Source organism: Phacochoerus africanus, chromosome 3 (assembly GCF_016906955.1).
Source record: "Phacochoerus africanus isolate WHEZ1 chromosome 3, ROS_Pafr_v1, whole genome shotgun sequence".
Lineage (NCBI taxonomy): Eukaryota > Metazoa > Chordata > Mammalia > Artiodactyla > Suidae > Phacochoerus > Phacochoerus africanus.
In genome coordinates, this window is record NC_062546.1 from 70,352,497 (window position 1) to 70,496,675 (window position 144,179).

The window sequence follows — 144,179 nt, forward strand, 5'->3', positions numbered from 1 at the left end:
TAGGTCCCAGAAGGATAAGAGAGAAATGGTCTGAGAAAACATTTGAAAAGATAATAGCAGAAAACAAAAGATGAATGGTGGAGGGGACAGATAAATTAGGAATTTGGGATTAACATACACATACTACTCTATATGAAATAGTACATCAACAAGCACAGGGAACTCTTCTCAATATCGTGTAATAACCTATATGAAAAATAATCTTAAAAAGAATCATTATATGTATACTTGTAACTGAATCACTTTGCTGTACATCTAAAACTAATGCAATATTGTAAATATACTATTCTCTAAGGTTAAAATTAAGAAATAAATAAAATAAAATAAAATTATAAAAAGTATTTCCTCCTCCCCCAATCAAGGTGAACAGTCACTTGCATTATTTCTATTTTAAAGTTATTTTATTATCATTCAGACTAATTCTTTCATTGATTTTTTTAAAGCAACATATTTGAAACCAGAGAATAGAAGATAAAAGAAGTTTCATTGGGAATACATAGCAACCTGGTAAAAAAAAATGAAAACAACTCAAAAACTGAACTGTAAAATTTCTATAGTTTTCAAATGAAGAAACACTATAGCTTTCTATAGATTATAAAAACTTTAATTATATTACAACTGTGCCAATAAATGATTCTATTTTGTACTCAAGTTGCTGAACAATATACAAATTCATCAGATCAATTCAGTAAATCTATTAGTCAAAATTAGGGGCAAAAAAAGAGGTTAGGCCAGTGTTTTGAATACCAAAGATAAAAAAAAAATATCGGTTTACTGATTGCATTTTCAAAATATCTTTTTATTACTTAATATTTAACTGATTTTTCTGGCATGGTATAGACACAAATCATGTTCCATATAGGGTGTCCATAGATTAGGTTATCTAAATGAATATATTCATATATTTTTGTGAGCATTTGCTTATCATAAATTATAATAGCATCTATCCCACACATGCTAGTGCATAATATGACTTTATATACTTGACTCTGTTTTTCTCCCCTGATCTCAAGTTCTATCATGTTGGCAGATCTACATTTAACACATGCACTGGAAGGCTATGTTTACTTCTGTGGTTCCTGAAAATTTTACAAGTTTTGACCAAACAGGATGCAGAATTGTTTTTGAGTTTCTGCCATGAAATGTCTAATAACCCTGTCATTCTTCTAAAAATACTGTGTTAATAAATTCTGACAATGTGAAAAACATAGTGAGAAGAGGATTTTTTCATCCCACGCAGCTTTTCTCCAAGGGATAGAAGAGAGAGAAAAAGAGAGAGATAGAGATGTCACAATTAGTTCAGATAGGCCATTTCTTCATTGAAAGATTATTTCTAAAACTTCCATTCCCTAACTGTCTGGTGGGGATCACTTTAAATGTCTGAGACAAGGAAAATCCTACTACTATTCTAAAGTACAGATAGCATTAAAAACTAGTACATAAAAAAAAACCTCTGCCATTTAATATTTTTGATAGCCAGGTTTTTGAAGTCTTTAACTCTTTTTCACCTAGTTTCCTTCCTTTTAGACTAAGCCAGTTCCTGTTCTTCTTAACTGTTTTTAATTTTAATGTACTCTTAGATGGCACAGCATTATAATACCTTATATTAGAGACCTGTCCATAAAGGAAGTGCGTGTGTATATGCATACAAGGAGACACATACAAAAACAGACAAACACCCAGAGACACTTACAAAAGTGATTTTCTTATTGAAACATCTACTGTGTTGTAAGTTAAAACCAAAGAATAAGGGAAGTCATGAGTATCAACCACTGAGTCATTCCTTATGGTGTCTTTGATGGGATGTTGATTTATGTAACAGCTGTGCAATCTTTATTAGATGAAGAGGGGTCATGAGCACATATATACCTTTCTCATAAAGGCTACAAATGGAAAAGAAAGTCTAATTCCCTGGGAAAACATTAAAAATAAACAAATACCAATTTTCCTTAAGGCTGATCTGGAAACTCTGGGCAACTACTAACATGCACACATGTTAAAAGCATTGTCTTTGTACATCTCTGCATTACATTATGGTGGTGTTCCTCTAAAAGCCATGACTTCAGAAGCACCCCAGGAGCCTAGAATCATAGCCATTCTAAATGTAAGATTTTGGCTCCAAGGTAGTGAAGAGAAGGCTGGTGGATCAAAGTTGAAATCGTTGCTTTTGAAATTAAATTCATGCAGGAGGCTCAGGCAGAGCTGAGTGAGTGCCTACCAGGCACCACATAACACCTCACAGTGCAGATTCTCCTGGAGTGCAAGCAGAATGACTTTGACCAACATCTTCCCAGATTTACCAGCTCTGGATAACGTCCAAGCAGGGTAATCATATATATCAAATATACTTAGCAGTTTTGTGAAAGTTAAAAAAATGGCATTTGCTAAATCCTCTTTCCATATGAAACCTAGTGAGTACCTGAAGATCATCACTGTCTGAGGAGAGAGGGGATTCATGTTTAAAGACATTATTTCACCTAACTCCATCAATTTCATGTCACCTGCACATCAAAAGGTGCTACTTTCAGAAAGCTGTTTCCTGCCTGAGTCTTTTCATTGTGGTTTCACAACACAATTGCCTTCTTAGGTGCTCCTAACACTTTGTACCCTCACAATATATATGCACTGTTTGGACACAATCCGTTCGTGTTTTCAATTAATTCATACATTACAAGGAGATTTCTAAATGCTAAAGCCCCCAAATCTCTCAAACAAGAAAGCTTAGGATATTATCCCTGAACTCTGTTTTCACTGCCTTTTTTCCCACATATTTTCTTTTATTTCTGTAAAATATAGTTAGCCTTCAGTGCATCCCATAAGAAACCTCGATATCCAAATAAGATCAAGCATAATTCAAGTAGAATAAACAAAAGTAAGAAGACAGTAGCAGCCCAGCATTATTTTTAATCCTTCACCATCTTTACCACATCTCTTAGCACATTTCACTTAGCACATTTCTGTGAGAGAAGAGATTTCTTGTTTCTTATTTTCCCTCCCATTGAGAAAACAGTCATAACTAAGCCACATCCACAAGATGTAATAAAAATGATTCCAAGTGTCAGATCAATTCTCAACTCTACCTATTTATTACTATTTCAATTAATTGGGGAAACCAAAACAAAGTCACAAACAATGTTTGTTTGTAAAGTGAAGAAAAGGCTTCAGTTTTTTGTTCGTGTACAAACATAATTTGCATGACATGAACATAAGCATATTTTCATAAACCAGGACAAAATATATATTGTTTTTTAAAATCAAGCTTCCTTTAAACACATGCCAGGGGGAGTTCCCGTGGTGGCGCAGTGGTTAACGAATCCGACTAGGAACCACGAGGTTGTGGGTTCAGTCCCTGCCCTTGCTCAGTGGGTTAACGATCCAGTGTTGCTGTGAGCTGTGGTGTAGGTTGCAGACGCGGCTCGGATCCCATGTTGCTGTGGCTCTGGTGTAGGCCAGCAGCTACAGCTCTGATTCGACCCCTAGCCTGGGAACCTCCATATGCCGCAGGAGCGGCCCAAGAAATAGCAAAAAGACAAAAATAAACACATGCAGGGGTACAATTTAAAAGTTATATATATATATATATAAAGTTATATATATATATAGGTATATAGATACACACACACAAATTCCATATACATGTAAATTTTTTTAAAGTCAAATAAATTCAAAACCTCAGTTATCTTGGGTTTAAAACAACAATGATATCCCATTCAAGCTAAGAGCACTCTTAGGGTATGTCATTCCCAATTAAATCAGATTTTTATATTAAATCTGATGTTTTGTGTTCATAACAAAACATTTTTGATTTTTCAAAGACAACTTCAAAAGGTGCTATTAAAGGTATAGAATGAAGTCTTTATACTGTATATTCAAAATAACAAAAATCTTGATTAACAAACTAAAATACCCATTAAAGATTACATTAACAATTATATTATATAGTTCAAAAGTGATTAAAGATATTAAATATGTAGCTCTTAATATACATTGAACAATTTATTTGTAATATTTTAAAAGGAAACTGTCTAGGGATTCCATGTATCAACAGAAGTTATGAATGATTTTCTTATGCAAAACACTTGAGGTTTACAAAGTAAGCTTAATATTACAAGTGTCTACCGTAACAGGGAGGATAATAGAATTTGTGTGTATGTGGGTGTACATGTTTGGGGAAAAAAATGCCACAAACAGTATATAACTTTCTTCTTTTGTCATTCTCCCTGGAAAATTAAGAAAGGTTTTCTTTGTAGATTATAAAACTAAGAGAGTGCACAATCATTTTAAACTCTTAACAAAAGACTTTTCAAAAATACATGAAGTCATCAACATGCAAGTCAAGTCACTTGTCAGTGAGCCATCAGGCTAGCCCAGAATTGCTGCTAAAGGTGCATCTGTCCATTCCTGAAACTCAGCTAGGGGGAATGTTATTAAGAACATGTACAGAGGCCAGTCTCTAAGTGCCTTCTCCAAATGCTCATTCTGTACTGTATGCTTGATTATTACAACCCATAGAAGGTCTTGAAAATATTTGTACCTGGGGAAGAGTCACTAGGAAGTTTTCCATGGAGCCCAGCCAACTGATGGGGTATAAGAGAGAAGAGGTAAAATACACATTGTATTAACATTGGTCTTTACCCTGAGGCTCTCCATCCCTATTTATTTCCTTGACTCTCTTAGAAGGGACAGGTCCAAAGCTTAGGTTCTTATCCATATCTCAACATTTGATATTACAAATCATATATTTAACTTAATACTTCAAAGGTTATATGAAATCATAGAATGCATTAGTAAGAAATCTCAGGATTGCAAAAAATTATAAAATAAAGAAATCTCCCACAGATGAAGAAGAATTGATGCAGAAAAGGTAAACATTGAAAACAGAAAATATCCTTAAATAAAAATTTAAATCAGCATTAGGTAACTTTAAAAATGACACAAACAGAGATCTGGGTATTAAAATAAAAATAATTATAGAAATAAATAACACAACAGTATGAATACACAAAGAGATAGAGGCAAACAGCAAAATGTGTGAGCTAAAAAAATCAAGTCAAGGAATTTGCCAAAAATGCATCAGAAAGAAACTAAATTGTAAGAAAGCATGAATTAAAAGATAAACCACAATTAGAAATGCTAGATGAATGAAAAATACAATGAAGGATAGGAAACAATTGAAGAAATCATAATAAAATGACATTAAAAAAAGGTTAGGATATCAGCTATAAAGGCTATAAAACCAGAGATATAAGGAAAAAAAAAGAAAACACAATTAGGCCCTTATGGTGAAACTTGAAGTAATTTCCTGGAAAGAAAGAATCTTGCTGAAATTAGATTTCTAAACACAGTAATTTTAAAAAAGCCAAGATATAAGAATATTTTAAAATAACTTGGAATCTAGAATTTCATAGCCAGGAAAAAAGGCAAGTGTCCTAAGGGATATACTTATGTAAGTTTCTGCACAAATACCCTTTTGAAAAGCATTTTAAAAATGTATTGCTAAAAGAGGCAGTAGATACAGTGAAGAATAATGGATTAATATTTTAGAAAGTTTATTATTGTTGAAGAACTGGTTTTAAACATATAAAAATAATTCAACCACACTTACATAGAATTCATACTTTAAGAAGAAATTGTGAGTAGTAGCAGAAAAAAAGGAGAATGGGAGGTTATTTTTAGTCATAGTTTTTGCTTATTTGAGTAGAGACAAATATAATATTAAAATGACTGAAATTTCAAATGTGAGATATAATAAGCTAAACAATAAAAAATAGATTGTATAACATTTAGGCATGTGTCTACTCAATAACAAAAAGGAAAAATATTGGAATAAAATTTAAATTAAAAATTGAATAAAAACAAAATTGAATAAAAACAAAGACGTTAACATATACTTTTCAGAAAATTAATGTTTCAACGGAAGAGAAGGAAATAGATATCTGGTATTTTTTTTCCCATTTTATTGAGATACTGAAATGAGTGAAATGACCATTCTAGTAGATTTTAATATCATGAATAGAAATATATGTGTTATATAATATACATATACTAAATGCATAGAAACATACATATAAAACTATTATACTACCTCACACAAATTACATTTAAAAATGTATTATTTTGGTATCTCATATTTATGTTACTGTCATCATACATTTTAATTCTAAATACTGTATAAACCACATGGTATATTATCACTATTTTTTGCATTAGACAGTAAATTATCTTTTGAGGCCAATAAAAATAAAGAAATAATGTCTTTTCCATTTATTTTTACTTTTACCATTTCTACCATTTCTCTTAATTTCTTTGTACAGATGACATCATACTATTTCTGTTCTCAAACATTCCTTAGCATATCTTTCAGTGCAGTCTGCTAGAAATATTTTCACACAGCCTTTTTTTTAAATTTAAAAAAGTGTTTAATTTGGCTTCATTTTAGAATGATAATTTTGGCTGGGTATAGAATCCTGAATTGATAGTTTTATTTCTTTCAGTATGTTAAAGATCTCTTTGTTTTCTGGCTTTCATCATTTTTTGAAGTTTTCTCTTATTTTTGTCATTGCTTCTCTGGATGTGATGTTCCCCATCTCCCTAACCCTCTCTGGCTACATTTCAAAAGTTTGACTATGATGTGACTATTCTGTTGTTGCTGTTCATTCCACTTAGGGTTGTCTAAGTCTCTTGGGTGTATGCTTTATTTTCTTTTGGGAAATTATCATCTACGGCTTCTTTAAATATTTCTACTTTTCCTCTCTTTTTCTATAATTCTAATTACTTGTATTTTAACTGTTTCATAATATCTCACAGATCTTGGATGCACTGCTGATTTTTGGTTTGTTTTTACACTCTTCATTATCTCCATGTTGCACTTTAGATAACTATTTGACATAAGTTATTGACTCACCTTCAGCCTTTTCCTGTGGTATTTGAGTCCTTGTTTATATTTCTTCATCTTTGTATGGTGATCTTTTTATTTAACATGTGTATTTAGCTCTTTCAATAGTTCCATGCCACTGTTGAAATGTCTCTTATTTTTCTTTACATTTAATTACATTTTAAAAACATATTATTCATAGTTATTTTTAAATCTCTGTATAATAAATTCAATACCTGAGCCATTGCTAAGCCTCATAAGATGGGTTGATTTATCTCTTGGCAGTGAATTGTTTTTCCTTTTTTTTTTCTTTTCTCTGTTCCTTCCTCCCTCCCTTCTCCCTTCCCACCTCCCTTCCTTCTTCCTTCCTTCCTTTAAATATGTGCCTTGTACTTCTTGACTGAATACTGAATATCATTTGTAGAAAAATGATAAGGAGTGCAATAGTATTGTTTTTGCCAGAAATGGGCATACCTCTTCTTCTGTCAGACCTCTAATGTGGGACATTGAGTTCTTCCAGTTAGGCTTTTATTTGGATTTGATTTCTCTCTCTCTTTCTCTACACACACACACACACCACTTTACCTACACACTATCAGATGGATTAAAGAAGTTAACTTGAAGACAATACAAGTAGACATGTATCTAATATTGTAGCAAAGCCTTTCTTTGGTGAACACATAAGAAGAAAACAAGAGGAATACACTGATTTTGAACATCAATTAGAAAGGTTGATAAAATTAAACAAAAATAAGTATGGCAAACTTTAAAAAGAAAAATGCAGTCTGGCATTCTCTTTGGGGCACAGAGGAAACTAATGCAGGTAGGAACCATGAGGTTGTGAGTTTGATCCCTGGCCTCACTCAGTGGGTTAAGGATCTGGTATTGCCATGAGCTGTGGTGTAGGTCGAAGACATGGCTTGGATCCTGCATTGCTGTGGTTGTGGTGTAGGCGGACAACTGTAGCTCCAATTAGACCCTAGCGCCTGGGAATCTCCACATGCCATGGGTACAGCCCTAAAAAAAGGCAACCTAATGGACAAGGAGTAAGTATTCTTACTATAACAAAAATATTTCTTTTTTGTCTTTGTTTTTTAGTTTTTTAGTGTCACACCCGTGGCATATGGAGGTTCCCAGGCTAGGTGTCTAATTGGAGCTGTAGACACCAGCCACAGTCACAGCCACAGCAATCAATGCCAGATCCACAGCTCACAGCAATGCCAGATGCTTAACCCACTGAGTGAGGCCAGGGATTGAACCCACAACCTCATGGTTCCTAGTCAGATTTGTTTCTGCTGTGCCACGACAGGAACTCCACAAAAATATTTTTATAAATCATTAATTAAAGCACTCCAAAAGAGGATACATAAATATATCTATGAAATGCCATGTATTATGCACTCATTGATTTCAGTATTCTAAGAATATTGTGAATTAAATTTAAATTTTTACAATAAACAGATCTACAGAACTAAAGTATTTTGCCCAAAATTATACTTATAGTGAAATAGTAAATTTGGGATTCACCCCAGGACACTATATTTCCAAAGCTTTTGCTTTCCTCCACACCAGTATTTTTTGAAATGTGGTATCCCAACCACATCACCAGTGTCACCTAAGAACTTGTTAAAAAGGCAATATTTTTTTTAAGTTTTTTTGGCCATGCACACAGCATGCATAAGTTCCCAGGCCAAGGATCTAACCCTTGCCACAACAGTGACCTGAGTCACTGCAGTAAATATACTGGATCATTAACCTGCTGCACTACACAGGAACTCCAAAAAAGGCAAATTTTTATACTCCATTCCATACCTACTTAGATACCCCGAAGGTGAGTTAAGCAATCTATTTTAACCATCACCCAAATGATTCTGATGTACACTTAATCTGAGAACCACTGCTCTGGACCATGCTGTGACTGGTTTAGTGATTCCCATGTGCCTTGTGATTATGTATAAAATGTTACTTGAATATTAGTGATTTACTGATAGAAATAACTATAAATATCAGAGATCAGGGGAGAGAGAATGCCAAGAGAAAGGTCACTGTAGTAGCCAAATGTTATACAGATTCAATGTTGATCTTCAAGAAAGAGACTGAAATCTTGGAATACTCTACCAGACCTACTAAAATAACATCAGATGGTCAAGAAATTTCAAACACATCTGTTCCTTTATTCCACTTAGACAGAAAGGGGTTAGCAAATGATCTGCCTCATTAAAATTACCCGTTGCTACCACATATTAACAATATTTTAAAAAGGTAAAATTTCCTCAAACAGCAGCTTTAGGTTTTTGATACAACACCTAGTGATTAATAATATATGAAAATAGTTTGAGATCAGTGTATGGATTCTTACTATACTGGTGAAAAATTCTGTGAACTTGAGCAAGGCTCATGATTGTCATATACTCCATATTTCTTAATCTGAAAAGCAGAATAACAATATATAACCACTTTATTTATATGAATTAATGAAGGCATAAAATAAAAGTGAGTCTCCTCACATGTGGACTAATTTCACTTGGTCTAAATCATCTTTGGAACTTGCATTAGAACATCTCCCAAGTAGGGTAATGTACTATTTAAGAAATGTTATTACAAAGATATATTCTAGACTAATATGCATCCAATTTAGCATGTGTGCCTTTAATCACATAATTCCATTGATTTCAATTATAATTTCAAAATTTTGCTCAAAATAAAAAGTGCCTCAGAGATAAAATAAACATCAAACTTAAGAGTTATTCAAAGACCATGTACATACTGTCAAAATTCAGTTTATGAGCATTTATTTTTATGCACAGTGCTACAGGGGAGTTGGTTAAATGCACAATTGATCCACATAATCTTGGCACAATTATTGAAATAATGGACACTTTAAATCTCTTTTTTCTTCTCCTTACATACTCTCTAGTTCCTAACTAGAGTAGTCCTTATAGAGAATTAAAACAAACAAAGCAAAAAAGGTTGACTACATTTTCCACTGATTCGATGACAATGGCAAGCAGCCATACTGATATGTCAACTGATTTAGTAGAATTAACCAGGTAGAAGACACACACTAGGATTTTCTTTTAGGCAGACCTGATACAATGTAAGTAAAATGACTTGACTTAACCTAAAGCATTACAATATCTTTTAAAAGCAAGTCCCCTTCCTGCTGTTTTACACTTTAATTACTTCTTTAATCGACTCATTAGTCGATTAACTTATCACTACTGGCAATAAGTACCTGTTCTAAGTAGGGGAGAGCTAATTTAAGCAGTGGTCTTTGAATGCTGCCTGGCTGCAGCCCAGCAGCTGGATGCTGGGCTTTGGGGGCAGCTGAGGGACTTCAAAGTCTGCACATTAAACATCTGAAAAGCAAAATTATACCACTACTATCATTTATTAAATACATCCCAAGTAAATTGCACTCAATCATTACCTACAACACTTAGTTGATCCTTTTCTTCTCAAAACTACTCACTCCATGAGCCTTGAATTCAGAGAAACTGCTTTACCAGCTAATGGCAGTCTCCTGCACTGTGTTTATTGATACTTGTGAACATTTTACATGATCTTTTTTAAATTTTGTTTATTATAGTTGATTTACAATGTTCTGTCAATTTCTGCGGTACAGCAAAGTGACCCAGTTATGCATGCATTCATTTTCTCCCACACATGATCTTATAAGCAAAAAGAGCTATGGACATCTAAAAGGAAGAAAGTTATTAATATACCAGAACTTAGCAGAAAAAATAAACCTCTACTTTTTTCTAAATATCTGTATGCAGTTTAAGAAGACTTACCTCATGCAGAAATCCTGAAGCTCATATTAAATATCATACCTTTTAGATTCACTGGTTCTGCCCTTTAACTCATTTATATTTTAGCCATATATTTTACTGGTCCAACAAAGAGACAATAGTAGTATTGCATAATTAGGAAGTAATTTATCAAGTGATGATGTTCTCATAACTCTCCCTGTAAAAGATTTAGGTTTTACTCAATACTTAACAGCATTTAATGGAGGTTTAAAGGTCAAGAAGACTGAAGAAGAGCTGACAATATAAGTATTGCCAAGTTCCCTTGGATGAAGGAGGAGAATTGTTCCTCCTAACTCTCAGAATCTTTTTTCAGGAAACCAGAGAGGCTTTCCTCAGGTAGCCTCCTCCAGTTTCCCATACAGTGGTAAGCACTACCTTTTCTTCCCTTCAGTTGTAGTTTTGATTGAAATTTAATGAGGCAAAAACAAAGTGCTAATAAATAAGAATTGAAGTAATTAATGAACAATAATCTTTATACCTTCTACTTCTATTTAATTTAAGGACTTCACGGTGCTATAATGAAGCAACGGAGGTAACTGCAAGTGTACAAATGGCATAACCTGAGGCAATGAAGGGTAATGTTCCAAGTTTATTTTGCAAGAGAGAAAAGATTTGGAGAAGAATATTACAATTCTTGTTGTCAAATCAGCTTGAATAACGAGAACCATTCTGATTACCTCACCAGTTCACAGGATGACAACAAAATGCAATACTTTGGGAGACTATTAATTATCAGAGACTTTACTAGGCACTTTGAATATATTTTCTTCCTTTAGCCTCAAAGCAATGCTTTGATTTCCATTTACAGCCTCTGAATCTCAGAATAGTTAATTAAATACATTGGGGTCACACATCTAGTAGGAGATGCAGCAAAGAAAGAAAGTCAGTTCTTTGGAATCCAATGCCATTTTTACTATTCAACTTTTTCAAAACAGATTGAAGGATTAATATAGCATTTTAACTGGATTTCAGTATTTTATGAAAACAACAAAAGACTGATAGCAAATTTCTAGTTTCACATGTGATTTAAGCTCATATATTTTGAAGGAAAATGTAATGTGCTATCCTTTTGTTTCCCTGAGTATAAATAATGTAGTATCTCTATAACATCATTTGCTCACTCTAAATACCTCTTTAAGTTTACATTGATAGAAGAGAAATACAGGAACAACCTGGAAAAAAATGAATATGAGTAATAAAGCAAAAGAGGTAATACTTAAATTGCATTAAATAATATAATAATCTATTCCTTTTAAAAAATGCCATGAATCAACAATATTGATTGTGCTCTTGATATGTGCCAAGCATTTTTTAGTTACTAGAAATATAGTGGTGAATAAGGGCTAGGATCCTTGCTTTCCTTAAGTTTATTCTAGTTGGATAGAGGAGAGGACTTTGAAAGAGAGGAAAGGCATACAATAAGCAAATGAAGAAATCAATAATTTCAGAAAGTTACAAGTGGTCACAGAAGTCTTATCCAAAGAATTTGCACTTTAAATAAGATATAAATATTGATGGAGGCTGACATGTGAAGTGATGGTTTCGTGTGAATTTAGAGCCATGTGAAGAGTATTCCAAACAGAGAGAAGAGCAAATGCAAAAGGCCTGAAACTGGAAAGAACTGGTAAGATTGACCGGTTGAGAAAACTGGATGGTGGGCAAGCGGAGAGCAGTATCAGAGTCAGTCAATCAGTGTGCAGAAGTGGATTAATTTCCTCTCTGCCATGTTTACTTATCTCGAATATAAATCTAATACATGATTTATTGTTCCATATAGCCAGGTGTCATTTGTAAAGCTTACTTAGCAATCCTAAATAGAAAGTGATATAAAATTTAAAATCATGTTACCAGCAAAACTATAATGTAAAGTTAAAGATCCACTGGATCTATCAGAATAAATGTCAAATAATGCATATATGCGCTCTTTTTTTTTATTTTCCCACTGTACAGCAAGGGGATCAAGTTATCCTTACATGTATACATTAATTGTATACATGTAATGTATTTTTTCCCCACCCTTTGTTCTGTTGCAACATGAGTATCTGGACATGGTTCTCAATGCTACTCAGCAGGACCTCCTTGTAAATCTATTCTAAGTTGTGTCTGATAAGCCCAAGCTCCAGATCCCTCCCACTCCCTCCCCCTCCCATCAGGCAGCCACAAGTCTCTTCTCCAAGTCCATGATTTTGTTTTCTGAGGAGATGTTCATTTGTGCGGGATATTAGATTCCAGTTATAAGTGATATCATATGGTATTTGTCTTTGTCTTTCTGGCTCACTTCACTCAGTATGAGAGTCTCTAGTTCCATCCATGTTGCTGCAAATGGCATTATTTTGTTCCTTTTTATGGCTGAGTAGTATTCCATTGTGTATATAAACCACATCTTCCAAATCCAATCATCTGTCGATGGACATTTGGGTTGTTTCAATGTCCTGGCTATTGTGAATAGTGCTGCAATGAACATGCGGGTGCATGTGTCTCTTTTAAGTAGCGTTTTGTCCGGATATGTGCCCAAGAGTGGGATTGCGGGGTCATATGGAAGTTCTATGTATAGATTTCTAAGGTATCTCCAAACTGTTCTCCATAGTGGCTGTACCAGTTTACATTCCCACCAACAGTGCAGGAGGGTTCCCTTTTCTCCACACCCCCTCCAGCACTTGTTATTTGTGGATTTATTAATGATGGCCATTCTGACTGGTGGGAGGTGGTATCTCATGTTAGTTTTGATTTGCATTTCTCTTATAATCAGCGATGTTGAGCATTTTTTCATGTTTGCTGGGCATCTGTATATCTTCCCTGGAGAAGAGTCTATTCAGGTCTTTTGCCCATTTTTCCACTGATTGTTATGTTTTTTGCTGTTGAGTTGTATAAGTTGTTTATATATTCTAGAGATTAAGCCCTTGTCGGTTGCATCATTTGAAACTATTTTCTCCCATTCTGTAAGTTGTCTTTTTGGTTTCTTTTGGGTTTCCTTTGCTGTGCAAAAGCTTCTCAGTTTGATGAGGTCCCATGGGTTTATTTTTGCTCTAATTTCTATTGCTTTGGGAGACTGACCTGAGACAATATTCATGATGTTGATGTCAGAGAGTGTTTTGCCTATGTTTTCTTCTAGGAGTTTGATGGTGTCCTGTCTTATATTTAAGTCTTTCAGCCATTTGGAGTTTATTTGTGTGCATGGTGTGAGGGTGTGTTCTAGTTTCATTGCTTTGCATGCAGCTGTCCAGGTTTCCCAGCAATGCTTGCTGAAGAGACTTTCTTTTTCCCATTTGATGTTCTTGCCTCCCTTGTCAAAGATTAATTGACCATAGGTGTCAGGGTTTATTTCTGGGTTCTCTATTCTGTTCGCTTGGTCTGTCTGTCTGTTTTGATACCAGTCCCACACTGTTTTGATGACTGTGGCTTTGTAGTATTTCTTGAAGTCTGGGAGAGTTATGCCTCCTGCTTGGTTTTTGTTTCTCAGGATTGCTTTGGCGATTCTGGGTCTTTTGTGGTTCCATATAAATGTTTGGATTGTTTGTTCTAGTTCTGTGAAAAATGTCCTGGGTCATTTGATAGGGATTGCATTGAATCTGTAGATTGCTTTGGGTAGTATGGCCATTTTTACAATATTGATTTTCCCAATCCAGGAACATGGAATATCTTTCCATTTCTTTACATCTTCTTTGATTTCTTTGATTAAAGTTTTATAGTTCTCAGCATATAGGTCCTTTACCTCCTTGGTCAGGTGTATTCCGAGGCATTTGATTTCGTGAGGTGCAATTTTAAAAGGTACCGTATTTTTGTATTCCTTTTCTAATATTTCATTGCTGGTATACAGAAATGCAACTGACTTCTGAATGTTAATCTTATAGCCTGCTACTTTGTTGAATTTGTTAATCAGTTCAAGTAGGTTTTGGGTTGAGTCCTTAGGGTTTTCTCTGTATAGCATTATGTCACCTGCATACAGTGACAGTTTGATCTCTTCTCTTCCTATATGGACGCCTTTTATTTCTTTTGTTTGTCTAATTGCTGTGGCTAGGACTTCCAAAACTATGTTGAAGAGCAGTGGCGAGAGTGGGCATCCCTGTCTTGTTCAGGATTTTAGTAGGAATGCTTTCAATTTTTCCCCATTGAGTATTATATTTGCTGTGGGTTTCTCATAAATGGCTTTGATTATATTGAGGAATGTTCCCTCTATACCCAGTTTGGCGAGGGTCTTGATCATGAATGGATGTTGGACCTTGTCAAATGCTTTTTCTGCATCTATTGAGATGATCATATGATTTTTGACTTTTTTTTTTGTTAACGTGGTGTATGATGTTGATTGATTTGCGTATGTTGAACCATTCTTGTGAACCTGGGATGAACCCTACCTGGTCATGGTGTATAATTTTTTTGATATGTTGTTGGATTCGGTTGGCTAAGATTTTGTTGAGAATTTTTGCATCTATATTCATCAGTGATATTGGCCGATAGTTTTCTTTTTTGGTGTTATCTCTGTCTGGTTTTGGAATGAGGGTGATGGTGGCATCATAGAATGTCTTTGGGAGTATTCCTTCTTCTTCAACCTTTTGAAATAGTTTAAGGAGGGTGGGCACCAATTCCTCTTTATATGTTTGGTAGAATTTGCCTGTGAAGCCATCTGGTCCTGGACTTTTATTAGTAGGGAGTGTTTTTATGACCTCTTCAATTTCATTTCTAGTGATCAGTCTGTTCAGTTGGTCTGTTTCTACTTGATTCAGTTTTGGCAGGCTGTAAGAGTCTAGAAAATTGTCCATTTCTTCCAGATTGTCAAACTTGTTGCCATATAGTTGTTCATAGTATTCTCTTATGGTTTTTTGTATTTCTGCTGTATCCGTTGTGATTTCTCCTTTTTTATTTATAATTTTGTTTATTTGGGTTCTTTCTCTCCTCTTTTTAGTAAGTCTGGCCAGGGGTTTGTCAATTTTGTTTACCTTTTCAAAGAACCAGCTCTTGGTTTTGTTAATTTTCTCTATTGTTTTTTGAATCTCTATTTTATTGATTTCTTCTTTGATCTTTATAATTTCCTTCCTTCTGCTGACTTTAGGTCTTTTTTGTTCTTCTTTTTCTAATTCATGTAGGTGGAGGGTTAAGTTTTCAATTTGGGATCTTTCTTCTTTTTTGAGAAAGGCCTATATTGCTATAAATTTCCCTCTGAGGCCTGCTTTCGCAGCATCCCATAGGTTTTGAGAGGTTGTGTCTTCATTATCATTTGTTTCAAGGTAGTTTTAATTACCTTCTTGATTTCCTCATTGACCCATTGGGTTTTTAGCAGCATGTTGTTTAGTCTCCATGTAGTAGTTTTTTTCTCTTTCCTTTTCCCATGGTTGATTTGTACTTTCATGGCATTGTGGTCAGAGAAGATACTTGAGATAATTTCTATGCTCCTAAATTTATTGAGGTTAGCTTTGTGTCCCAATATGTGGTCGATTCTTGAGAATGTTCCATGAGCACTTGAGAAGAATTCGTATTCTGCTTTTTTTGGATGTAGTGTCCTGAAGATATCAATGAAGTCTAACTTTTCTATTGTTTCCTTTAGGATCTCTGTTGCTTTATTGGTTTTCTGTCTAGAGGATCTGTCCATTGATGTGAGGGGGGTATTAAGGTCTCCTACTATGATTGTATTCTCATCAATATCTCCCTTTATGTCTGTTAATATTTGTTGTATGTATCTGGGTGCTCCTGTATTTGGGGCATATATGTTGACGATAGTAACATCCTCTCCTTGGATGGATCCCTTAATCATTAAGTAGTGTCCTTCTTTGTCTTTCTTTATGTCTTTTGTTTTAAAGTCTATTTTGTCTGATATGAGTGTTGTGACTCCTGCTTTTCTGTCATGTCTATTGGCGTGAAATATTTTTCCCCACCCTTTCACTTTCAATCTATATGTATCTTTTGTCCTAAGGTGAGTTTCTTGTAGGCAGCATATTGAAGGTTTTTGCCTTTTTATCCACTCAGCCACTCTGTGTCTTTTGATTGGGGCATTCAGTCCATTGACATTGAAGGTGATAATTGATAGATGATTATTTATTGCCGTTTTGAACCTCATGTTCCAGTTGATTCTGTGGTTCTCCATTTTTCCTTTCTTTCTTTTGGTTGGATCGTCTCCTGTTATTATCTGATCGAGTGTTTTGTGGGTTTTTTTTCATTTTCTGCGAATGCAATATTTGGTTTTGGCTTGTGGTTGCCCTGTTTTTTAAGTATGCTAACCCCTTCCTATAACTGTGTGTTTTAGCCTGATAGTCCTGTAGGTTCAAACACTTCATTACTATATTAAAATTAAGAAGATAAACATACAAACAAACAAAAAGGGTCTATTTATTTCCTAACATCCCTTGCCCACATTTTATGATTTTGATGACTCTTTTATTTTTTTCTTTTTAATTTTATTTTGTTTGAAGCATGTTCATGATTAAATCTGTATGGTGGCTTATTTGAGTGACTGCTCTCTGATTGCAGTTTCCTCAGTCCTAGTTCTTCCTCTTCTCTTTTTTTTTTTTTTTTTGCTTTTCTTTTTTCTTTCCTTTCCTTCCTTTCTTTTTGGTTTAGAGAAGCCCTTTCAATATTTCTTGTAGCCTGGGTTTGTATTTCTGTATTCTTTTAGCTTTTGTTTGTTGGAAAAAATTTTTATTTCCCCTTCTATTTTAAATGATATTCTTGCTGGATAGAGTAGTCTAGGTTGCATATTTTTTCCTTTGAGCACTTTAAATATCTCTTGCCATTCCCTCCTGGCTGTAGTGTTTCTGTAGAGAAATCAGCTGATAATCTTCTGGGGGTTCCCTTGTAGGTAACATTCTGCTTTTCTCTTGCTGCCTTTAGGATCCTCTCTTTATCACTAATTTTTCCCATTTTTATTATTATGTGTCTTGGCGTGGGTCTATTTGGGTTCAATTTGTTTGGGGCCCTCTGTGCTTCCTGTATCTTGAACCCAGTATCCTTTAGATTTGGGAAGTTTCCAGTGATAATTTCTTCAAATATATTTTCCATCCCCTCATCTTTTTCTACTCCTTCTGGAATTCCTATTATGCATAGATTGGCCTCCTTTATATTATCCCATAGGTCTCTTATATTGCTTTCCTGTTTTTTGATTTGGTTTTCTGTCTGCTGACCGGATTGAGTGATTTCCATTATTCTATCTTCCATATCACTGATTCATTTTTCTGCATTATTCATTCTGGTTTTTCCTGCCCTTAGTTCAGTTTGTATCTCTGCAAATGAATGTTCTAGTTTTTCTTGGCTCCTCCTTATATTTCTAGTTCCTTTCTGAGGGTATCTGCATTACTGTTCATATCTTCTCTTAATTCCTTCAGTATTTTCACTCTTTCTCTTTTGAACTCCAGGTCTGTCAGACTGCAGAGATCTGTTTCATTGTTGACTGTTTTAGGTGAGTTCTCCTGTTGGTTTGACTGGGGGTGGTTTCTCAGCTTCTTCATCTTGCTTGTCATTTTCTTTTTCCTGAGGGAGTTGTACTCTCTGTTATCAGGCAGTGTTTGCCTTGTCACTGCCGTGGAATGTTTCCTGAGGGCTGGCGTTGTTGGTCAGTCTTTTTTGAGGCAGTGTGGCTTTTCTGGAGAGTTGATGGGGCTAATAGAGTCTCTTTGAAGCAAAGGAGGACTTCGTGAGGGCAAACAGGACTGGGAGGTCCACACCACGATGGTAGCAGATTTCACTCTCTCAGGAAGAGCTTGCTCTGGTGTTTTTAGGCTGTGAGGTTCTTTCAGGGGTTGGTGGTGTTGGGCAGCTGTTCCTCAGCAGTGCAGCACCCCCTGAGGGCTGGAGCAGCTATCTGGGTCACTGAGAACCCATGAGGATCTTCCCTAGGGCAGCCCAACTCAGAAGGACGGCCTGAGAATGTAGGCAGATCTTTTCACAGTCTGGCCAAGCTTCTTGTAGCTTTTCTGGGCTGCAGGGGATCCTGCAGAGAGCTAGCAGTCCTTTGCAGCTGTTCTGCAAGAGTGCGGCTCCCCCCAAGGGCTGGAGCAGCTAGCTGGGCTGCTGAAAACCCAAGAGGCTCTTCCACAGGGCAGCCCGGCTCAGAAAGACTGTCTGAGAATTAGGCATATCTTTTCATGGCCCACCAGGCTTGTTGTAGCTTTTCTGGGCTGAAGGGGGTCCTGGCTGGAGCTGGCAGTCCTATGCAGCTGATCTGTGCGTGCTCGGCACCCCCCTGAGAGCTTGGGCACCTAGCTGGGCAACTGCCAACCCAAGAGGCTCTTCGTCTGGGCAGGCCAACTGGGAAAGACTGTCCGAGAATTAGGCAGATCTTTTCACTGCCTGGCTAGGCTTGTTCTAGCTTTTCTGGGCTGCAGGCTTTTTCTCGGGGGCTGGTGGTGTTTGGTGCTGCTCTGTGGGGGTGTAGCCCCTCCCAAGGGCAAGCAGGCCTGTGCAGGGACAGCCCCTGCAGTGGTAGGCTTCAGGCAATTGTTGAGGCCAGCCCTCCCAGATGGCAGGCAGCCCCAGGTCCAGAGCATGGGTAGGGGGTGGCGGGGGTCAGGGGAGGGGATGCACTGGGAAGCACAGCTTTCTGCTAGCTAGTGGGCCGGTAAGCTTGCTGTGGTGTGGGGAGTATTCTATGGGCACTCACTCCTTCTTCTCTCCCCTCCCCAGCACAGGCACAGACCAGGCTCTTCTCCCAGGTTCCCTCTGATGTGGCTTTCCACTTCCCCGCCCCTAGAGTATTGCTCCCCTCCTCTGCAACAGCTTTGTTTTCTAGTCTCCCAGGCAGTCTCTGCCCCCTCAAACTTGACAGACCAGTTTCTAGCCATCCCAAGCAGTCTCCGTTCCACCCCGCCCCCCCTAGCCCATTCTTGGGGACTAACCTCCGGAGCCGAGGTCTCGGTGCCCAGCCCACACCCAGGCATCTCAATTTTTGATGACTGTGCCCGTAGTTCAGGTGGTCTATTCAGTTCTCAATCTGCTTTTCAGAACTCCAACTTACTGCTACACTCTTCTTGCATCTGGAGATTCCTCAGTTCGTTTGATCTTTCCCCTGAGTAGGTGACTTTCCAGGGTTCAGGATCCCTCTCTCCTCCCCAGTTCCCTTTCGGGAGCTCCCGTCCAGCTCAGATTCACCTTCTCTCACTCTCCTCTTTTTTCTTGTTTTACTTAGTAATATCACGAACTTCTTGCTGTTATTGGAGTTTAGGTTCTTCTGCCAGCAATTGGTTGCTGTTCTGTGCAAGTCATTTATCCTGTAGATGTGTTTTTTTTGTTGTGTTTGTGGGAGAGGGTGAGCGTGTCCCCCTATTCTTCCACCATCTTGTCTCCTCCCCCCATATATACTCTCTTAAAGATTCTTCAGAGAAAGAAAATGCAAAGAAAACTATTACTATCATATCAGTGATCTAGCACTCATAGGCTTATTAGGTATATTTTGTTTTATAAAAGCTGTGATATTTGCTGGATAAAAAGAAGGATGGTTGCAGAAGGGAGTTAAAATCCTTAGAAAATACCCTTAAAATAGCCTTAAAATGGTCTTCCAAAATGTTAAGTTTGACAGGCAGTAGCTCAAGAAAGCATCTTTAAAAGCAATTCTAAAGGAAATTAGAGCTGGCTTAGTAAACATTTTCATTAGTTCAGTAGATTTCCCTAAGGACCAAGTGGCCAACCTCTACCTCTATGCTTCCCAATTTTTCTTCCCACTTGCTTAAGATGAGGTTAACTTTTAGCACACATAGAAAATGTTCAAATTAATTAATCCAAGGTCATTCTAAATCAGGTGTTGTGACTAGATGCCCTTAGGTTTATATTAGTTATTAAATAAAACTATCTTTTATAATATAAAACTACTCAATGAGATTGGAATTTCAGTGCAGATGCTAATTAAGCCAAGGTCTTATTTTTTTTTTTAAATCAAGACTGTTTTTTTACTAAAACATATAGCAAATTACAAAAGCAAATTAGTTACCCAAAATCTATACTAAACTATATATGCCTTTATAACTCTGTATATGTATATATATACATAAAACACTATTCATATGTCAACTAAATAACTAAATATATACATATACAGTTGAGCAGCTAATTAAGGAAATAATTATGGCACCTGTTTCTACATAGAGTCAATATACCACAAGAGATGCAGGCAGTTATTTTTAAATAAGTGGTATAAAATCCATTTAATATTCTTAATTTGTTCAAGTTCTTTGTTGACACACAAAACTAACCATGAAAATACAGTAGTTGCAAATAGTCTTACGTGTTTCATCTATTAAATTCTAATTCAGACATACATTCTGAATGCAGCAGTTTGAACTAGATTCCCAACTGCAGGATCATCACTTAAGTGAAAAGATATAAGTATTGATTACTCCGGTCTGAACTCAGATCACGTAGGACTTTAATCGTTGAACAAACGAACCTTTAATAGCGGTTGCACCATTTGGATGTCCTGATCCAACATCGAGGTCGTAAACCCTATTGTCGATAGGAACTCTATAATAGGATTGTGCTGTTATCCCTAGGGTAGCTTGTTCCGTTGATCAAGAGTTTGGATCAATAAGTGATATTTATTATTATTTTGACTGGTTTGTCTAGATTGAAATCACTTGGAAGTTTTTTGTTCGAGGTCACCCCAACCGAAATTGCTAACCTATTAGCTTTGCCACCTGAATTCTGTAACAGAAAGGTGGATGTTACACCTTATAACATAGTAATTTATTATTTTTTATTTTTAAATGAATAGGAAACTCTAATCTACTTTTCTTTAAAACTTTCCATTTCAAGCATCATTCTCCAAATCTATTTAAGTAGATTTAGAGCAATATAAACTTCATTCTTAAATTTAGTTCTATGAAGGAGTGAGAGACATTTGGTTGAATTATTTGAGACTATTGTATATAGATTATAGTTATAGTTATATTTCCTATACTTCCTGTCTTAGCTTGGGCAGCTATAACAAAAAACCATAGATGCTTATAAACAACAGAAATATATTTCTCACAATCCTGGAGCGTGGAAGTCCATGATCAGAGCGCCAGCATGACTGGGTTCTGATGAGAGCCCTCCTCCAGGTTGCAGACTGCCAGCTTCTCATTGTCCTCACATGGCAGGGAGCAGAGAGAGGAAGCTCTCACTTCTGTACAGGCACTAATCCCATTCGTGAGAGCTCTATCCTCATGACTTCATCCAATTCTAAACACTTGCACAGATAACACTTCTAATCCACCACATTGGTGAGTAGGGTTTACAGGGTTTCAACATATTAATTTTTGGGGGACACAAACATTAAGTCCAGAGTAATTCCAAAGTCCCAAACAGACAAAAGGTCACTTTCCCACTTTCCCTTTTAGCTCAGCCTTTATTCGCTTAAAAAAAAAAATCTCAAATCTTTCCTTCTTGGGTAGCTTCATGTCCACAGATGAAGTTCTATAGCACTGATTGTGTGAATATCTGTGCACCTGGACTAGAATGAATGGAAGAAGATCAGTCCACTAACCACAAATTTCTGAATGTCACGTGCCTTGAGTCAGGACCCTGTCTGAAATAAGTGATGCTGGTGGCTTGGCTTGTCCCAGGTCAGTTTCTACTAAAAGTAAGAGTAAGACTGCATAACTGAGGAAAGACAAGGAAAGCTAAACCAAAGGACTGTGAAAATTGTGGCATTTTCTCTTTTTCTAGAAATTAACAAAAGGATTTGAATCAATGCATTGATAATGTTTTAACACAAGACATTTTTTGTTTGTCACAAAAAAAATACACATTTTCTTTGTCTCGCTTTGCTTGTTGTTTTCCTTAGGAACTCTAGCAGAAGATTTGCCTCAATTTGATGGCTAAATCAATGTGGCATTTTTGAAATGATAATGTATGTAAAATATACAGAAAACACTATAGCAGAAAGAAGTGAATATTTTTATATATTTGCTTTAAACCTTTTTTCCCCTATCTCTATCAAATAAAATATTAACAGCTAAAATTCTTAAAGCTTCAGTCCTTTCTCCACTTGACATTCATGGAGGTAATTATTATTATTGGTGCACCCATTTCATTCACAAGTTTTATAAACATAAGGAATATGTAGCCATTTTCTTCTTAAATGTATATAATTCCTTTTGCAATTTGTTTCACAGCTTGTCTCTGAAAGTTATCCTTGTTGAAACATACTGATTTAGTTCATTTTATTTATTTATTTTTATTACTCAACAAATTTATTAAATTTATAGTTGTACAGTGATCATCACAATCCAATTTTATAGGATTTGCATCCCACAACCCCAGCGCATCCCCCCACCCCCCAAACTGCTTTGGATACCAAAAGTTTTTAAAAGTCTGTGAGTCAGTATCTATTTTGCAAAGAAGTTCATTTTGTACTTTTTTCAGATTCTACATGTTAGTGAAAGCATTTGATGTTGGTGTCTCATTGTATGGCTGATTTCACTTAGCATGATAATTTCTAGATCCATCCATGTTGCTAAAAATGCCAGTATATTAATGGCTGAGTAATATTCCATTGTGTATATGGACCACCTCTACTTGATCCACTCCTCTGTCTATGGACATTTAGGTTGTTTCCATGTCTTGGCTATTGCAAAGAGTGCTGCAATGAACACTGGAGTACATGAGTCTTTATGAGTCATGGTTTGCTCTGGATAGATGCCCAGGAGTGAGATTGCTGGATCAAATGGTAGTTATATTTTTAATTTTCTGAGTAATCTCCATACTGCTTTCCACAGTGGTTTCACCAATTTACAAACCCACCCACAGTGTACTAGGGTTCCTTTTTCTCCACACCTTCCCTAGCACATAATGTTTGTAGACATTTTGATAATGGCCAGTCCGGTTGGTGTAAGGTGGTACCTCATCATGGCTTTGATGTGCATTTCTCTAATACTGAGTGATGTTGAACATCTATTCATGTGTTTTTTGGCCATCTGTATGTCTTCTTTGGAGAACTGTCTTTTTAGGTCTTCTGCCCATTTTTTGATAGGGTTGTTTGTTTTTTTGGTATGGAGCTGCAGAAGGTGTTAATACATTTTGGAGATGCATCCCTTGTCAGTTGATTCACTTGCAAAGATTTTCTCCCATTCTGTGGGTTGTCTTTTTGAATTGTTTAGGGTTTGCTTTGCTGTGCACAAACTTGGAAGTTTGATTAGGTCCCATTTGTTTATTTTTGTTGTTACTGTCATTACTCTAAGAGGTGGATCTGAGAAGATGTTGCTGTCGTTTATGTCAGAGAGTGTTTGGCCTATGTTTTCCTCTAAGAGTTTGATAGTGTCTGGTCTGATATCTAGGTCTTTAATCCATTTGGAGTTGATTTTTGGGTATGGTGTTAGGGAGTGTTCTCATTTCATTCTTTTCCATGTGGCTGTCCAGTTTTCCCATCACCACTTATTGAACAAGCTGTCCTTTCTGAACTGTATATCCTTGCCTCCTTTGTCATAGATAAGTTGGCTGTAGGTGCGTGGGTTGAATTCTAGGCTTTCTATCCTGTTCCACTGATCTATAGTCCTGTCTTTGTGCCAGTACCATACAGTTTTGATGATTGCTGCTTTAAGAATAGTCTGAAGTCTGGGAGCCTGATTCCTCCAGCTCCATTTCTCTTTTTCAGGATGTCTTTGGCTATTCTGGGTCTATGGAGCTTCCAAACAAACTTTAAAATATTTTCTTCGAGTTCTGTGAAAAATGTCTTTGGTAATTTGATAGAGATTGCATTGAATCTGTATATTGCCTTGGGCAGTATATTCATTTTGATAATATTAACTCTTCCAATCCATGAGCATGGTATATCTTTCCATCTATTTGCGTCATCTTTGATTTCTTTCATCAGTGTCTTACAGTTTTCAGAGTACAGGTCTTTTGACTCTTTAGGTAGGTTTACTCCTAAGGTATTCTATTCTTTTGGATGTGATGGTAAACGGGATTGCTTCCCTAACTTCTCTTCCTGCTCTTTCATTGTTAGTGTATAGAAATGCCATCAATTTCTGTGTATGGACTTTGTATCCTGCGACTTTGCCAAATTCATGGATGAGCTCTAACAATTTTATGGTAGAGTGTTTAGGGTTCTCTAGGTATAGTATCATGTCATCTGCAGATAGGGAGAGTTTTACTTCTTCCTTTCCAATTTGGATTCCTTTTATCTCTTTTACTTCTCTGATTGCCTTGGCTAGGACTTCCAAAACTATGTTGAAGAGTAGTGGCGAGAGCGGACATCCTTGTCTTGTTCCTGATCTCAGCAGGAATTCTTTCAGCTTTTCGCCATTGAGGATGATGTTAGCCCTGGGTCTGTCATATATGGCCTTTATTATGTGGAGGTAGGTTCCCACTATGCCCACTTTCGGAAGGGTTTTTACCAGAAATGGGTGTTGGATTTTGTCAAAGGATTTTTCCGCTTCTATTGAGAGGATCATTTGGTTTTTATTCTTCAGTTTGTTAATGCGGTATATCACACTGATGGATTTGTGGATATTGAAGAACCCTTGCATCCTTGGGATAAATCCCACTCGATCATGATGTACAATCCTTTTAATGTATTGTTGGATGTGTTTTGCTAGTATTTGGTTAAGGATTTTTGCATCGATGTTCATCAGTGAAATTGGCCTGTAGTTTTCCTTTTTTTTGTGGTTTATTTCTCTGGTTTTGGTATCAGGCTGATTGTGGCCTCATAGAATGAGTTTGGGAGTATCCCTTCCTCTGCAATTTCTTGAAATAGTTTCAGAAGGAGAGGTTAGCTCTTCTCTAAATGTTTGGTAGAATTGGCTTGTGAAACCATCTGGTCCTGGACTTTTGTTTGTTGGAATTTTTTTAATCACAGTTTCAATTTCAGTTCTTGTGATTGGTCTGTTCATCTTTTCTATTTCAGTTTGGTTTAGTCGTGGAAGATGTAACTTTTCTAAGACTTTGTCCATTTCTTCTAGGTTTTCCATTTTATTAGCATATACTTGCATATAGTAGTCTCTTATGATCCTTTGTATTTCTGTGATGTCCATTGTTACTTCTTTTTCATTTCTAATTTCATTGATTTGAGTCCTCTCTATTTTTTGCTTGATCAGTCTGGCTAAGGGTTTTTCACTTTTGTTGATCTTTTCAAAGAGCCAGATTTTCGTTTCATTGATCGTTTCTGTGGTTTTCCTCGTTTCTATTGCATTGATTTCTGCTCTGATCTTTATGATTTCTTTCCTTCTACTAACTTTAGTTCTTGTCTGTTCGTCTCTCTCAAGCTGCTTTAGATGTAAAGTTAGCTTGTTTATTTGGGCTTTTTCTTGTTTCCTGAGGTGGGCTTGTATTGCTATAAACTTTCCTCTTAGAACGGCTTTACTGCATTCCATAGGTTTTGGAGTGTTGTATCTTTGTTGTCATTTGCTGCTAGGTATTTTTTAATTTCGTCTTTGATTTCTTCAGTGATCCATTGGTTGTTTAGTAGCATGTTGTTTAGTCTCCACGTGTTTGTGTTTTTTGCAGTTTTTTTTTTCTTGGTGTGGATTTTCAGTCATATAGCATTATGGTCGGAAAAGATGCTTGATATGATTTCAATTTTCTTAAAGTTACCAAGGTTGGATTTGTAGCCCAGGATGTGCTCAATCTTAGAGAATGCTCCATGTGCAATTGAGAAGAATGTGTATTCTGTTGCTTTTGGATGGAATGTCCTATAAATACCTATTAAGTCCATCTGGTCTAATGCTTCATTCAGGGCCTGTGTTTCCTTCTTGATTTTCTGTCTGGTTGATCTGTCCGTTGCTGTAAGTGCGGTCTTAAGGTCCCCCACTATTATTGGGTTATTTTTCGAATTGTCCTTTTAAGGTTGTTAGCAGTTGCCTTATATATTGTGGTCAACCTATGTTGGGTGGATAGATATTTAAAATTGTTATATCTTCTTCTTGGATTGATCCTTTGATCATTAGGTAGTGACCTTCCTTGTCTCTTAAAATATTCTTCAATTGAATATCTACTTTGTCTGATATGAGTATTGCTACTCCAGCTTTCTTTTGATGCCTGTTTGCATGAAATATTTTCTTCCATGCTCTGACTTTCAATTTGTATGTGTCCCTAAAAGTGAAGTGGGTCTCTTGAAGACAGCATATATATGGGTCTTGTTTTTGTATCCATTCAGCCAGTCTATGTCTTTTGGTTGGGGCGTTTAGTCCGTTAACATTTAAGGTAATTATTGATATTTATGTTCTTATTGCCATTTTACTCATTGCTTTGGATTTGTTTTTGTTGCTCTTTGTTCTTCCCTTCTTCTCTGGTCCTCTCCTCTTCTGGTTTGAAGACTACCTTTAGCATTGTATTTAAGTTGATTTTTCTTATTTGTGTTTCAATTGTAGATTTTTGGTATGCAGTTATTCTAAAGTTTTGATATGAGTCTATATATATGTATATGAGATTGTTTTAAGGTGTTGGTTTCTTAATTGCAAGTTCATCTCCAGTGTCCTGCATATGTACCAACCACTTCTCATGATTTCTGATTTAGGTGGTATAATTGTGCATGGATGATTTCATATCTTTACTGTATACATACCTTTACTGGTGAGCCTTGCCATTTTTGGTATTTTTGTTTCCTGTTGCTGTCCTTTCTTTTCTACCTAGAGAAGTTCCTTTATTATTTGGTGTAAGGCTACTTAGTGTTGCTGAAATCTCTCAGCTTTTGCTTATCTGTGAAGGTATTGATTTCTCCTTCAAATCTGAATGAGAGCCTTGCTGGGTACAGTCATCTTCGTTGGAGGTTTTTCCTTTCATCATGTTGAGTATATCATGCCACTCCCTTCTGGCCTGCAGAGTTGCTGCTGAAAAATCTGCCAATAACCTGATCAGGGTTCCTTTGTATATTATTTGTTTCTTTTCCCTAGCTGCTTTCAAGATTTTCTCTGTCTTAATGTTGGTCAGTTTGATTAATATGTGTCTCAGTGTATTCCTCCTTGGGTTTATTATATATGGTATTCGTTGAGCTTCCGGGATTTGAGTGAGTGGTTCCTTTCCCATATTAGGGAAGTTTTTGGCTAGTATCTCTTGGAATATTTTTTCTGTCCCTTTCTCTCTCTCTTCTCCTTCTGGCACTCCTATAATACAGATGTTGGTGTGTTAAACATTGTCCCAGAGTTCTCTGAGACTCTCTTCATTTGTTTTCGGTCTTTTTTCTCTTTTCTGTTCTGCATCCATAATTTCTACTAATCTGTCCTCCACCTTGCCTATTCATTATTCTGCCTCCTGTATTCTGCTGTTAGTTGCTTCTAGTGAATGTTTTATTTCAGTTATTGTATTTTGCATCTCGTCTTGTTTAAGTTTTATACCTTGTATCTCTTTGCTTAGTGTTTCCTATAAATTATCCATCTTTGCCTCCAGTTTATTTCCAATGTCTTGCATCATCTTCAGCATCAACAGTCTAAAGTCTTTTTCCTGGAGGCTGAGAATCTCCTGGTCACTAAGCTGATTTTCTGGGGTTTTATTCTTTTTCCCTCATCTGAGTTATAGTTCTCTGTCTTTTCATTTTTATAGGTTTTTGGTGTGGTGAACTTTTTACAGATAATAGAGTTGTAGCCTCTCTTACTTCTGGTGTCTTACCCCTTGTGGCTGAAGTTGGTATGGGTGCTTGCTATTGGCTTCCTGATGGGAGGGGCTGATGCCTGCCCACTGGTAGGTGGAGCTGATTCTAATCCCTCTGGTGGGTGGGGCATAGTGTCTGGATGGGATTAGAGGTGGCTGTGTGCCTGGGGGATCTTTAGGCAGCCTGTTTACTGGGGGCAGGGCTGTGATTCCACCTGGGTTGTTGTTTGCCCTGGGGCTTCTCAGCACTGACTGATGGGTGGGGCCAGATTTTCCCAAAATGGCCACCTCCAGAGAAAGGAAAGGCTGCTGAGTATTCCTGAGAGCTTTGCTTCCAATGTCCTTCCCTCACATCAAGCCACATTCAGCCTTGTTTTCCCAGGGTGTCCTCCAAGAACTGCAGTCAGGTTTGACCCAGATTCCCATGGAGACTTTCCTTTGCCCTGGCACCCAGTGCACGTGAAAGTCTGTGTGTGCCTTTTAAGAATGGGGTCTCCATTTCCCCCAGTCCTGTGGAGCTCATGCACACAAGCCCCACTGGCCTTCAATGCCAGATGCTCCAGGGGCTCTTTCTCCCAGTGCCAGATCCCCACATGTGAGAGTTTGATGTGGAGCTCAGAACTCTCACTCCTGTAGGTGAGTCTCTGTGAACCAGTTAGATTCCAGTCTGTGGGGCTTCCCACCTGGGAGGTATGGCGTTGCTGATACCATGTAGTCACTCCTCCTACCTCTTGATGTGGCCTCCTCTTTTTCTTCTGGAGTAGGATATCTTTTTAAAGTTTCTGGTCTATTGGGATGAAGATTGTTCTGCTTTCAGTTGTGAATTTTGTTGATTTTAGGAGAGAAGTTGAGCTCCAGTCCTTCTATTCCACCATCTTTATCCCATCTCCCCTAGTTCATTTTAATGGCTATAAAATATTTCAATGTGTGATAAGGCATAATATTAAAATATATTTTTTGCTGAAACTCAAAATTTATTCTTTTAAATGAGAATATGAAGAATAAAGAAACAAAAGAACTTGCAAAGTGGTTTTATTAACAAAATTATAAAATATACATATTCACAAGTTTATCAATGAAATCACTACTGGATTTCCATAGCAGTAGTAACACTCCAAACAAACATATTTTTGAAACTTCCTAACAAGATATTGTGGGATAATACAGATTCTCATGTTTTTGAATTGGGTTTTTGGTTTGATTATTATTTCTAATCACCATTTTACTTTATACTTTCCTTATAACAGATTCCTTAGACTCATTCATGGTTTGTGGTCTGGAAACCCTCCAGTTGGTTTACATATGATAGGGTCCTTGCCTTGTTTATGTAAAAGTTGAATCAGAGGCCACTAGTAACGTATCCTAAATGAAAAAACCACAAACCATAACTAATATTAATATAAACATATAAACATACTTTACTTAAAAGGAACTTATCTGAGCAGTCTTCTAGTAGGTTTAACATTTTAATGTATTTGCACATGTATCAGGAAAACAAAACCTGTGGAAAAGAGTTTACATCAGGGACACCCGAATTTAAAGCATTGTTCCACTTATTAGTACTAACATTTCACATTAGACAAGTTAATTTTTTTAAATTCCCATTTATCAAATACTTCCCATTTCTAAGTCAGGGCATGTAGGCTCTTTAAATGTGTAATTTCTAATCCTTATACTATTTTATGAGATAGGGACCATTTGCACATTTTTTTAACCTGCAGTGGGAATCATTGGGTTCATAAGTTTAAGTATTCTGCCCCAAATCCCACAGCCAGTTAATGGTGGAAAAAGATTCAAACTAGTGTTTCTGATTATGCAACTTCCCCTCCTTAAGTTTTCATGTAAATTATATATTGAATAATTCTTCCCCAAATATCTGTTCACCAGGAACTTTAGATTGTGACTGCATATGGATAGAATCTTCATGTTGTTCAGGGCCTAGTGATGAAATCGTTCTGGATTTAGCATGCATCCTATATCTCATGACTGGTGTCTTTTTTTTTTTTTTGGTCTTTTTTGGGCCACACCTGTGGCATATGGAAGTTCCCAGGCTAGGGGTTGAGTCAGAGCTATAGCTGCCATTCTACACCACAGCCACAGCAACAACAGATCTGAGTCATGTTTGTGACCTACACCACAGCTCATGGTGATGCTGAATCCTTAAGCCACTGAGTGAGGCCAGGGATCAAACATACATCCTCATGGATACTAGTTGGATTCATTACTGTGGCACCATCACAGAAACCCTATGCCTGGTGTCTTTATATGAAAAATAGAGGATGCAGAAGGTAGAAGGCTGTGTGAAAATGGAGGCAGAAGTTGGAGTAATGCTGCCCTAAGGCATGGAATGCCAAGGGCCACCAGAAGCTAGAGGAGGCAGCCTTACTAAACCAATACAATGCCATGGTATTTTTATCTGTAAAGAAGGGCCTAAAATATTTACACATGGTATTAAAAACAAAGCACTGTTTAGATCACTAGGACCATAGTGGGCATTTGGTACCACTATGAAACAATGAAACCACTGAAAACAATGACAAAATTTGACCTCATCTTGGATGACAATGAATAAGAAGTAAAGAAATGCACAGATAGACTTCATTGTGGCTTTTCATGATATAATTGTCTACAGATATTAATATTTTGCAAAGTGAGGACAGTTGCCTTGTTGATTATGTCAACATGGTGAATATTCATGATGATATGTGGTAGGAGAAAAAACTGCTATTTCTAAAATAACTTGGAAGTAAGCAAAATAGTTTAAAGAATATTCATAGAAATTACATATGAACATAGCAGCAAATATAGAAAATAGGATGGGTTTCAGAGAGAACTGAAAATGCTGGGATTCAAATTTGTTCCAGCTAAATGATGAATAAAGAAACAGCAAAAGACATATAATTATGTAGGGATTAAAATGTATATAAGACATAAATTGAATATAAAATGTAATAGTTTATGCTTTATTGAGATACTATTATATGCAATAAAATTAATCCATTTAAACTATTCAATTCAATGGTTTATAATATTTTCTAAGAGTGCAACCACCACTACAAACAATTTGAGAACATTTTCATACACCCCCACCCCCACCAATAAAACTTTGTACCTGTTAGTGTCACTTTCAACTCCCCTCTCCAGCCAGCTATAGAAAATCACTCATTTTTTTGTTTATGGATTTATCTATTCTGGATATTTCATATATGTTGAATCATACAAAATATGTTCTTTTGTAACTGGCTTATTTCACTTAGCATAATATTTTCAAGGTTCTTCCACGTTCTGGCTTCTATTAATGCTTCATCCTTTTCTATTGCCAAGTTGCATTGCATTCTACAGATGTATATGATACATTTTCTTTATTCATCAGCTGGTGTTCATTTGGGTTATTTCCACTACTGAAGATTATAATAATACTGCTATCAATATCTGCATACAAATTTTTGTGTAACTATTGATTATCATTTCTCTTGGTTATATACCTAGGCATGGAGTTTCTAAGTCATTCAGTAACACCATATTTAATATTTTGAAGAACTGCCAAACTGTTTTCTAAAGTGGCTGACCCATTTTACATTCCCAGCATCAATGTATGAAATTCCAGGTTTTCCACCTCCTTGTCAATACTTATTTGTTTCTATCCTTTTATTATAGCCATAATAGTGGGCAAGCATCCTTCCATTTGCTTACTAGCCATGTGTATATTTTCTTTACAAAAATATCTATCCATAGTCTTTTTTTCACCATTTAATGACTATCTTTTTTTTCTTTTAAACTTTGAGTTAGTATTCTAGATACTAGTACCATATCAGATGTTAAGTTTCAAAGGTTCTCTCTCATTCTTTGGATTGTCTTTGCAGAATGGTATAATTTATAGCAGAAATGTTTTAATTTGATGAACTCTAATTTATTATTTTTATCTTGTTGCTTATACTTTTAGTGTTATATCTAATAAGGTTTTGCTGGAATTAAGAATCCGACTAGTATCCACTAGGATGCAGGTTGGGTCCCTGGCCTTGCTCAGTGGGTTAAAGAATCCAGCATCACTTCAAGCTGCAGTATGGGTTGCAGACATGGCTCAGCTCCAGTGTTCCTGTGGCTGTGGTATAGGCCAGCAGCTGCAGCTCCAATTCAACACCCAGCCTGGGAAGATTCATATGCCATGGATGTGACAACAAAAAGAAAATAACAATAATTACAATAAGGTTTTGCCTGCCACAGTTTATAAATATCAAATAAGATGTTTCTTTACATTTAGTTGTAACTCTTATATTCTGATGATCCATGTTGCATTTTAAGTTAATATTTGCAGGTGTGTGATGAAGGGAGTCCAACATCATTATTTTGTGTATGGGTATTCAACACCATTTGTTGATAATACTTTTCTTTCTCCTACTGAATTTCTTGGCAGTCTTGTAGAAGATCAATTGACCATAAATATAAGAATTTATTTCAGGACCCTAAATTCTGTTTCATTGATCTATATGCCAATTCTTATGACAGTAACTTACATTTTTTTTTTTTTTTTACTTTTAGGGCTGAACTCACAGTATATGGAAGTTCCCAGGCTAGGGGTCTCATTGGAGCTACAACTGCTGGACTACGCCACAGCCACAGCAATGTGTGATCCGAGCTGTGTCTGCAACCTACGCCACAGCTCATAGAAACACCCAATGCTTAACCCACTGAGTGAGGCCAGGGATCGAACCTGCCTCTTCATGGATACTAGATGGATTCATTTCCACTGAGCCATGACAGGAACTCAGTACATTATATCTGCGAAGTAGACTTAGAAATTGGTTTGCATCTTCAAACTTTGTTCTTCTTTTTCAAGATTATTTTGGGTGGGGGGAGAGGGAAGTCCCTTATTTCAGATTGTGCATAGCTGGTGTATGGGAATGCAATTACCTTTTGTTTACCAAACTTGAATCTTGCAATTTTACTAAATGACTTTAGTAGTTCTAATAGATTTTTATAAGATTTGTTGGGATTGTCTATACAAGATCCCATTCACCTAATTAGAGATTATTTTACTTCTGCTTTCCTAATCTAGATGTAATTTTTTAATTGCCTAATCCTTGTCGTTTCCTGACCTTATTAGAAAAGCACTCCATCTTTCAATATTAAGTATGATGTTAGATGTGGATTTTTTGTGGGCCAATTTTATCAAGTTGAGGAAGTTTCAAATTCCTAGTTTGTTAAATGTTTTTATCATGAGAGTGTTGGATTATGTGACACTTTTTCCCCATCTATTGATATGATGTGAATCTTGCTCTTTATTCTATTGAAATGGTGTAGTATATTAATTGATTTTCTGATGTTAAAACAATCCTGTATTCCAATATTAAATTCTACTTAGTTATGGTATGTAATCCTTTTCATATATTGCTGGATTCACTTGCTATTGTTTTGTTGTGATTTTTTGTATGTATGTTCATAAGAGAAATTAGTGTGCATTTTTTTTCTTTGCGAAGCATGGTTTTGGCAAAGGATAATATTTCAGGATAATATTGACCTTAAAAGATAAATTGAGAAGTTTTGTTTACTCTTCTATTTTTTGAAATGATTTGTGAATAATTATAATTAATTTGGTAAATTTTATCAATGAAGCCATCTAGGCCTATGCTCTTTGCATAAAGTTTTGATGTTTATAATTCAGTCTTTTTACTTGTTTTAGGTTTATTCAGATTTTTCTTCTTCTTGTCAGTTTTCACAGTTCATGTCTTTGTAAAAATTCATCCATTTCATCTAAGGTAGGTAACTGATTAGTATACAGTTATGTCTAGTTCTCTTATAACCCTTCTGTTTTCTGTAACAGTAAGGTCTCCTCTTAGATTTCTGGTTTTAGTAATTGGGTCTCCTCTTTTTTCTTATTCAATCTCTTAAAAGTTTGACTTTCTCAGACTAAGTCCCCTCCAATACTGTCCAGCCATGGAGCAGGGGTACCAGCGTGTGGTTTTCTCAGTTTGCCTCTTTAGAAGTAGAACATCTGTGAACTAGAATAATGATAATTGGAATTTTCAGCTTTTTACACCAGGGTAGACTTGTACCCTATACATAGAAATTGGGTGGGGAGAGGGAACTCCAAACCTCTTAGCTGCTTGTGTCTAGAATAGAGCTTCTGCAACACTGAACAAGTTTGGGGGATAAGAAATACTTGCGGCCTCCCCACCCACCTCACCCCCACCCACCTTCCCAGGGAGATATATTACCCCTAGACTAGGAATGGACGTAAGAGAGTCTTGTATCTTTGGCTCCATCCAATAAGAATAGAGCTTTCATCTCACTGAATAGGAAAATAAAAAAGAGGAAAGAAAGGGAAAGAAAGGCTTGGTAGCTTAAATCTCACAGACTTTTATTCTTAAATATTTAGACTCTCATCTTGAATAGTTTCTCCATCTCCTGTATGACATTAGGACAATTTGCAGAGACTTAAAATGCTTTTGTGTACCTTTTCTATAGTTTACATAGTTATAGCTACTCCTCTAGGGAGAAGTCTGTGGAGCTCATTATGCTTCATTCCAGAAGTGCCTCTGAACATACTGAGGATTATGAAAGATAATTTAAGAAATATATCTGGAAAGTTATAAAAAGAATCATTGATATAAAATATATTTAAGTGTATATATGAAAGAAGATATGTCAGACTACTTCTGAAAAAAAAATTCTGTTTCTAAAATGTTGAACTATACCAAAATAAAAGTATAGTACATGATCAATTAACATAATAACTATTGATATAATTTTTATGGCTCTTCAAGATGAAAAACCAATAATACAGTTGGATATTTACTGAACTAAAAGAAAATGAGTTACAAATATTCTAAACATATTATTCTGATTCAACCACATATATAAAAACCCATATCTACATATAGATCTTTCAAAAATTACTAAGAAAACTCTTTAATCTTTACATGAAAAAAATCAGAGTCTGTTTTGCTTTACTGGTGCAGTCTTGTAAATGAGCATAGCTTTTAAAAGTTTGTACCAACACATTCAGACAGTCTGATAAATATTTTGCTGTACATTAATTTTATTTGTAACATTTAAAATTGCACATTATTCCCTGAGAGTAGTTATTTACAAGTTACAAAATACCATTTATAGTAATTATACTTGAAAAAATACTGTCATAGATTTCCAAATTTATCTTCTTGTACTGAAAGCTCGAGTTAACTGGAAAAAAGTTGAGAAACAATATATTGCCATAAACCTTATTCTGAAATGATCCTAAAAAGTTTGAGACTAAATTTTGAAAACAAAGAAAAAATAAGGAGAGTGAAAATATAAAAGCTGGAAAATCTAATTAAAGAAAGTTGTTATCACTGGTGAAAATTTTCTGAACATTTCAATGAAGTTTCTCTTATCAATATGCTTTTCTTTTCTTCCAAAGATGTTCAAAATGTTTGTAATTCTAATGTTTGTAAAACAATATTTAAAAATCCTTTTGACATGAAACACTATGGTCATTAAAAAATGTGTATATGCTAAATGCAATTAGTGCTTGTTTTTGGTTACACAGTTTAACCTGATGCTACCTGCTCTAATGCATACTTGGTAGCATTTCAAAAAAACAAACAGATGTTTTCTGTTTCCCATAGAAAGAAGGAGTGCCTGTGTGTTTGTGTGAGGAGGGTCTCAAGCCATCCACTGAGAGTTCCAGATGGCTCACAATGCTATCTATACCTTTATTTTCAGTCGTGGTAAGTGTAATTTTGTTAGCATTATCCCCTTTATGGTTTTGACATCCTTGAAATGGGAAATTAGTTTAAGAAACATTCTTTTTTTCACTATTTGAGTATTGAGTGACATATGTTAGAATTATACAAAAATACATAACATATTGGAATCTACTTTAAATATGTTATATTTACATACAATATTGAATTTTTTCTACATGAAATTAGAAACAAATCCTGTAATTAATATTATTTCTGCATACACAGAAAGATGTCAGATTTTCACAGGTTCATTTACATAGGCCCACTTTCCAACATGTGGCCTTTCTTTTGAAGCATGCAATAATTTGGGCAGCCTTATAATGCAAATAAGACAATGAGTCTGCAGTTAGTCAATTTGCCATTATATTCAAGAAGCAAGTGGCCAGTTATACATGTGTATCAAAAGATCTTGGCCCCTGAGAATACACAGAAAAAGAAACATCAAACTCTAAGAAACTGATGGATTAAGGGGGGTCAATTGCATGGTGACGGAGGGTAACTAGGTCTTTAGTGGTGATTACTTTGTATTATACACAGATGTTGAATTTTAATATCGTACATCTGAAACATTATATGTTTTTGATACCAATTTTACCTTGATTTTAAAAAAGAAAAAAAACTTAAAAATGGATTTATGTAAATGCTCTGCCAGTACACTTAAAATATAATGAAAAATTTAGTTTACATACCAGTTCATCATGGAAAAACTACCTTTCTTTGAAATGTACACATAATTTTGACAAACACTGAAAAAAAATGACTTATTTAGATACTTCTAAATAACTACCTTTTATTATTTTTATTTCTAACATTAAACCTGATGCTTTAAGTGGTTTTAATTATTGAAATTCTATATATGTCTCTTATATTGTAAGAGACACCAAGAGGTAGCACAGAAAATACAAAGGTCCATGCCCAACAATTGATTTCCTACATCTAAAAACATGTCAAGATGAAGAATACCTCCTTCATAACCTACAAGCCAGATGGGGCCTACCTTCCAAGGGAGTGAAATAAGATTGTTTCAAACCCCTGTTTCCCAATCCCATAGTGGCCTGAAGGACACTGAAGTACTATTTCCATTGATTTGATATGTGTGTACATACTTTTCTGGTACCTACCATCTTAAGAGACCAAAATGTTATCCTTTCCAAACTTTAAAATATTTTGCATATTGGGCATATTTATCAACATGCACCTGCCAAAAACTGTCAAAAGAAATATCATAGAAATGTTAGAACTTACACAATCTGTGTGTGTGTGTGTGTGTATAAAAGAAGAATGATGTGATCATTTATTGAGAATATATTTCTCATCACAAAGAAAACAAATAACACAGATTCTTTTTCAGAAGTTTAAAACATAATGTTAGAAATGAGATATGTATTCAGAGTTAACTGCATTTGAAAGTGGGTGGTGATTTGTGGAAGGTGTAAACATAAATTATATACATAACTGAAATTTTTATATCTAGAAATCAGTTGAGATAAAATCTATCAAATTTGAAGAAACTCAACATTTTTATAGATTAAAAAAAAAAGACCAAAGTGAATATAGGTGACACTCCTTCACATAGCTAGATTTAATGACTTCAAATTAGTTGTTAGAGTAGACAGAATATGATAAATACATACATTCATGAACATTCACATATAAATGCATATGTACTTTGGAAATCAGATGAGGTATAAAATCAAACATTATTAAAAAAGAGCTCTTTTCATCTCTACAATTCCAAGAGAATTTCTATTGTATTTCTAAGAACAAAAAGATAGTAGTTGTGGAAATATACCACTTTGACTTTTTTAATATACTTGATTCCAAGCTACACTATTAATTATTTATGACAGGGGAAGGAGCAAGATGGGAGAGAAGCAAGATATCACACTCACCTTTTCCTACAAACACATCAAAAAAACACATCTATGTGTAAAATGACTAGCACAGAACATCTACTGAATGCTGGCAGAACTTAAACTCTTGACATAACTGGGTAGAACAAAAGAAAAAAAGAGAGAGAGAGAAAGAGAAAAGGAATCAGGATGGGACTAGCATTCATGAGAGGGAGCTGTGAAAGAGAAAAGGAACCCACATCCTGGGAAGCCACCTAACCAACAGGGAGATCAGCCAAGATGGAGAGATCTCAAAATCACCAAGAAAACACAGAAGCTGGACTGAGGAGGATAAAGTAGATTGAGAGTTGCACAGATCATCTGCACCACTGCCCTGGACACCACAGCCTGAGATATGTGGGTGGGGACTGGGTGCTGAGACTTAGGCTCCAGAGGTCAGTCCCAGGGAACAGACTAGGGTTGGCTGTGTGGGACAGCCTAAGGGGTTAAGAAGCACTGTGCCATGGGTGAGGGAGTGGTGTGCTATGGCCTGCCAACACTGGGGGCAAGTGAGTGGGCTCCATCTGTGGCTCTGGTCACCTCAGGGGTAGGCAAAAAAAAAAAAAAAAAAAAAAAGAGGGCACTGCAACCAAGCACTACACATTGTTGCTCTCACTCCCCTGGGAACACACCCACCCTACTGTTGCCACTGCCAAATGCTCTGGGCATGCCCAGACGCTTGATAACTGCCCCTTCCTAAGACCTTGCAACTAGGAGCAGCTGGGGCAGCACCTCCTGTGGGGGATAAGCAGGATTAGGTGATCCTTGCATGGTCTACAGGTGGAGGGGGAAAACCACTGCAATTATCTCTGACTCCACAGGTGGTCGTGGCCTGCCACCATTAGGGGTCCGTGACCAGGCACCACTTGTGGGCAAATCACCTCAAGGGCACCACCAAACGTCACCTCTTGTTGCTCTTGCACCCCTAGGAGCATGCCAGCCATGCTGCTGCCACTGCCAAACACTCTTGGCAGCACTCAGCTGCTTGATCACTATCACTTCCCAGGACCCCACAACTGGGAGCATCCTGTGCAGGACCCTCTGTGTGGGCCAAGTGGGACGGGGTGTTTTTGCATGGTCTACAGGTGGCAGGGCAAAACACCACAATTATCATTGACTCCAGTGGTGGTCATGGCCTGCCACCACTAGGGGTCTGTGAACAGGCACCACTGTGGCCCCAATCATCTCAAGGTCACCACTGAACTTCACCTGTTGTTGCTTTCACACCCCTGGCAGCACACTAGCCATGCTGCTGCCATTGCCAAATGCTATGGGCAATGCTCAGATGCTTGATTACTATCACTTCTCAGGACCCTGCAATGAGGAGCAGCCTGTGCAGCACCCTCTGTGTGGGCTAAGTGGGATGGGGTGTTTTTGCACGGTCTACAGGTGGCAGGAGCAAAACACCACAGTTATCACTGACTCCAGAGGTGGGCATGGCCTGCTGCCATTAGGGGTCCTTGAACAAGCACCATTTGTGGCTCCAATCACCTCAGAGGAGGGCATTGCAATCAAACACTACCTGTTGTTGATCTCACTACCTTGGGAACTCACATACCCTGCAGCTACCACTCTCAAATGCTCTGGGCACCTCATAAATGTGCCCGAGGCTTATTACCACTTCCCAGGGCCCTGCAACCAGGAGTAGCCTGTGCCACCTTCCTGCAGGTCCTTGTTGCTGTTGAGACCCCAACAACCAGGCACTGACTACTAGCCTTACCCATTGCCTCCTTTTCCCTGGAAACACGCTTAGCACCCTGGGGATAACAGCCTGCTCACACCAAAGAAAGAGACAGCAAATATCCAAACTCCCATGCCAAAAATAAATAGTAACCCCCACAAAATACAAAGAGGTGCTCTTACATAGAAGGAGCCCTCCAAAATTACAATTTGGCTTCCCTAAAATCACAAAAAAAAGAAAAACATAAGTAAGATGAAGAAGCTCAGGAACTATATCCAGTTAAAGGAAGAGGAGAATTCACCTGATGCAGAAAGCAATGAAACAGACCTCTGCAGTCTGATAGACACCGAGTTCAAAGGAAAATAGTGAAAACACTGAAGGAATTAAGGCTGAATATCAAAGAATTAAGAGTGGATATAAACATTAACACAGATTCCTTTAGAAAGGAACTAGGAAATATAAGGAGGAACATAGAAAAATTAGAAAATTCATTTGCAGAGATGCAAACTGAGATAAAGTCACTAAAGAGAAGAATGAATAATGAAGAGGAACAAATTAGTGACTTTGAAGATAGAATAATGGAAATCACCCAATTAGGACAGCAGAGAGAAAACCAATTGAAAAAAAAAACACAAAAGCAATATAAGAGATCTATGAGATAATATAAAGTGGGCAAGTCTAGACATAATAAGAATTCCAGAAGAAGAAGAAATAGAAAAGAGGAGAGAAAATATATTGGAAGAAATTATGTCCAAAAACTTCACAAATCTAAAGGAAACTAATATTAAGATACAGGTAATACAGAGGGCCCCACACATGTTGAACCCAAATAGGCCCACACTAACGCATATAATAATAATTGCAAAAGCTAAAGAGTGGATTCTAAAGGCAACAAGAGAAAAACAAAATGTTAATTATAAAGGAACACCCATAAGGCTATCATCTGATTTCTCTCAGAAACGAAACAGGCCAGAAGGGAGTGGCAACCATATATTCAACGTTCCAAAAGGGAAAAAAATGCAGCCTGGAGTACTCTATCCAGCAAAAATATCATTTAATAAAGAAGGAAAAATAAAGAATTTCTCCAACAAACAAAAGCTAAATGAGTGCAGCAATATTAAAACCATTCTAAAAGAAATACTAAAGAAAGTAGTAAGAAGAAATAGGATGGAGAAAACCACAATTGGAGAGTAATCAATTAAATAAGCCAGCATACACATCTAAAAAAGGAAAAAATAAAAAGTACTATAAAAGCAATGATAAAACACAGGAACAGCAAAAGGACAAACACGAAGATTTTTTAAAATGACTTCAAAATCACAGAATGTGGGGAAGGAAAGTAAGAAAATCTAGACTCTTTTTTAGTTTTTATTTATTTTTTAATGTGTTTGAGCCTATATGACTATCAGGCTAAAGCAAGCAGAACAGGAAGGGCTTAACATACTTAAAAAACAGGGCAACCAAAAATCAAAATCAAACATTACATACACAAAAACTAAAAAGAAAAGTACAGAGGCATAAAATAAATGGAAATCATCCAATAAAAACAGAAAGGAATAAAGGACAAAACATAGAATCAACTGGAAAACAAGGTTTAAAATGGCAATAAGTACAATCTCTGAATAATTACCTTAAATGTCAATAGACTGAATGCTTCAATCAAAAGACACAGAGTGGCAGATTGGATAAAAAAGCAAAATCCTTCAATGTGCTGATTATAAGAGACTTGCCTTAGGGCAAAGGACACATAAAGCTGAGGGGATGGGAAAAGATATTTCATGCCAATGAACAAGACAGGAAAGCAGGAGTTGGCAATACTCATATCAGACAAAATAGACTTTAAAATGAAGGCCATAAAGACAAAGAAGGACACTATTTAATGGTAAAAAGATCCATTCAAGAAGAGGATATTACAATTGTCAATATATATGCCCCTAATATAGGAGCACCCAGATACCTACAACAAATACTAACAGACATAGAAGGAGAAATTGATGGGAATATAATTATAGTAGGAAACTTTAACACCCTACTCACATCAATGGACAGATCCTCTAGACAGAAAATAAATAAGGCAACAGAGATCCTAAATGACACAATAGAAAAATTAGACTTAATCAACATTTTCAAGACTTATATCCAAAAAAAATCAGAATATACATCTGTCTCAAGTGCACATGGAACATTCTCAAGGATGGATCACATTCTGGAGCACAAAGCTACCTTAACAAATTTAAGAGTACAGAAATTATTTCAAGTATCTTCTCTGACCACAATGGCATGAAACTAGAAATCAACCACAGGAATGTAAATGAGAAAAAACTGACTACACTGAGACTAAACAACATGCTACTAAAAAACCCATGGGTCAATGAGAAAATCAAGAAGGAAATTAAAAAATACCTCAAGACAAATGATAATGGAGACGCAACCACTAAAAAATCTATGGGATGCTGCAAAAGCAGTGCTCAGAGGGACAGTCATAGCAATATGGATCGTCTTCAAAAAAGAAGAAAAATTTCAAATTGACAACTTAATCCGACATCTAAATGAATTAGAAAAAGAAGAACAAAACTTAAAGTTAGCAGAAGGAAAGAAATCATAAACATCAGAAAGGAAATCAATAAAATAGAGATTCAAAAAACAATAGAAAAAAATCAATAAAACCAAGAGCTGATTCTTTGAAGAGGTAAACAAAATTGACAAACCTCTGGCCAGACTCACCAAGAAGTGGAGAGAAAAAACCAAATAAACAAAATAAGAAATGAAAAAGGAGAAATCACAATAGAAACTGCAGAAATACAAAAAAAAAGAGAATACTATTAACAACTACATGCCAACAGATTTGATAACCTAGAAGAAAAGGACAACTTTCTAGAGATGTACAGCCTGCCAAAATTGAATCAAGAAGAAATAGTTCAACTGGACAGACCAATCAGTAGAAATGAAATTGAATATTTAACAATAACACTTGCTACAAATAAAAGTCCAGGACCAGATGGCTTCACAGGTGAATTCTACCAAATATACAAAAAGGAACTTCTACCCATCCTCCTTAAACTTCTCCAAAAGGTTGAAGAAGAAGGAACACTCCCAATGACATTCTATGATGCTACCGTAACCCTAATACCAAAACCAGACAAAGATACTACCAAAAAAGAAAACTGTAAGCCAATATCTTTGGTGAATATAGACGCAAAAATTCTCAACAAAATTTTAGCCAACCAAATCCAACAACATATAAAAAAGATCATACACCACAACCAAGTGAGATTCATCCCAGGTTCACAAGGATGGCTCAACATATGTAAATCAATCAACATCATACACCACATTAACAAAAGAAAAGTAAAAAATCACATGATCATTTCAATAGATGCAGAGAAAGCATTTGACAAAGTCCAACATCCATTCATGATCAAAACTCTTACCAAAATGGGTATAGAGGGAACATACCTTAACATAACCAAAGCCATTTATGCCAAATCCACAGCAAATATAATACTCAATGGAGAAAAGCTGAAAGCCTTCCCACTAAAATCTGGAACAAGACAAGGATGCCCACTCTTACCACTTTTCTTCAATATAGTATCGGAAGTCCTAGCCTCAGGAATCAAAGTAAATAAAAAGTATCAAAATTGGAAGATAAGAGGTAAAATTGTCACTGTATGCAGGTAACATGATACCATACATAGAAAACCCTAAAAGACTATACATAAAACTACTTGAAGTGATCAACAAATTCAGCAAAGTAGCAGGATATAAGATTAACATTCATAAATCACTCGCATTTCTTTATACTAACAATGACATATAAGAAAAAGAATACAAAAATACAATATATATTTTTTTTCTTTTTAGGGCCACACTCATGGCATATGGAGGGTCCCAGGCTAGGGGTCCAATCAGAGCTACAGCTGCCAGCTGTACAACAGCCATAGCAACATAGGATCTGAGCCACACATGCAACCTATACCACAGCTCACAGCAACGCCGGATCCTTAACATACTGAGCAAGGCCTGGGATTGAACCCACAACCTCATGGTTCCTAGTCAGATTCTTTTCTATTGCACCACAATGGGAACTCCAACAATACAATACCTTTTACAATTGCATCCCAAAAAATTAAATACCTGGGAATAAACCTGATTAAGGAGGTGAAAGTCTTACATGCAGAGAACCATAAACATTAATCAAAGAAATTAAAGAGAATTCAAGGAAATGGAAAGATATTCCATGCTCCTGGGTTGGAAAAATTAATATTATAAAAATGGCTATACTATCCAAAGCAATCTACAGATTCAGTGCAATCCCTATTGAATTATCCAGGACATTTCTCACAGAACTAGAACACACAATCCAAAAATTTATATGTAACTACAAAAGACCCAGAATTGTCAAAGCAATCCTGAGGAACAAAAACCAAGCAGGAGGCATAATTCTCCCAGACTTCAGGCAATATTAAAAAGCCACAGTCATCAAGAAACTGTGGTACTGGTACCAAAACAGACATACAGACCAATGGAACAGAATAGAGAACCCAGAAATAAATCGAGACACCTACTGTCAATTAATCTTTGACAATGGTGGCAAGAATATAAAATGGGAAAAAGACAGTCTTTTCAGCAAGTTTTGCTATGAAAACTCAACAGCTGCATGTAAATCATTAAAACTGGAAACCCCCCCACATACCATGCACAAAAATAATCCCAAAATGGCTTAAAGACTCAAATGTAAGACATGACACTATCAAACTCCTAGAAGAGAACATAGGCAAACATTCTCTGACATCAACCTTACAAATGTTTCCTCAGGTGAGTCTCCCAAAGCAAAAAAATAAAAGTAAAAATAAACCAATGTGACCTAATCAAACTGACAAGCTTTTGCACAGCAAAGGAAACCATAAAAAAAAAAAAAAGACAACTTACAGAATGGGAGAAAATAATTTCAATGAGGCAACCAACAAGCACTTAGTCTCTAAATATGCAAACAACTTATACAACTCAACAGCTAATAAAGCCGACAACCCAGTGAAAAAATTGGCAAAAGACCTGAATAGACTTTTCTCCAAAGAAGATATACAGATGGCCAACAAGCACATGAAAAAATGTTCAATATCACTGATTATTAGAGAAATGCAAATCAAAACTACTATGAGGTACCACTTCACAACAGTCAGGATGGCCAGCATCAATAAGTCCACAAATAGCAAGTGCTAGAGATGGTGTGGAGAAAAGGGAACCCTCCTACACTGTTGGTGGGAATGTAAATTGGTACAACCACTATGGAAAACAGTATGGAGATACCTTAGAAAACTATATGTAGAGTGACCATATGACCCAGAAATCCCACTCTTGGGCATATTTGCAGAAAAAACTTTCCTTGAAAAAGACACATGCACCCGTATGTTCATTGCAGCACTATTCACAATAGCTAAGATATAGAAACAACCTAAATATCCATCAACAGTTGAATGGATTAAGAAGTCGTGGTACATACACACAATGGAATACTACTCAGCCATAAAAAAGAACAAAATAATGCCATTTGCAGCAACATGGATGCAACTAGAGAGTCTCATACTAAGTGAAGTAAGTCTGAAAGAGAAAGACAAATACCATATGATATCACTTATATCTGGAACCTAATATATGGCACAAATGAGCCTTTCCACAGAAAAGAAATTCATGGACATGGAAAACAGATTTGTGGTTGCCAAGGGGGAGGGGGAGAGAGTGGGATGGCCTGGGAATTTGGGGTGAATAGATGCAAACTATTGCCTTGGGAATGGATAAGCAATGAGATCCTGCTGTGTAGCACTGGGAACTATGTCTAGTCACTTATGATGGAGCATGATAATGTGTGAAAATAGAATGTGGGGGTTCCCGTCGTGGCGCAGTGGTTAACGAATCCGACTAGGAACCATGAGGTTGAGGGTTCGGTCCCTGCCCTTGCTCAGTGGGTTAACGATCCGGCGTTGCCGTGAGCTGTGGTGTAGGTTGCAGATGCGGCTCGGATCCCACGTTGCTGTGGCTCTGGCATAGGCTGGTGGCTACAGCTCCGATTCAACCCCTAGCCTGGGAACCTCCATATGCCGTGGGAGCGGCCCAAGAAATAGCAACAACAACAACAACAATAACAACAACAACAACAACAACAAAAAGACAAAAGACAAAAAAAAAAGAAAAAGAAAATAGAATGTGTACATGTATGTGTGGTTGGGTCACCTTGCTGACAGAATATTGTAAATCAGTTATAATGGAAAAAAATAAAACTCATTATAAGAACTAATTATCTATGATATTAAAATTTTATTTGGGGCCAAGTTTTAATCACTCCCTCTCATTTAATCCTATTGAAAGCCAAAATACCTGAACACTGTATAAGTAACTAATGTTTCTTAGGACATATGTGCTCAACTTGGGAACCTTCAATGAGTTACAATGAATTGATAAAAATTTTGATGTTTAGTGTATAATTGTAGGTTTGTATTTATTTTCCTTATTGAAAGGTCAAGAGCTTACATCAGATGCTCAGTGGAATCAGTGATTCAAAAAATATGTTGTGTGCAACTTAGCAAAAACAATAAATATTAAATCTATTTAAAATGTTGTATCTTTAAAATGAGAAATGCAAACACCTAAGCAGAATTTAAAAAATAAATGTTACTTTTCTTCTAATAAATATACCTGGATATTTGGAAGTAGAGGACTTCCATGATACAATGATTGCCAATAAGAAAGTCACCTGGGACAATTTCTCAGATTAGTTTCTCATGTCATATATTGATGTTGCTAGTTATTTCATAGAAATCAACACCATAAAGAAATCATGAAGGCTATCTGTATTGATTACTAGTTACTGATAGAAGTGCAAGAATGGAAATTTTTAATTTAATTAATTGGCCTGAATTTCTCCATCTTGGTCAGATTCAACTTTACTTTGTATTATCACACAGTTCTATTTTTTTTATCCTCTGTTTTACAGGGATTAACACTGAAATAATGAAAGAAGAGAAAGAAGAGTTTGTTTTCATATTCAAAAATGAATAAAAGATGGGGATTCTTCTATGAATTGTATGAAATTAGTATAATATTAACATTTAAATTTAAGAAAAAAATCCAAGAGATAATTATTGATTAATCTCTATATTAAATGCTTAAAACTTAAAATGGTGAAAATTGATTCCCATGTTAGAAATATATCCCATTATACTCAATTCAAGTTTAACCTAGGGATGTAAAGATGATTTAACATAGGAAGATTTATGATAGATTGATAACAGGTTGATGAAAATCACAAAAACTTTTGGATATATATATTAGTAACATTTGATAAAATTAAATAATCATTCCTAACAAAAATGTATAAATAAGAATGGAAATCTCCTTTAGGTGACAAAGCCAACTTATTTTAAACCAATAGCTTCATTATATTACTAGTAAATTCCCAGAGGAATTTTATCTAGATGTACAAAATGAAATCCTCAAACTTACTTTGCTATTTATATACAGTGCTTCTTTACAATGCTTTTCACATTTTGCAAATACTTAAATGTGACTGGTTTTTCTTTTTTAATGATGACCTTGTTTTTAATACAAAATGATGAAAGATGTACCTGTAAAGAAGTTAGATTTTTATATGATATCTTGTTTTATCTAATACACATTCATATAATGTCAAATTTATACTGAGACCAACATTGTATCATTGGAATTTTTATTTTAAAATACAGAAACTCTAAAATATATTGTTGAGTGAGTTTTCCAATTGTATTTCAAAAAGTCTCTTTCTTCATTCTGAAATTAAGTCAACTCCACATTTTTTGTTAAAATATCCTTAATTTTCAGAATAATGGTGAGAGCAAATGATAATTTAAATTTTGTTTCTATATCCATACTCTGAAATAGATAATATATGTGTGTAGACAGACGCATAAACAGAAGCACAGGCATTATACCATTTATCAATCACTCATTTTTCTCAACTGGTTTATGAAAAATCTGGCAAATACAGTGTATCCAGCTAACTCTCATGGACCAGAAGGGTCAGCCTGACTAACAAAATGGGACTCTATAGTGAATTCTGTGTAATAAGGCAACAAAACGATGCATTTGGTAATACGTCAGTGGATTTATGACACCAAAGCGCCTGTATGTAAAAGAATGCTGCCTTATTAACTTATCACGTGTGACTGGGAGTTGCGGAATGCTAAATGAACATGCTGCAGTTAGCAACGGAATGCCAGAGGCCAGGAGATCCTAACAGGATAACTTTCAGGATCAAAAGAATATTTCATGTAGGAAACTTGGAACAAATATACTATCCCAAAGACATCCATCAATTAAAAACAATTAAGCATGACACTAATCAGATCTTGACAATGGTTGCATTATTATACTATAAATCTGTTAAGGATATAATTCTTTAACTAATACACTTTGTAAAAGTCGTAATTTTACTGATCAAATATTATTTCCAAATGATAGTTTTATAATTAGATAGACTACTTTCTTTTCTATTGAGAAATTGCTTGAGTTCTGTTTTTTTTTTAGGAGATCTTTTAGAAATACACTTCCTTTCCATTAAGCTGCCACTAAACAAACAAATAAAAGTGATGACTAATACAATTAAAGGAAAAAATATGGATATCTTGGCCAAATGACATCTAAATGACAAAGTACAAATGTTTTAAAAGTTTTCTTGCCATATCTTAATATAGCCAAATAAAAATATTAGGGCAGATCAAAAAAGATATCCCTACAGTATACCATCAAGTGGGGGATAGAGATCACTAATGACACTGAATAGACTTCCAAGGCAAGTGTTAATGCAGTGTTGATTGTACCATTAAAATGTAGATCTGGCTAAAATCTTTGTTGCTTTCATTTGAAGAACTGAACCTCTTAGAAACTAATGTGAAAGACTGCCTGGAGCCCATCAAGTTGGCTTATATTCAAAATTGAACATCATGTGATGAGAGGGAACTTCTATTGGAAACTCAACTTTTAATATAAACCAATTATTCAATACATTCTTGAATTATAAAAGCTGGCTCTTAGAGACAAAAACAAATTTTAAACTAAATCTTTATCTTAGAAATCTCTAAGAAATTAAGTATGTAACCAACTTTCCATGACAAACTCATATTTATCTGGTTTAATGCAAAAGGATTGATCAGTGGATCATAAAAACTTTTCCCAGTATCTATATTTCTCTATAGGGACATAACATCAATTTACTGATGATTGTCATATATCAAGGCAAAGACAGTCTCAAATTTAGGTGGAATGTAAATATATTGAAAGTCAAGTTTTATTTAAAATATTGTAATGGAAAAGGAATTTAGTAATACATAAGCAAACCTTAAAATGAAAATGCTGAAAATTCTTTAAATCCAGCAAAATAATGACACTTCTATATTATTTTCAAGTACATACACATGCTTGTACACACAAACATCTGGCAGTATTAAAATACTAGGTGCTAAGGGTGAAGGCTAACAGTTGAAACTGAACATAGAAAGGTAAATGATCAGAACTTTAATTACTTTGAACCGTCATGCCTTGTAGCTATGTGTCAGCCTAAGCCAACACAAGTGACATGGAACAAAGGCCATGGTTACTTCAACATAGCAACAAATTTTTAATGGTTGATTAATAAGTGTATTGAATTGAAATGTGTGCTGTGAACTAAAAATAAAACCACAGAAATATTGGACCCATGGGAGTTTTATATATTTATTATATCTATATCTATTTGTATTTATATGAAATATAGGTATATAAATATGCAAATTTAGATTCATATATATCTGACATATTCATGCATGTCACATAAATGTTTGTTGAGAGTGAAAGGTAAATTCTCTATTTTAAAATTAGAATATTTAAGTGAGTACAATAATGATATTTTTATACTAAAAAATAACCTGGTATTTAGGTCACATATGAAAAAGGTATAGGCAAATCATTAAAAAATGTTACATATAGGACTAAAAAACTAGTTGGTTGGCTGCTTTTTAAAAAAAATGTTTTCACTAGTGGTTTAATATAATATGCATATAGCAGTATAAAAGTGGTAGAGAATTTTGGGCAAATGTTAAAAATGCTATTATTATTTTGCTTCACTCTATTTCTCTAAATTGTAAAACACTTGTAGACATTTTAAAGAGGAGTAAATGAAAGAGAAGAAAACTACCTTCCTATCTAATAGTGTGTAGAGTTTTGCACTATAAATCAATTTCCAACAATGCTTTGAAGTTTTCGAATTTTAGAGATTTGCCCTTTTGTGGTTCCACGGAAAAAAGCATAACTAAAAATCTACTTAACTTATATATTAGAAGTTGTTACCAGAGGCCTGTTCATTCTAGACAGCTCTCTCGGTTAAAGGCTGGAACTGCTTATCAACATGAACTACTTTTCTCAAAGGTATAACATGCAATCAAACATCTCTTGTTTACTATTGGTGGTGAGATCAAAAATAGAAAAAATAAATATCCAATTTAATTTAGGCAATTCACTGTTCAGAATATTGGATATTTTAGTGGTTTTTACAAACATAGAGACTTTTTAAATTATTTCTTCAAGTACAAAAATATCCTCCTATAAATCTTTCTATATGCTTTCATAATTTGGTCCTTATTTATAGACACTGGAACCTGAGTGCATTCACATTTTCTATCCTTCTGAGGTTATCTTTTCTTCTTGTATAAAAAGTACAATAACTCAAGACCCCTCTTGAAATAGCACAGTGAGTCCAATAACTTCCTGAAGTAATTCCTGGAAACTCTAGGGAATGCAGACATATCCTGATGTTTCTTTCATCTCTGGCTATAAACTGCACCTCCCAGGCAATATTCTGTGGCCTCATCTGTGCTTTTCTGTGCCACATGAAACTTTTGTATTGAATAATCCTTTGGGAGGTGAATACTACAGTTCCCCCAGAAAATATCATTAGAGTACACAAATGAATAAAATGGAATATTAAAAATTGTCTAGCACTCTCCTGCTCCCCTGCAATTCATTAGTTTTTCCCTTACATTGAAGAGGTCCTTGTTAGCTATTTCTCTTTTTTCCCTTGTTTTGCTAGTCTCTTTCCTTCTTGGGTACCTCCGCAGTCAGCTCCTCATTTTCCTCTGTCTCCTTCCTCAGACTTCCACTATAAGATGATGAAGATTCCTTCTTAATATACAAATTATCCCTCTGCTGAGATGCCCATTTTGCACTATTTAACTGGTATAACCTTTCACACTAGAATGAAAATAGTTATCAAGCTCTTATGAAGAATTGACATTTTTCTTACTGAACAAATATTTGGGCCTGCTGCCAATACAATACTGAGTAAGGTACTTGGCTTACATATTCATGACTAAGAGGCTTTATCAAAATGATTCATTTCAAAGTCTGACAGAAAGACAAATTTCAGCTTTCTGCTTTTAGAACCACAGAAAGTAATGTGTGAACAGATTAAGTGTAGCTGATTTTTCCCCCTCAAATCTTCTGGTAATCTAGGTCAAATAAATATTGAGGTACCCAAATACTTGCAATAATAAATGCAATTAACATTATATGACATTTCTTCCACTAGTTATTTTTGTTTTTAAATAAAAATGAATTAGAAAGGAATTTTGTTCCCAGCTGTAAAGAAATAGGTTGTATGAGGGAAAAAATATCCTTCAAGAAAAACTAGAAAAAACAGGTAAAATGCAGAGAAAGCAAACAAACAAAATGGTTCTTTGAAGTAACTGGACAGTAGAGACCAATATCCAGGTGGGATGGAGAAACAATAGAACTGGAAGATGATGGAATGATATTTTTAAAGCAAGAAAATGATAATAGTAATAATAATAATAATGTGTTTGTTGCCAATCACAAAATTTGAACTTTTAAACAAAAATTAGAATTTTTGAAAACTTGTATCTATTAACATGAACTTTATAGCTCCCTAATTCTTAAACACTTTCTAATGAGACTGGTAATGATAAACACAAGTACTAATTTTAATATATTGTGTAATAAAATGCACCAATATCTAAAAGATATGCATAACTCAGCAAACCATTATTTTGCAAAAGACTAACATATTTGTCAAAGAATGCAATGGTAAAACTAATATTCTAAAATGCAAATAGACTTTAATGTAAAAATATATCCCAATATATTGATATGGTTTCAGATTCTACATTTCAACAACCTTTATAAATTACTTCCTGGGAGTTCCCATCATGACTCAGTGGTTAATGAACCTGACTAGCATCCATGAGGATGCAGGTTCAATCCCTGGCCTCTCTCAGTGGGTTAAGGATCCAGCACTGCTGTGAGCTGTGGTGTAGACCACAGACACGGTTTGGGTGCCACATTACTGTGGCTGTGGCGTAGGCTGGCAGCTACAACTCCGATTGGACTTCTAGCCTGGGAACCTCCTTATGCTATGAGTGCAGCCCTAAAAACACAAAAAGACAAAAAAAGGAAAAAAACTTAAGATTTATGGTAGCAGCAAAGAAAATTATCTGCAATTTCAAAAAAGACTATTATATATACTCCTCCCTTTTCCAATTACATGTTTCCATGAGACCTGATATTCTCTACATATTCTAATAAATTTCCTACAAGTATCTCTGAATGGATAAGCAAATATAAGAATGCAGTTGTTTTTCTTTAAGTGAGGTAGTAAAGAGAATTCCATAAGTACAAAATAATTCTATTTCACTAATTTTTTTTCCTTGGGAAATAATCACTTTTTAAGAAATATTATTTATGTTTATATGCAATGGATTTTTACCATTATAACTTTATCAATCCAGTGAAGGCAAAAACGGAAAGAAAAAGGAAGTAGAAAAATGGATAAATAGAAACAGAATAATGTGGTAGATTTTAATTCAAATCTATCAAAAATTATATTAAATGGGAATGTATTTAGTACTACAATTTCAAAAAGGAAAATTGTTAGCTGGATTTGAAAATGCAAATCCAACTGTATACTATTTTATGAGAAAAAATGTTTAAATTATAAATGCAGAGTGAAAATAAAATATGGAAAATATGTAGCACTAAGGTAAAGGAAAAATATTATAACTATATTAATATCAGACAGTGAAAATTTTAAGACAAGAAGAACATACATAATGATGAAAGATTCAATACTCTAGAAAGATATAACTACTATAAACTGGTATACACCTAATGACACATAGCTTTATATTATAAACCAATGGAACAAAATCAAGAGCCCGTAAATAAAGTCATATAGTTAATTAATTTTTACCAAAGGTGCCAAGAACACACAATGGAGAAAGGATTCAACAAGTGATGCTGGAAAACTAAACATCCACATGCAAAAGAATGAAGATCAGACTCTTATTTTACATCACACAAAAAGTCAATTCAATACATATTTAAACATTTAAATGAAGGACCCAAAATTATAAAACTCCTAGAAGAAAACATCTTGAAATTGGCCTCAGCATTAAATTTTAAGATTCAACCTCAAAACCCACACAACAAAAGCAAAGGTAGACAAGTGGATTACATCAAACCACAAGCTTCCATACAACAAAGGATTCTTACAGAATGGGAGAAAATAGCAGCAAACCATATATTTGATGAGGTTGATATCCAAAACTTTATGTAGGAAATTCTACAACTCAATAGCCACAAAAAGAAACAAACAAATTAAGCCAATTACAAATGAGCAAAAGACTTGACTAGACATTTGTCCAAAAAAAAAAAAAAAGATTTACAAATGACCAAGAGATAAATTAAAACATGCTCAATATCGCTGAATTTCAAGGAAATGCAAATCAAAACCACAATGAGATACACCTCATTCCTGTTAGGGTGGTTATTATCAAGAAAAACAAGACAATACGTTTTGTTGGCAAGAATATGGAAAAACTAGAATCTTTGTACACTGTCAGTAAGAATGTAAAATGATACAGTCACTATGGAAAATTACATAAAGATTCCTCAAAACAATAAAAATAGACCTACCATATGATCCAGCAATCCCACTTTTGGAAATATTTCCAAAGGAAGTGAAATCAGGCCCTTGAAGAAATATCTATACTCCTAAGTTCACTGCAGCATTATCTACAATAGCCAAGAGGTAGGCACAACCCAAATGCTCACTGACAGACAAATAAAGAAAGTGTACTACAGAAATAAAATAGAACATTATCCTCCCTTTAAAAAGGAGGAAATCCTACCATATGCAACAACATGGATGAACCTGGAGGACATTAGGTGAATAAGCCAGTCACAGATGGACAAATACTACACAAAGTATGAAAAATCATCAAAACTCATAGAAACAGAGAGTATAATAGTGGCTGCCAGGAGCAGAGGAGAGGGGAAAATGGGGAGTTCTTCAAGGGCTAAAATTTCACTTATGCAAGATGAAGTTGTTCCAGGGATCTTCTGTATAAATACATTAATCCTATCGTTAGCAATTCAGTATTGTATACATTTTTAAAATTTTTTTAGAGCATAATTGGTTTACAATGTTCTATCAATTTCTGCTGTACAGCAAAATGACCCAGTTATATACATGCACACATTCTTTTTCTCACATTATCTTCCATCGTGCTCAATCCCAAGAGCCTGGATATAGTTCCCTGGATTTTTTTTTTTTTCCTGTCTTTTTAGGGTTGCACTCATGGCATATGGAGGTTCCCACGCTAGGGGTCGAATTGGAGCTGTAGCACCAGAGTATGCCACCACCTCAGCAATACCAGATCTGAGCTGCTTCTGCAACCTATACCACAGGTCAAGGCAACACCAGATCCTTAACCCACTCAGCAAGGCCAGGGATCGAATCTGAGTCCTCAAAGATCACAGTCATATTCGTTTCCACTGAGCCATGATGGGAACTCCCAGTATTATATACTTAAAATCTGTTAAGAAGCTAGATACCACAAAATAAAACAAAATCAAAAGCAATGGGACAAAAGGAAACTTCTGGAGATGATGGATATATTTATTACATTGACTGTGGCAGTGGTTTCATGGATATAAACCTATCGCCAAACTCATCAAATTGTATATATTAAATATGTTCGATGTTTCTGTATATCAATTATAGCTCAGTAAAGCTGTTATTTTTAAAACTAACAGAATTAAAAGAAGAAATAGAAAGGTCTAGAATCATAATGAGAAATATTAGCAAACTTCCCTTGGTAAATGTCAGAATAAACTGCAAAAAATTACAGAAAATTAGGAGTGATACGAGAAAATTGAAAACCATGATTAATAAACTTGACCTAAAATCACAATGGTAATAAAATATTTTGAAATGAATGTCACTGGTAATAAGACATATCAAAATTTGAGGGATGCATCTAAAGCAATGCTTACAAGGAAAATGATAGCCTTGAACTGCTATATTAAAAAAGAGAAAGAAATGCAAATTATCAATACCTAGATTATTCAATTTAAGAAGTTAAAAAAATTGTTAAGGAAGGAAATAATGAAGAGTTGAAATAAAATAGAACTTACAAAATGAAAACACTAGTAAAGTTAAAATGGAAAATACAAATAAAAGTAATACCTAATAAGTTACGAAAGGGAAAAAAGTCTCAAATTACCAAAACTAGTTATATAAAAGCCAGGGGTATAAGGAAATATTTGAGGATAATGATATAATCTATTATCTTGATTGTGGTGATGTTTTCTCGAATACATATGTCAAATGTATCAGATTTTATGCACAGTTTAGTGTATGTTAATTATTCTTCAATAAAGTTATTTAAAATGTAGGAGAAAAATAATGAATAGGTATATTTAAGACAGAGAGACCATTCATATTTTTCACACTTTTGTGTGTTCTGTAGTCTTTTAGAGTTCCTAAATGACACTTGCCTCCTTTTTCCTTTGTCATCCATGAAACACTAATAGACAGGTATTATTATTTCTGTTTTTCGGGTAGAGAAATATATTTGGATAGTTCAAGTAACTTTATGAAGGTCACTTCGCTATTAGGATATCTGTGAGTAGAAAGTGGTCACTTCTACCCATAACTCATTTCCTGAGTGCTTATCATGTGAAAGACAATGAGTTTGACACTGAGAATACTGAAATGACCAATGTAGACCTTCTTCATAATGGACCTCTCTTTCCCCATGGTGGTAGATTATTGCATTTTGAAGAAGCAAGGAAAAATTTCATCGGCCAGGGCAGTGATGTCACCTCTATTTTCCAAAACTGCTGGATGGGCTAGAATGAACTTGGACTAGAGGTCTTTGTTTGGTGTTATTCTTTCCACAGGGTAATTCTCTTGGACAATTCCCAGAGTTTTACACTGACCTCTTAAATTGTGGCAACTCATTTGCATGGAGTTAAGACATTCCTAAAGGATTTCTCTCCTGGTCAGAGTTGGTTGTTATGGAAATTGCTTTTCTTTGTTTGGTAATACTACATTTGTCTTCCTCTTTTTTTATGAACCCAAAAGTACTATTTGAAATCAGATCACAGACAGATTCAGCATCTAGATTGGAGGCAGGTAGCTAGTAGCCACCCCATTGCCCATCACTGATTTAGCCAGTAGTTACATATTGGTCTATTTTAACAGAATTGTCTAGCTAATTTGGACATCTATGTTTAGGGAATTGATCTAGTAAATTGATTACTTTTGTATAATTAATTAATTAATCTACTAATATTTATTTAGTACCTGAAAACTATGATCAAGACAGAACCCTTACCCTTCAATATCACATACATTTAAATAGTTATTTTTTTATCGCACTGTAAGAAATATATGAAGACTTCCTATGAGATGACATCAAAATAGAAACCAAAAGTCAAATTATAATATATTTTAGTAGGAGTTTAATATGCAACTGCTGTATAGTCAATTCACTAAACTATTGACAAACTGCTGCAGACATTCTGATATAAGTTTAAGCTACCTATTTAGGCAGACTTAACATGTGTGGCATTTAATCTTCCAAGAACAAAATGAGAGGATGGTACAAATCCAATTAGGACTTTAAATTATGTACAAAGTGGATTTTGATTTATTTTTCATTCAGCTGCAGTGTCCCTTTTCATATCATGCTAGTGTTGAGACATACTTGACTGACTACTTTGGGAAGAGTTCAATACTGACAGCCGTCAACTTAAGAAAATCATTAGCTTTTGGCCTCATTGTCCAAGTGAGATTTTCGTGGAATGTGGAATCTCAGATGGACAAAATACTTTGTCTTTTTAAATATGTATAGACAATTCTTAAGCTAACATTTTGTAGGAACTAGTTTCCATTAAAGAAATTGAACCTAGTAATTTTCCTCAAATATCCTTACATCATTAAGGACTTCTATTTCAGTCAACAGACACTAACTTTCATTTGAAAATCTTGCAATCTATTTTGAATGTCTGTACTTTTTTTTTTTTTCTTTTGGTCTTTTTGGGGCTGCAGGTGCAGCATAAAGAAGTTCCCAGGCTAGAGGTTGAATCCAAGCTGGAGCTGCCGGGCACAGCCACAGCCACAGCCACTCAATATTCAAGCTGCATCTTCAACCTACATCACATCTCATGGTAATGCTTGATCCTTAACCTACTAAGAAGGGAGGTCAGGGATCAAACCTGTGCCCTCATGAGTACTAGTCAGGTTCGTAACCCGCTGAGTCACAATGGGAACTCCAGAAATTCTATACTTTTTTTTTCATTCAGAAGAAATAGTAGTAGGCCAATTAAATAATTAATCTAGACTAATTGAAGTAGTTAAGAAAATTGGCAAGTGAGAGTTTAGAAAAATAATTTAAGAAGAAAAAAGCCACGTAAGATTGACACAAAATATCACTGAGAAAGAGGAGACATAAAAAAGAAATGAGAATTTATTTGTGTGAATGCTGTACCATTAATTACAGGTATCACTGAGAAAATAACTGGCGTTCCCGTTGTGGCTCGGTGGTTAACGAATCTAACTAGGAACCATGAGGTTGCTGGTTCGATCCCTTGCCTTGCTCAATGGGTTAAGGATCCGGCGTTGCTACTAGCTGTGGTATAGGTTGCAGACACGGCTCCGATCCCGCATTGCTGTGGCTCTGGTGTCGGCCAGTGGCTACAGCTCCGATTCAATCCCTAGCCTGGAAACCTCCAAATGCCGCGGGAGTGGCCCAAGAAAATGGCAAAAAGCCAAAAAAAAATAAAATAATAACAATAATAACTTTAATGACTACTGACTGTGTTTGAGTGTTTTTTGTTTGTTTTATTTTTTTTATTTTTGTTATTTTTGATGCTTTCTTTGTGTTGTGCTATTTCTGGGTTGTAGGATCTTTAAAAGTTTTATTTTCAAGCACCATAGGATTAATAAAGCTGACATACGTATCCCTAAAGTGAAGAAGTTTTTGAAGCATTTGTTGCTAATTTTCTTAATTTTTTTCTTGTAGAAAATCACATTTTAGATTTATCTACTTAAATTGAAGTTATGGTAAAGAAGTAATAAATCTCAAATCAAATAATAACGAATTTACTTTTTAAATAGAGTAATTAGCAACACAGTAAATCTGGAGAGTCATCCTGATAGAAATATATACCTAAAGAATTTAATGCACCTTGTAAAAAGGCTAAGTAATGACAGTATCAAGAAATGTTTAAATCATACCACTGTCCTGAAGCAGAAGATGTACGCTAATAAGTATTACCTTTTCACCCTTTATACAAGTAAGTAGTTACTCTCATATTAGGAGAAAAGAGTAATAATTCATCAAATAATTTGAAAAATCTATTTAAAAACACTATGTTGTAAATATCAAAAGCTATCTAAAATGAACTTCTTAAGGTATAAAGAACATATTTGGAGAATCGAATTCAATACCACTTGCTTCTTTTACAATATTAATAATATACAGAATAATATCTGCTTAGTTAAGCGTAATGATGCAATTGATGCCATTTTGAAAGCAAGGGGAAATGAAGCTTGAGAAGTTTAGAAACCATAAATTTTTTACAGCAATTTACAGTATATAGAGCAAGATCCCAAACTGTTTCATTTCTGAAAAGAGGTTAAATTTATTAGAAAAGAAGGTTAAACCTGGAGAAATACTGCCTACAATTAACGTGAGATATTTGAAGAAGCACATTATGAATCATCCATATCAATAAACTACATAAAGATAGTCACTAAAGAATTCTCAAAAAAATACGGTGAAAATTGAATAACAGTTAAACAGAAAAAGAAAAGCATATTTTATGCAAATAAAGTTGAATTTTAAATGAGATAATTCAGAAACATGGGGAAAAGACCTAGTTAAACAAATGCATATCTAATGTAATACTTTGATATACTTCAATATACAGTATACAATCAGTATACTTCATTAAAACTATGTCATTTTAAGACTTCTTAATAGAGAAATGAAAGAATGAACTTTTAACATGATATTATTTAAGATGTATTAGTATTTCTATTAACTATCATTTTTCATAAAGTTTTTTTTTTTTTTTGCACTAACTATAAGGTAGGGTTTTAGTAACATAGTTCAGGGCAATATAAAATGAAAGCTAAATTATAGTTCTTAACTTCATTTAGCATGATGGGCTTTTTTGTAGAATCTAAAATTCAGATAATTTTTCATGAAAAGAACAGATTTCATTTCATATAATCAGTTATATCAAATCAGGCTATATCTACTTTTTTTTTAATGACTCTTACAATTATGTACCACCTAAGTGCATATTTACCATTACAAATGGGACCAAAATAGAAGAATGGAAATAACACGGCTAAGTGTAACCAGCAATTTAAATAAACAGATGGTAGCAATGCTAAAATATTTCACTAACCAGTCTGTAGAAAAATATATCCACAGTCACTGGAAATCAACCCAAGGGAAGTTAGGAGAATGTAAGTGAAAGACACATAATCATAAAGATTATCAAGGAAATGTACTCCCCATTTCTGAGAAGCCAATGATAAAAACAGACCATTTAATGTTCTATAGTATGCTCTCTTTCTAAAAATGCAAGTTTCTCTTTCACTTCGTATAAGGCACATCATTTTTTTAAGTTATTGTAAAAACCACATGCACTAAAATATACCAACTTAATCATTTTAAAAGTACAGTTCAATAGCATTGAGTACGCGCTTGTGAAAAAGATGCTTGGAACTTTTTCCGTTTACAAAACTGAAATTCTACACCCATTATACAAACCCCATTTCCCCCCATCCTCCTCCTAGATCCTGGAAACCCTCCTTCTACTTTATTTCTCTCTGAATTTGACTACATTAGATACCTCATATAAATAAGCTCCTACAAGGTTTTTATCTTTGTGACTGGCTCACTTCACTTAGTATATAGCCTCAAGATGTACACATGGCATAGCATATAACAAAATGGCATTTCTTCTTAAGACTGAATAATATTCCAATGTATTATACACTGCATTTCCTTTATCCATTTGTCTGTCAGTCAACATTTGGGTTGCTTTCATCTCTTGGCTATTGTGAATGATGGTGCTATGAACATGAGTGTGCAAATATCTCTTTGAGACTCTGCTTTCAATCATTTGAGGCTCTGTCCTCCCTGTTTACATTCTGATATAAACTGAGAATTTGGATTCCTGGACCAAACGTGAGTTCTATTTTTAACTTTTTGATGAATTGCCATACTTTTTTTCTATAGCAATTGTACCTTTTCACAATTCCATCCACAGTGCCCTTGAGTTCCAATTTCTCCACATTTTCACAAAGTACATATGTTTTTGATATTAAATATTATATAATAGATATTCAAGTCATAGTGAGAGGTCTCAGCATCCCTACAACTTACCTGAACTAATGTTGAACAGGTATTAAGATGTGTTAAGTTAGCCTTTAATCCTGATCTGTTTCTCACCCAAATGTTTGTGGAACTGCAGGTGAGAATGTGATCCTCCTGTAATACAGATGATGATGTTTGCTTTGACAGTTTAGGTATGAAAGGGGAGGTGCTAAAGAATAGGAAGCATGGTCAGAAGGGGATACCAGGATGGTTAAAGAGGATTCAGCATGAAAGTGCTGGGAGCATTATAATCAACAAAATAAACTGTGTAATCTTAAAATGGAATGTGGAAAGGATGAACACACGTACTTATTTACTTGGAAGTGTGATGTGGTGCAAAGGCTTTAGAGCCAAAAGACCTGGGTTTTGCCATTTGATCAATATTGTGTAACATTGGCAAGAAAATCAATCCACTTGAATCATTACATGCTCATATGGAAATAAGGGTAAAAATAACAAATTTATAGATTGGCCTTAAAAATTAAATATGAAAATGAACTTGCCTAACACACTGTTAGACATATAGTGGGGGTTCCATGGCATTTACCTGTGTTTCCTGTTTATGCCTTCGGTCTTTATATACTTGTCCATTTCAATACCAAAAGACCCCTAATCTGCAGCTTCTGGTATGAAAACCTCAATTAAAAATATCCCTGCTGTGTAACATAGTATATTAGAAGCAAATAATTTTATGGTATATTTTCTTATATATTATCCATATAAGTGTAGAAATTTATACTGAGAGATAAAACACCAGATAATATGTTAACATCTCAGAATACAAGATGGATATTTTTGTAGATATCTTAGTTAACTTAGCTACATTAAAAAATATTGAAAATGGTTTTTATAAAACATGTAACCTAGCTACCAAATCTATAAAATGTTTAAAAGTTAAAATCAGATAATGATACTAGTCAAGATTTAAAATCTCATGTTTAGAAAAGTTATTTTATTACCCTTTACTTTTTTTAATAATTTATTTTTTATTGTTATTTTACCCAACACACTTTTTTTCCCCCACTGTACAGCATGGGGACCCAGTTACACATACATGTATACATAATTTTTTCTTCCATTTTCATGCTGCATTGTAAGTATCTAGACATAGTTATCAGTGCTACCCTTTACTAAATTTTAAACAGTGTTTTATCCCTTGGAAAAAAATCTTTGTGCTAAAATGCTAAGAATATACATTCTTGCAAACAGAATTTGTTGTGCTTTCTGAGATTTTATTAATGGATTTACTTTTCTTATCCTAATTTTCCACAGCTTATCTCTCTTTAAAATATTATTGTCCTGAGCACTGTTTTAATTTCTTTAGGGAAAAAACTGGCAAAATAACTGATTATGTTTCTCCTCATGCTGGTCTGTAGTCAGAACTGCAGCCCTCAGGGTATAGTTTTACGTTCAGTTGTCTTTTATCCTTACTTTTTCTTTTTTTTCTCTTTATTTATAATTATTATGTGTGTATAACATTATTAAAGAATAAGGTAGAGGTACAAATAAAGACTGCTGAATCAGTAGAAATATCTGAAATTTTATGCTGAAATTTAAAATTGAAACATTAAATTGTAGGCACTTGTTTCTTCACAACCTCAGTACACTTTGAGCCAGCATAATTTCTTTCTTTGATACTTATTTACTACTGTAATCACTAATATTTCTTTTTCTATTAAATTAAAGATATACTACTTATACAGACAAAAATCTTATTCATACATGTGATCATGTCTATGTGACATGAACCTTTAAATATGTTGTCTGTAACATGTAGATAACATCTGCTCAAAACAATTAAATAATTCAATTAAATAATGCTATATACCTCACCCAATCCCTATCACTGTTTTTCTCAAGTCTATGAATCTTTAGTAAACTTCAACATTTTATTACTAACTTGGCAAAGACGAAAAACAATGGAAATGACTACAAAGAAAAAGTAGTAATAACATATTTCCCAGATAAATGTTTATAGATTTTCCCAGTGCATCTTACAGCAAGCTGTATTTTCCCCTTTCTCTCAAACATTTTATTTTAATAACAGTACTCACACACTCCTTTAAGTTCTTGCATGAAAATAAACTCCCACAATCAGCAAATAAGTTATTCTAAAAATAACCGTAAAAAAAATAACTCAGGTTGCTTTTTAAAATCATGCAAACAACTTAGTATATGTATTTAGAAATCTGGTAATTATCATCATTTCTATTCATTACATTTCAAAAAGTAGGAGAAATAATAAATCAAATTGCCATTTATTTTTTCGTATTCATAGAGGGGATAATAATAAGTCATTCTCTTGTTGATCTTGAACATTGTTGTAGGCCCATCTGTACCTGTGAACACATGCAAAACAGTCTACTTACACTAAAAGACAGTTATCTCACTATCACTGCTTTTCATTAAAACTTAAAACTCAGTGAAGAAAGGGATGTATTTCAAGAATCATATAAAAAGGTAGGATCCTCTTTTGCCAATATAGGCATATTACAATAGTACAAAACTAGAGGCTGGCTATTAAGAATTTCAAAAGGATTGTCCATATTCAAAGAAAGAGATGAACATATTGTTTTCTTTCATAAACTTTTTTTGATTAATACATTTCGTCAAAATACAGAACAAGCATAATGCTAGTGTTTGTTATTCATGTGTAAATACCTATCAAATTAAGACATTTGGCGAAAAAAATCACTGAAAATCCAAAATGTAAACTATTGTGACAGGTAAATTTATGGATAGACATATCTGGCTTTTTAAACGGAACTGTCAAATACTTCCCATTGGAGCCACCTCATTTATCACATGGCTCAGGCTGCTGAGGCTGGCTGCCATATTGTAATGGGAGAAGAACTGCACAAAAATGTTTACTTTGTCAGTGGTCACATAGTGTGAGAAGAGGGATTGTGAAGGAGACTTGGGATATGCCTGAAGCTTGATACCTACCAAGGAGGTGGAGCCTATCCCTCTCCAATAAACCGATAACTAGATCATTTAGCTATTAAATTGTTTTAACCAATAAAATCAGTGCAAATGATCTCCCCAACTGAGAAAACCTTCACTCTCAATATGGAGTTTCACATTTCAATACAAAACCCATTTAAAGCTTGAGATTGAGAGAGATGAATGCTGAGTTTTGCGGCAAAAGCAGACTAGATCAGCAGTCTCGACTTCACATACTTAGTGTGCATTTTTAAACCCACCATTAGAAACCTCTCACTTGCTAGCTTCTCTGCTCCTAAACTGAATATTTGTAGGTATGAGAAATATAATGATTACTGGCATACATTAAGAGTCAGTTGTCCTATGATGATGAAGAAGTGTTTATGTGTGTTTGACTGGATACATTCTTCACTTTGTTACCATATGTGCAACATGGTCAGATGGTTAATGAGTTTTCAGAGCTGAAATACATCTGGTCCAACTTTAAACTTATGGTTTATAATACTTCACTGGAAAGCATGTAATTAATCTTTCAGTGGATAATCTACCATAACTCCTAAACTAATTAAGAATAGATATTCTTTTTAGCAGGATCTGAAAATTAAGTTTTATATAGGTTAAGGGGGGGGAAAGCCTCCACATTGATAGAAAAGTAATAATATCTCAGATAAAATTGACTCCCTTCCTTCTTCATCCTCCACCAAATCCTGATGATAGAAATGTGCCTCTTCACTGAATATATGCTGTCAAAAAGTCCCTTAAGGAAAAGGACAATCTATTATTCATCAATGAATCCCGAGCACCTGGCATAGAGTAAAAACATAAAAGGTATTTACTGACCAAAATATTATGGGAGTTAATTCAGAGAGATTTCACCTTGTAATACGGGGATTTAAAAAAAAACTATCTGGACAATATATGAACAATTATTATATATTATATATATATATATATATATATGTACACACACATATACAAACACACATATATACACACATGTAAATATATAGAGAGATATATGTATCCAAGTTTCACAAAAGAATAAGCTCAGGTACAGAAATTTTCAAAAAATATATAAAGTCAGATTGGCAGTTACGTTTCAAATGAAGAGAATCTGATGCTGAAGCTTAAGATCTTAACACTATGATAAACAAGCCACTAATAGTTCTTCATGTAACACAATTTCTTTTTCTTTTTTTTGTCTTTCTGCCTTTTCTAGGGCCCCTCCCACGGTATATGGAGATTCTTAGGCTAGGGGTTGAATTGGAGCCTTAGCCACCAGCCTACGCCAGAGCCACAGCAACGCAGGATACGAGCCGTTTCTGCAACCTACAGCACAGCTCAGGGCAACGCCAGATCCTTAACCCACTGAGCAAGGCCAGGGATCGAACCGGCAACCTCATGGTTCCTAGTCAGATTCGTTAACCACTGTTAACCACTGAGCCACAACGGGAACTCCCACAATTTCTTTAATTATTTAATCTACCCAAACATATTGGCTTTTCTAATTTATTATAATTATAAAGCAAAATTAATTTTCTTATACAGTAGCTTAAAGTGGTGTTTAAGAATCATAAGATATATACCATTTTTCTCAAAATGCAAAATTTCTTTATTAAGCATTATAATTTATAATACCAACAGTACTGTAAAAGTTGCAGATTTTTTTCACACCTTTGAAATCATTAGGCATCTTCATTATTATATTGACTGTGAATCTGCTCCAGTCATTTGTTTATTTTTTAATTACAATTTTTTTCAATGATGTTCAGTTTTCAAGTCAACTTACTTTTTCCGTAAATAATTCTATTTTGTTTAGGTTCAAGATGTTTTTCACTTTAAACATTTGATAGGAATTCATTAATTATTTTTATTAGAATTAATTTTTTATATTTCTTTAATCTGGCAGGAACACATTTTGGTTTGTTGGATAAAATGATATTTATTTGAATATAGATCTTGAAATGTTTTAACCTCTTTTGGTTGCAGGAATATTGCCTGCCACAATCTTGCAATGTTTGTAGCATAAAACATTCTCAAAAAAATTATTGAATTGAATTTTACTAGATGTCTGGCATATTGAAAGCACTCAATCGAAATATATTTATGAACTAATTTATTAATTCATTTATAGATGCATTCCAACAAATACTCATTGAAAACCAATTTCCTGGAGAGATTAGAGAAGATGACAGAATAGGAGGATGCAGATCTTGTCTCCTCTTAAGAGCACATCAAAAATACATATGCATGTGGAATATTCTCACTGAAAACTAACTGGAGTCTTGCAGAGACTTAAACCGAAGCCAATAAGAAAGATACACAGAGTTGCACAGTAAGGCAAGAGAACCTATAAAGTCTTGGGAACACCATCTCTGGGAGGGGATACAAAAGGGGGCTACTTTCTGATGAGTGAATGGTTTGAATCACATATTGGGCTCCCTAGTAATGGGTATAACAATGGGAAGATGAGTCCCCTTAGCTGGTTTGAAAACCAGTAGGACCAACAACAGAGCTGTTAAGAAACCTAGACTCCACTCATGAAAAACAAGGCTGAGGAAGCAGATTGAAACTGCCCAGGACTCTGGCTGATTTCCTGTGACAGCTCAGTGGAAGCTCTAGCCCATGCTGAATGTCTGCCCCAGCACATCTTGCTCCATAGCAAAAGGAACCACAAAAGACCTCAAATAGCCAAAGCATCTTGAGAATTAGAAACAAAACTGGATATCTCATGCCCCTGATTTCAAACATACTACAAAGCTACACTTATCAAAACAGCATGGTACTAGCACAAAAACAGTTACATAGATCAGGGGAACAAAACAGAGAGTCCAGAAATAAAATCATGTACTTATGGTTGATATATCTATCACAAATAAACATATATTCCTATGAATAATTCCCCCCAACCTCTTCCATAAAATAGAAAACAAGGGAACACTTCCTAACTCCTTCTATGAGGATAGTATTTAAAGTAAGACAAAGATATTGCAACAAAACTACAGACCAGTATCTCCCACATACATTGATATAATAATCCTCAATCAAATATTGGCAAATTGAATACAGTCATGTATAAAAGCATTTACACAACAACTAAGTTAAATTTTTTCAAGGTATTCAAGGAGAGTCCCATAAATGAAAATTAATCAGTGTAATCCAACATACCAATAGGTTTAAGAGAAAAATCTTATGACTATATATATTGACACAGAACAAGTACTTGAGAAACTCTAATACCTATTCATGTAAAAAAAAAAAAAAACTCTCAACAAACTAGAAATAGAAAATGTTTTTTTTTTGTTTGTTTTGTTTTGTTTTTCCACTGTACAGCAAGGGGGTCAGGTTATCCTTACATGTATACATTACAATTACATTTTTCCCTCAGCCTTTCTTCTGTTGCAACATGAGTATCTAGACAAAGTTCTCAATGCTATTCAGCAGGATCTCCTTGTACATCTAGTCTAAGTTGTGTCTGATAAGCCCAAGCTCCAGATCCCTCCCACTCCCTCCCCCTCCCATCAGGCAGCCACAAGTCTCTTCTCCAACTCCATGATTTTCTTTTCTGAGGAGATGTTCATTTGTGCTGGATATTAGATTCCAGTTATAAGTGATATCATATGGTATTTGTCTTTGTCTTTCTGGCTCATTTCACTCAGTATGAGATTCTCTAGCTCCATCCATGTTGCTGCAAATGGCATTATGTCGTTCTTTTTTATGGCTGAGTAGTATTCCATTGTGTATATATACCACCTCTTCCAAATCCAATCATCTGTCGATGGACATTTGGGTTGTTTCCATGTCCTGGCTATTGTGAATAGTGCTGCAATGAACATGAGGGTGCATGTGTCTCTTTTAAGTAGAGTTTTGTCCGGATAGATGCCCAAGAGTGTGATTGCGGGGTCATATGGAAGTTCTATGTAGAGATTTATAAGGTATCTCCAAACTGTTCTCCATAGTGGCTGTACCAGTTTACATTCCCACCAACAGTGCAGGAGGGTTCCCTTTTCTCCACAGCCCCTCCAGCACTTGTTATTTGTGGATAGAAAATGTTTTTAGCGTGATAAAGAAAAACTACAGAAAATCCATAGCTAACATCTACTTGATGATAAAACACTGGATATTTTCTCAATGAGATGAGGATGAAAGCAAGGGTGTTCGCTCTCACCATACAACACCATATTAGAAGTCCTAACACATATAAGACAAAGAAAAAAAGTAAATAAAAGATATTCTCATTAGAACAAAGAAAACAGGTTTTATTCATAGATGACATAATTGTCCATCTAAATAGAATCTTAACAATTAAAAAAATGATAATAATAGCCTCCTGAAACAATAAGTAAGGATAGAAAGGACACTGAATATCAGTATATAAAAATCAGTGTGTTCTTATAATATACCAGTGTTGAAAAATTGGAATTAATTTTTTTAGAATACAATTGACCATACAAAAATGAAATCATTACCAGTAAGTATAATAAAATATGTATAGGATATGTTTGTGAAAAAATACAAAGCACTGATGAAAATAGCATAAAATAAATGTCTGTGTATACCCTGATATTAATTAACTAATTAATTTGGGGAAAATATCCTATACAAAAGAGTCCAAATAATTTATATAGTTATGCCACCCTGAAGGATGTGGAACATAACTAACTGCTCCTTAAAAGAGGGCAATGAATAGTGACTTCTTTTCAAAAGGTTTACTATGCAAACAAAAAAGACAATGTATTTGAACCTGACAAACACCACCTCAGCCAGATGATCAAGCTTCACTTCAATAATTATAAGCTGTAAATTTTTATGGAAACACAAAAGACCCCAAATAGACAAAGCAATATTGAAAAAGAAATATGGAATTGGAGGAATCTGGCTTTCTGATTCCAGACAATACTACAAAGCTACAGTCATCAAAACAGTATGGTACTGGCACAAAAACAGAAATATAAATCAATGGAACAACAGAGAAAGCCCAGAAGGAAACCCAAGCACCAATGATCAACTAATCTATGGCAAAGATGGCATGAATATACAGTAGAGGAAAGATAGTCTTTTTAATAAGAGGTGCTGGGAAAACTGGATAGCTACATGTAAAATAATGAAATTAGAACATTCTGTAATACTACGTACAAAAATAAACTCAGGAGTTCCTGTCGTGGCGCAGTGGTTAACGAATCTGACCAGGAACCAGGAGGTTGCGGGTTCGGTCCCTGCCCTTGCTCAGTGGGTTAACGATCTGGCATTGCCGTGAGCTGTGGTGTAGGTTGCAGACATGGCTTGGATCCCGTGTTGCTGTGGCTCTGACATAGGCCAGTGGCTGCAGCTCCGATTCGACCCCTAGCCTGGGAACCTCCATATGCCATGGGAGTGGCCCAAAGAAATAGCAAAAAGACAAATAAATAAATAAATAAATAAACTCAAAATGGATTAAAGATCTAAACGTAAGGCCATATACTATAAAATGCCTAGAGGAAAACATAGGCTGAGCACTCTTTGACATAGATCAAAGCAATATCTTATTTCATCCACCTTCTAGAATAATGACAATAAAAACAAAAATAAACCATTGAGACCTAATTAAACTCGAAAGCTTTTGCACAGGAAAGGAAATGATAAAAAAACGAAAAGACAACTCACAGAATGGGAGAAAATCTTTGCAAATGATGCAGTCAGCAAGGGTCTAATCTCCAAAATATGCAAACAACTCATATAACTCAACAACAACAACAATAAGAGAACAATGCAATCAAAAAATGGGCAGAAGAAAACATTTCTCCAAAGAAGATACATGGAGAAGAGGCACATGAAAAGATGTTCATCACTAATTACTAGAGAAATGCAAATCAAAACTCTAATGAGGTACCACTTTACACCAGTCAGAATGGCCATCATTAGTAAGTCTACAAATAACAAATACTGGTAGAGGGTGTACAGAAATAGGTACCTTCCTATACTGTTGGTAGGAATGTAAATTGGTACAACCACTAAGGAAAACGGTAGGGAGGTACCTCAGAAAACTAAATACAGAACTACCATATGATCTAGCAATCCCACTCCTGGACATATATCCAGACAAAACTGTAATTCAAAAAGATACATGTACTTATATGTTCATAGCAGCACTACTCACAAGAGTCAAGACATTGATACAACCTAAATGTCCATTGACAGGTTAATGGATTAAGATGTTGTACATATATACAATGGAATACAACTCAGCCATAAAAAAGAATGAAATAATGCCATTTCCAGCAACATGGCTGCAACTAGAGACTCTCTTACTAAGTGAAGTAAGAGGAAGACAAATACCATGTGATATTTCTTATATGTCTAATTGAAAATATGACATAAATGAATCAATGTACAAAACAGAAACAGACATGAAAATAACTAAAAAGAGATTATAGATTCAGGAGAATTAAAGACATTTGCTTATGGAGTTCCCATCATGGTGCAGCAGAAACGAATCCGACTAGGAACCATGAGGTTGTAGTTTCGATCCCTGGCCTCGCTCAGTGGGTTAAGGATCTGGCATTGCTGTGAGCTGTGGTATAGTTTGCAGACACGGCTCAGATCTGATGTTGCTGTGGCTGTGGTGTAGGCTGGCAGCTGTAGCTCCAATTCGACCCCTAGCCTGGGAACCTCCATATGCCATGGGTGCACCCCTAAAAAGCAAAAAAACAAGTAAAAACACTTGCTTAGTGAATATCCATAGTGGCATTATTTGTAATAGCATTGTTTGTAAAAACAGGTGCCTATAATCTAGTAAATGGAGAAACAAAATGTAGCATATCTGTACAACTGAATAGCAGTGAAAAGTCATGAATTATAGAAACATAACATGGATGAATCTTAGAAATAATATATTTTGAAAGAATCTGAACATGAATGACCACATGTTCTATGATTTCACTTGTGTAACACTTCTAGAAAAGGCAACTCAATATTAAACCTGGAGTTGAGGTTTTGCTATGGTGAAAATGTTTTAAAAGCTAATTGTGATGACAATTTTACAATCTTATATATCTACTCAAATTCACTGAAATATACACTTAAAGTGGGCCAAATTTATATGATATTTAAATTTTACCACTATAAATTTTGTTTAAAAATAAAAATGACCAGGACCTAGCAATTGTGACCCTTGGTATGTAAATGAGTTGAAAATGTATGTCCATAGAAAAATCTGTACAGGAATATTTATATCAGCTTTATTCCTAATTGCCAAAATCTGCAAGTAACTAAGATGTCATTCAGTAAATGAATGGATAAATAAGCTTTGGTACATCCAGTCAATGAAATATTATTTAACACTAAAAATAAAAGAGCAATCAAGCCATGAAAAGACATGGAGGAAACTTAAATCCATATTGCTAAATGAAAGAAGCCAATCTGAAAAAGCTACACATTGTATGGTTCCAACAATGTGATGATGTTCTCAGAAAGGCAAAACTATGAACAGAGGAAAAACATCGGCATTTGCCAGGGTTGAGGAGGCAGTGCAATTACTCTGTATGATAATATAATGGTTCATATATGCCATTACACAATTATTAACAATTTTCTCAATTTTACTTTGAACGTAAAATTGTTCTTTAAAAAAATTGAGAAATGAAAAAATGAAAAAGTATTAAAAATAAAAAAAATTCAAATGAAAATGGGTGGTAGATCTAAAATAAAATCTAAAATAATAAAAATTCTAGGAGAAAACATAGATGAAGACTATAAGCAGTTGGAGTAGGCCATGATTTTTAAAATAAGACATAAAATAACAACACAGAAAAGAAATACATTGAATGCCATTAATTTAAAAATGACTCCTCAAAGTACTATTTAAGATTTAAAAATTAGAAAGTCAGTCATGTACTAGGAATACATATTTTATATATATATATATATATATATAGTATATATAAGACAAAAAAGACTTATTATTGGGTAATAATAATGTTCAATAAATACTGGGAATACTTTAATATAAAATGTATAAAAGTAGATATATAAAAGTTCAGCTAACCTATGAAATGATGCTCTGTATATTTATTGAACAGGAAAACACAAATAAATATCAAAAATTAATAATGCTATGTATCCTCCAAAATGGGTACATTTAAAATGATTGACAATTTCTGGCTTTTTACACAAAGTAATTTTTAACTCCAGCTTTCAAATATATTCCTGATTCATTTAACTCCTTCATATGACATGTTTTTTTAATTTTCCTTGGTTTTTTTTTTATGAAATGTGCCATTTATTTGCCTTGTTACTCTTGATCCCTTTCTCCTCTTGCTTTCCCTTTCTTATCACTAAGCTCATTTTTCTTGGACTTATACCTATACTTGAATTAAAGAAAATATATATATATAGGGGATGTGCTGGGGAGGAGAGCCTCAGTTATGATGTGGTTAAAAATAAATGCCTACATTACATAACAAAAATTGTAATTTTTATGATATGTAGCCATTGCAGTTCAGCTGTAGTCCAGTTTTATGTCATTATTCCCTTCACTCTAGTATCAAGGTAAATGGAACAGCTACTATTTGCAAAATTACCTCTGGCAGAGGAAATATTGATCTTTATGTGTAATCCCTGAGGTAATCAGATAATCTTTCACAACTGATGTTCATAACTCATCGACCAGAATAGGTCCCATGGCTCCAAATTACTGTATAGAGTTGAGAAGTACAATTCTATCATGTGCCAGCAATATTTGGAAGGCAACAGTAATGACTAGCTGAAGGGAAGTTTAGTTGGGAGTCTTCTAGGTTACATGGTCTCCAATTTCAACATAGGTTTGTTTTTCTTACTACTCACTCCTGAGGTCTATTACTTCCTTTGTATTAGGAGTATATTTCTCTTCAATTTTTGGCCTCCAGATGTGGGGATGATGAATAGACATGTTATTTAAGTCATTGATTGTTTGCATTTTTGTCTAATAATCACAACCACACACTCCTTACCACCCTCATCCAGGGCTCTCAGTACTGTTTTCTTCCTAGGCATGGTTCATAAAACCATAAACATGGCACAGAGGCATGATTTCTCCCTCAGCAACTTTTCTGCTGAAATTCCGTATTGTCAGTCTGGATCTCCCCAGAGAGCAGCTAGTCAAGTCTCTGGTTCTGATGACTCTCAAGAAAAAGTCATTAAGATAGACCACACTGTATGATTCCCATGCTGAGAACGAAATTTTCTGATAGTCTCAGGAGACATGCACTATTTCCAACATTCACCATCATTGTTTTCCATATTCAGTTATACCTGCTGGAAATAACAACATTTTGGTTTGGTTCTGGGGTCTTTTTTTAAATTTCTTTTCTCTTTTTTGGTTTTATTTTTTGTTATATCCAGAAACAAAGTTTAAAGAAAGGGAAAAATAGAGTATAATACCTTTATTCTCTTATATTTCGAGGAAAGTTCCAATAACTGCTTCCCTAATTATTTAATGAAACCATATTTCTAAGTCTTCATAGACTCAAAAAAATAGATTTTGCTATTCTTTTTCCAACTTGCCCCTCTTCTGATCTCCTGGGCTGGGCTGTGCGAGTACTTTCTTCAAAATAACAATGCCCTATTCCTTCCTTTTTTTTCCCCACTTCAGATCTTTATTTTTCTTGCCCTGCTCTGAAATTTTGCTTCTCTCTCTTCCGTCATTCATCGTCCAGTTCATTCAAATACTACTAAGAAATGAATTTTCTCCAGAGTTCTCTAAAACAAATACTCTTCATTGCCTAACAAGTTTAGTCTTAATTTTTTCTCCAGGCACACTCGACAAGAAAACTGATTTAGTTTGCACTTATCCTGTATGAATTTAAACGCAGATTGAGAGTAAATATTAAAGTTAAGTATTCGTCTGAGAAATTTAGACTTCAGAAGCCATTATACACAGACACACACACTAAATATTCTCTAATGACTTCAGTTAGAAACGAACTACCTCTTAACTCTGGTAGCATTTACTTGTTCATTTATTGTCTTTTCAAATGGATTATAATATCTATTTTGTATATCTTTAATGTCAAACACAACCTTTTTCACATCCTATTGGCATCTGATTCAGATGTATTACTTAATTGCAATGGGAGGGAAAAAATAAAAACTACATATGTACTATAACTATTTAAAATTATAGTAGACAAGATAGATAATTTGCTCTTTATAAATAATATGATTTGTTTGATACTTTATTATGTCATTCACAAGGTATCTTAGAAAACAAACTTTCTCTAGTCATTATTTATTATGTGAGATCAAATTTGCTACTTATTTTTCACTCTTGATTTTCTTTTTGAATCAAACTCTATATATTGTCCCTCATGACAAGGGGGGACAAAGCTTTTCAATTTTCCTAAAATTACTACCAAAGAGCCATAGACTATTATAGCTGCAAAGCATGAATTTATTAGCACAAAAACTAATTTTATTACCTATAAGTACAGTTATCATCTCATTCTTTTAAATTATTTCTGGTTCACATATAAAGTAAAAATAAAATTTGGGCAGCAATTGCACATTGTTTTAATTTGATTCAGTGTAGAACCACATAATATATCTTTCTTAACAATTTGAACTAAAACAGTTATCTATAAGTAAAACTTGTTATTTTGCTTTTATAGTACAAATGAGACAGCTATGTATTTATCTTATGATTATTTTTCCCCATTTTGTTTTCACAAAAGATCATTACAAATTCCTGGAATTTAAGAGGTTTATCAACTGTCAAGGTGTTGTATAATTTATGACTCTGAAAACCTATGCTGCCATATTTTAGCACCATTAAAAGAGGATTTTGTTACAAATAAATGAGATATTAGACATACTATTCTTCCCTATATTTAAATGTGTCATGTCTTCAGGATCAGCATTAGAAATACATTAATCTACACTGGAATGATCAGCATTTCTAGTAAACCATCCATAGTATGATCTCTGAGACTTTGATGTTCTGAAATTGATGATTTATATGACTTTTTTAAATGTAAATATTTTAATAACAATGGTAACATTTTATACACTTAATACTCAGCAAATAATTGTCTATTATGTGAGGCATTATTATTAGTAGCCTGGCAAGTGAAAAGTGGGAAGTGTTAAGAAATTGGATAACCAAAACGATATTTGGAAACATTTTCCAAGATATGGCACATATAGAAATCAATATTTGACGTGGGTAGCTGAATGTGTAGATTCCAAGTTGATGGTGCCCAGCCAGGACTACAGGTCCACACAACCCTATCCAGCTGCTTCGGGGGCTAAATGGATCAGAACCATGACAACAGCACTGCTACCCATTAACAGCCTAATGATCAAAAGCTATGACTCAGGGAAGGTGAGAGCAAGAATGCATTAAAAGGCAGGCACTGGGAATTGAGAGGCAAAAGGCACAGGAGAAAACTATTATGGATAGTTTTGACTCAACTGTGATCAGTTACTTCTATGCAACTGTTGAGTCCAGAATTCCTAATCTAAAACCCTTGGTGCAAGATGTCTCAGAAAATAATTCCTCCCATTAAAAAAGGAAATTTGATAAAACCTATATATGCCATCTATTTTTCAGTGCTCAAGTGGAATCTGCAGCAGTATCTTGTAAGAATTATCACAGAAAAATACCACAGTTAAAGATGATGAGCAATCTCCTATCAGTTCAAGTCAGGTATTGAAACCAATAAGTTCATGTGGCATCCACTTGCCAGCAGATAAGTTCCTCCAAATTGTCTGCTTTTATAGAACTGCTTTGACTTGAAGAATTGTGGCAAAAGTCTGTAACCTATGTAAAATTAGATTGTATGTATTACTATCTGTCCTTACTAACACATTCTGTTATAATCTGAGGTGAGTTTTAAGGACTAAAAAGCAAAAGGTATATATAGGACTATGGAGGGACTTAATATATCACACAACATAATGCATTGAATAATATGAAATAGTTAATATATAAACAGAATTGGTAGTATCTTGAAGATTTTAATATCTTGAATTTATTTTTCATGTTATTATTTCCTGTATTTCTTAATAACTGTATTTAAAAAAACTTGGAATGCACAGAATGTTGTGTTCACTGTGACTGCTAAGTCATTATTTCTTCATCTCACATGAGTTAGCGCCGGCGCATTTAAGAAATGGAATGCACAAACTGATTACTTTGAAAAGAGAGAGAGTTTCTGCAGCATTCTGTTTTTTAAACGACACCTTGGAATAGTTGAGCTTATTGCATTGAAACATCTATTCCAAAGGCACTGTATGTATCAAAAGCCTTCTTCAATTGTGAGCAGCACAGTAGTAGTAGTAGTTAGGGCTTTATTACTTAGTTCTAATTTGTATTGATGGCCTAAAAAAAAGTAGCATGCTTTGCAGTTCTATGAAAGAAAAGATTATAAATGGAGATTAATTATAATTTTGCTAGCTCAGTACTTGTAAAACTAAAGCAATTTATATTCTTTCTCTTAATGATCTCCATTCCTGATTGCAGTAATGTAATCTAATTGTGATTATGATAGTATCTGAATCATGTGGGCCTCAATGTGATTGAAACTACTCTTTGCATTAAAAAGTAATTTTGGAGTAATGATGAAAAGTTACTGTGGAAAATTGGCAAGTAATATATTTTACTCTGTATCTTAAGTTTCTGCTTTCATTTTTGATTATATCTTATAGCATGGATAAGTATGATATTACATCGAGGATTTATTACATCAAAGCCTTATCAATGATAAGTATGCCTACGAGTATCAGGGATAAGCATGATATTATTGAAATAGCGGTGATATAGTTGAGTCAGGGAAATGACTGATGATTTAAAATGCTAGAATAAGGTTTACTGAAACTAGAAGCCAAATAAGGAGGAGGGGGGCTTCAATATTGCACAGATATGATAGCCAGCAAAACGAGAAGCTGAGTGTTTTAGCTGACACGGCAGATACTCTTTGGCTAGACATTAAGGAAAATAAGGATAGTCAGGTATTTTGTAAATGTTGAAATACACCTCTAGGGCATAAAAAGAAAATAGAGTAGGAAACGTTTTTTTCTACGTAAAATTTCCTTTGCGAGGTTGAAACTCGTTCAGGGAGAATAAGTACATCTCACATTTACACTCAGCTAAAGAAAATGATTTGTGAAATCATAACCTAGAATTTGAAAAACAAGTGAATGAATGCTTGATGTTTGAGAAATATTTACTCTTGAAATACTTATAAATGTATGTATTATGAAAATAAAGGAATCCAAGAGATAGCCTGGGAGAAGAAATTCTGGTAAGAATGCAAAAAAACCACAAAAGCATATTTATCAGAATCTTATAATGCATGATGAATTTGTGGGACAAAATTATAATTAAAAAAGGTTGTGATGCATTTAATATTCATTTGAATTGTAACTAAAGGAGATAGCTGATGTAATTTTAAAAAGAACAACCTAAGCACAATTATCTTTAAAATATCCAGAAGCAGACATTAAATAATGAGAATTGAATTGACAATAGGTCATAAAAAGAAAGAGGCTGAGAGAAAACTATCAAAATGTTTGAAGGTCAGATTAGTCCCTTTTTGCTGTTGTTCTTCATTTTATAATAGAAAATATTTGCTAATTCCTAAAGTTGTACGGATGAACTAAGAAGACCAAGGAAGTAACCCTTCCATAGCAGTGATGCCAAATATAAGAAAGCAAGTCTTTCAAATCATTTTCTCAGGGTTATACCACAAGGAGAAAAAAAGGTAAACAAGAAAAAAAATTACAAACTCATTCTGTAGTTACCACTGACAGTGAAAAAATATACTCCTTCTCCATCCCTGGAGCCTGTGAAGATCCATTTTAAAATGTCTTTTGCAGCACTGATGTAACCCAGGAGAAGGGAAGGGATTGCCAACATATAAATGTCTCACTGTTTCTAGAGGGAAGAAACACATTAACTCTTTCAGGCCACTAGAGTCCATTGGCCAAATTACCTTTCTTTCTTTCTTTTTTAGTGCAACAAATTGTACTGAAGAAGTAATGCAACTCCATGAAGTGCATCATTTACTCCCATTCTGCCTTCGATGCTTATATACAGATAAGTGCCTTGCCTATTGCCATTTGTAGACTCTCCCTTTAAGGGGAATACACTGTGAAATAGATACTTCCAAGCTCAGTCAAGAAGAGAACATCTTGAGCCTCTATGGTACATTACAACCAGTGATAATAGACCAGAGAGGGAAGTATGCCTCCTACCATAATGACTGTAATATTATGACCCTGTGAACACATAGATGCATCAAAATGAAACACTGACATTTTTGCAGTTTTTCTTTATCAGGAATAAAGATGCTTATCTTTTCCCACCGTGAGGATGAACTTATTCCCAACATGGAAGCAGGATGTGACTATTTAATCTCCTTTCTACCTTCTCAAATGAATTCAAATTTTGTGCCAGAGCAATTGTTAGATTGCTGGGCAAAGACTCTAAACATATAAAACCTTTTGGTGGGGGGCTGTTGGTTTTAGAAAAGTCTCAGTGGGAATAGCACATTTATTTATTCACACAATCAGCAAATATGTATTAAGTAAGTGCCCATAGTCAGCAAACATGGAAATAAACAAAGGGGAAACGAGAATGGTCCACCACACTTTCTTGTATGGCTTAAAACCCTATGGGAAATATATCTCACTGTGTTCAGTTCCTTGACTGAATCTTTCTCTTGCTATAATAAGGGAAATGGAGGATGCTAGGCAAACACAAAACAGGCACATCTAATTTCCTCTTGGGGTTGGGGAAACTTCCTAGGCAAGGGAGCTGAACAACATAAAGCCTCAGTGGACATTGGAAAAAGGAGGTCCAAAGTCCCATTTTCATTCCTCCAGTTTGCCTGTATGAAAGAGGAGTTAAAAGAAACCCTTAACACTTTTTGGATAACTGTACAGTAAATACAATTTGATGAGTTGTGTTACTCAAGAGGATGCAATGAGACAACAATATAATTTCTGTTTTTAACATGAGGACTCCTTTCCCTCTGCTCTTAAACTTCAACTGCTTTATTTTGCCTCCAACAACTCAGTGACCACCTCTTCGCAATAGTACTTCTCCTGTAAAATTACTTATGGCTACTGACATGTATCACATTTTGTGACAAAAATGATAATTAAGTTACTAAATCTTCTTTACTGAAAGGCAGCAATGTTCAGCCCAGATAGGACTTTAGAATCACCTGGAAAACTTTCCAAAAAACACTATACTCCATTTATACCAATTAAACCAGAAAACTGGAGGACTAACCAAATGACTTGAGTGGGCAAACATGTAGAAGGACCATGTGTGAATGTCCAGCGAGAGTAATATATTCACATTACAGGCTGCAGGATCTAACAGTCACTAATGGCAAAGCAAATTAATTAAGTTTATGCAGCAACGGAAGCATGGTAGTAACAATGTCTAGTCTTACCTGCTCCTTTCTGTATAGAATTTTATTTAGCACACTTAGGTCTAGTCCTTGGTTCAGAAAATATCTCAGCATTTCCTTTTATATATTGAGCAGGATATTTCTTCACAGTTACCATAGCTAAGTCTTGCTTTAGCCCTTGGTAAAAATCTGTCTGGTCTGGAGGTTAACATGGAGAGAAAATGTAGGAGAGAAAGAAGATGGCAGAGTAGAAGGACTGGAGCTCACCTCCTCTCATGTAAATACCAAAATCATAACTAACTGCTGAACAAGCATTGATAAAAAAAGACTCTGATCTATTAAAAATATATCCTATACCCAAAGACAAAGAAGAAGCCAAAATAAGACAGCAGGAGGGGCACTTTCATGATATAATCAAATCCCAGACAGTGCAGGTGGGTGACCCACAAACAGGAAAATAATTATATCTCACAGAGAGTTCTGAGCACCACATCTGGCTCCCAGCCTGGGGGTCTGGCATCAGAAGGAGCAGCCCCCAGAATATTTGGCTTTGAAGGTCAGCTCAAGTGCAGGAGCTCCAAAAGACTGAAGGAAACACAGACTCCTCTCTGGGAGGGTGCACACAAGGTTTTTCTGATGCTCTGGGGCCTGGCACAAAGCAGTAACTCCATAGGAACCAGAGCTACCTGTGGGTCTTGGAGGGTCTCCTGGGGAAGTAAGGGTCAGTTGGAGTGCACTGTGGAGACAAGGACACTGGCAGCAGAGGCCCAGGGAATACTCATCAGTGTGAGCTCCCCTAGAGGACTTCATTTTGGCACAGACCTGCCCCCACCCAACAGGCTGCAGGTTCCAGTGCTGGGTGTACCCGAGGCCAACCAACCAACAGGGGGGGAACACAGCTCCATTTATCAGCAGACAGACTACCTAGAGTTGTCCCTTGACACTGCCCTGCCCACCAGAGGGACAAGATCCAGCTCCACCCATAGGTGGGCAGGCACCAGTCGCTCTCACAAGGAAGCCTGTACAAGCTTCTAACAACCTCACCTACAGAGTGGCAGACACCAGAAGCAAAAAGAAGTACAATTCTGCAGCTTGAAGAATGGAGGTTAACATGTTCTGTGTTTAGATTTAGAAAGAAAATTTCTTATTATAAGTTCATAATTCCTAATATCCATGGTTTCTTGAGCTTCAGTATCAAAGAACGTGAAATCCTAGAGTATATTTGGTCCATCAGAGTAATAATGATGACCATTGATAGAATTTCCATTCCAATGGCTATGCTGGGCATCTCCATACATAATCTCATCTAATCCACAGATGTAGTTGTCCTCATTTTATGCACAAGAAAGCTACATCTCAGAGAAGTTTCATAAATTTACTAAGGCAAAACAGCTCCTGCAATCCACTGTTCAGACACAGGGTAGGCTGACACGAAAGCCCATACTCTTTTCATACTGCCTTCCTCTATAGAGAACACTGGCATTGTTTTTGGAAAGTCATGTAGAAAGTACCTCAAAAGCTAGGATACTTCTCTATGACAAGGGACATATAACTGGAGTTATAGTCACAGAACAACCCAGTTATATTTGACAACAGCCCATGAAAACAAGACCTCTTAAAGGGAGATTAGTGCCACCAAATTCTTTCAGCTCGGACCTACACCTGCTTATACAGTTGGCCTTTCACATACTGGTCAGTAAAATCCAGCCTCGAGAGAGAGCGACACATGCAGCATTTATATTGTTGTTGAAAGTTTCACAGTCCTCAAACCACACAGGTTGGAATTGAATTTGAAAATGTGTCTCCTGACTTCTTTTGAGGAATCACTAATCTTCCAAAGGATGCTGTGTTTGCTCTGCACGGACAGTTTGGCTAGAGAAAGTAGTTATACTGTGGTTAATAAAAGAGGCTAAGTAGTTTTCCTCTTTATTTAGAACAAAAACATTACATGCCATACTAAAGCTGTTCAAAATCAATATCGGAAAAAAACAGAACACTTCCTTAGTCTTTAAAATAATATAGCAAAAATCTTTTCCCTATTATTTTGACTTCCAAGAGAACACTTGAAATAAGGAGAAATGGCTAAATAAAAGGTTGAATTAAACAATCTTTTGATCTAGTAGACCTCGGTTGGAAACAAATAGCTGGCTCTACCTGCTCAGCATTATTTTTCTACAAATGGGAGGTAAACTATAGCATCAAGTTATTACCGAAGTGTTAAGCCAGCCACAGTTTAAATTGAGAAAGAGTAATCTGTTTCTGCATTATGTTATATAATACCCAAATTTGTAAAGAGATGATATCATTTACTTTTAGAACAAATACTGGATATTTGATTAAATTTAGATTGCCTAGTGCTTTATTATTCTAAAAGCCAGTACAGATAGTAAACTAATTCCAAAACTGCATAAATGATAGGCAGTTGGACTCTGAAGAACCATGTAAGACGCCATTTAACATCTTTTTTGCATCTTGTTTTTGTAATGGTTGATGTTGTCTTTTGCCATAAGGAGGGAGGTAGCTGAAAGTACTTCCCAAAGTGGCAGAGTTGCAGGAAAATCCTATTGCCAAAAGCCAGTTTCTTAGCAACAGCACCCTCTCAATGTGTCACAAAGTCTGAAGCCCTTTGGCCCCTCAAAGGAAGTTCCTTAGGTGTCTTTTACACATTGAATGCTTTGTGATAGTTGAGGCCTGCTGGCTGTCAACTCCGTCCCTTAAGGGAACTTGACAGATCTTAAAAAAAATCAATTTTAAGCTCACATGCCCCAGTGGGTGCCAAAGCCACTTCAGAGAGCCTGAAAGATGGCTGAGTCGACAGGATTTGACTTCTAGAGGTAGAAAGGTGACAAACTCTATCATGAGAAAGGGGCAGCTCAGGGCCTCGGAGGCCTAACCTGCTCCCAGGATCTGGGGCCTAGTGTTGTATTGAACCTATTTATCTCTTTCATGGGCCTAAGGTACCACAGGGAAAGAAAAGTTGTTCAAAAAATGCTGGCAGAATTCAGGGGTGTAAATGATGAATTACTTTTCATCAGCTGAAAGGAAACATACTCCGGAACAATACTGAAAGGGAGCAGGAGCGGCTGACCCCCTGCTTCAGAGCAGCCAATATCTTCATTCAAGAAGACAACCATGAAATTACACAGAAAATGGGATTGTCATGAACAGCCCCTTGAAATCTCAGTATACAGTCATTACTGCATGGGAAAAAGCCTTCATCCACACATCATAACTTGTAACAGACAAGGAAGGGAGAAAAGAACAGAGAAGAAAAAAAAAAAGCTTTGGAGTTACCAGTAGGAATGTAAAAAATATTTGTTGATTCAAACTTTCCCCCATAAATTTCTCCATACTTTCACAGCTTTAGCAGTATGTTAACTTTATGCTGATTGTTGATTTTTTGAGCTCTTCTGGAAGTCTGTATGCATTTTAGGGAAGTGGCAAGGGAAGAAAGAGCTGTCTTTATATTCTTAAAGTCTTCACCCTCCAAGGTCGGAATTAAATGGCCTGATATCATATTTCCCCAAATCATTGTTTAGTTAATATTCTAAACCTCAATATCTGTACATTACCTAACAATTATACAGAACTTGCTTAAATTCTTCATTCAACTCTTAAACTTTAGAAGAGCAAATGATTTTAAGGTCTATGTTAGAAAAGTTTGAGTCATAATATACAATTTTTTGTAGGGTAGCTAGAATATAAAATATTACTGATCTAAAAACCCTAAAATAAAAAAAATCCTATGGTTATGTGTTTTGCTTTGTCATTCTGGCTACTTTCTCCACTAAGTTTAATTAAGTTTCCCCTGTCCTTTTTTTTTTTTTTCTTTTTAAGGATTCTCATTACACTATTTTCTTCCTCTATGTTCCATTAGTTCAAGTGACTAACCCTCATGAAATCAGATTTTGTCACAAGTCCAGTTACAAACAAATGGAAAGTTGTGACCAATTAGTGGGCTACAGTTCTTTCCCAGGTGATAGTGAGATGAAAGGGGAGTAAGCATTGTCTATATACCAATCAATTCCTTACTAACATCTTAGAGACTACTGTTTGGAATTCTGGTGTGTTCTTGATAGACTTTTTATCTATGCTATTTTCCATACATGCATGTTTTTTAAAAAAGACAAGTTACATTGACTGGATGAATAATACTTATTTTCCTGGCCTGCTTAAAATTCTCTTAAAGCAGGGAGTTCCCAGCTTGGCTCAGTGGAAACGAATCTGACTAGTATCCAAGAGGATCTGTGTTCAATCCCTGGCCTTGCTCAGTGGGTTAAGGATCTGGTGTTGCTGGGACCTGTGGTGTAGGTTGCAGATGTGGCTGGGATCCCACATTGCTGTGGCTGTGGCTGTGGCCAGCAGCTGTAGCTCTGATTCCATCCCTAGCCTGGGAACTTCCATATGCCATGGGTGTGGCCCTGAAAAAAAAAAAGCAAAAAATAAAATTATCTTAAAACAAACAACTTAGACCATAAAAGCCATTGAAAAGAATTCCCTCACAGTGCACTTACTTGCCTAGAAGAGCATTTCTCACATTGTATTCTTTGATTCTAAGAAGGCATAGAAACATATCATCCTAAAACTATCTTGTACATTATTACATTTGGGAAATGCTGCCTGGTATAATAAGTGAGTTGAGTAAAATACACCTAATAAATTTCTATTCCAGGTGTAAAGTACAAGGAGGTTCCTACAAAGAAGGAACTGTCACATGCTAGAAACCAGGCTTTGCGTCTAAATACAGAGAAGACTGTCCAAAGAATAAGCCTACAAATAGAATGACCACCTGATCATGTTTAACCTCATGAGTTAAAATACAACTTGTTTGAATGATGGTAAATTGTCAAAGTTTTTGATAGCTTTTGATAATTGCCAAGGCTTTTGCAACTACTTCTATTTCAGTAAGTGAAATTTACCCAAGATGTTATGAGATATCCAGAAAAACAGAAATTCTGCCCTAAATATAAGATAATTTATTATAATTTGAGCTTTCAAGACCTTATTTTAAAAGAAGATGAAGATATGACCATGAGACTAACCATCTACTTCTCTAGTTTATTGTTAAATCTAGGCAAAGACAGTAGTTTTGCCCCCAAGCCTTGTTTTATTTTCTTTGTTGACATACCATGAACAACCTTTACACTGTCATCTGGAGCTGCATTTGTACAGTTAACATTAGAAACTGGAGAGAAAAAAGTGTAATAGCTTAATTTGACTATCATTTTCAAAGATTAGATTAAATCATAGTCACTTTTTATTAAGCGTAATTTTTCTTTTTGTAGTCTTTCCTGTTGGTAGAGATCTAACAGAGCTTGCTCTAATCCTGTATGTGTGGGCACATTTGGGTGAAGCACAAATGTACGTACAAGCTGTGACTTCAAAATCACGCATCTTTTTTCTGCCCCTATTATTCTTTCATGCTTTTAGGGTATGTGTGGAATTTCTACCCCTCATGGCAAAATTATGTCCTCTTCTTAGCATATTTTGGACCTTAATAAATAGTTACTTATTATACCACCAAGGTTATTTTTCAGGAGCATAGAATGATTATAAAATATTGTTAATATCTTTCTTTGAAAGACTACCATTCCTTAATTGCAATAAATTGCAATTGCCCCTTTCAATGCCCCTCCAAAAAATCTAAAATTAGTTCATAATTTTTTTTCTTTTCATCATATGCATAGTTTCATATGTTCATATGTATGATCAAAGGTTACTCATTTGACCCAATGACAGCAAAAGTATACCCACAACTGTGCTCCAATGGGGGAAATATGATTATTAAGTAAGTAATTTCTCTGGAAGTAGATACACATTCTAACATATTGCCTTACTGACATTTAGTCAGCTTTAGCCTTTGGTGTTTATCCTTCTTGTAATTACTTTTATTTTAAAAAATCAGGTTAGAGGAACCAAAATAAAGTTTTTTGGCAGATAGGAATCCTGTTTACTTTCCAACTCTGAACTCAGCAGGTTAAGTAATTGGGCTACAGAAAAGTTCTTCCATTTCTATTTCCAGCTGGTGATACACAAAAGGCAGGAAGTTATCTCATTAATGGGGCACCAGCTTTATGCAAATTATGGTAACAAAAAGGCTTCCCTTCATACTTTTTCATAAATTACCTAATAAAGTAGGAATAAATGGCCATATTCAAGAGCCTTTGTTGTATTTTTAGCACAAGACTCTTTCTGTTACTGCAAATATGACTAAATGCGCCTTGTTCAAAAGGGGTGTTTATGAAATAAGGCCACTCAAAAGCTTTTATTTCTTAACAGCCTTCAGTTACTTTTATGGCACAAAATTAACATAATTAGTCACAGAGAATAGATGACATAAGCAGCATGCCATGCACAAAAGGGGGAAGCAGTATCTAAGGAAGGTATTTTGAGAGATCAAAAATTTTCAAAGTGCTTAATACTAGAAGGTCCTTTTTATTTGTGCACAGCCTTAAGATACTTTTTTTTTAACTCCGTGAAATTCACATAATGAGATGCAGTAGACAGATGACATTAGCGATGTGCCATTAGAAAGAGGTCAGTTTCCTCTGAAAGATAGTCACTGTTCCTGCTCGTCATTAATTTGCAGCTTCAAAGCACTGAGCATATGATAGCCTGGCATGTTAAGCAAGTTGCAGTTATCTTTAAATAACCATTTTTTCCAGTTATTAGAAGCTAAAGTTTTTAAACTACCGACTGAAAGCAAAATTAAAGCACGCAGCAGTGTAAGGGGAAAAAAATGGAGAAGAAAGAAGGACTGGAAGATTAGGGAAAGAAAACCAAATACATTTTAAAAATGAAGTTGCTGGTGATTTTCCCAGGAGGTGACCTGCTTTAACTTCAGTGCTAGAATTTGGGAGGTAGTAACGGGCCTCAAAGATTGAAGCACTAGCTAGCAAATGAAACAAGTGGGAATTCTGGGTTTCTGCATCCTTATTATGATACATATAACAAGGCTAAAAACTGAATTGTATGGTTATTTATAATTCCACTGAGGGGGAACAATGTCTTTTTGAAGCCTGAGGGCTCCATGAGGTAGGAGTGTAAAAAGGGTTAAGAGTATCTGGGCTCCTGTTACATGGGTACTGATCAAATCAAAATGCTTTGAGAACCAGATCAGATTATTTCATTTTAAAGTGAAGTTCAGTGAGATGTCTCTGGTTTAGTTTGTGAGTAAATCACAGAAGAGGGCACAGAAAACTAAAGAATTAAAACTTCGAATTCATTGGCATTCTTATCTATTATGACAAGACTCTTCTGTTTTATTTTTATATTATTCTTTTTTTGCATCAAAATATATGAGTATGGCACAACATTCATAATATCCACAAAGACCTACAGACCCTTACACTTTAAATTCCCTCAGAGTCTATTTTCCTCATGGAAATTCCAGAAGCATTTCATAGGGTTTAGCTGCTTTAAAAACATTCTGATTTATAACTTCATCTCCCACCACTCAAAATAAAATTGTCACCAAAATCTCCAGTGTGCATATGGTGACTGACTTTCTCCAGTATTTTTAGCTTGCTTGTCAGTGAGTGGCAAGGCCAAAAGGCATTGGATGAATAATAGATATTAGCAAGAAAATAGCCAACGACATTGGTGAACATTCTGAAACTACTGAAACAAAATGCTTATTTAGGTCAGCAATAAATAAGGGAAAAAATGGTGACTATCAAATGACGTTTTCACATCTGCAGTGACATTTTACTAGGAGAGTTATTTTTAAAGATCGTCTAGATTGGTGGAATTGCATCTTTGCAGTCCTTGAATTACTTGGGGTGGGGCATGGCTGGGGAAAACTGCATGGGGCACTATTCCATGCTGAGGAGAGGATGCAGAGGCTGACCCAGGCTGAAGCTGAAGCTATAGCTGTCCTATACAATACGGGCCATGTCAGGATGATCCAGCAACACAAATGGTGGCATTCTGACCTGAAAATCAGAGCGTAAGGAAGACTAAAACAAATTGCACCTCTTCCCTTTGTAAAACATAGGTAGTTTTATACTGCTTAACTTGCTTCTAACATTGTTTGATTAACTTTCGTTTAGCTAATAAATAAAAGCATATTTTTATAGCATATTTTTTCATAGCATATTTTTCAAATAATTTGGCTGCTTCTCTTCTTGCAACTTTCAGGTTGTATTAATGCTAGGGAAACAGAGCAGTACCCTTCAAGAGCTTACAGGAAAAGAAGCAAATATCGGCAGACCCACCAAGAAGAGTCTGATGCTACAAAAGTAGAGAAGCTCTGAGTGATTATTTCTGTTTTGGTGCATCAAAGAAAGTATCATTGAAGGGTAACTAGAAATTCACTAGAGTGTCAAACAGAAGCACATTTATACAAGGGAGTCTGAAAGGGCAAGAGCCATGGAGACCAGAGTTACTTTTCCATTGATGGAGTTGGAGGCTAAATAAGTGAGAGATGTTGGATATACCTACCCAGGAATTTTGAGAATAAGAGTGGTAACAGCTTAAAAAAGTGAAAAATTTTCAATTTAATTCTTATTTTAAAATAGCATCTTAGGAAGTTCCCGTTGTGGCACAGTGGAAACAAATCCAACTAGTATCCATGAGAATGAGGGTTCAATCCCTGGCCTCAATCAGTGAGTCAGGGATGTGACATAGCTGGAGCTATAGCTCTGATTTGACCACTAGCCTGGGAACTTCCACTTCTGAAGAGTGCCCTCAAGTATCTGAGTACGAATGGTAAAAGAGGACACATGGACAGTACAGTGCTAGAACTTTCAGAGACTCATTTATTAATAGTGTTACATTTAGCCCTTTAATGGTTTAAAATTATGCATGTGTAAATAAAATTTATTTTCCTTTAAGAATCTCAAGATCTCAAGCTGTAATGAAACAATGTGTATAAATGATAAAATATAAACAAAACAATCAAGATCCAACCAAATACATAACTGTGATATAAAGCAACTGAAGAGAAATTTCCATTGAGTTCAAATGCTATAGTTGCCTTTATGTCCCTATTCCTTTTGGTGAAAAATGCTATAGAATAATTATATGTGTTTAGCTATTTAAAAGAAGCAATGATGGTTAATACTATACTTTTTCTTGCAAAATGGATTCCATCAGCTTTTATTAAAGAGAATATTTAGGCTAGGATGAGATATTTATTAATCTAGCTGGTCTAGGTAAGGTCTAGTTCACTTTAATTAAAAAGCTGAATTTCTAAGGAATTGCACATGTATAGATGCACTGAAAGCACCTTATGTTTTATGCTTAACCCTTTATTTTAATCCTGAAGCTTTCTATATTGCTATTTTAAGTACATGTTAATAATATGCAAGCCGATGCTTTGAAAATTCTCTGAGATGTGGTTAATGAAGAGAAACTGCACCATAAATTGCATCCAAAATATGCAGTCCATGCAGATGTAATTTTTCTTGAACTACAGTATTTTGCAATAAACATTTTTCAGCTTGTTTGGATTTATTCTCTATTGTTTATAAGATGTACCCATCAGGTAGTACTGCATAAAATGACTGCATATAGTAACAGGCAATCTTAGTTTAACAAGATCCTTTGGATAAAAATAGAGTTCAGATCTATCTCCTTCTAACAGAATGCAAATTCTGATGAAACTACACTAGTGTTTTTCATAATTTAAAGTTTGTCACATGGTATAATGCACTTGCTCACTTTCCCCTGAGTTCTGCCAGAGGAGGCAGAGTGGGATGCCATTTTATGATCAATAGAGACAGAATGTTCTACAAGGTATTCTGGGAACTGTAGTTAACTGAGAACATTTTTCTTTCAAATGCATTTGTTAAAACAATGCCCCAAAGAGACATGATATTCCGGCGACTGTCAGTGTGTCTATGATAAACCCTGCATTTTTCAAAGGGTTCTAACTAGCAATTTGGCCATTGCTAAATGGCACCATCTGTAGTTTAGCCTGCAGGTTTGCACAACCCAAGATGCTGTCACCATTTTGGAAAGTGTATCTTTTAAAGATCTCACATAAGCCTAGGTTAAGAAAGACATGACGATAGTAGGGCTTTTCACTGATTTTCTTTTCAAGCTTAATTATCAAACATAAAGACAAGATGATGTGCTTGGAGTGGGTGGGAGAGATTGTAGCCAGTTTTATCTCACAGTGGATTATTTTTACACTTCTGCCTGTTTTACTTTCCACATTATATTATTATCATTTGGGAATGGGTGGGAAGATTGCCAAGGAGGAAATAAGAAAATACTATGATTTTTATCTTCTGCTAGAAGAAATAAGTATCCTTTGGATCATAGGCTATCCCAGGAGGCAGAAACTAAAATCTTACAGGAGACAGGCATGTATGGTAAATGAAGGAAATGGGACTCTAAAAACCTGGGGAGCAGTGCCCAGCTAAAATGAGCAGCCTATGTACAGCTCTAGCTGATGGCTGCTTTCCACATTCCTTGTTGCAAGCTAACCTGTATTTTTTCAAAAAAGGTCAGAATTGTGGGGGTTTTTTTTAACAATATCAAATGTATCAAATGCCTTCATTTTTAATGTTGGCATCATGCTCAAATTTAAAGTAGATTTGTTATTTATTTTGTGCAAGTCAGATAAAACCTTTCTCTAAACCAGATTTAACCAAGTTAACTCAGTTTGAGACCTATGCTCTAATCTTGCGTCTTCGCACCAGTAAAATGTTAGTGCCTTCTTAGAAATAAGCCAAAAAAAAAGGAGAAAAGGTAGAAAAGTTATAAAAACAATCAAATTTGATATTTTTTGGATCATCTGTTTCTATGTTTCAAGTAGATTAAGTTAAAATCATTTTAATAGTTTTTCTTAAATGTGATTCCTTTCCAAAGCATATTTCTGTAATTTGTGTGTTCTCATCTTAATGACTGTATAGGTACAGTGTGAAAAACAGTCACAAACAAAATTTTGGTGAAGACATTAAAATGATGAGAAAATCTTGATTTTTTTCTAAGAGGATAAATATGTATGATACAGATGTATAAGAATGTTTATGATCCCATTTTATATATGTTAAATAGAAAGATAAAAACTTATCCAAGGAGTTCCTGTCATGGCGCAGTGGTTGACGAATCTGACTAGGAACCATGAGGTTGCGGGTTCGGTCCCTGCCCTTGCTCAGTGGGTTAACGATCCGGCGTTGCCGTGAGCTGTGGTGCAGGTTGCAGACGCGGCTCGGATCCCGCGTTGCTGTGGCTCTGGCGTAGGCCGGTGGCTACAGCTCTGATTCAACCCCTAGCCTGGGAACCTCTATATGCCGCGGGAGCGGCCCAAGAAATAGCAACAACAATAACAACAACAACAACAACAACAACAAAAAAAACTTATCCAAGAATAATCTGATTACTTTGAATATATACGCCCAAAATCAATGCATTTTGTTTTTACAGTTAATATAAGGATTGCTATTAGCCTATATACATTTAAGCTTTACCTACAATTTTCCTAATTGTGCTCATTTTATCTGGAACAAACTGTGCATGCTAGCATATCAAATGACAAGGAATCAATTTCTAACTTAAAATTATTAGATATTTTAAAAATCCAAGCATGTCCCCTCTCTGGCCTTTTAACAAATGCTTGTTGCCTTAATTTGTTTCCCTTAAAAATCTGGTAATGGCTGAAAAGAAAGAGGAAAAGTACGTGTACTCTTCACTGAGGCAGAAAGAGCTCTAATCATAAAGTTTCCGACCAGAACAGGGTCACCTACCCTTAAATATTCTGTAAACAAATAATTGCTGAGGCAGCAGATCGACTTCCTTCGTGCATTTTTCCCCTAGTAAAATCAGTTTGAGATAAATTGCAGAATAAATAAATGTCAAATAACAATTCCCATGACTAGTATTTGAACTGAATTTAATGATGATTATGAAGACAAAGCTGTGATAGGCCTCTGTGTAGAATGCTTAACGGGGACAATCTGGAAGGATTTTAGCTCAGAGCCATTTTAACAAATGAATTTATTTCTTAAATTGCTACATCAACCAACGCTATCTAATTATGGCCAGCAAAAAGGGCTACAGATTAACTATTCCAAAGCCTGAGCCATTATCTTCAGTTGACATTCTTCAACATTCAGTTAATAAACCCCAAAAGCTTTTTGCTCATTGAACAGTCAAGGGTTCTGCTTTACAACAGGTTGGGGATATAATAGGAAGTTGCATTGTTCCAAGATGGACATTCTCTAAGGACTTTACTCAGACTCTGATCTTGTTGGCCATCAATACTTTCACCATTTTCCAGGATAAAATGATCATAGTTGCTGTTTGGAATAGAAATTTAAGACACCCATGACCCATCATTTCAAAATTATTTGCATTAGTAAAAAGTCCATTTAATATCCAAAAAAGTGAAGTGGCCTAGAAGCATGTGATTCTCTAGCCCCACCTGGCTCATTTTGAAAGCTTCTGCCTCTGTACTGATCCATATGCAGCAGGGCAGCACACCTGAACTTGTCAGGGAAAGCAATCTTGAATTCACTGATTATCAAAAATAATTTTAGAGAAGCAATATGAATAACTACTTAGGAAAAATATAGAAATACACTCTCAAGGTTCTAAAACATCTTTTGCCCTTAAGCTTATCCTTTGAAAGTTAAATCAGTTTCCTGGTAGACTTTTATTTGTTGATATTCTGTCCATTTACTTTAAAGAAGCTTTTCAAGGTTATTATAAAACATGGAGCTGCATCTGCTATCTACTATATATCACACAATCATGTCCATTAAACAGCCATGGGAGGAAATTTCTCTTTTCCCAGAGATGTTTTTTGCCTTACCAATGCTAATTGCATTTCCTTTGTTTTTTTGTTTGTTTGTTTGTTTGTTTTTTGCATCACCAAATTGCTTGGAGCCATATTTATGGTCTATTTCTAGGAAATGCATATGGCCTCACGACTCTTCTCTACCTAACCTTATTGCTGGCATCACCACTCTCTCTGCCTTGATTCCTTCACCCTAACCCTAACCCTTCTTCTGATTGTTCTGAATTTTGGGAGGCTACCATGATTGCAGTTTTGAACATTATGAAGTTATAAAAATCAGTTTGTTGAATTTTTCTTTTACCATACCTCTTTTTGGAGAGTGTGGACTAAACAAGAAATCATCAAAAACCTTCAGAAAGTCCAGGGCTTTTCTTTTTTTTCTAAAATAATTCACTATGCTTCCCAATAATTAGTTAGCCCTTATAAATTAATGAGAATACAAAGATAGCCCCTTAATTTTGGCAAAGGAATAAGACAGGGTTTTTTTCTTTTTTTGTCCTTTTAGGACCACCTCAATGGCATATAGAGGTTCCCAGGCTAGGGGTCGAATCAGACCTGAAGCTGCTAGCCTGCACCACAGCCACAACAATGCCAGCTCCAAGATAAGTCTGTCACCTATACCACAGCTCACTGCAATGCCAGTTCCTTAACCCACTGAGCAAGACCAGGGGTCAAACCCTTGCCCTAACGAACAATAGTCAGATTCGTTTCTGCTGAGCCATAATGGGAACGACAAGACGATTTTGGACAAACAAGCAAATCTATATAAAGTGAGACATTCAAATAAGTAAGATTTATGGTACTATTCTACATTCCATGTAGTACCAAACATAATTGCTTAACTGGATATTGACATTTTTTGGCATAGACACCCTTCTTTTTGTGACTGGTTAGGAGACATCTTCAATGAAATATCCCAGTTTCTCACATTCATATGTCCCCAAACTAACCTTATTATCTTCTGCATCTCTTTTCCAGCTGCTCCCCTATATCATCCCCACCTAAATATAGAACCACAAAGAAAGAATTAACTTTTACTTTTCATTACCCCATATACCCAACCAGGACTACACATTGATTCTGAAGTTCCAAAGCCACTCCACTTCTCTTTTTAATATCAGAACTCCACTCTGGGCCATCTCTACATCTGTTTGGGTGTTTTAACAAATTCACATTTTTTGTTCGTTTTGCATCAAGGAAAGGAATCCCTCTCAAATGAGCTCAAATGAAAAAGGGGTGGACAGTCACTTAAAATTACAAAGATATACTCAGGGCCCTGAGGAAAGGGGAACCCAGAGCTTGATATAGACCTAGATTCCTAGACTATTTAATCAATAGAAATTGATAGAGAGGCCAGACTAGAAATTCAGACCAAGCTATATTGGGACTCATGCTGCAACAGAAGGGAATGAAAAAAAATAACACTCCTTCCTCCCCAAGGGGCGTGAGCTGGTTCCTTAAATGCTCTGAGGGTAGGGGTGAATAGGTGGGTTAAGCCGGAGGGGTAGCTTTGTGGGTCTGCCCTTATTTTTGGCTTTTATTTGCGCCCCTCCCAACAGCATATGGAGTTCCAGGCCACAGTTGAGGCAACTCTGGATCCTTAATTCCTACATTATTTTCAAAATTAAAAACAAAACAAAACAATTGTAATATAATTGGCATGTAGCATTGTATAAGTTAAAGATGTACAATATATTGATTTGATACATTTACATATTGCAGTGTAATTTCATCATAGCATAGCTTACACATACTTCTTTTTTTTCATAAGAAGAATTAAGATCTAGTCTATTAGCAACTTAGAAGTTTGTAATACAGTATTATTGACTATAGTCAATATTCTATGCATGAGATCCTCAGGACTTACTTTCTTATTACAAATACTATCACATTCTGATGTTCTGGAAGACTAAGGCTTCAACATGTGACCTGTGTGGGGACAATTTAACCATAACACTATCTTTCAAATTTTGATAAAAATACTAATTCAATTTGGAATTCCCATCATGGCTCAATGGTTAACGAATCCGATTAGGAACCATGAGGTTGCAGGTTCGATCCCTGGCCTTGCTCAGTTGTTCAAGGATCCAGCATTGCGGAGAGCTGTGGGGTAGATTGCAGATGCGTCTCGGATCCCGTGTTGCTGTGGCTCTGGTGTAGGCTGGTGGCTACAGCTCCAATTTGACCCCTAGCCTGGGAACCTCCATGTGCCACAGAAGCAGCCCAAGAAATGGCAAAAAAAAAAAAAAAAAACTCAACTCTTGTGAAAATACTAATTCAAATCTTACTAAAATATATTTTGGAAATATAATAGATTTATCATAAGTCTATTGTATAAAATAGAAGATAGGTATATTTTTAATAATTTTGATAGCCAATCTATTTGCCTCAAACAGATAATCTTCCTCAATTACGTAAGATATAACTGTGATTGGGTTGTCTCTTAGCTCAATGAACATGTGCTGAAGAGGTGTTTCCTGGCCCCAGCTAATGCTTACCTAATTGCTCCTTTACATTTCACTTTGCTTATAATAATGCATCATTTTCTTTTATTTCTTTACTTTTTTTAAAATTTCATTTTCTGTCACTCTGTTTTAAATACTAACCAATCAATGAGCTTGAGTGCCTCAGAGTCAGCAGTTCCAATGCAGTGTGGGGCAGAGTATAGGCATTTAATGGTTATTTTTTGAATAAGTAAATGGAAGGGAAGTAGCGTCAGATATCAAAAAGTGAGACAGTAAGCAAATAAGCAAAACTTAGGCTGTCAAAGGAACAATTCAACAGTGTCAATAACTCAATGATTCATAACAAATCCTAATTTTCGATGAAATGTAAAACAATATGTAGGAGAATAATACTTTTTTTTTCAAAAGGACAATGATCAACCACTAAGCTATTAGGGAGCTAGTTATAATTTAAACAAGATAATAGGAATGAGTACCATATCATCTACATTTTCTTATCTATAATAATAATAGTAGCTATCTTTTTATAAGTGCAATTAAATATTAAGTTTTCTCTATTTCTTTAAAGTATATGTTCACTTTCTGGAAAAATTTTCTTGAATATACAGTATATAAATATATCACTAAGTGTATTTTTCTTAATGTATCCTATATCTATACGAACATACAGATGTCATTATAAATATCATTAAAATATTATGCTGTCCCTTCTGTAAATCTAACAAATAAGGGTATCAAAGTAAAATTTGGGGAAGAAAACTCATGCTTTTATTCCCATATCCTTTTCATGAATCTAGCTCATTGATGCAAAATATTAAACCATTGAACAAGAAAATAGATTCTATGCAAGAAGTAGTTTCTTTGGACACAGGAAATTTGTAGCACTGAAGACTAGATTGTCTGAGGATAAATTCAAAATAACCACCGAAGAAATAACATGAGGATTTAATTCTTTCCCAAGGGAAACTGTAAAGAAGAGCAAATGATTTAATGCTAATCTAAAAGCTAATGAGAGTTAACTGTGAAATAAAAATTTCTAAAAGCTTAGTGTACATGTAATCTTTTGGCTGTTTTCCTTTATCAAAATAGTCACTGAAATTGTAAGGGGATTTGTATATATCTTTATACTCTGCTTCAAATATCTTTTGTTGGTTATAAAGAATTTTGCAAACTATGTGTATGAATGCCCTTTTGAATTGCCACATTGACACAAACCTCATTTTTCCTTTTGGATTTGATAAAATATAGCTCCAAAAAAAAACAAAAAATGAAATTAGCAACAGGTGAAAGGCAAAAGTAAGAGTCCTTTCAACAAAATATACTTTCTTTCTATTTAAATGTCCTATACCTTGTTTTGCTCTTTTCCCTTCTAGTTTACATATTCATATGAAAGAAGTAAATGCTATTATCAAAAAGAAAAAAAAAATTTGATTAAATTTGAAATTTAAGTTTCAGTAAAGTGACAATATGTATTTTGTTCCTCCATAACCTTATTTGGCACTGTTCAAATGATTTAGAAGCTTTTTCAGTTTTATGTACAGTATATGCCAGTAGGTGGTGGTAGTATTTTCTACAAGACTACAATGTTATTTTCATTAGTAAATAACCCGCAAAATAGAGATCATTTTCTGATTGTCAGATATTCCTAGAACAATATAGAGACTTCAGAGACAATCTTTCCCAAGTTGTATTCCCAGATTCTGTTTAAAAGGAAAACCAGGCATTTTAATCAGTATATCAGATTTGGGGGGGGGGGTGGAGAGGGGAAGCCGCTAATAAATTTGGGGGCTATGGATTTAATTCCACAGCACTAACCATTACATTTTTCTTTTCTAACAGATGCCAGCCATTAAATTGAAAAATTGAAATTGAGGATATAAAAAGTGGGAAATGCATATCCAGCTAGTGAGTGATTTTAACCAGATTTTCTCCTTCATCATGGCTCATTTGCATTGTGACTACTCTGAAAAAGACAGCTTTTGTGGACTCTGCTATGTGTGTTGCTCCTACAATATAATGCTATTCAAAGGGTCTGATTGTGTATTCAGATATCACATACATATTGCCCTGGGTCTGGGATTTCCTGTTACTCTGAATGATAAAGATTCTTTCCTATTTAAAGTACAATTCACCCATTGTGTCTACATATGTGAAAGGGCACCTCTGTGGGATATACATAAGCAGGGGAAGAGATGGAGAATTGAGGGGATGCAGTAATTTGGCTGATTATAGGGGAAGAAGAGGTGCCTTCAGTAAGAGGGAGAAGAGAGGTAAACACTAAGGATCATCCCATAAAGTGGTTGACTGCAGTTTGAGCAGGGGTGGTTTGGAAAGGGATCTAGAATTTAGAAACTTCTGAACTGCATATTTAAAGAGTTTTTCTGACCTTAATTTAATCCAATTTTCGGGAATCTAAAATACCCCTTCCAGTTCTCTGTCCAATTTTATTTTTAGAAATCAGGAACTGGAAGAATGTACACAGAGTGATTCACATTTAGAAAGCCAAAATGTCTTTGCATTTGGATATAAAGATAGAACAATAGTTTAGAACCGGGTTACTCTCAAAGTTTGCTCCTGGACTTGCAGCTTAGGCATCTCCTGGGAGCTTGTTAGATATGCAGACTTTCAGGCCCGGCCTCCCCCCAGATCTACTAAATCAGAATCTGCAGTTTCACAGGATCCTGTGGGGATTTGTATTCATGCCAAAGTTTGAGAAGCACTGATTTAGAAGATTCCTAGTTAATGAAACTACTTATTCTTTTCTTAGGGTGGAGAAAGCCAAGTGTTGAATAGTCTTTCTACATCTCACAGTCTCAATAGAATATCTCATCTAGAGCAGGAACTTGAGTCACTCAAGGTCTTGACTTTCCTATCTTAACTCTATTTGTGAATTCTATTTATACTGTAATAAAGGTTAAAAAAAAAAAAAAAAAGGACAGATGGCCAAACAGAAGAAAAAAAAAAAAAATCAGGAGGATGCTGCAATTTTAGGGATGACTGAATCTTAAAGATCATTTAGTTTCTTGGTTCCTCTGTATAGGCAGCCAGTGGCAATGTCCTTACATATTATGCTTCCATCAGGACTTGGTGACTAAAGTGTCTTGAAAAGCTTTGCACATAAAAACTGGTGTTGCAGCTCTTTTGAAGCCAAGAGCAAAAAAATCCCAGATAAGATTAAGCAGCAAAATTTTGGAAATGTCTGTTAAAGGCAGCAGAATGGAAGCAAATTAAACTTGTGAGTGCCGGTTAGTTTTCAATTGTTCTACAAGGTTTCCTGTTAAAATGAATCTGGAAATATTTGAAATATATTATGAACATTTAAAATAATTTAGTCAATTATTACCATTTGAAATACTGTTTTTTTTTTAAAAAAGTGAAAATAACCCATTATGTTATTGTATCCATTCCCACTCATAAATCTCTTGAGCAAAAGAAATTCAATAATAATTGTATTCTAGTTTCAATACCCTACATGAGTGCCTCCCCCATGTTTATGCTACTAGAGATTAACAAAATTTTTTAAGTTGTGAAATTTATAGTCCATTAATTCATAATTACTCATTAGTAATAAAGCTTAAGCCAAAACTATCTAGCCTAAGGTATCAAAAGAGATTTAAACACTAAATTGAAACACAGAATATTCTAGGACCCAGTGTGAGATGCTCCAGGTAGAGCAGAAATGCAAATAGTTGCCTGTTGCCTTAATTTTGGCCAGGATATTTGCAGCGACATCCACTTCTGATTCCAGTTTTACACTCGCCCACCTTCAATGGCAGAGAGCTACTTTTAAAAACATATTTGAGACTCTGTACTTCAATCAGTTATTTTACTAAGGGAAAAATTCTTACTGAAGTGGAGAATGTTATTGCTAATTGAAAGAGTCATTAGTATCCATTTTGACACTACAGGCTCTTCCTCATGGATTTCTTCAGTCATCACCAGCACAGTGACACCACTAGCCCAGACAATCACTTCTGCTTCCCCTGTAGTGAACCTTTTCAAATAATCTGTCTCTGTAGAAATCCTTCTGTAGATATCAAATTTTGAATATGGTAGTATGTATTTCGAGAGCCTGACAGATTCAGGATTATTTAAAAGTAATTAAATATGTATGTATATATTTAATTATATTAGAATATAGTTGGCTTACAAAATTGTATTAATTTCAGGCATATAGCAAAATAAATCAGTGATACATATACCCATTTCTTTTTGGATTCTTTTCCCACAGGGGTTATTACAGAATATTAAGTAAATTCCCCCATGCTATATAGTGGGTCCTTATTGTCTATAAATACATATATTTAAACCAAAAACGAGTTGTCAAGTTTCTTGTTAGTAGCAGACCTGGACGGAAATCCTGTGATTTAAAACACCCAGCTCCACTCTTTTTCTCTATAAGTGGAAGATTGGAAGCAGAAAATCACTTCCTGAGCATCTTTTCTCCTCAACACATTCAAAGAGGAGCAGGATGTGTATTTGGAGGCCATACCCTGCCCCAGGTCAGTTTCCTCTAAAAAGTATTCGAAGGTCCAAGCCTATACCAGGTATACTACTCCATCCCCCTGAAAAAAGAAGCCCTGTAATCTGAATATTGCCACCTTAAATTTGACTCAAATGTAGTTAATGAAACACAGTAAGCACCAACCAGTAACTTTTTATGGCTCTGCACATTTTCCTGCTTTTTAAAGGGATTCCAGAGACAGGAAGGAAAGGCAAGCTCAGGTTACTTGATATCATGATGAAGTATTATACAGACCAATAATATTTTTATATTAATAAATATTATTTTAATGTAATTATTTATACATACCATGTAATGAGCCCTTCAATAAACTAAAAGCACACGTATTATTGATGAAATATTATACAGACTACCAGTTTTTATTTTGATACTATTGTTTATATATATCACGTAATAAGCCCTTTGATAAATTAAATGTAGGATAAAAAATCAATTATTACATGAGGTATCTGTTTATTTAATATATAAACACATATATATTTACATACATATTACCTACAATTACACACATATGTACTCACTGTCATCCATTATGCATTTATTGAGATACATTTCATCTTTATCTTGATGTAGCCAGTAAACCTCCATTTACAAAAGCCTGGAAAGTCAGACATGACAAGTTGCTCTTGGAAACTAGACAGGAGGAAGAGTATGTTAGGTTCTAGATAAACACTCGCTGATTAGTTCAGCAAAATTACTAGTAGTGAGTTTGTTCAGAACCACGGTTTATCAGTCCAACATTTTAGCTTCATTACCCCCCCATCTTAAATTCATGTTGGTGTTAAAGATGACTTTTTTAAAGGTAAATATTCAGAGAGATGATTAAACTTCATCAGCGAATACTACTTAGGATGCTCAAACCACAGACTAAGGAGACCCTGTGATGACAGCGTGCCAGATAAGACCACAGACAGGGGACAGAGTTCACAAGAAATAAAGGTCAATGGCCACTAAGTCAAACTTGACTTCTCCTAGGATGGCCTGGGCCTGGGGCTGCGAGCATCCTAAGCCCTATTTGGAAGTTTTCTTTGAAAATTCTCCTTACATGATTGTGATGCTGGCTTTAAACTTCTGCCTTGATAAAAATAGTATCATTCCTCTGTTTTTTCTTATATTGAGGAGATTAACCAGCACCGCAGGGATAATCCCAGGGGTGTCCTCACTTACGCAAAGTGAGTGGGGTCTGTCCCTGAATCCTTAGAGCAGGAATTGGCATCTACAAAGGAAGTGGAGGAGGAACGGGGGTGGAATCACGAGACTGTGATTAAGGTAGGCAGGCATGAAAAGTCACTATGCAGGAAACAAAAAAGTCATAGAACTGGGTGTTTGTGCAGCACACTGTGTGGGAGTAGGAGAAAGAGTCTTTTTTTTTTTGGAACCAAATTGAACATGTTTGCGAAGACCAGTTAAGTCATCCGAAGTGAAGGAGTTGCTGATGCTTTTGGGGCCCAGTTGCATTTTCACACATGGTTTAATTTACACTCTATTCTTTGGGTAGAGAAATAATAAACTGGGGTTAAATAACAAAAAAACAATTGCTCTTCCTCTATATCTGCTCATGTTGGTGCAATTCTTGTCCCTTGCCCCTATGGGTTGAAATAACATATTCTTTTTTTATCTATTTTTTTTCCCTACTAAAAGAAGAAGGTAGTGATCTTAAGGAAAGAATTTTGCGTCAATGCCATCACAGACTTGGAGAATAATTAGAAGGTGTCTTAATGGGGAAGTATCCATCAATTATATGATTCTGAGATTTGAGAATGCATTTTATTTTTTTTTTGCCAGAACTATGTATGAATGTAGGCATGTGAATATTAATGATTACACACCATGGCCTTTTAAACATTTTCTTTCTTCCTAAATATAGTTATATTAGCTTAAACTGGAAAACATGATGATGACAAAAAAAAAGAACAAAATAAAACAAATTTCACTTGTGTGAAAAGATATTTTATTAATTACAGTTATTTGAATGTACTCTTTTTTTGGTTTGTTTTTATTTTCAAATTCACTTTGATAACATGTGGCCATAAGTATAGGACTCCTTAAAAAACACTTCTAAAATATATATCTCTCAATTATAAAAATTCTGAATTCTGATTATGGATATTTGAAAAATATAAAGAGGAAAGAATAACTGCAAAACCAAGTCTTGAAATAAATCACTATTGGTGGATACTTTGAGTTATTTCTTTCAAGATTTTTATTTTGCTGTATTTATATATGTAACTGTTTAATCTCATATTATCATATATGTTAAATTTTATAATTTAATTTTCTAATTTAACTGTTTTTACATAATTTTTTTTCTTTTTAGCATATTTTTGAGTTCATAATACTCTTTTATGGAGAGTATTGAAGCATGAGCCTAAACACAATCAATCATGTACTTTATAGAGGAATATTCAGTTTTTCCAATGTTTTACTATTATAAAAAATGCTGAATAAATATGTTCATGCTTGAATCTGCATTTCTAACAATTTTTTAAAATAAATTTCTTGAAGTAGAATTAATGTATCAAAAGATACAAAAAGTTACACAGAACAATTTTTTACCTGTGATCAACATTTCCAACTATTTCTTTCTTTCTATAAAGTTGATAAAATTAACATGCCTACAGGTAGTTTAGGAGACATCTGGCACAGAAAAATATATTTTTGGTTAAAAAATGTATTTGATTTAAAAGTATTAGGTTGCTAATGGGAATAATTTTTAAAATACATTAGCTAACTCCATTTCCTCTCTTGTGAATCTCATTTATTTTGTTCAATATTTTATTGAAGTGTGGTCCTTTTTGTTGACTCAACAAGCTCTTTATGAAATGAGAGTAATACCACAAGTCTATTATATAATTTGTAAAATTTTCCTTAGTTTTTATTTAGCTTAAAAATGTAATATATTACTATATATAAAACTTTAACAATCATTTAGAAATTCCATTTAATATTATAAAATCCCTTAATTTCTCATTTGTGAATTGATCTACTATTTAGAAATTTACAAAGATTCTACTTATCACTGATTTCATATTCATTGAAAACACTTTTATTTAGTGTTGTAAATTAACATTTTAACCAATAGGGAAATAATTTTTTTTTTGTCTTTTGTCTTTTTAGGGCCACACCCACGACATATGGAGATTCCCAGGCTACGGGTGAATCCAAGCTACAGATGTCAGCCTACACAACAGCCACAGCAACGCAGGATCCAAGTAGTGTCTGCAACGTACACCATAGCTCATGGCAACGCTAGATCCTTAACCCACCTAGCGAGGCAAGGAATCGAACCTGCAACCTAGTGATTCCTAGTCAGATTCATTTCTGCTGAACCATGATGGGAACTCCGGGAAATAATTTTAATATTGGATAAAAACAAATGTTTGTTATCTAGAAAAAATTAATGTTTCAGCATCATTTAGAAAGAATTCTTGCTAGAAACTGGTGTACCATGATGTCAATTCATATTCCAAATTCTTTTTTTTTTAATTTGTTGTTACTTTATTTTTTCCCTTAATTACATTATTTTTTTATTACTCAAATGAATTTATCACATCTGTAGTTGTATAATGATCATCACAATCTGATTTCACAGGATTTCCATCCCACAGCCGAAGTACATCCCCCCACCCCCCAAACTATCTCCTCCGGAGACCATAAGCTTTTCAATGTCTGTGAGTCAGCATCTCTTCTACAAAGTTTTCCACAGTGGTTGCACCAATTTACAATCCCACCCACAGTGTACTAGGGTTCCTTTTTCTCCACACCCTCTCCAGCACTTCTTGTTTGTAGACTTTTTGATGATGGCCATTCTGGCTGGTGTAACGTGGTACCTCATCATGGCTTTGATGTGCATTTCTCTAATACTGAGTGATGTTGAACATCTATTCATGTGTTTTTTGGCCATCTGTATGTCTTCTTTGGAGAACTGTCTTTTTAGGTCTTCTGCCCATTTTTTGATAGGGTTGTTTGTTTTTTTGGTATGGAGCTGCAGAAGGTGTTTATACATTTTGGAGATGAATCCCTTGTCAGTTGATTCACTTGCAAAGATTTTCTCCCATTCTGTGGGTTGTCTTTTTGAATTGTTTAGGGTTTGCTTTGCTGTGCACAAACTTGGAAGTTTGATTAGGTCCCATTTGTTTATTTTTGTTGTTACTGTCATTACTCTAAGAGATGGATCTGAGAAGATGTTGCTGTCGTTTATGTCAGAGAGTGTTTGGCCTATGTTTTCCTCTAAGAGTTTGATAGTGTCTGGTCTGATATCTAGGTCTTTAATCCATTTGGAGTTGATTTTTGGGTATGGTGTTAGGGAGTGTTCTCATTTCATTCTTTTCCATGTGGCTGTCCAGTTTTCCCATCACCACCTATTGAACAAGCTGTCCTTTCTGAATTGTATATCCTTGCCTCCTTTGTCATAGATAAGTTGGCTGTAGGTGCGTGGGTTGAATTCTAGGCTTTCTATCCTGTTCCACTGATCTATAGTCCTGTCTTTGTGCCAGTACCATACAGTTTTGATGATTGTTGCTTTAAGAATAGTCTGAAGTCTGGGAGCCTGATTCCTCCAGCTCCATTTCTCTTTTTCAGGATGTCTTTGGCTATTCTGGGTCTATGGAGCTTCCAAACAAACTTTAAAATATTTTCTTCGAGTTCTGTGAAAAATGTCTTTGGTAATTTGATAGAGATTGCATTGAATCTATATATTGCCTTGGGCAGTATATTCATTTTGATAATATTAACTCTTCCAATCCATGAGCATGGTATATCTTTCCATCTATTTGCGTCATCTTTGATTTCTTTCATCAGTGTCTTACAGTTTTCAGAGTACAGGTCTTTTGACTCTTTAGGTAGGTTTACTCCTAAGGTATTCTATTCTTTTGGATGTGATGGTAAACGGGATTGCTTCCCTAACTTCTCTTCCTGCTCTTTCATTGTTAGTGTACAGAAATGCCATCAATTTCTGTGTATGGACTTTGTATCCTGCGACTTTGCCAAATTCATGGATGAGCTCTAACAATTTTATGGTAGAGTGTTTAGGGTTCTCTAGGTATAGTATCATGTCATCTGCAGATAGGGAGAGTTTTACTTCTTCCTTTCCAATTTGGATTCCTTTTATCTCTTTTACTTCTCTGATTGCCTTGGCTAGGACTTCCAAAACTATGTTGAAGAGTAGTGGCGAGAGCGGACATCCTTGTCTTGTTCCTGATCTCAGCAGGAATTCTTTCAGCTTTTCGCCATTGAGGATGATGTTAGCCCTGGGTCTGTCATATATGGCCTTTATTATGTGGAGGTAGGTTCCCACTATGCCCACTTTCGGAAGGGTTTTTACCAGAAATGGGTGTTGGATTTTGTCAAAGGATTTTTCCGCTTCTATTGAGAGGATCATTTGGTTTTTATTCTTCAGTTTGTTAATGCGGTATATCACACTGATGGATTTGTGGATATTGAAGAACCCTTGCATCCTTGGGATAAATCCCACTCGATCATGATGTACAATCCTTTTAATGTATTGTTGGATGTGTTTTGCTAGTATTTGGTTAAGGATTTTTGCATCGATGTTCATCAGTGAAATTGGCCTGTAGTTTTCCTTTTTTTGTGGTTTATTTCTCTGGTTTTGGTATCAGGCTGATTGTGGCCTCATAGAATGAGTTTGGGAGTATCCCTTCCTCTGCAATTTCTTGAAATAGTTTCAGAAGGAGAGGTTAGCTCTTCTCTAAATGTTTGGTAGAATTGGCTTGTGAAACCATCTGGTCCTGGACTTTTGTTTGTTGGAATTTTTTTAATCACAGTTTCAATTTCAGTTCTTGTGATTGGTCTGTTCATCTTTTCTATTTCAGTTTGGTTTAGTCGTGGAAGATGTAACTTTTCTAAGACTTTGTCCATTTCTTCTAGGTTTTCCATTTTATTAGCATATACTTGCATATAGTAGTCTCTTATGATCCTTTGTATTTCTGTGATGTCCATTGTTACTTCTTTTTCATTTCTAATTTCATTGATTTGAGTCCTCTCTATTTTTTGCTTGATCAGTCTGGCTAAGGGTTTTTCACTTTTGTTGATCTTTTCAAAGAACCAGATTTTCGTTTCATTGATCGTTTCTGTGGTTTTCCTCGTTTCTATTGCATTGATTTCTGCTCTGATCTTTATGATTTCTTTCCTTCTACTAACTTTAGTTCTTGTCTGTTCGTCTCTCTCAAGCTGCTTTAGATGTAAAGTTAGCTTGTTTATTTGGGCTTTTTCTTGTTTCCTGAGGTGGGCTTGTATTGCTATAACCTTTCCTCTTAGAACAGCTTTACTGCATTCCATAGGTTTTGGAGTGTTGTATCTTTGTTGTCATTTGCTGCTAGGTATTTTTTAATTTCGTCTTTGATTTCTTCAGTGATCCATTGGTTGTTTAGTAGCATGTTGTTTAGTCTCCACGTGTTTGTGTTTTTTGCAGTTTTTTTTTTCTTGGTGTGGATTTTCAGTCATATAGCATTGTGGTCGGAAAAGATGCTTGATATGATTTCAATTTTCTTAAAGTTACCAAGGTTGGATTTGTAGCCCAGGATGTGCTCAATCTTAGAGAATGCTCCATGTGCAATTGAGAAGAATGTGTATTCTGTTGCTTTTGGATGGAATGTCCTATAAATACCTATTAAGTCCATCTGGTCTAATGCTTCATTCAGGGCCTGTGTTTCCTTCTTGATTTTCTGTCTGGTTGATCTGTCCGTTGCTGTAAGTGCGGTCTTAAGGTCCCCCACTATTATTGGGTTATTTTTCGAATTGTCCTTTTAAGGTTGTTAGCAGTTGCCTTATATATTGTGGTCAACCTATGTTGGGTGGATAGATATTTAAAATTGTTATATCTTCTTCTTGGATTGATCCTTTGATCATTAGGTAGTGACCTTCCTTGTCTCTTAAAATATTCTTCAATTGAATATCTACTTTGTCTGATATGAGTATTGCTACTCCAGCTTTCTTTTGATGCCTGTTTGCATGAAATATTTTCTTCCATGCTCTGACTTTCAATTTGTATGTGTCCCTAAAAGTGAAGTGGGTCTCTTGAAGACAGCATATATATGGGTCTTGTTTTTGTATCCATTCAGCCAGTCTATATCTTTTGGTTGGGGCGTTTAGTCCGTTAACATTTAAGGTAATTATTGATATGTATATTCTTATGGCCATTTTATTAATTGCTTTGGATTTGCTTTTGCTGCTCTTTTTTCTTTCCTTCTTCTCTTGTTCTTTTCTGCCTAGAGAAGTTCCTTTAGTATTTGTTGTAAGGCTGGTTTAGTGCTGCTTAATTCTCTCAGCTTTTGCTTATCTGTGAAGCTTTTGATTTCTCCTTCAAATCTGAATGAGAGCCTTGCTGGGTAGAGTAATCTTGGTTGGAGGTTTCTTCCTTTCATCACATTAAGTATATCATGCCACTCCCTTCTGGCCTGCAGAGTTTCTGTTGAAAAATCTGCCAATAGCCTTATTGGGGTTCCCTTATATGTGATTTGTTTCTTTCCCCTAGCTGCTTTCAAGATTTTCTCTTTCTTTAGTTTTGGTCAGATTGATTAATATGTGTCTCGGTTTATTCCTCCTTGGGCTTATTTTATATGATACTAGTTGTGCTTCCTGGATTTGAGTGCGTGATTCCTTCCCCATGTTAGGGAATTTTTTGGCTATTACCTCTTGGAATACTTTTTCTGTCTCCTACTCTCTCTCTTCTCCTACTGGCACCCCTATAATACAGATGTTGGTGCGTTAAACATTGTCCCAGAGTTCTCTGAGACTCTCTTCATTTGTTTTCGGTCTTTTTTCTCTTTTCTGTTCTGCATCCATAATTTCTACTAATCTGTCCTCCACCTCACTTATTCGTTCTTCTGCCTCCTGTATTCTGCTGTTAGCTGCTTCTAGTGAATTTTTTATTTCAGTTATTGTATTTTGCATCTCTTCTTGTTTAAGTTTTATATCTTGTATCTCTTTGCTCAGTGTTTCCTGTAAGATATCCATCTTTGCCTCCAGTTTATTTCCAATGTCTTGCATCATCTTCAGCATCAACAGTCTAAAGTCTTTTTCCTGGAGGCTGAGAATCTCCTGGTCACTAAGCTGATTTTCTGGGGTTTTATTCTTTTTCCCTCATCTGAGTTATAGTTCTCTGTCTTTTCATTTTTATAGGTTTATGGTGTGGTGAACTTTTTACAGATAATAGAGTTGTAGCCTCTCTTACTTCTCATGTCTTCCCTGCTGTGGGTGAAGTTGGTATGGGGGCTTGCTATAGGCTTCCTGATGGGAGGGGCTGATGCCTGCCCACTGGTAGGTGGAGCTGATTCTAATCCCTCTTGTGGGTGGGACTTAGTCTCTGGATGGGATTAGAGGTGGCTGTGTTCCTGAGGGGTCATTAGGTAGCTTATTTACTGAGGGGCAGGGCTGTGATTCCACCTGGGTTGTTGTTTGCGCTGGGGCTTCTCAGCATTGACTGAAGGGTAGGGCCAGATTTTCCCAAAATGGCCACCTCCAGAGAAAGGAAAGGCTGCTGAGTATTCCTGAGAGCTTTGCTTCCAATGTCCTTCCCTCACATCAAGCCACATTCAGCCTTGTTTTCCCAGGGTGTCCTCCAAGAACTGCAGTCAGGTTTGACCCAGATTCCCATGGAGACTTTCCTTTGCCCTGGCACCCAGTGCACGTGAAAGTCTGTGTGTGCCTTTTAAGAATGGGGTCTCCATTTCCCCCAGTCCTGTGGAGCTCATGCACACAAGCCCCACTGGCCTTCAATGCCAGATGCTCCAGGGGCTCTTTCTCCCAGTGCCAGATCCCCACATGTGAGAGTTTGATGTGGAGCTCAGAACTCTCACTCCTGTAGGTGAGTCTCTTTGAGCCAGTTAGTTTCCAGTCTGTGGGGCTTCCCACCCAGGTGGTATGGGGTTGCTTATATCACGAAATTGCCCCTCCTACCTCTTGATGTGGCCTCCTCTTTTTCTTCTGGAGTAGGATATCTTTTTTAACGTTTCCGGTCTATTTGGTTGAAAATTGTTCAGCCCCTAGTTGTGAATTTTGTTGATTTTAGGAGAGAAGTTGAGCTTCATTCCTTCTATTCTGCCATCTTAATCCTGTCTCAGAAAAGCACTCAGATAATTCACTTTTAACTCTGATCACCTGCCCCCCCCCCACTGCATCTCATGGCTGCATTGGGGGTTGCGGTGGCACTGGACTCACAGGTGGCCCTGGTGACAGGTCTTGCCATCTCTCCAAATTCTTTTTAAAAAACTTTTCCTGAGCTACAAATCTGATATTTGTCAGTTTATTAATTTTACAGCAATCCATAATTTTAAATATTGAAGTTCAATATATATTTTAATATTTCATAGCTCAAGAGTCCACCAACTCTTTTTTTTTTAAATAGATATCATGCATGGCTTATCCCATTTAATTACAGTGTGTATTTTTTTTATGTTTATGGAGCATATACTTAGCCTCTTTTACTTAAAATTAGGGATTTTTTGGAGGGGTTGGGTTAATAGATTCTACTACGAACAAATGTGTAACTAATACAAATTTCAAGACTATACTTTAGAAATACACGTCAGTGAAGTTATGTGCCCACTGTCACTCAACAAGCCAGTAAATTATAGATCTAGAATCAGACCTCATGTTATTACAAATTTCCACTCTGATGCTTAACCCACTGAAACTCATAGCTGTATTGTTTATAGGCTGAAAAAAGGCCCACTGTGGGGCTCCTGGCTCACAAGGAAATTTTCCTATATGCTGTGGAAAGCCTCCCTACTGGCTTACAATAGATTCTTAAAGCCTCCATCCCATAAAGATAAGGCACTCAGGACAATACCTTTACCATACCATCTTATCTTTGTGAATTCGAAAATAAAATAATGTTGGAAATGTCTGTTGAGAATGCTATTATAAAAAGAGTCTCTCTAGGGATAGGCTGAGGTTGAAAGGGCAAGTTCCTGGAATGTTATGGGGGCCTAATGATATGCCTGAGATATAAAACAGTTTCTGATATTTTCCAAATGGGTTATTGTTCATGTTTAAGTGATTTAAGCCAAACTAAATAGTCTCTTTCCATGGTTTAATTCAACTCATTCTAATCCCTCTTCATGTGAACTTTTCCAATTTTGATTTTTTTTTTTTTCCTTATGTGGGTATTTGATCATGTGGGCAAAATTTACTGGGTGAAAAGAGTGTGAAAACTAAAAAAAGAAAAACACTGTGTGGTTGGTAGGAGGTGGGGGACAGGATTGATTGCAACTGTTCTAAGAAAAAAATGACACATCAGCTGGGCATCAGAAATCATTTCTTGCCAATAAAATTTCTGAAGCTGTGGAATCATCTCTAAAAGAAATGATTGAAACCTCTTGTCTGAGCCACTTACAACTGCACCTAATAAAGCTTTTGAGAACTCTGAGATGATGATCTAATAAGTCCAGTCCATTGATTCTGTGATAGTCTTGGCAAGACCTACTCATGGAATAACTTCATAATCAAATCTAAGACACCCTGCAAGCACTATATGAATTGTCTTCAATTTTTAGACAACTATTCAGATACATCCTTGTATTTGAAAAAAAAATAATTTTCCCTTCACAAAAGAATGTGTTTATCTATTACTTGGGAAAGAAGTGATTTGAAAAATAAAATACAAACACAAAACAGTGATTTATCAAAATATTATATACGACAGCCCTGATGCTTGTGTACTGATTTTGGTATTGTTATTTCAAGACTAAAGAACCATGTTAGAGACCCAATTATCGTTGCATCAAAATAAAACTGAAGAAGGAGGAAGAAAACCCTTCAAGCTGAAAATCTGCATATCACGTTTCAATGCAATGTGATTTAAAACAGCTGATCTATTAAGCACTCAAATTAGACTTTATAAGCAAATAACCAATTCTACATTGGATTTAGCATTGCCTCTGGCACCTTTATAAAATGAATGTCTGAACCAAACTGTAAGAGCCTCTCTTTCAGTGCCTGTGAAACGTCTTAACTATTTGAAATTCAAGGACATTCAAACTTATTAACTTTTCCCTAGGTGAAAAGTTAGTGCTAATACTTGAAATCGGTCTGATTGACTGAATCTTGTGTAGGTTTTACAAAAGGCTAAGTTGGCAGCTCTCTCCTTTTACCAAATACTGATGCCCTTTCTAAATCCTTTCATGTTCTAAATTAACCTGGGGATTTCCACCTTGACTTCTTTAGCCACAGTGAGAAATGACATGCAGAAACTTTCCTGTTAACTTATCATGTGGGACAGAATTTGGTTTCTGTAATGGTAAGCACAGAGCCCTATAGAGAGCTTCTAAGTGGTAAGAGGAAAGGAAATTGGAAGGAAGAACTGAAGATATTTTTCTCCTATGAATTAGCACAAATACAGATTTATAGCCTACACATGTGTTTTGTTTTTACTGATGGTTGTTAACTGGGGACACCTGTAAGACAGACCCAATGGGGAAGAATTAAAAATAAATGGAAGAAAAATGTAATAATAATAAGCTGCATTTCAGGGCTTGATTTGAAGGCTTGTATGTGAGACTCTAAAATTCCCTTTTCCTGGAAAATGTTTTATCATTTAGCTTATGCCATTTAGCATACCATATGAAGGCTGAAATATGACAACATTTTTTAAAGATTATTTCAATATTTCCAATGGAAATGTTGAGCTAAGTGTAGAATTTGTGGGATCAGTTAGCTTATAAATAATGATCCTTTATGCTGGCATTGGGAAATCCTTGTTCCCACAGCTAGTTCAATAAAGCAATTAATATCAATAAGTGCTGAAGAAAGCAAATCTCTATTCACTTTTGTCTGGATTAGTTAACATGAGAAAAATCTTATTCTTTTCCTGAAGTATTTAACATTCTCAGAGGAAGACATTCTAATAAAAGGTAAACAAAGTATGTTTCTGACATATGCTCCTCTTGTCCTAAACTGCCTGCTTACTATAAGATGGTGAATCTTTCTCCTCCCTCTAGAAAGTTCAATGTGATTTTCTATTGAGACCTGGCTCTTGTGAAAAACTGTGTTGTCAGTATACCTTAGCATTTTTTTCTAATATCCTAAATTTACTCTTGATTTGGCTAAACTATAAAAGAAACACAACTTCCAAAATTCAGATATAATGTTCCTTTTCTACTGCATAATACTTAAGTGTTCCATGCAGAATAGCCCACATGTACTTAGAATTCACAGAAGATACATGAAAGAAGTTTTTATGTGACATGGCATGTTTTAGTGAGCCTCTTAAAAACAATCTACACAGTGAAAAAAATGCTTTGTCAAAGTGATGGTGAGGTTCTACTGACAATATTGATAGGTAAAGATTTGCGTACTCAGACTTTCAGAGATCAGCATTCAGTAAACCAAGTGCTATGGAACAACCCTGAACTTTCAGTACATTTGGCTAGATTATTTGAGATTTCACACACAAGCAGAAAAAAGTTTAAAAGATATTATCCTATAGTGTCTAAGAAATGTGGTAATAAGGTAAGAGTTGAAATGCGTTGTTGGCATAAGGAACACGTGGTTCATACTTGATCTCTAACACACCCAGTTTCATCAGAGTTGGCATAAATGTGCTCTGACACTGTGGTGATAACATACTGTAAGAGTTGAAGCTGCCAAGTCTTACACCTTCATTACACTAGCAAAGAATTTTAAAACAAAATTTTAGTATTGCTACAATACCACACTGCTTTACTAGTTTCCTTGAATGGACAAACCCACTCTGTTTATATATTTGAGAGAGTGAGCTAACTTTAAATATATGTAACTAATAAATGTATATTTGTTATTTTTTATATTTACCAAATTATATACAGTAAAAATTGTGGTGAGGTGCTTATATTAAGTCATAAGCAGATGATATTTTACTTTTGAAATGGAGTAGTCATCTCAAATCAGTGCCATAAAATCAAAAAACATAAACACAGGCAATATTACCACTCATTATAGTAGGCTAAAAAAAAATTGTCACCCTATTCATGGGAACCAAATAAACAAGACAAAATTTCTTACAGTAATTGCATTGAAAACTTACATGATTGTATATGAAGTGATGGTCTTTTTTTGTTTGTTTGTTTTAAGAAGCTGAAGACTTGTTTCTGCAGTGTTACAAAGATGTACTTTATGTGGCGAAAAATATATCAGGAGGAATTCATGATATATGGAAAAGTGAAAGGAGCATTAGCCTTTTTTATTTTCAACTTTCACATTAGTAGATTATTTTATGATTTTTTGTTTAATCCCATTAAAAGTACACTTTAGAATTCTTAGGTGTAAATTAAACTATGTTCAAACATTAAAGTACAATATATACTATTTAAAAGTTTAATTTTGAGATGATTATAAATCCACACACAGTTGCTAGAAATAACTAGTTAAAGTCCATGTTCCATTTGGTCAATTTTCTTCAATGGGAACAACTTGTATAACTATAAAACACTATCACATGCAAGATATTTACATTCATACAATCCACTGATCATTTTCAGATAGTGTCGGTTTTACTCTTACCTATTTGAGTGTGTTTGTGTGAATTTAGTTCTACACAACTTTGTAGACATTTATAACTTCATTATCCACCACCATGGTCAAGGTACTGAAGAGTTCCATCACCACAGTCATCTCTCACATTGACCTTTTATAATAATACATACTTCCTTCTCTCACTCTCACCACATTCCCAACCCCTGACAAACACTAATTTATCCTTAATTTCTAAAACTTTGTCATTTCAAAACTACTGTATCAGTGGAATCATATAGTAAGTAAACGTACTAGATTTTTTGTTTTGTTTTGTTTTGTTTTTAGGGCCACACCCATGGCATATGGATGTTCTCATGCTAGGGGTCCAATAGGAGCTTCAGCTGCCGGCTTACACCACAGCCACAGCACCATCAGATCTGAGCCGTGTCTGCAACCTATACCACAACTTATGTCTACACCCTATCCTTAACCCACTGAATGAGGCCAGGGATTGAACCTGTAACTTCATGGTCCCTAGTCATATTCGTTTATGCTACTCCCCTAGATTTTTTTCACTCAGCAAAATTTGTTGGAGGGTCATCCAAGCTGATGCATGTAGCAATAGTTTCTTTTTCTTGTTGAGTAGTATTCCATGATATGGATGGACTGACTATAGTTTATTTAGCCATTTTTTACCTGTTGAAGTACATCATTTTTTTTTTTTTAATCCCCAGTTTTGGCTATTATGCCAAGGGTCTAGAGATTTTCCTCTTGTCTTTTACTAAATTCTAGTATGTGTATGATTCCTTTATATCCAGAGAGCATATGAGTTTTATCCTCTTAAATGTGTTGAGACTTGCTTTATAGCCTAGGATATGGATACTTGAAAAAAAAAATGTTCTATTGCTGTTGGGTGAAGTGATAAAGAAAGAAAGGGAGGAAGGAAAGGAAGAAAGGAAGAAAGGAGGAAAGGGGAGGGAAAGGAAGGGAAGAGAAGGGAAGGGAAGGTCAATTAGATCCTGTTGGCTGGTTGAATTGTTTAGATATTCTATGCCCTTGCTTATCTTCTGTGAAGCAGTTCATATAAGTTGCTAAGAGAAGAATTTTTATATCTACAACTATAATTGAGATTGTTTATTTCTCTTCTCAGGTCTATCAGGTCTTGGCTCATGCGAATTGAGACTCTCTCGCATATGTATTTAAATCATTATGTCTTCCTGGTATTGATCATTTTATCATTTTTGTAATGCCCTCCTTTTGATAGCTGCACCTGTAGCATATGGAAGTTCTCAGGCTAGGATAGAATCAGAGCTGTAAATGAGGCCTACACCACAACCATGGTGAATCTGAGCCACACTGCAAACTACACCAAAGCTTGTACCACCACTCAATTCTTAACCCACTGAGCGAGGCCAGAGATCGAACCTGCACTCTCATGGAGACTATGTTGAGTTCTTAACCTGCTGAGACACATGGGAACTCCTGTAATGCCCCTCTGTCTCTAGTGATTTTCTTTGTTCTGAAGTCTACTTTATGTGACAGTAATACAGAAACACTTGCTCTTTTTTTTTAAATTAATATTTGCATTGCTGTATCTTTTCCCATCCTTTTATTTTCAACCTATGTATGCTTTCACATTTGAAAGGAGTTTCTTTTTCTTTTTTTTTTTATTTTTATTTTTTTTGGTCTTTTTGCTATTTCTTGGGCCGCTCCCGCAGCATATGGAGGTTCCCAGGCTAGGGGTCGAATCGGAGCTGTAGCCACCGGCCTACGCCAGAGCCACAGCAACATGGGATCTGAGCCGCGTCTGCAACCTACACCACAGCTCACGGCAACGCCGGATCCTTAACCCACTGAGCAAGGGCAGGGACTGAACCCGCAACCTCATGGTTCCTAGTCGGATTCGTTCACCACTGCGCCACCACGGGAACTCCCTGAAAGGAGTTTCTTTTAAACAGTGTATAATTGGGTCATATTTTCTTATTGACTCTGCTGATCTCTGTCTTTTAATCAGTATGCTTAGACTATTTAAGGTTATTATTGATAGGATAGAGCTTAAGTCTATCATTTTATTATATGTTTTCTGTTCATTTCCTTGTTTCTTGTTGCTTGGTTTTGTTCTTACCTCTCTATGGGATACTTAAATACTTTTTAGGATTCCATCTAAATTTATTTACTGAGTATAACTAATTAGTTTTCTTACTGGGTGCTCTAATTATTACAATGTATATATGTGGCTTATCATAATCTATTGGTATCAACATTTTACTACTTTGAGTGAATTATTAACATCTTATTTTCATTTATGTCTCCTTACCTTCACCACTTTTAAATGTAATCATTTCTAGTATTATATGGTATTACAATTTTTATTCAATCATCAAATGATTTATAAAACTTAGAAGAATAGCTTATTGTATGTACCTATAATTTGTCTCTTTTTGTTCCTTCTAATACTCTAAACTTCTTTTATCATTTCCTTGGTGTTTGAAAAAATTCTTTGAGCCATTTTAAGGGTAGTTCTTCTAATTACAAATTATTTTAGTTTGCTTTGTCTGAGAAGGTTTTTATTTCCCCATCTTAAAAGATAGTTTCTCAGAGTTCCTGTCGTGGCACAATGGTTAAGGAATCCGACTGGGAACCATGAGGTTGAGGGTTCGATCCCTGGCCTTGCTCAGTGGGTTAAGGATCCGGCATTGCCGTGAGCTTGCAGACCCAGCTCGGATACTGCATTGCTATGGCTCTGGTGTAGACTGGTGGCTACAGCTCTGATTAGACCCCTAGCCTGGGAATTCCATATGCTGTGGGAGCGGGCCTAGAAAAAGGTAAAAAGACAAAAAAAAAAAAAGATAGTTTCTCTAGACAGAGAATTTACAGTTGACAGTACTTTTCTTTCAGTATTTGAATAATGTGCTAATTTGTCTTGACCTTTAAGTTTTCAAGTGAGAAATCTGCTGTAATTCTTAAATGGCATTTCCTCATAGGTAATGTGGGTTTTCACTTAGGCTGCATAAATTCTTTTTCTTTGATTTTCAGGAGTTTAATTGCAATGTGTTTTGCCGTAGATTTCTTTGGATTTATCCTATTTGAAATTTTCTTTTGCCTTTTGAATCTGTAGATTTATATATCCCACCAAATCTGGGCCATTTTCAGCATTATGTCTTAAAACACTTCATCAGTCCTACTCTTTCTCCTCTCCTTCTGAGACTCCAGTGATACAAATGTTGGATCTCATGTTATTGTGTCACTAGTCTCTAAGACTCATTTTCTTTATGTTGTTTTTGTTGTTGTTCTATTTTATTTCTGCTGATCAGATTTGAAATTCTATTAATTTATTCTCAAGCCCACTGATTCTATTTTATGATATTTACGTTTTACTTTTAAACACATTAAGCAAAGTGTTTATTTAGGTTACTGTAATTTAATTTTTATTTCATTATTTTTTATAACTCTATTTCTTTCCTGAGATTTTCCAGTATTTGCTTTGTTTTAAAAGAGTCTGAAATTGCTTGACACATTTTTTTACAATGGCTGCTTTAAAATTCTTGTCAAATAATGCTAACACTTTGTGCACATTGTTTTTGCATAAATTGATTGTCTTTTCTCATTCAGGTTGTGATTTTCTTGGTTCCGGGCATGATGTGTTATTTTTGTTTTTTTTTAATTAATTCATTGTATTTTTTATTAATTCATTTTATTTTTTTAGTTGAATATAGTTGCTGTAATATATTAGATAAGTTATAGGTATATAATGTAGTAGTTCACAATTTTTAAAGATTATTCTCCATTTACATTATTAAAAAATAGTAGATATATTTACCATATTATGCAATGTATCTTTGTAGCTTACCTTATACCTAACAGTTTGTAGCTCTTACATTTCTATCCCTAAATTGTCCCTCCCTTTTTCCTTATCCCCACTGGTAACTACTATTTTCTTCTATCTGTGAGTTCACTTCTCTTTTGATATATTCACTAGTTGTACTTTTTAGATTCCACACATAAATGATTTTTTTATTTTGTTTTGGACATTTTGACTATAACTATAAGATATTATGGGTCTTACTTAAATTTTTTTTTTTGCCTTTTCTAGGGCCCCTCTCAAGCATATGGAGGTTCCCAGGTTAGGGGTCTAATTGGAGCTGTACCAACCGGCCTACACCAGAGCCACAGCAACACTCTGGATCCTTAGCCCACTGAGCAAGGCCAGGGATCGAACTCGCAACCTCATAGTTCCCAGCCGGATTCATTAACCATTGTGCCACAATGGGAACTCCTAAATATGTTATTTTACCAGGCAGTCATCTGTTTAGGCTTAGCACAAAAGAACCTGTTCTTCATTTGTGAACTGTGGTTCAAAGGAAAATTTAATTTACAGTTTATTTGTGAAGGTATTTTTGACAACCTAGCTGATTCGTTGTGACTAAGACCCTCACTATTCTCCCCAACCAAAGGGGGTCAAAGAAGTTTCCAAAGTTTTGGCTGCTACCTGTCTCTCAGTGGGGAAGGAGATCCTATTCTCTGAAGAGACAAATTTATTTCCCATAGCAAGCCACTTCTTATGGAAGGTACCTCTTGCTGATGCCACCCAGCCACATGGTGTCTCCTAGTGGGGAATGGTGTTTCTGGTCTTCTTTAGGAGAAGGAGAGAACTCACTGTTGTCATGGTTCCCTGATCCAACTACCTTGTTCATGCTGCTTGGGTAGTTGATGAGACAATCTAAAGAAGAATTGAGCCTACCTAAGCCAATTTTGTTATGTCTGTGGTTAGGAAATTCTTTTGTGTTATAGGTTATGAGATGCCCTGCCACTTTGTTATTTCTTTAGTCCTAGAGTCTCTAGTCAGTTTTTCTTCTTTCTCCTTTTCAGTCCTTCTGCTGCCTGTTGCATAATTTCCAGAGTTTATAGTGATATTTAGTAGAAAAAAGGAAGAAATGATGAGTCTACTTAATCTTGTCTAGATGAGATGTGCCACATAGTGTATTTTAACATTTAAAAGACTATTTTGGGAGGAGTTCTCATTGTAACTGAAAGGGTTAAGTACCTGACTAGTATCCATGAGGATGTGGGCTAGATCCCTGGCCTCCCTCAGTGGGTTGAGGATCCAGCATTGCTGAAAGCAACAGTGTAGTTTACAGATGCAGCTTGGATCTGGCATTGCTGTGGGATAGGCCAGCAGCTGCAGTTCTGATTTGACCCCTAGCCTGGGAACTTCTATATGGTGCAAGTGTGACCATAAAAAGAAAAAAAAAACAGTATTTTTTCCAGAAAATGGATAAAAAACATATTCCAACAGGATATATGTGAATTGTAAAGATAAAGGAATATAAAGAATGAGATGTTGGAGAGATAAGAGCAGATCTGATGCTGAGTATGCAAAACAATAATTAAAAACAATATTTCAGTGTCACAGGCAATTTAGCACTCTAAGTAAAAAATAAAACAACCCACATATTTTATACATAAGGGAAAAAAGAATCAGAACCTGGATATTTTGACAAATGTCAAAATAAACAGTAATGTACTATTTGTTTTAGATTTGGTAATTTCCTTAAATCTTTAAAAGCATGGTCGAAATAAATTAAAAGAAGTTAACTAAAATGCAATAAATTTCTTTGATTATATAATTATTGCTTATCAGTATAGTTTCAAAATGATTATTTTAAACTGATTCAAAATTTCAATAGACTAAGAATAGAATAGACAACATTGAAGAAAAGAATAATATTAGAGAATTTATGTGATGCACATATGAAATTATAATAAATCTAGAGAAACTGGAACAAATAGGAGATAAAATGTACAAATGAAACAAAATAGTGGGGTCACATATATACAGTCAATTGTTACATAATGAAGGTAATACTCTAATCTAGTGATAAATAACCTCTAATAAGTAGTGTTGTGTTAATTATATAATTAAATAGAAAAAAAGATATTTGACCTATACCTAACAGCATATTCAAAGATAAATTTCAAATGGATCATAATCTAAAATTGAAAGATAATCTACCAAACATAGGAGAAAGGCCTTCATGAACTTGAGGCAGGAGAAGATGTGTTAAGTAGAACAAGGAAGCAGTAACCATAAAGGAAAATATTTGAAATTTAAATATTAAAATATTAAAGTTCTGTTTATTATAATAATATTAAGAGACTGAAAGACAAGTCATAGAGTGAAAGAACATTGCATTGCATGTATACAGCAATCAACTCTTACGAAGAATATATAAAGGACTCTTACATGTTAAGATAAAAAAGACAGGAGTTCCCATCATGGCTCAGCAGGTTAACAAACCCAACTAGTAACCATGAGGATGCAGGTTTGATCCCTGGCCTTGCTCAGTGGGTTAAGGATCCAGCATTACATGAGCTGTGGTGTAGGTTGCAGACACAGCTCAGATACTGAGTTGTTGTGTCTGTGGTGTAGGCTGGCAGCTGTAGCTGCGAATTAACTCCCAGCCAGGGAACTTCCATATGCCACTGTTGCGGCTCTAAAAAGACAAAAAAAAAAAAAAAAAAAACACATAAAAAAAAACAACGCAAAAGAAAAATTATCAAAAGTGAATATTTACTAAACTACAAATAGTAGCAAATTAGTTCCTTCATCTTATAAAAATATTTGATAGTAACTATTAAAGTGAGCACACACATAAACCTGTAACTAAGTAATTCCATATCTTGCCACACATGTGCAGATTTATACCAAAACATATGCTGAAGAATAGTCACAAAAGCTTACATATGCATAAGGAAAAAGAATATTTTACAAATCAAAATTCTTGGCAACCCTGTGTCAAGCAAGTATATTGGTACCATTTTTTTCAACAGCATTTTAAAATTAAGAATTGTTACATTATAATTTTTAATTGCAATGTAACAATTACCTTGTTTTTAGACACAATGCTATGGCATAATTAATAGACTACAATGTAGTGTAAACACAACTTTTATAGGCACTGTGGAACCAAAAAGTTCCTGTGACCCACTTTACTGTGATATTCCCTTTATTGTGGTGGTTTGGAACCTGCACTATTTCTTTATAATTGATTAGAAACCAGAGGATGTGGATTTGAGTCAGGACTCCTCAGCTTAATCATGATTAAATACAGGGTCACCTAAGAATTTAGCATCAATTTTCTCATCTGTAAGAGAACCCGCCTCAATCAAAATCATGTGGATGGTAATACAATCTGGGGGAGATTAGTTCCAGGACCCTTTCAGATACAAAAATCTACAGAAGCTCAAGTCTCTTCCATAAGATGGTATAGTAGTATGGGTTCCACATCTGTGAGTATAGAGGACAGACTGTATTCAAAGGTGACTTAGAAAGCATTGTAAATTTAAAAGCTTTACAACTTGAAACAAATGCTATTTAAGAGAAGTATTTCATGAGTTTGAAACACTATTATGTTGTGCTTGTGAACATTTAAAATAGAAGAAAAATGTGAAGTGTTCTGGAAAGGATATTTAAGAGGCAAAACGAAGAAGGTGTGATTGACCAATCTTTTGAGCATAGCATTTCAATCTGGTTTATACTGTTGAGCAAAGGACATTTCAACTTGGAGTAACATTTTATAGTTCTACTAAACTTTTTTTTCTAAAATAGAGTTCTTTATATACAATACAGTTGTCCTGCTTTCTGGTTCCTTTTATACACATCCCAAAGAATTTGTCTGCCCAGATGCCCATCTTCTGACTCAGTATTGCTTTTCCTGCTTCCGTTACCTTCTTCCTCCTGTCATAGCAACTACTGAACCTTTTTTCTACTTTCTAATCTTTCACAAACCATCCACTCTTTTCCTCCATCTTATCACTACCTAATTCAGACTACTGTCATCTTTCTTCTTTTTTTAAATAACAATAAACTCTTGATTGATTTTCCAGCATCTAGGAAATTCTCCATACTGTCACCAAAGTCACCTGGCAAAAATGTAGATCTGATCCTTGCCATATAAAAATTCTTCCATTGGTGGGGAAAAGCCTTGAGGATAAATAGTAACTATTAAAGTGAGCACACTGTAAAACACGGGATGATTTTTTTATTGTTAGACCCATGTTGTCTACTTTTAAATCTGATTCTCGCAATCCTGCTTGTCCATTATTTGTCCTTTAACAAAAATTCTTTCTCAGGCCCACTAAATCACTTCTATTCTTGGAAAAACCAAAGATATTTCAATTAGGAGATTTGTTAAATATTTTCTCTGCCCAGATCTCTTCCTATTGCCCTCCATTCTCTCCTGAATCCCTTTGAAAACTTTGATGCATTCTCAGATTAGCCATCACAACCAAGAAGCCTCCAGGCAAAACTGGGCATGGAGACTCTCTTAGGTGCTCTCTTAACAGCTTAACCTCTCATCAAACTGTCTCGAGGTCAAGATTTAAGGACCAGCATTGCATTCCACTTGCTGTATCTGCACTGTCTTGCAGAGTGCCAAGTATTTAGCAGGCATTTGATGACAATGTCTTGAATGAAGAAATGATGAACTAGGTATCAAATTTTCTATGCAGAGTCTGAAGATCTGCCACTCTTTCTCCACAATTGGGATAGTGGGCTTTTAGCGAGATGGAGATGAAATGGGAAGGAAAACTAAGAACTGACCAGAGAGGAATGATAGCATGAGAGAAATCACAGGAAAGGTGGGAAAAGGGAAGTCTGTGAAAGGCTGGATGAAAAACAACCTTCTCATGCACTCTAAGTAAAACAAGATCCTATGCCCTTAATAAACTGCACAGTTGTGAATGTTTTTGAAAATAAACGGTAAGGCTTCCAATAAAAAAGAGTGGCCTGTGGAGACTGGGAGTTATGGAGATTACTTCACAACTATCAGAAAGATGAATTACAATCACACTGAAACCAAGTAAAAAGACTTGACACATTTGTAGTCACAACAAAAGCGGTAAAGACATCAAAAGGCCCAGAAATTTATCAGCACATAGGTAAAAAAAAATAAGTCAAAGAAGGATTAGCTAATTACTGTATTAAGGTTGAGTATTAATTTTTGTTAATAACTTCAATCAAAATTTATTTTAAAATATTTTGAAGTTGTTTTTAATGCTATACTTATAAGTTAAATACATGGGTATATTATTTCATGTAAGAATTTATCTGGGGGATAAAACATGTACCAGTCAGAATAAAATATGTTGCAAAACAAATTATTCTAACATTTCAGTGGCTTATATATTGAATTTATTGCCTTATAATACAGGTCCATTGTGGTCAGCAGAGAGTCTACATCATTCCTATTTACATAGGTACCCAGACTACAAATGCTCTATCTGGCAATGATTTTCCATGGTCATCATGTCAGAGAGAAATAATGGACTGGTCCTTGGTTTTCCCTAGAAAAGACTAGTGTCACTGCCACTCATATTTCACTGGCTAGAGCTAATCATGTGGTCATACCCAACCTCAAAAGTTATGGAAAAGTGAGATCTTACCAATGGATGCACAGAGAAGCAACTAGAATATTAAAACATTCTAGTTATAGCTTTGAATAGATCACAACAAGTAGGATAATGAAAAATATCATTCTGGGCCTTCTAACCTAATTCACTTTCATATACTTACTGCTTCCACTTTCATATATTTAAAAAAGGGTCTGTGAATTCCATATCCTTGTGGCAGTCTGTAATATGTTATTCTCTTGTTTCCCCTATAACTCCCTTCACCACCAAAACATCAGAAAAAGACAGAGATTAAATGCTACCTTGTATATCAAACCATGTTGGTTTAATAAATATTTAATTATCCTTATATTTAAGAGAATTTTGGTGATCTTTAGTGAATTTTTTGTTGTTGTTGTTTTAGAATATTAAAGAAAACAATATCTTCTTGCCCTGGAAACAAATTCCCTTAAACTGTTTATTTGAAATGGGCCAACTTCATAACAAGTAAATTCTTTTGACTAAAAAAGTGACTCATAAAAACAATCAAATAAATCATGTCTGACTCATAGTCTGTTTTATCAAGGGAGTAGAACTTTAGTATCATCCCAAGACTGCTACTATTAATCCCCAGTCTAAAATGGTGAGACAGTCGTCTGCTTGAACCCTGTTTCAGGAACAATTACTCCCAGGACTCTATCTTACTTTATAATTTCAGAAGTAAAAGATAGGATTATGCAACCTGAAAAAAAAAAATCACTCTACATTTAGAAAATAATGCCACATACTGGGAATATCCACACTTGCTATACTCTCTTTTATTCCAAAAAGCTTGTAAGAGATTTAACTGTGATACTTAATCAATCACAATTTGCTAATGATATCAAAGTGGCAGATTCAAGGGCACTTTAGATCATTTGAAAAGCCTTTTATTTTTCATGTACTCCTTTTGTCTGGTGTAGAATAACCTTTAAAACTCTGTCTCAACCCTCTCTTCGGCGAAAAGACAGAGTCTAATCACAAATGGGAACTGATTGCTGTTCACCAAACTTGAAATAAAATGCAGGTCTAAAGCTTTATATGCAGAAAAGATGGAGTCCTCTTATCTCCTATTGATGTGATTGTAGCCTCTCTCCCCACCCTCTGACATCCATTACCATATTAAAGACATCTTTACACAGAGGGGAAGGAACTACAGATTTAAATTTGATAGTCTTACTACTTCTTCTAAATATTTCCTTAATTTTTCTTTGTTTTACCTAATTTAACAGGTCTCCAGTATCTCTTCTTTCTTTCAACTCATTTCATCCTTATATTTCCTTAGAAATTCCTGGCATTGCTACCTGAAAATAATTTAAATTCCAGTGTTGTTTACAAAAAGAAAATCTTGTATAATTGCCAGTTGCTAGATTTCTTGCCATTGTTTAGAAACACATATTTCCAGATCTCTCTACTCACTCTCCATATAAGAACTTTCACACAGGTTTCTTCTGGGTTATCCCATGGCTTGCCAAAGCTTCTGTTTGGTCTGGGGAGAGAGAGAGAGAGAGAGAGAGAGAGAGAGAGAGAGAGAGAGAGGGAGAGAGAGAGAAGGAGTATAAGTGTGTGCTATTCTAAACACAGGATTTTGTTCTTTACCCATTTTGGAAGTTGCATTTTAATATTTAGAATAGAACAGCACATGCTTGCAAACACTGTTGAGGACCCTTGGAAGCACAATGAAACCACTGACCATCAGTGTTTCAGACTTGGTGGTATGGGACAGGACAGATGTGCCTTATTTAAAAGCAAACCAAGGACAGAGAATTTAAAGACTGGTTTCAAATATGAGCAAGCCCTAAAGCAACAGTCACAAGGAATGAAGGTACTAATTACTATAAAATTGCCTCTCATATGGGCAACTCCATGTTAACACTGGAGGAGTAAATGCTTGTTCATGTACAGAATGAAGTTAAGTATTCCCCTGAGGAACTGGGGATGGCAGCTAGTTGAGAAACATAAAGTTGTAACTAACCAGCATTTACCTAATACAAACAAACAAGACAGCATGATTTCCCACTCTTGCCGTGGAGGATCTGCAGGGACTACTCCAGCTGGCAACTTTTCACTGGTCCAATTGATCCTAACTAACATTCTGACTGTATCCAGGCACTGCCTGATATGAACTCTCCCTCACACGTCTTCTAACCTTTTCCTTGTACTTGTCCCCAAATCTCTGTACTCTCTCCTTTGGCTATTTGTTTCAGTTTCTCATTTTCAAAATGTTTCTCTCTGCTAAAATAGCACATCACAGCAAATCAACTTCTTAGAGCTGGCTATATAGTTTTTCATGCCAAATAAAAATGGGGTCACTTCCTACCTTTAAGACTCTGGGGAAAAAAGTACATTAAAAGTACTGGAACATAAAGCTTCTTTTAAAAATATTTTAGTGCTTATATAACACAATAACAGCATGTAATACAGGAGTAACAACAAACTTACAAATGCAAGAAAGATAGTGTTTTAGTGTAATTATTTATAATACAATAATAATGCTTTACTAATATGAACTCTTGATTGATAAGATTTTTCTGGCTTACTTTTCTGAATATTCATAAGCTGGCCATTAGAAGTTATGCATTTAACAACTGATTTTCAGTCAACATAATTTGACATTGGCCATTCTTGGCAATGAAAGGGTGCAAATAATTTTTGATAATTTTTAATTTTGAAAAGGATACTTCTGCTGATGTGGCTGTTACTAGAACTTTTCAGAGTATTTTATAGACTGAAAATGTTGCAATTCATTCCTGATAAATTATTTTGAAATAAAAATTTTAATATATCTAGAGCTGATAATTCTTGAGGAACAATTTTTCTAGAGATATATAACTCATGTGAATCACTTTGATGTGCTGTTTTAACTTTAATGTATAAATGTAATTATTACATAAATGTAAATGTAAATTTGTACAAGAGCATTTAAAGGTTTCTACTGACATTTCCTGTAACTATTGGTGATTATTCAAGACAGAACAGTGGCTTCATGACTTGAATATTATTTAAAAATTCAAAACAACATTTTATATATTTTATAGCTGTAGCTTCAATGCCAAGGAAACAAATACTTTCAAAGTTATTAATTTTTCATTAATAATGAATAGACTCAAAATTTCTTATGAAAATAGTGTTCTTTTGCCTCAAATGTAGCCGTTTTAAATTTAACTTCTATTGTCTGTGGATATGTACTTTGATATGCTGTAGCAGTTTTTAAAGCCAGGGATTTCAAACTCTAAAATATTAGAATATCCTTCTGATATCCTTGATTGTAATGTCCATGTGTATGCTTTTATTTTCCAGGCGTGCATGGACAATGCTTAGTGCCTGAGCATTGACTTTGTCAGCACACTTGTGCTCAGGCCAGACCTTTGGTAACTGTGAGATGCTGCAGGCATAGCTCATGGTCTTAGCACTGCCCCACTGGAAGCCTTTCTTGATCAAGGAACCCAACACCACTTGTGTGACTACCCCTAGGGTTCCCACCCTTGCCACTGCCAATTCTAACCTGGGCCCCCACCTGGCAGCCCACATGAGGCAAGGGAAAACTTGGAGAGCCCTTGGGTATGTGCATGTGCCCCGGGGGTCTAGCTTTATCTCACTGAATTGAAACATCAGGCATTCAGTTGCCTGAGTATGAGTGCAGTCCAAATACTCCTTTTGATTCTTTTCTCATACTTATCCTCTTTACCAATGTCCAAGCTTTCTTATTTCTCATCTTACTGCAACTGTCAGCAACATCTGACATAACTGAGCACAATGTTGTATCAATACCCTCACTCACTTGCCTTTAGGATGCTATACTCATTTTTTCTTTCACTTATTGGTCACTTCTTAGTCTTCTTTATCTTTTCTAATTTCTTAGTGTTGAATTTCCCCACAGCTCAGTTTTTAGTCTGCTTTGCTTTTCTATCTGCATCCACTCCCTTGGTTATCTCATCCAGGCTCATGGCTTTAAATATTCTCTCTAAGCTGGTGACTTTTTATTTTCCTCTAGTTTAAGTATCTTTCCAGGGTCCAGGTGCATATATCCATCTCTGCCTGGACGTTTAATAGACATTCTGAACTTAACATATCCAAAACTAAATTTCTTATCTACCCCCAACACTTGCTCCATCCTCACCTTTCCTAATTCACTTATTTACAACTCAATGTTCCCTAATGCCAGGTCAAAGAAGTATATTCCTCACACTTAATGTTCAACTCCACAGGAAATCTCATTAGCTCAAAATTTAATTAAATCCATTTTCTGACCATTTCTCACTGCTACAACTCCAGATATCACCACAACATCTTGCCAAAATTCTTGCCATAGTCTCTTAACAAATCTCCTAATTCATTCTTTTCCCTCTATGATCCAATCTCTGTGAACTAGTCAGTATGAAATATGTAAACATGGAGGTCTAACCATAACATCCCCTTCTAAAAACCCTTAAATGTCCACCCTTCTTCCTTGGGTAGAATTGATGTGCTTAAAATGATCTAACCAGACCTAAATGATCTGGGTTCCATTACCACTCTGACATTTCTGTTCTTCATGTTTAATTGGTCAAGTATGCTTTTCCTGGCTTAGTGCCTTTGTTCCATCTATCTCTATGCTGTCCACCAGTTCTCACAAGACTCACTTTCTCACCTACTTCAAGTCTTCTTCAAGACACCTGTTCCTGGGCACCAAGTTCTCACTTATTCTGATCTTCCACTGGAGTACTATCGGCTCTCCTTTTGCGTTTCCTATATAGGAACAGCAGTGATTAGCTTTCCTCCTTTAATGACTTTGGGAAATACAAAGGTAACCTGTTTTAGTGAGTAGTCTTTTCAAGTTCAGACACAGCAAATATGACATTTTTAATGGTCTCCCAGTGAACCTCTCTGGTATTTCCTTATAGGCTCCACTGTATGAATGAAAAACAGGATAGCTAGATCAAAACGTTTTGTCAATTTTGCTTCATCTGTCCAACAACCTTTAAGTTTCTGGATCTCCCCCTTCAAGTCTGGACTTGCAAGTGTAAAGATACTGTCTGAGAAAAGATTCTTATCTGTGACATGTTCATTTCTGGTATTCACAATGGCTGTACAGTTCAGTAACACATCTCCTTTCCAAAGAACCACTTTTCCATTGATACCCTTTTTTTTTTTTTTATTACTCAATGGATTTACTACATTTATAGTTGTACAATGATCATCAAAATCCAATTTTATAGGATTTCCATCTCATACCCCCAGCACATCCTCCCACCCCCCAAATTGTCTCCACTGGAAACCATAAGTTTTGCAAAGTCTGTGAGTCAGTATCTGTTCTGCAAAGAAGTTCATTCTGTCCTTTTTTCAGATTCCACATGTCAGTGATAGCATTTGATATTGGTGTCTCATTGTCTGACTGACTTCACTTAGCATGATAATTTCTAGGTCCATCCATGTTGCTAAAAATGTTATTTCACTCCTTTTAATGGCTGAGTAATATTCCATTGTATATATGTACCACATTTTCTTTATCCATTCCTCTGTCGATGGACATTTAGGTTGTTTCCATGTCTTGGCTATTGTATAGAGAGTTGCAATGAACACTGGATTACAAGTGTCTTTTTGAGTCATGCTTTTCTCTGGCTAGATGCCCAGGAGTGGGATTGCTGGATCAAATGGTAGTTGTATTTGATACCCTTGTTATAAAGAAAAGTTGACCTAATGGTGTCTTCAAGTATTAGAAGGATTTAAATGATCTTTCCACAAGTTGCCCCAGCTTCATAGTGTATCTACCTCCACAAATTGGGAAGGTTCACCGAAGGAATCCATGGAATGGGAACTTCAGCTTGTCTTTTCCTGAATTCATGAGAATTTCAATATTCACTAGAGATTTTAGAGCATTCAGACAGTCCCATGAAGGTGGCAGGCAAAGTGGGTTAAGTCCTCATGGAAAGTGCCCCAGCCCATCAGAGTCTCTATTACATAGTAAAAGCTCAATAATTAAGTGTTTTCCTTACTTCTCATTAACATCCATAGTTAACTATATGGTTTTACTTACCATACTTTATTATAATTCCCTGCTCACTTGTCAGAAGCCTTTCACTAAACTATTAGTTTCCTGAGGGCAAGGAATATAATGAGTTCCGACGCATTTGCCCATTATTTTCAAATTAATAAGTTGATTGAATGAAGACCGTATGAACTAGTTACAGGGTTTTACATTACTGGAAAATTTCATGTTTTGGCTGGATAATGACTGAGGAGGTTATTATAAATGGAATTAGATCAAAGGTTCTATAAATATCAACCCTTATGCCTTATATCTGTAAATAGTAACAGTGCTACACATAAAATGTTTCATAGCAGTGACCCGAAGGATTGCAAGAGGCTCAATTGTCAAAATTGATGTACTATTTTCAGAATACTAGACTTATTAATAGAGAGAAATCAACTACATTTTATGAAATCTGCCAATAGTGTTTGAAATAAAAATGTTTTCTCTTAACGTTTTCAAGTATCTTAGTGTATTATGCAGTATTAAATAAAGAGAAATCAAAGATTGTATATTAATTTAGGAGATGTAGTCTTATGGGCACATTTACATATAAAATTGTGAATAAGGCAGTAAAAAAATCTGTAAAAAATTTTTATAGCAACAAAAAGTTATACATAATTATCAACAACTATAGTTTTTAAGAGGAAGTAAATGGTCAAAACTTTCTAGAGAGTGATTTATAAATTTCCTAAAGTACTTTCCAGGAGATTTCCTAACATTATCTTACTATTTTGAACAAGTTTTTTTTTTATTCAAGTCTGCACCCACAGCGTATGGAAGCTCCTAGGCTAGGGGTCAAATCAGAGCTACAGCTACTGGCCACAGCCAACAGCCACAGCCACACCAGATCTGAGCTGTGTCTGTGACCTACACCATAGCTCAAGGCAACACTGGATCCTCAACTCATTGAGCAGGGGCAGGGATCTAATCTGTGTCCTCATGGATACTAGTCAGGTTTGTTACTGCTGAGCCACAATGGGAACTCCCTGAACAAGTTTTAAATCCATATTATAAGATATGTGTAATTCCCTAGTGGGAAAGCTTTAGAGCTTTAGATTATATAAGACAAAATATTTTGTGATACTAGAATAAATACACATCAGTAAGAGGATGGAAACATGTCCCTCTTGTGCTATTTTTCTGTTAATTATGTAGAGAAGTGCTGTCCAACTCAAATGCAATTGGTGAGATGACATTCTAGATTATCCACGTACAGTAAAGAAATTTCTGTGTTGATAGAAGATGATAGACGTGTTCTTTGTGGTCCAGTATGGTAGCCACTAGCCACAAAAGGCTGTTTAGTACCTGAAATGCGGCCACTGCAATTGAACAACTGGGCTTTTCGATTTTATTTAATTTTAATTTAAATAACCATACAGTGCTAGTGGCTGCCATATTGGACATTACAGATCTAGAGAAATGTTTCTTTATGTTCTGAATTAGGGCACAAATTAACAGATATTTCTAAAACATCTCTGAGAATACATAAATGGTAGATTTTTTTTCACATATTAATCATGGTGCAAGAGAAAAACTGATTTTTAAGATGACATTTATATAAATCTAAATTTCTTTGGAGAGAACCAGTGATGGAATTTTCTCTGGATCCATGAAAGTTAGACTGCTTGCATTATGACTCATTATTTTGGCATGCCAAGTGTGACATGATGTAAATCTACATCTTTACATGTGTTCATATATTTATGTCATCATTTTCAATTGTTTATCTAAGAGGAAAAGCCATTTTTAAGATGCAGATAAATTAATGACTAAAAAACTCTGTTGGCATTCATTCTATTACTGCAGAGGTGCTACTTTCTATAATTTCATTAGACACACAAATGATGAAAAGAAAAATGTTTTAGGAAAGAAGAATATGATATAAAGTTGACCCTTTTAAATCATGAACTACAACCCTGATATTGCTAGAACTTCTGTTTCCATAGGTGGGAAAATGATCACTATATATTTTAAATATATGCATATTATCTCATTAATTTCTTAAAGCAAATATCGTTAAGTGAATATAATTTGTAAAGTTAATATAAAAATGTTATAGTAAAATATTTTCAGCAGAAGAGCAAGTATTTTACTATTATTTGATAATTTATATCTATGACATTTGTCATAATCTTAGATATTCAAATAAGTAAACCTAAAGCCCTGTAGCCTGGGCATTTAATTTTGTTTTGTTTTTTTTTCTCTCTGTTTAGGGCCACACGAGCACCATATGAAAGTCCCAAGGCTAGGGGTTGAATTGGAGCTGTAGCTGCCAGCCTATACCACAGCCACAGCAGTGCTACAGCCACAGCAACGCTAAGTAAGGCCAGGGATCAAACCCGCGTCCTCATGGACACTAGTTGGGTTCGTGACTGCTGAGCCATGACAAGAATTCCTGTGCATTTACTTTTAGTTGTTTTGTCTCTAGACAGAACAGACAGACTCTGTGATCCTAGATTTTAACTTTATGTTCTGAATAGATATACTTTTCATGTATGTATATAATTTAAACAAAACCAGTAACATTTCACCACTTAGTAATGCATTCTTCAGTGAAAGTAAACTTTAATATTATATTTTAAAAGACAAAATATGAAGTAGAACCAGAATAAATACAAATAATGCATATGGTTACTTAACCCAATTATTCTAAACACTCTAACATAATTTCTACCTGCTTACCTTGGCAAATTATTTGATGCAAATTAAATATATATTCAATGCAATGATAAAACTAGAAAAAGATAATGTAAAATGACAAGATGTTGGGGAAATTGAATATTCCAAGAGCTTAGGCTAATACATTTACTGTAATTGAACATTAAATTTAGCTCAAAAATTTCTGGAAATAAAAAATTTAAAAAAAATTTAAAAAGAAGCCAAAAATGTGACAGAGTAATATAGATGGTTATGGTATTATAATGAAAGGGGATGAGTAATTTGACACATAATATTGTCCTTTATATTAAAATATGTACTAGTCTATGATAACAGAAACCTTGTTTTTCTCAAAACTGAATTCTGAGACTATCTATTAATGCTCTTTATATGATATTGAACAATGTGATGGAAAATTCCCTCAATAGTGCTTTTGCAAAAGATACAAGGATGCACTTCATATGACCATTGGATTTGTATGCTTTATTCTAGGCAAATAGGTCAATGATGTCCAGGTATATGGATTTCTGGCTCTAAACTGATTTTTCATAAAGCTGAGAAATTAAAAGCGATGATTAGTTAGCAAGGTCCCAGCCATACTTTTCAAATATAAATTCTCCAAGAGATACTTCCAGCAGAAACACTGCAATAATTTCAAGACTGAACTAGTAAATGTCTAGAGACAAATGTATTGTGCACTTGTAATATCCTCACTTTTTGTGGACACCACATCATACCACAGGATTTACTCTATTTCATGAAAATTCAAGAAATCAAATTATAGTTTATTTAAAAGAAAGGAAAAAGTTTTCCTACATATGTGTGGGACAGATTGCAAAATTCATTCAAAACTGACCCAAATATTTCCTGGGTGGTAGTACTGATGGATCATCTGAATAAATTGTCATTTGGCAAGACAGATTTCCACACCATAGAGCACAGGTATGATTATCTACTTTGTCCTTTAAATTAATTACTACTACTCACTGGAATATCTGACATTTACATTGTTTTTATAAGGATTTAATAAATACATATCACCAGACCAATAATTTGAATGATTTATAGTATATGGTAATTATAAACAAAATATTACTTTAATTTTTATTTTCTTCTTTGTTATTTAACAAATCATCCAGAATTTTTGATAAAAAAATAAAAATTCTGTAGAGTGTAAATGACTATGAACTTCAGGGCAGCTTGACAGAAAAAAGCTATTTCTTGAATTTATTCATTTTTCTGCATTTCACAAAGACTATACCGTAACATGGTCTTAAAGTTTACTCATCTACATTTTTGTTTACCTTAATATAAAATATATATTTGAATTTATGCCTCTTTTGCAATAGGGATAACATTCAACTTCATGAAACTTTCAAAAATTTATGTTTAGTGTTTATTCCTTTGTGCCTCAATATCTACTATATAATATTTATTATTCTGCAATATACTTGCTTTTTCGTACACTTCTCTTTCAACCTGTGAATTGGAACTAATTGGAAGGCTTTTAAAATACTGATAACTACAAAATGGCTATTATCAAAAAGACAAGAACAAACAAGTGTTGGCAAGGATGTGGAGAAAAGGAAACACTCTGTTGGCAGGAATGTAAACTGTTACAGCCACTATGGAAAACGATATAGAGATTCACCAAAAAATTAAAAATAAAACTACCATATTACCCAAAAATTCCACCTTGAGTATTCATCCCAAGAAAACAAAAACACTGATTAGAAAATATATATGCACCCCGTGTTCATTTCAACATTATTTACAATAGCCGGTATAAGGAAGCAATCTAAATGCCCATCAATAGATGAATGGATAGAGATGTGATATACAATATGTGAGGGTGTATGTGTATACACAATGGAATAATACTCAGCCACAGAAAGAGTAAAATCTAGCCATTTATGGTCACATGGGTAGACCTAGAGGGTATGCTAGGTGAAAAAAGTCAGATAGGGAAAGACAAATACTGTATGATTTCCCTTACATGTGGAATCTTAAAAAAAAAAAAAAAAAAAATCAGGGAGTTCCCGTCGTGGCTCAGTGGTTAACGAATCCGACTAGGAACCATGAGGTTGCAGCTTCAGTTCCTGGCCTTGCTCAGTGGGTTAAAGATCCGGCGTTGTGGTGTGGTGTGGTGTAGGTTGCAGAGGCGGCTTGGATCCCGCGTTGCTGTGGCTCTGGCGTAGGCCAGTGGCTACAGCTCCGATTTGACCCCTAGCCTGGGAACCTCCATATGACGTGAGGGCGGCCCAAGAAATGGCAAAAAGACAAAAAAAAATCAGAATAAACATACATAATGAAGCAGAAACAGAGTTATAGATACCAAGAACAAACAGGGAGCATAGGGAAACAGAAGGAGAAAAAGTAATAGGTGAGGGATATTAAAAGGTACAGACTTCAGTTGCAAAGTACGTGAGTCAGTATGAAATGTTATGTTGCGGGAAACATGGTCAATAATTATATGATATCTTTATGCAGTGACACATCATAATTAGACTTATAGTGGAGATTGTTTTGAAATATATGGAAATATTGAATCACTATAGTTGTGTAACAGGAACTAACATAGTGCTGTAGGTCAATTATACTTTAAAAACGAAAAACAAAAAAACTCATAGAAACAGATTTGTGGTTACCAGAGGGGATGGATGGGAGAAAGGGAGTTGGATGAAGGCAGTCAAAAAGTACAGGCTCTTGGTTACAGGATTATAAGTAATAGGGTTGTAATGTTCAATATAATATAATTAACGCTGCTTGATGTTACACATGAAAATCATTAAGGAAGGAGTTCTCGTTATGGCTCAGTGGTTAACGAATCCGACTAGGAACCATGAGATTGCGGGTTCTATCCCTGGCCTTGCTCAGTGGGTTAAGGATCTGGCGTTGCCATGTGCTGTGGTGTAGGTCGCAGATGCAGCTTGGATCTGGCCTTGCTGTGGCTGTGGTGTAGGCCGGTGGCTACAGCTCTGATTAGATCCCTAGCCTGGGAATCTCCATGTGCTGCAGGGGTGGCCTTAGAAAAGACAAAAAAAAAAAAAATCATTAAGGAAGTAAATTCTAAGAGTTTTCATCACGAGGAAATTTTTTCCATGTCTTTAATTGAGATGATGGATGTTTAATAAACTTATCATGATAATCATTTCATAATGAATTTAGGTCAAATCACTATGCTGTATATTTTAAACTTATACAGTGTGGGATGTCAATTATAACTCAAGAAATATTAGAAAAACATACTGATGCCTAGATTCTCTTCTAAATCAAAATTCTGATTTAATGGGTCTGGGGTCATATCTGAGCACTATGTCTACAAAAAGCCACAAAACTTTCTCAGTGATTCCTATGTATGATCAAGTTCAGAATTACTGTTTTCAATTGTAAGATTCTTGAGGGTAGGGACCATGGCTTATTCATCCCTGCATTTACTTAATATAGTGCCTGTCATATATATAAAACATATATTACTGGTTATTACCCAGTACTAAAAATTCATTATGCAATCCAACTCAATAAAGTTATTCCAAGTCTTTTTAAAGAGCCATTTTTCTTTATTTGCTATTATCAAGCCTTTAGGTTTTCCTTTCAAAAATTTTGATCCTCTTAGGATTAAAATTGTTTATTTTTTTCCTATCATGGACAAAGCAGAAAACAAGAAAAATATGATGTCATATTGCCTATAATAACAAAAAACAAATATTATGGTTAATTTCCTCCATTTAAAAAAATCATCTGGCCTCTCCCTTTTTAATATGATCTCTCTTAACTCCTCATTCCTTCAGTATTTACTTTACAATTAAATAAATTACATTCCCAAATGTCATGCACACAAGATTGGCCTGCTTTGTAAATAACTTCTTCTCTACACAAGCATTTTAACAAAAACCACAGCTGAACATGATTTTAAATCAGTGATTCTCTATCAGGGGCATTTGGCAATGTCTGGGGACATTTTATAGCTGTCACAACTTGGGGGGAGGGGAGTGTCACTGGCATCTGGTGGACAGAGGTTAGGGATGCTGGTAAACCTACTATAATGCACAGGGCAGCCTCATAACAGAGAATCATTGGTCTAAAATGTCAACAGTGCTGAGGCTGAGGAACAAATATAAATTAAATACAAATTAAACACAAGTATTTTAAATTATATATATATTATTTTCATGATATGGAAAACTCAGTGAGAGATCCAAAATTTATGCTTGCCGGAGGGCTGGTTTCTTAAAGCATTAGAAAAAAAAGTAAAAATATTGTACAGAAATGGACCCACAGAAGTGGGTCAAGAATTTACACTATTAATATAAAAAGTTACTAGTGGCTTCATGTTTCACTCTAGTGAAATGAGTATTTCAAGTCCATACTTGCTTGCAAAATTTGTCAACATTCTCTCTTATTCCAGTCAGTACACCTTCTATTTTCAACATGGTACCATTTTTCCCAGGTATTCATTTGTTTGCAATTATTTTACTTCACAGTCTTGATGCCCCTTACCAATCAGTGACTGTCCTGAGTTTAGAACCTCTCACTGGTTCATCTGTCATTCATCAATCTCCTGACCATATACAATTTGTAAAGTTTTCCATCAGAATTCAATGCTTTAGGTGACTCCTCTATAGTGGATGGTATAGTATGCCACCCATACCCACCTTTCAAATTCCATGAGCTTCTAGGAGTAACAGCTACTGATGATTCTTAGCTGCATCACCATGTGGGAACTGATTTTGCTGGGGACAGCCTGTATGGAATGAATAGTAAATTAGAAATCTCAAAAGTTCAACCCATTTGCAATAATTTGGGACAATCCTTGAAGGCTCTTTCTAGTTCTAGATTCCATGTGAGATTGGAGTTGATTAATACCTTTATTATAATTTATCATAATTCAACTTATCCTTTTGCCCTATACTGGCACCCTCACTTCCTTACATGTAAGAGCATCCCTGATAAAATTACTGCTTATAAATCTCAATCTCAGTGTATTTCCAGAAAAATGACCTAAAATGATGATACGCTAAAATGGGACTTGGGAACTGGGTCATTCTTTGGTTTATTGGCATTGAAAACCCCACCACTCAAGGTAATTGGAATATTGATATCTCTTGACATGTAGTAGGATAAATTGTTAAAATTTCCTTTGGTTGTGAACAGGTGTTCAACAACAGCTGAAAAGAAGGTCATGGTTAGTGCAATACCTCAGGTATTTGAGAGTAACAGATAAAGTATTCATTATAGGGCTTTGAAGTTGGAGGAGATTTGCTAAATGCATCAGATAAAGATAATAACAGGCTGAAGATGATTATTTGCAATGTAAAACTGTGAATGTCAAAGTAGTACCTTGATAACATATAAAGATGTAGTCATTACTAGCAGCTGGAAGGTAGAAGCAGCCAAGCATTAGGCCCAGCACTTACTAAAATGGATTTGTAGAGAAGATAAAATTCTCAATCTCTGCACATCAGCTACACCAAGACTAGAGCACTAATTGGAAAAGAGTGTGACTTTGAAACTTGAAATAATAACATCTGGATTGGTACATTCAAGATTTTTCAAATGCCAGGTACTCCTAAACATTTTGGACCTGCAGAAGTGGCTTCCTATTGCTATTAAAAATCTAGCTTTTCTTTCTTAATAAAGAAAATGCAGACAACTTTGCTTTGTATTCAGACAACTTTGCTTTGTATTCCAACACAAGCTTTTTTCAGGATCAACCTCCACTTTTCCTGACCAAAAGACCAATAATAATATAGCCTCCAGGGAAAACCTGGGAGCTGCAGGTTCTAGCCAACATGTACTGACAACAGACTAGAGACTATAAGAGAATATATATAGGATATTGAGGATGATGGTAAGGAGGATGGCATAACTAGTTGGATTAGAGAGTTTATCCATATAACGGCATTCTTCAATGTCATAACATTTACTATCCTGACATGAGCTCTTGGAGATGATACTAATATGTTACCAGGATGTCTCTTGAGAGATTGAATAGAGCAATGGTCCACATTAAAGCAAAGTACAAATGCTGGCTGCCACAGCAAACAGTCAAGGAAGAAAATAAAAGATTCATCAGAGAATTGGGAATGCTAACATGGATATATCATAAAAGGCCAGAAACTCACCAGCTAACTGACTAAGGGAAAGATCAGACCCCAAATGAGGAATGACTCTGCTACACCATGGACTATGCAAGTCTATGTAGTAACGATCTTTCCATTCTTCCCCAAAGGGATCTATGACCATTTTCTTAGAAAACTATGTGTTTGGGAAAGGGGATTACTCAAACATTTAAAGCATGCTTGAACATAAGATCTAAGTTGACTTTAATGCTTAAGGACCTGAAGCATCACTGTAGCTTCCATGTTAGAGTAGAGTCATATATGGGCCAGGCAATGAACCCAAGACAAGCTTGCAATGGCCTGCTTTGTCCATAGACCCACTCTATGCTCATATTCCTGGTCTTTGGATTTACAATTGAAATTGATACACCTGCTTGGCCTATTGGGTAAGAGCTATCACAGTGGGAAAGGCACAGTGGAAGCCTCTAAAACTGCCACCCATATTTAACAAACATATTAAAAAATATTGTATCTTTAGTGCAGTTAAAACTTAATACTACTTTTAATGACCTAAAAGATACAGGAGTGGTACTCCCCATTACACCACTATTTAACTCAAGTATATCTCCTTACCAAAAAAAAAAAAAAGTTAAAATTAGGAGAAGAAAGTTAACTACTGCAATCATAACCAAGCAGCAGCCCCAGTTGAAACCGAGCTACACTGAATGTAATATCTTCCCTAGAGTCAACTGATATGACTGGAGCACAAAGCGTGTTACCATTGATCTGGCAGATAAATTTGTTTTCCACACTGAGAACAGAGGATCAAAAGCAGTCCACATTTATGTGGGAGAGGCAGCAGTATATTTGTCTTTGCTTCAGGGCTAAGCCAACTCTACACATAGCCTATTATATCAATGATACCAGGTTAATCAGACTGGATAACAAGGAACAGAAAATACACTGGAGTCCTGCATATGGCTCATGTACTCTAAAAGGTGGAAGATAAGCCTTACAAAGATTAAAATGCCAAGAGTTCAGTGACTGAGTTATACCTGGTTGTACCTCCTAAAATAAAGAACATGTGACTCTATAACTTCCACCACTAAGAAGGAAGTACAATGTTTGGTGTGTCTGTTTGGATTTGGCCAACAGGACAATCCACAGCTAGAAATACACTTTTTTCCCCTTTTATCTGGTGACATGGAGGGCAGCCACATTTGAACTGAGTCTAGAACAGGAAAGATCTCCTCAGCAAGTCCATGTTAAAGAGCAAGCTCACTGCTGCGCCCTCTAATCTAGCAGATGCTGTGGTACTAGAAGTACCTATAATGAGAAAATTACTCTGCTGTGTTTATAACAAGTCTCAATAAGAAAATCAAAATTTAAAGCCCCAGAGTTTTTGAGAAAGAACATGCTATCTGTAAGGAAGAACTATCCAGCATTCAAAAAATAGCATCTAGTCCATACTGAGTCTTGGCAGCGATTGAGCAGCTGACCTTAAGACATCAGGTGGCCATATGGTCAGAGCTATCCATCATGCATTGTTTTCTGTCAGACCAAAAAGTGATAGGGCCTGATGGGCTCCATGGCAATCCATCATAAAGTATAAGTGTTACAGCCAGGATCAGGCGTAAATGGGCCAGAGGCACAAATACGCTGCATGAGTAAGTGGCCCAGACCCCCATATCAGCTCCATGGTTGTGCCAGTGCTTTTCACTCAGCTCACACCTAGGGACCACATGGTGGACAACGCTACTGACTGATTGACAGAGGACAAAACAGTTGCAGGGTGAGCTGGCTTGATATATCAATATAAACTCAAAGTGAATTGCTGTGGCATTACATCCCTAAACAGGAGTAGCTTTGAAACAAAGTGCTGAGAAGAAATCTTCCCAACAGAGCGAGCATTGGATGATTTACCTAATTATCTATTTGTGTAAACGTAGAAGTGGCTAAAGATAAAAATACACATAGAATCATTAGCAGTGATGAATGTTTTTAGCTAGTGGTTCAGGAGTCTAGAAGGAAATATATTAGAAGATTGGAGACAAGATCTGAGGAAACGCCAAGTGGATACATGGGAGTGAATACAGATCTAAAAATCTTTGTATTATATATCAATGCTTACCATTATCAATGCTCACCAGAAATATTTCAAAGGAAGAGTACTGAAAATTAACTAAGCAGAATACCTCATTTGTTAGCATAATGGACTCACAGAGAGTAGCCTTGGTGATAGAAACAGAAACCATGCAAGGGATCAAAACTTCAGCTTTCTGGCTGGATTAAGATTAGCCCAGGCCAGTGCTTTCTTGAGGTCAAACACCAGGCAGATGGAGAAATGGACACGAGTGACTAATAGGGCTGTCAATAGAGCATTTCACACTCACCATACTTTTGGATGTGTTTTATAATATTTGTGCTCCCCTAGCCTTCCAACTATACCATAATTTCTCATAAACTCATAATATTTTCCCCTTCAACAGTTTCATAGTTTAGATGGCCATTTGCTTTGCCCCGGCTTGAAGAGTCATTTTTTTCCCCATGTGTGTTTGCTTTGTATATGTGTGTAGCCAGTCACATCTCACCAATCCAGCTATATGAGCACAAGTTGTCAATTAGTCTATACTAACATCATTCAGTAAAAATGCACCTTCAACTCACTTGTGAGAAAAAGGCTCATTTGAGGACTAGTACTTCTTTAAAATAAATCCATGAAATTGTGCATAGGACCTGCCTTTTGACACTAACTTACTCCAAAGATAATTAAAGATGACTTTTTCCCTTTGCTTTCATTTTTTCACCTGGACCAGACTTTGACATTTTCATCCTTTTATCCAATCTCATACAACTGTGAAGGTTTGAATCATTGCAAACACTGTTTTTTGAAAAAAGTTTTCTTCAAGTTATGCAGTGTAAAATTTACAATTTACTTGAAAACGTTAATTTACAAAATGAATTACAGAAGTTATTCATTTTATCTGTATATTATGTAGGTGAAGTATATACTCAAATAAATATTATTTAAAAATTTTCCCATATGTTCTTTATTATCCTGGTTATCCCTAGCTCCATCTTTATTTCTATCTATATATGCAGGTAGTTTGGGAATTTCGCATTAGCGAAGTGGTATTACATGCAGACAATAACAACAGCAACAGCAATATAGGAATAATGATAAAAACAGTTGGAAATATCCTGGTTTCGAAGACTTAAATTCAATTTAAAATGTATCTTTTGTGATTCATAGGCAAACATCCCCATGTACATGTGTTTTTTTGATGTAAGAGCTGCAAAAAGAGAGGGGAGAGATTCCAGGAGAGGAAAAATATGTGCCTCTAGGTTTGGAGGAGAAAGTAATGGAATGGGGAGCAATGAGAGACCTATGATATTTGTGAATCTCAGAGAAAAAGGTCCTGTGTCCTCTTTTCTGGGCAGACCCCTTGGGAGGTTACAAGATTACAGGGACATTGGGAATATCTTAGAGCAGAAAGAACCTGAAAACTCCTGCCAGGTAGAGCCTTAGGAAGTCAGTAAGCTCTCAGAGACAAAGTGGTTGCTGGTATGTCTAGGACAGAGCCCAGAAGAGATTAATATCCTGATTAATGAACAGAAGTAGCAGAAGTAGCAGCTGTCTGCCCATGCCCCGACTGTGGCTCTGATGTGACATAAGAAACTGCAGGACTGAAGACCCTAGATGGACAAGAATGAAGATGCTCTCACCAGGAGTCTGGTGGACTGATGCCTTAAGAAGTGAGAGGATGATATTTTCCACCGTACAGCATACCTATTCACGGTCAAATGATATCCACCCCTACACCCCAAGTGTTGGCTGTTTAGAAGCTTAAAATAGAAATTTATACATTGCAAAAAAAAAAGGGTTCTTATGCTTTCCTATACTTGAGATTCCACATTAAAAATCATACCTGATACAATTCTATTTAGGTGATTGTCAGAAACTAAACAATTTTCCCGAGGTTGTACAAGGACTCTTGCAAGGAAGGGGTATCCATGCAGAGTTTCAGCTTCAAGCCAACTTGCCTATCACTATTCCTAGCACAAGAGAATTTCCTGCAAGGGAAGACAGATGTAATCATACTTTATGTAAGGAAACCTTTCTTGAAGATTTTACATAATTTGAAACTCATAATTCAAAATTATTTTTCCCATAGGAATAAACATAAAATAAAAATTGTGTTGTCTAATTGTACATCAAAATTGAAAATTCACTAATATTTTATATGACACTATTTCAAATTACCACAACCCCAGTTGACATAAAATATGACTTCATTCTGAGTATGTGAGCAATGACTAGGCTGCAGGTGTATGTGTCTTAAATGTATGGGGTTGGATGGCTCTTCATTTTTTTTTTTACAGATATTAGTAATAGTAATATCTATAAATATTGAATAGGGATATACATCATTCACCTGGTTAATCTGCTTTGTTTATGTCCAAAGTGAATGGAAAATCTTCCTGATTTCCAAGTTCTGAGCTCAGGATCTGTGCCTCAGTGTTAAGGAAACAGCAAGTCTTGAAGTTACTTCCGATGTTAATGATTTTAATGAGTGAAACCAAATATTTCACTCAAGGAAAACTGAGTGCTGACTTGTAGCCAAGTAAGAAAGCTCTAAAAGAGTGCCTTAATTCTATCAGAATATGTATTTTGTGGTCTGTGAATATTTTGCATTAAGCCAATTTTGAGCTATTAAAGTTTTTTCATTTTTTTTTTCATTTTTAAGTTTGCTAATCATCAGGAAACATTCATTTTCATCTTGGATTTGTTCGTATTGATTTTATTTCCTCTGGTCCTGTGCTTCATACCAAGCTTTCAGAATTAGTGCTGGAGGTGGCTACCATGCAGAGTTGCTGGAAAGTACTAACTCCAGCTGCAAATACCCACCCCCACCTGTGTGCTCCCTTTGCTCTTCCTTGAGTTCATGGAATTAAAAATAGGAGCATTAATGTCAGACATCTGGGAAAATATTTCTACTAATTGTATATAAGTGAACAGACTTGCCCATATTCCTTAAGAGAGCAGTTCATCCTATTGACTTACGTTGATTTTTTTTTTTTTAACTGTAGGCATATTGAGATGTTATCTCCCTGAGTTTGAAGTTCTTTTTCTGAAGATCTGTCCCATATCTCTTTTTATTCTTCATGGTTTAGAATTCCCTGTTCTATCAATTAGACTTCCATTATGAAAGATACAGTATATACACAATGCTTTATATGAGAACAATTTAATAGAAAGACCAGGATTAAGGGAACCAGTTAGAGATGTTTAAGGTACTGTGATACATTTGAACAGTGGGAAGACATTACTATTCCTAGGCCTGAAGGAATAAAAAAAGGGGACAGTGTTACTGGAGTCCAGGGAGAGATGCAATCATGGAAGAAGACCTGCCCCAAACATGAAGGGGGAAGTAAATCACCAACATGTCTCTTCCAGTCCTTCATATCCTGCATATACCTCTGCCATTCTTCCCCAGTGGCTGAACCCACCTGGAAGCCCAGAAAAACAAGAGCAACAACAACACACTTGGCAATGCAGTGCATAGAAGCTAGCTTCCTAGGTCACAGAGCAGGGTAAAAGAAGGCAGAGAAGGAATCTGGGGGAGCAGTGGAGACTCACCAGCTCATTTGCTGTCATTTCTCTTAAATCAACTATTACTGATGAATTCCCTCCATCTGCCCCTGCCCTCTCATTTCCCCATTGACTTTTCATTTCAAAGCAAGGTGCTTTAATCTGTTTGGGATGCTATAATAACATAACACCAACTGGGTAACTCATAAACAACAGAAATTTATCTTTCACAGTTCTGGAGGCTGGAGAGGTTTGAGGTCAAGGCACCAGCATGGTTGTGTTCCGGTGAAAACCCTCTACCTGGTTCATAGCTGGCACCTTCTTTTGCTCTTACATGGGGAAAAGGGTGAGGGATCTCTGAGGTCTCTTTTATAAGGGCACTAATCTCATTCAGGAGGGCTTCAATCGCATCATCTCTTAAAGGTCCCACCCCCTAATACCATCCTCAAGAGTTAGATTTTAACATATGAATTTTGCAGGGATACAAACATTCAGATCATAGTGCAAAGTAAGCCTATTCATTCATTTTTTAATTTAGTTACACAGTACAACTATGCAATAAGCTGGCTCTAGAACTGGAAATTAAAAAAAAAAAACAAGACAAAATTCTTGAAAATTTGGGCGGGGGGAATGTCAAGACAAATGGCTTGAAAAGGAATTTGTATAAGAAGCACAGCAATACATCTGCTACTCCTCTATCATCTCAACATCACCACATCACCCAGTCTACAGCCAGGCATCTTTGTCAATAAATCCCTCTGCACAGACCCATTTCTTTCTATGGCCCGTACCATCCACTAGAAAACTAAAATTTCTATGTTTCTGTCTCTCTTTCTATCTCCCTCTCTCTCCTTCTCTTTGACACACATACATAGCTCTTGGAATACAACACTGTAATATTAAGGAAACCAATTAAAAGACATAAAATAAAAAAATGGAAGAAAAATAAAAATAAGCCTGTTACTTCTTACTAGTTTCCTTGATATTACCAAGGAAAATGTAAATAGAAATATGCATGCACACAGGCAGGAACAAATGTAATCCTAGAAAAAACTCAATGGGAGTTACCGTTGTGGTGTAGCGTAAGTGAATCAGACTAGGAACCATGAGGTTTTGGGTTTGATCTCTGTCCTTGTGCAGTGGGTTAAAGATTCGGCTTTGCCGTTGTAGGTGGCAGACGCAGCTTGGATCTGGTGTGGCTGTGGCGTAGGCCAGCAGCTGTAGCTCTGATTAGACCCCTAGCCTGGGAACCTCTGTTTGCCAAAGGTGCAGCCCTAAAAAGCAAAAAAAGAAAAGAAAAGAAAAAACTCAATGAAGATGTCTCAAACAGTACTACTAGTAGATAGGAGAGAACATAGTCCAATTCCTTTGATTATTACACACATTTTTAGAATGTGCAGGGGAGCTATTGACAAAAGACTTCTCACAACTCATTTCTAAAACCCTTATTTGGAACCATCCAAATCCAGCAGCCCTTGACTGACTGTAGCCACATCTGAAACTGTTAAAACTCCTCTCATTTCCACTACCAATAGAGTGGTAGGGAAGAGGAGAATGGTCATTAAAATATCCCCATTATTTTCAGAGCAGGAGGGATTGCTATTGAACTGCAAAGCATTTTGCCATAGACACATTGTTTACACTACACAGCTGCTAGAATGGCTCTGATGACAGGAACTTATTAAGACCTTTGGGGGAAGATGAGATTTTTTGAAATCCTGATGTCTCTTGGCTACTCTTGATTGATGTATCATCACAGTCCTAGGCTTCAGGCATACTCTAGCTTACACAAGTTTTCTGGGCTCAACTGCAAAGCCTACCCTCCTATGAAACAAATCAATCCCTTGTTTAAAAGTTTTCAATGTCTCCTACAGTCTGAGAGATAAAATTCAAGCTCTGTAACAATGTATATAAGGCCTCTTATGACCTGACTCCTATCTCCACAAATGTCCTATTGGAAACACCCAATCCTCATAAGCTATTTCTTTTCCTCTTCCTACCCCTTTACCTAGAGTGCCTGATCTACTCTTAAAATTCTGGCTTATCTTTAAGACTCATCATAGGCATCACCTCCTCCCTGAAGCCTGCCTTGACAGATGTCCTCTTTGCATTTCCCTTGTTCTTTGTTGAGCTCCAAATAACATTTTCTAGTTTCTTCTATCTGTGCTCTGAGCCCACTGCGGGTCAACTATCAGAGACCTGATCTATTCCACAGGCCTCCACAAGTTGCATCATTCTGTCCTGTGTCACATCCAGGATCAAATTTTAGCCACGTGAATCCAGGTCTTATAGTAGAGATCCAAGTATATTTGGCTCTTCATAAGTTTACTAAGTTTTCTGATATGTAAGTGTCTTCAAAGTGGAATGATTGTAAGACTCTCTTCTCTCCTTCTCTGGCTTCTTCCTAAGTCTGCCTCCCCAGGATGTGCCCCACCTGGCTGTGAACAGATAAATACTAGAGGAAAAGGGCAGTTTATCCCAATACATGGACTTCTCTCATAGGAACTAGCCCTGCCAGGCCAGCATGCTTTCCCCATCACCCCAGGGATTCTGGTAAAAAAAAAAAAATTCTGTCATTTGTTGAAATTTTTATCTCCCTGAGAATACTATGAATTCCTTGAGGGTAAGGATTCTATCTAAAATATCCTTATACCCCCAATGTCCACCACAGTACCTAGAAGATAGTGAATCCCA